Source organism: Vipera berus (assembly GCF_964194415.1).
Source record: "Vipera berus genome assembly, chromosome: 1".
In the NCBI taxonomy this organism is placed as follows: Eukaryota; Metazoa; Chordata; class Lepidosauria; order Squamata; family Viperidae; genus Vipera; species Vipera berus.
In genome coordinates, this window is record NC_138202.1 from 32,285,693 (window position 1) to 32,429,871 (window position 144,179).

Here is a 144,179-nt window from a genome sequence, read left to right on the forward strand (position 1 = left end):
TGTAATATTCTAATTTTCTGAGATTGTGGATTTGGGGTTTTCATGAGCTGTACGCCATAATCATCACAATTATGACAAATCACGGCTTGAACTATCTTGCTTTGCATATAATGAGTCTGTCTCATATATTAGTTTCCCCTTTTAAGTTGCATTACTGAAATAAATGAACTTTTGCACGATATTCTAATTTTTCGAGTTTCACCTGTATTGTGTAAATCAGCCCACAGTCTAATTTTCTTTTACAGAATGACTTGAGAATCTCACTGTAGGGCACAATGGAGCCATCACCTGGACAAATCGTGTGATTGCATTTATGTTTTATTTTTCAGGTAGATTGTCATGTTAACCTTTCATGGCAAATTCAGAGCTGAATATGGGTATCTAGAAGACCACTATGGGGTAGTAAAGAGTTAAAATTTTATGTATCTCTTGATTCTGTGGTAGTTATCTGGATCTCACAGCCCAAGTCTGGTAGCTCCAAGAACCTCTCTTCAAATGAACCTAAAGGTGGCACAGTCATGTATCAGCAATCTTTGTTTTGTGCTATTGCTTTCATCTGTTTCTCAAACCCCACAAGTGGCAGACTTAATAATGTGTTTTAGGACATAATACAGTGACTTTAAAAAAGCCCCAGGTCTATTTTCTTCAGATATTTAGAAACTTATGTTCTCTTCTGCAATTTGGGCTGCTTTGCTTTTCTACTTGTTTTTCTTGTATTGGTTTCAAGTCATTCACAAAACTTGATCTGACACACCTTTAGAAATAGGTCACAGGGAAACATGAACTAGATTGCCACCATAATTCGGTATTTGTTTTCTAATCCTTGTTGCAGAGTTGCTTGTACAAACCTCGCAAATAGAATGGGGTGTGTCCTCCAGAGCACCTTTGAAAGTAATGGATTTTTAATGTGGCAGAAGAAGCAATGAGACAATTTAAGTAATTGAATATAAACTAAATCATGTTTAATTTTTGGCTAGTTTCACCAACTTTTTGGAAGGTGGACCCTGGTATGTCCCTCAAAGTCCAAATGTGCATTTCACATAAAAAGTTATACACCAGAATTAAAAGTTTAGAAGGCAGTGCAGAACTATGAAAAAATATCACTATCTTTATTATTACTCTCTTGAGGGCCATGGTGACATGAGGACTGTTAGTTAGAGATGCCAAGGTCTCATAGCTACTTTTCTTGATCTATTTGCTACAAGAGGTTATTCTGATCATTGCCATTCAGCCATTCATGTAGAAAACACGTGTCACGTAGGACAAAAAGATGGTATTTCTAAAGGTGGTATATAGTCTTCATTTGCTATTGAGACTTTGGGGAGAGTCTTCTTTTATGTCAGTGCTCGAACACAGGCATTGTTGTTTAATGCCACATTCCAGATTTTTATAATCTAGAGTTTTTCATATGCACTGAATTACAACAGCCATCTTCGTTGTTGTAATTGTTGTAATTCAATGCATGTGGAAAACTCTACATTGTAAACATCTGGAATGTGGCATTAAACAACAATGCCTGTGTTAGAGCACTGACACAAAAGAAGATTCTCCCCAATGTCTCAATAGAAAACATAGCACCTTTAGAAATGCCCCCCTTTTTTCCCTGCCTGACATGTCTTTTCTGCATGAATGGCTGAATGGCAAGGATCAGAATAACCTATTGTAGAAAACAGATCAAGAAAAGTAGCTATGGGAGTATGGTCATATGACAGTATGTTCATGCATATCTGACATTGCAGAGGATCTTTAGATCATTTTAACAGATGGGGTGGCCACTTCTTCAGACAAGCGCTTTCCCTACACAGTGAAGAGGATTATGCTAAATCAGGGGTGTCAAACTCAACTTCATTGAGGGCCGCATCAGCATTGCGGTTGCCCTCAAGGGGCCGGGTGGGTATGGCCTGGGTGGGCGTGGCTTACTGGGTGGGCGTGGGTAGAGTGCGTATGGCCTACTGGGTGGGCATGGCCAGCTCTACATCGTTCGCATCAAGGGTGCCTATGGGGGCCGGGGCAGGAGTGGGACAGTTCTGAGGGTCTCTGGCAGAAGGAGGGTCTCTGGGCCAGGGCCAAGGCAGTGGGGGCCGTTCCCTCACTGTTTCCAGGGTGGCTTCGTGGGCCACATGAAACCACTTCGCGGGCCGGATCCAGCCCCCGGGCCTTGTGTTTGACATGTCTGTGCTAAATGGTCCTTGTGATCCCTTCTGACTCTTATCATTCTATAATTCGATGGGGTTGCATACTTTTCCATTGATGGTTGAAGAGACTATGCCCCAGAAAAACTTTGCATGATGAAAATAGCATTGAAGCAGGTTTCTTCCCTGTTGTAGTAGGGCAGGGGTTCCCTACTGGGGGTGCTTGCACCCCCTGGGGGTGAGAGACAATATTCCAGGGGGTGTGAAAACTTGGGTTTAGAAGTTTCAAAATTATAGTGTATATGCATAATTCATTGCCGTTATTTTAAACTTTTGTAAGGGGTGTGAGAATATATTAGAAACGTTCTAGGGGTGTGGGGTATAGAAGAATTTGGGAACCGCTGTACTAAAAAGGCCCCAAGCTCTGGGGTTTTTATCTTAATGAAATGAAACTAAATAGCTGCAGTGCCATTTGACAGGTAGCTGGTTTCTAGATACAAGGCTACAAATTAAATCAAAGCACTGACTAGATGATAAAGTAAAATAGTCTTTCTAAAGTGGAGACCTTCAGATGTGCTAGATAGAATTCCAAATGATCTAACAGTATAACAGAATAACAGAGTTGGAAGGGACCTTGAAGTTCTTCCAGTCCAAACCCTTGCTCAAGAGACTCAGGCAAGTAGTTGTCCAATCTCTTCTTAAAACCTCCAGTGATGAAGTACCCACAACGTCTGGAAGCAAGTTGGTCCACTGATTAATTGTTGTAACTGTCAGGAAATTTCTTCTTAGTTCTAGGTTCTCTCCTTGATTAGTTTCCATCCATTACTTCCTGTTCTGCTTTCAGGTGCTTTGGAGAGTAAGTTCACCCCCCTCTTCTTTGTGGCAGCCCCTTTGATATTGGAACATGTCACCCTTGTGTTTCTTTTCATTAAACTACCCAATTCCTTCAACTGTTCTTCATATATTTTAGTCTCTACTCCTCTAATTATCTTACTCTTCTCTGCACTTGTTCTAGACTCTCAACATCTTTTTTATATCATGGCAACCAAAACTGGATGCAATATTCCAAGTGCAGTCTTATCAAGGCATTATAAAGTGATATTAACACTTCACATGATCTTGATTCTATCTGTTAATGCAGCCTAGGACTGTGTTAGCTTTTTGAGTGGCTACAGTACATTGCTGGCTGATATTTAAGTGATTGTCCATGGGACTCCTAGATCTCATTCAGTTGAGACTGATTGAACACACCACAGTCTGAGACTCCTGCAACCCCCCCCCGCCCACCATACCCTGCTGTCCCCCCAACTGGGACCTCCAGCAATTCCGCAACTGGGAGCTCCTGCCCCCATTCCAACTGACCCCCCCGAGCAGCCCACCCTGACCAAGGCGGAGGGAAGGCAAGGCAGAGAACCAGTTGTTAAATTATTTGAAACCCACCACTGGTCACTTCCAAAGGCCGTTCACTCACTCTCCCGCCAAAACCTGCTCCTTTTATAGGTTCCTCTCTCCCCACCTGGCTCTCGCAGCTGTTCCTGGACTCCACATGTGTGGAGGGGTGGAGGGGAGCAGCCTGGCCCTGCATCCTTCTGTCTGGGGTGATGGTGCGCATGCCCACAGAGAGGGCTCCGAGTGCCACCTCAGGCACACGTGCCATAGGTTTGCCAGCAGTGTCCTAATTCTGGAAGGCCTTTCGGCCTGAAGATCGGCCGAGGCGTGGCCGTGCTGCTCAGACTGCTGCCGCTTCCACCGACAGCAGATGGGCGCCATTTTTAGCTGCGCGGAGGCTCCCTTCTCTCTTAGGAGGCCTCCCGGCCCGAAGAACGGCCGGGGCGTGGCTTTACAGTTTGGACGGCTGCTGGACGCTTTTGCTCTGTAGAGACATGGACAGTGGGTGGGCGCCCTTTTGGGGGGGCATGGAGACCCCTTTTTCTGTTTCAGAAGGCCTGCTGGGCTGAAGATCGACCAAGATGTGGCCTTGCCATTTGGACTGCTGCCGGGCATTTCTCTACTGAGGATGGTGGTTTAATGGCCTGTGGACTTTCTGTGGCATGGCCCTCGTGCTTTGTTCGGTTGGGGGGGGCTTTGGTTTGACTCCCCTGGATTGGCTGTTGCATACTGTTTTGGCACAAAGGACTACCTCCTTAATGCATTATGCCTCCTTAACGCCTGGTTAGTTGGAGCAGGGTGGAATACGAACATTTGTGCCCATTCCTAAGACTTCCTATTGCCAGTTGATATGGTACCGGGATCAGGCCGTGGTGAGAGGGCGGCCTGGATTGTTCATCAACCACCCACTGATGTGAGAGATCAGTGGGATGGGCTCCCCTGGCACTCTGGACTCAGTCTACCCTAGGTGGGCTTCCCTCAGCGGTGGTGAGAGAGCGGCTATGGTTGGTCCACCTGGTTGACTCGGGTGAGAGCCGAGTGGAACTGAGTTGGAGGACTGAGATATATATATCCTGGCTCTATAACATCATTACAGTCATCTAACTGTTCATTTGGTTTATTGCCCTATGCAGTTTTTTATTATGTTATGGTTCGTATTCAATATTCTAGCACGGTCCTATACGCTCTCAGGGGGGCTCCTCCCTCCTGGATACGACCTGCATCCATGTCCCTTACTTCCCTTAAGGACGGGCCCAATTGTTGGGACCCCGAGAGGTGGCTGGGCTTAAATAGGGGCCTCTGGTGGAAATGCATTAAGAGGCCCCTAGTACATTTTTAGCTGGTTGTTTTAAATGCTTAGGGAGGAGGGGGAATGGGAGGGAGGGGAGGGAATTGGGGTGTTTTTCATCAACCGGTGATCAGTCTGGGCCTACAATAGTTCCCGGTGAGATAGGGTTGGGGGCATGGCCCTTTGGTTCCGCTGGTACCGGGGTGGGGTTCCAAATCCCCACGATGATTGGGAATGGCAGCAGGCGGTTACACGGAGGGCCGTATCAATATCTGGGACCACGCCCCCGCTGTCTTCGAGCGGTGGCGTGTTCCGACCCTCCGGTTAGTACCCTTTTGTCTGGGGGTGAGGGGGACCAGGACCCTGAGCTCAGACTGGTGTATTTTAATTGCAGATCCGTTGTGAACAAGGCTCCCCTCATCCAGGAATTGATCGAGGAGGAACATGAGGATCTGGCATGCATTACGGAGACCTGGTTGTGCCCAGAGGGCGGTGTCCCTCTGGTTGAACTGTGCCCTCCGGGTTTCTGTGTGCTACACCAGCCTTGGGCTCAGGGCAGGGGCGGTGGGGTGGTGGTGGTTATACGGGAGACCTTATGTCCGCGGGAGACCACTGTTGTCCAGATAGGCGGGAGTGAGTCCCTTCTCATGAGATAGTTATAGTTATAGTTATAGTTTATTTGATTTATATACCGCCCTTCTCCTTGGTAGGGACTCAGGGCGGTTCACAGGGCATATATAAAAAAGACAATACAAAAATTTAAAAAGGATTAAACCCATGCCCAATTAAAACAGTAATACAAATTTAAAAAACAATTAAAAACCCATAATCCCCCATCAGGCCAGACCAGCTATTTCAAACAGGTGGGTCTTCAGGCCCCGACGGAAAGTTCGGAGGTCTGGTGCCATCCGGAGCTCCACCGGCAGTTGATTCCATAATGCCGGAGCGCCCACAGAGAAGGCCCTCCCCCTGGGGGCCACCAGTCGGCATTCCCTGACTGGCGGCACCCTGAGGAGGCCCTCTCTGTGGGAACGCACAGGGCGGAGGGGAATCGATGCCGGCAGCAGGTGGTCCCTGAGGTATCCCGGACCCATGCCATGTAGGGACTTAAAGATCGTAACCAACACCTTGAACCTCACCCGAAAGACAACTGGTAACCAATGCAGCTCGCGGAGCAAAGGTGTAACATGGGAGCACCGGGAAACTCCCAAGACAACTCTCGCGGCCGCATTCTGTACCAGTTGGAGCCTCCGAGTGGTCTTCAAGGGAAGCCCCATGTAGAGAGCATTACAGTAGTACAGCATTACAGTAGTAGCATTACAGTAGATGTGGCCCTCGGGCTCAGTTGGGCCTTTTGCTAACATACCTGGCACCCAGCTGTGTAGCAATGGCCCTGCCTGAGCTGCTCGACACCCTCTCAGGGTTGACGGAGTTTCCCAGACTTATAGTTCTGGGCGACTTCAACCTGCCTTCCCTGGAAGAGTCGTCAGAGTTAGCTCAGGAGTTCATGGCTTCCATGACGGCCATGGACCTGACCCAAATAATTCAGGGCCCGACTCATGGGGCGGGTCACACTCTTGACCTGATTTTTCTATCTGGTCAATGGTTGGATGATCTGGGAGGGGGCTTGCCAACTATTGTCCCCCTGTCATGGTCCAATCATTATCTCCTGCAGCTGGTCTTCCGCTGTGCCACCCCCCACCGCTGGGCTGTGGAACCAACCATGTGGTTCCGTCCCAGGGGCTAATGGACCCAGAATGGTTCCAGATGGTGCTTGGGTCCTTACCTAGCTCCCTCACTCACAGCCCGGTCGATGCCTTGGTGGATGCCTGGGAAAGGGCAGCCACCGAGGCACTTGACCGTGTTGTACCCTTGTGACCCCAGACCCGGCACAGATCCCGTTGGGCCCCATGGTTTTCTGTGGAGCTCCAGGAGATGAAGCATCGGAGACGGGGTCTAGAGAGCGGTTGGAGGTCCACCCGGTCTGAATCTGACCAATTGCGACTAAGAGCCTTTACAAGGTCTTATCTCGCTGCGATGAGGACGGCGAAGTCTAATTACTTCGCTGCCCTCATCGCGTCCACAGATAATCGCCCACCCGCCCTGTTTAGGGTGACTCGCTCTCTTCTTAATCGGGAGATGAGGGAGGATCCCTTACAGGGACGGGCTGAGGAGTTTAGTCATCATCTGGGGGACAAAATTGCTCAGATCCGGACCGGTTTGGACTCTGACTGGGCAAAGTCAGGCATGGAGGAATCAAGTGATCTTGAGCATGTTATCTGGACTTAGTTCGATCCTGTTTCCCCCAATGATGTGGACAGGATCATGAGAAGGCTGAGCTCCACCACTTGTTTACTGGACCCGTGCCCCTCCTGGCTGGTTTATGCGGCTCGGGAGGAGACACGAGGCTAGTTCCAGGCAGTAATATCTGCTTCCTTGAAGGAGGGTATCTTCCCTGCCGCCTTGAAGGAGGCGGTGGTGAGACCCCTCCTCAAGAAGCCTGCCTTGGACCCGGCTGTTTTAAATAACTACTGTCTGGTCTCCAACCTCCGCTTTTTGGCGAAGGTTGTTGAGAGTGTGGTGGCGCATCAGCTTCCTCTGTTCCTGGAGGAAACTGATTACCTTGACCCGTACCAATCGGGTTTCAGGCCCGGGTACAGCACGGAGACGGCATTGGTCGCACTGGTGAATGATGTCTGGCGGGCTCGGGACAGGGGATGTTCCTATGTCCTAGTCCTTTTAGATCTCTCAGTGGCTTTTGATACCACCAACTATGATATCCTACTGCGGCATCTCAGGGGGTTGGGAGTGGGAGGCACTGTTTTGCGGTGGTTCTCCTCCTACCTCCTGGGCCGCTCACAGTCGGTGTTGACAGGAGGGCAGAGGTCCGCCCCGAGATCTCTCGTTTGTGGAGTCCCTCAGGTCGGTCCTCTCTCCCCTCCTGTTCAACATCTGCATGAAACCGCTGGGCGAGCTCATTCATGGTTTCGGGGTGGGGTATCATCAGTACGCTGATGATACCCAACTTTTTATTTCCACCCCGAACCAACCCAGTGATGCACTCGACGTGATGTCTTGTTGCCTGGAGGCAGTCCGGGTTTGGATGGGGAGAAACAGGCTTCGTCTCAATTCTGCCAAGACTGAGTGGCTGTGCATACCGGCATCTCGGGTTAACCAGGTTGTTCCATCACTAATGATGGGGGGTGAGGTGTTACCCCCCATCGATAGGGCTCGCAACTTGGGCGTCCTCTTGGATTCACGGCTCAATTTCGAAGACCATATAGGAGCTGTGACCAGGGGGGCTTTTGCCCAGCTTCGTCTGGTGTGCCAGTTGCGGCCCTATCTGGACCAAGATGCCCTATGCACAGTCACCCATGCGCTCATGACCTCCCGGCTAGACTACTGCAACGCTCTCTACATGGGGCTGCCCTTGAGGACCACTCAGAGGCTTCAACTGGTGCAGAATGCAGCCGTGCGAGTTGTTATGGGAGTTTCCCGATACTCCCGTGTAACACCTCTTCTCCGTGAGCTGCATTGGCTTCCAGTTGCCCTCCGGGTGAGATTCAAGGTGCTGGTAATGACCTATAAAGCTCTAAATGGCTTGGGTCTGGATTATCTAAGGGAACACCTGCTGCTGGCATCAACTTCCCATCGTCCTGTGCGCTCCCACAGGGAGGGCCTTCTCAGGGTGCCGTCGGTTAAGGAGTGCCGGCGGGTGATCCCCAGGGGGAGGGCATTCTCTGTGGGCGCGCCTGCCCTTTGGTGGAACTTCGGACCGCCCCCGATCTGTGTTCATTTCGCCGGGACCTGAAAACTTGGTTTTTTGATCTATCAGGCCTGGACTGAAGGGGTTTTAGCTTTTAATATTGTTTTAATTGTTGGGCTTAATTAATTTAATCTATTTTAATTTTATACTATTTTTATATTGTATTTTATGTTGCCCTGTAAACCACCCTGAGTCCTTCGGGAATAGGGCGGTATAAAAAATTAATTAATTAAATAAATTAAAAAAAATCTATACCTGTGCATTGGTTTTTCTTGCCTAAGTGTAGAACCTTACTTTTTTCACTTTGTTAGATAGGGCCCAGGGTTCATGTCTGTCAAGATCCTTTTGTATCTTGAGCCTATCTTTTGGATTGTTGGTTATTCAAAACCAATGCTTTTTAGGAATGTTGGTATTTGGAATAAAAACACAGAAGGGGTTTCTCAAAATAAGGCATTTTCTTTATTCTTCCCCTTTGTGTTCATGCTTTCAGAGTCAACTGAGATGCCACATCCCTGTTTTGACAGAGATAAAAGGGACTGATCCCTAGTACTTGGGCTGTAGTGAGATCTTTGATTTGGTTTCCAGTGAGGTTGCAGTAATGGTAAAACATGTATATATTATTGCAAAGACCTTGGCATGCCCATGAAGTCAATAGGATTCAGGTGCCACTTGAAGGAGAGCTTAGCTTTGTAGAAAAGACAGTTGCAATGAAAGCCCTTAGAATCAACTTATACTTGGACTATATCATTTCATGTTGCAGATTCATACTCTTTGGATTGAGTAATCCTGCTGCTGGGAAGCTAAATTAGTAATTTTATAATAATAAGTGATATAGGCCAAATAAGGCTTTGTACATTGTGCTAATGCAGATCATCTTTAAACTATAATTTCTTGTAGAAAATACTGGGGCTTCACTTACATGATATGCTGTATGACTTGCAGAATAAAATGACTCCAATTACCCTAAGCAAAAATCACACAAACCAGATTATGGTTCAGTGCAATAGTACCTGATTAATACTATTGAACATAATAATTCAATAAAAATAAATGTTAACGATTAAAATAACTAAAAGCTGTTATGACCATCACAACTGCATCAAGGAATCTTGCACAAAGTATTTTTATGGGAGGTTAAGATCTTATGGGTGAGATCCTAAATTTTAGATTTGGTGAATTTTAATAAATTCCTGCCCTGTATATTTTTTATACAGGGCAGGAATGTACATTACTTTAAAAGACTCCTGGTCCCTGGATTAATGCAATGAATCTGGCAATGGAGTATATTTAGAAACAGAAGTTTTCAGGCAGGCTTACAAACTTGGGGGACACAATCTGAACATTTGATTTGCATATTTCAGCACTTATAACACAATGAAATAATAAAAAGCAATGTTGTAACCTTGTTAAATGAAAGCAAGTTTATTGTGCCAAGTGTATGTGACCTAAGTAAATACACACATAAACATAAACACAAACTTGGAGATGTTATGCTGTAGAACCATCAGAAGACTCATTCATAATCTTACTGTAGATTTAATTGTAGCAAACTGATGACAAATACCTACTATTGTTGACTTGGGTTGGTGGGAAAAACAATTCTGTTAAAAAAATGGAAAATTTGATAACGACATCAGCATGCAGAAGTAAGAAGATTCAACTATAGGAGCCCAGTGTCCTTTATTTATCACCTTGTGACACTGCTCACTGCTTCCACGTATGGTGAAAATAGGACATGCTCTATTATGTAATTTCACATGATTGGAGGAAGGTAGTATCCAGTGTTCACAAACTGCTCCCATAATCACCTCCAAAAATTGCAGCAACCTCCCTCAACTTGATGCCCTCTAGATGTACTATACCAGTGGTTCTCAACCTTTTCTTCACTACAGACCCCTTTAAATATCTTTTCTGACCACAGACCACCAAGACTTAACTCAAAATGTAAATCATAACATTTCTTCAAGCCTTCACGGAACCCCTTTGATGACATCACAGAATTTCAGGGGTCCGTGGACCACAGGTTGAGAACCACTGTGCTATATACTATTACAGGTTATTATTATTATTAGTGTATGGCATTGTTACAGTAGCCAGGAGACCACAATACTATTGCATAGTAGTAGTTTGGCTTGCCAAGGTACCAGCCCTATTATAGGACACACTTGTGTGCTTCTCAAAATCACCATAGGAGGGTGAGCTCGCTTTGCACGAGAGAGAAAGATGAGTGGCTCTTCGTGCAGCATCATCCAAGGCCCCACTCTCTTCCCAGAGCTGCCTCACAAATGGGCGCCGCAACTGGAAAGGTTAGAACCATCAGGAATCTGACTCCTGCACAGCAACAGCACATTTCCCACAGAAGTGGTACCTATCTATCTACTTGCATAGAATATGCTTTCGAACTGATAGGTGGACAGAACTGAGGCGAGTGACAGGAGCTCACCCTGCCACGCAGTGCTTGGGCTCGAACGCCTGGAGCTGAAACCATCTCCAGCATCATTAAGACACTGAACCACTGTGCTTCGTACTATTACAGGTGTTGTAGGGCAATATATCTGGAGCACTTTTTCTCCATCTTATTAATTTTAAGCAGTGTGGACCAACTCTCAGAATTCCCCAGCAACATAGCTTAAAGATGCCAAGGCTGCAAAACACTGCTGTGAAGGCACCTGGCTCAATTACATTCTTGGGTTCTGTTCAAATTCTGTGATAAACTAAAACTTGGGCAAAGTTAACTTCTTGTTTTAAATACCCATGCTTGCTTTTTTTAAACCTGATATTTTCTAGACTTGTGACTACCGGTAATTCCCCATTATTCTAGGCAACATAGGCAAAACCTTTCATGTTTAGACCCTGAGAAGGCATGCTTCCTGGATATTTGGGACGACTGTCCCAACAGATCTGGAGAGGAAATCGAATTTAGCTTTGCAAAGCCCACTATAACACAGCATTAGTTTTATTTCAGCAGGATACTGTATCTCTCAGTCAATATCTTCTTTCCAAATTATAATTGCTAAATGTAGCTTATAAAGTAATTTCTACACCTTCAGTCTCATATAAGTGAATATACAAAATGGAACAGCTATTTACAAATCTGCAATTCTCTCAATAGTATTTATAAACTACGAAAAATTACTTCAGTTTTTATGATAAAAGGGAATCACATTCCCAATATTAATGCTAAAATATTTCCATTAATGTTATACATAGGCAACAACAAAAAGATATCCCTAACCTCAAACATATTTACTACCACCAACACAAAAAATGTAAATGGATTGCATTAATAGTATTACTTTGGGAGGAAGAAGTGTTTCAGTGCTTGTAGTTAGAAAGAGGATAGGGTAAATACATAGACCAATTCATATGGACAGTAATTGCATACATTTGCCACTAGGTGGCTGTCAACTACATGGGTGGTATCAGGATATTTTCTAATTTTCTTTCAAGACAAATCTCATTTTTGTCTAATCCTTGGAGTAGCAAGTCTTGTGTAAAAACAGGAATGTGATATGTATCTGATAGTATCACAAAAATTGTTTGCTTCAACCTGGTATAAAGTATAGCGCAATCAAATTGAAGGATGTTAATTCCAACTCAGATCTTTGCAAAATCAGGCCTTGGTGGATCCTATTTCCTGAACTGACACATTATCTAAAGATGAGTTTGGTGCCATAAAACTTTAAATATTTTCAGTGTTAAATTCAAAAGATGACTGTGTTAGTTTCAACTTGTTCCAGCTCCGTCTTAGATCATATCTCCTTCACTTTATGTTGAAGAATTTTATCCATTGGGAGTTGACTCCATGGCCCCAAAGTAGCAGAAAATTATTTTGGGATAAGAATTTTGTGTAAGGCACAGGTTGAGGGTGCTTTTAAGTCTGGTTATATCATATATTTGAGTATTAATTACTCCCTATCAAGTATCTCCAGACAAAATTTAGCTGCACCCTATTACTATGGCTTCTTTCAATAGCTGATGCCACTGAATAGCATGTTTTTATTTTTTCTGTCGTGCTGGACCACCTGCAGAGGAAAGCAAAAGTCCATTTTTAGTGCCACTTTGAGAATACATCATTCATTCAGCCATTTTGCATAGATTCTATAGATTCCATTCAAACTGCAATGTGTTTAGCTTTAATACTATGTGTGCATTGTGTGTCTCTAGACCAGGGGTAGGCAACCTTGGCTCTTTTATGACTCATGGACTTCAACTCCCAGAATTCCTGAGTCAGCTGACTCAGGAATTCTGGAAGTTGAAGTCCATGAGTCATAAAAGAGCCGAGGTTGCCTACCCCTGCTCTAGACCATTCTCTGGGCTCATCAACTAAGAATTATAATGGTCCCAAAATGTCCAAACTGAAAATAATAATGAAAAGTGAGGAGATTTAATTTTGAGCTTTGATTCCAAATGAATGTGCTGCTGACAGAGGTAGGAATGAAGAATTTAAGGGGTTTCAATCTAGCCATGCTGAGCATCTCTTATGTCTTTGGAACAAACTCCTGCATGTTTGGCAACACAGGTTCACATCCATCTTACTATTTAGCATTTTATAAACACTTCCAGACAATTTTTATTTCAGTTTCTTGATCCTTGTTCACCTAGATAAAATTTGATCAATTAAAGAAGTTGATTGCAGTTGGTTGATCAATTAAAGGCCTGACTGCAGTTCAGAAGAAGTACCTATTGATGCTCAGACACATGGACACACTAGACATTGCTTACTCTATAGTCAACCCTTTGAGTTGGCTGTGTGATCATAGTAAATACAGTTGTTAGATCATCCAGGATCTCCACATGTATTTGGTGCTTCCTCTATAACAGACATGTCAAACTTGTGACGTCACGTGATGTCGTGCAACATATCGGGAGAGTTTTGCCATTGCCAGCAATGGGGTGGGTGCAGCTTCTGGATGATGTGTCCGGCCCGTGGGCAGCAATTTGACACCCTTGCTCTATAAAGTTAAAGAGGTAAAGGTGTCCCCTGCAATACTGAATACTGTATAGTTCTAAATACTTTTATTAGAAGATACTTTTGTGGAGAGAGAAGTATTGGAAATGAAAACATCTGAATAGATTGTTGCTGAGTGTGGGAAAGACGAGGCCTAGTCCCTGGCTGAAAATAATGGACAGTTGTTGGAATCATCACTGAAAAATGTTCCACATAACTTCATTTCTGATAATACACTGTAAGAACAAAAATAGTTGAATTGGTAAAACAAGCATGTTGATTACATAGTAAAGCATTTGAATGTCACATGTCATTTGATTGGTTTATGTTATGGCTGCTTGCAATCAGAAGACAAAGGAGAATAATGCAATTGCAGGAATGGCCAAATTCTTGTCGGAAAACAAATGGAAGCTGAATCTGAGGAATAATTAAGAATTTTTAGGATACTAAGAACATGATCCAGATCCTATAAAAGATATTTTTGTGTTGCTAGGATGTAACTTGCAAGACTGACCCCTTCCTTCCATCCATGGGGAGGGAGATCTGCAAAATCCTATAGCCATTTTCTAAGGACCACTGGATTAATATTTTACAGTAGTGCAGAATCATCAGTAAATATTCTACAACATCAAAGCCATCTTCAACAATGTTCAACAAAGACAATGGGACTGAATGACTGTATTAGGACTGGGATCTTTTTTCAAAGCCCTTTACCAGCCTTATTCTGATTCTGTAGTGAAGATGACCATACCTGAAATTGCATTTTTATAGAATTTCAGAGAATGGAAAATGAGGATCAGACAAAAAGAAGAATGTTTGCTATTACTCCAACATGTCTAACAACATTAAACAACTTAACAAGAGACAATGCTTTCCTCCAAGTAAACAATGTTTGGCTGACACAAAAGACCCAAAGCCTGAAGTCTTGCTGGTGATTCCAGTAGTACAGAAATTGAGCTCAGATAGCAAATCACCCAAAATAAAAAGCACTGTATTAAAAAAATAAATAACATAGTAGACATAATTAGCTACAAGAAGCATAGCTTTATGTAGTGATGATCAACAATTTCATTAGGTGTGTAAGATCCCAACGCAATGGTTAGTCACATACAGCAGCATCCCTGGCGGTTTACATACCTCACTGTATTTCACAAACTCTTTTTGTTTTTTTATCTCCAGTATCAACCATCGCTTTTAAATCAGTGTCAACCACTGCTTTCAAATAAAAGAGAAGACACTAAATGTAGCCACAAGATATTAGCAAAATCCACTGTAAAAACACAGTCATGGGATAACAGTCAGTGGGCAAGGAAACAAGGGGCTCTTTAGATCAGGGGTTCCCAACCCTAGTCCGTGGACCAGCACCAGTCCGCAGTGTGCCAGAAACTGGGCCATGCAAACAAGCGAAGCCCCATCCATGGGATGCAGGCAGCACACGAAACCACACACCCGCTGGTCCACAGAGAAACCTCTCTCCACAGGACTGGTCCCTGGTGCCCAAAAGGTTGGGAGGTTGCCGCACTAGATTAATGGCATGTAAACAAAACAATAGCTTTGAAACAAAATCATTATGTGCACCAGGTGCTATAACAGAGGCATTCCACTTGGGGTGCAAAATAGTAGGGAACATTTTTATAAAAACGATCCTTGTCATCTACATTTTTGTAAATACTTGCTTTAACATAATGCACTCCACCCCAAATAATCAGTTGATCATTTAATAAATTAAACAGTCTATCTGTGAAATTGACCTTTCCAAATCTGGATCCTTCCATATAATTTGGATTATGTCTGCCATCAGTCCTACCTATTGGGCATGCTAACTCAATTTGATGGGAGTTGTAGGTGAAAATATCTGGAAGGATACAGGTTAAAGAGGTCATTTTGATTTGGCCCTAATGTTCAAAGGCCGCAATGAAAATGCCTTACTTGAATGGCCCTTGCTGTGCCTCTTTTTCTTCTTGCGCTTTGATGAACTTCTTTGGCCATCTTTTTCAGCTTGGGCTTGCTCTGAAGGTACTGTTGCTGAATATGAAGAATCAGTTACGGGTTCTTCTGAGAAGGATTTATCCTGAGACGTGTCTAATATGGAGTCTGAGGAAAGGTCTTCATTGGCTTTACATACTTCTGGCAGTGCCAAAGTTTCAAGGGCCAGTCCTTGAGAGGTTGTGAGCTGTTTGGTGTTTCCAGGTATTTTTTCTTCTGTGTCATCATTTCTATAAAAACTATTTACCTGGTCATTTGAATTTAAATGGTTCCTTGAGCCATCAGGTTCAGTTCTACTAGCTAGGTCCCCTGAGTCAACCTCGCCAGCTTTAATCTTCAGGCTGGTTGAATGTCCCGAGTTACCACTTGTAACCTTTACAAAAGAAGTGGACTGAGACAACACTAAATCATGGCGACTGGCATCCTGAAAGGAACAGGAGTCATTTGCTTCTTGCAAATTTGTTCCACTTGGGGCTTCTCTATTCTTCTCCAAAACAAAGGAATGTAAGGAAGCCTTTTCGGGATCTGGCTGGGCTGGAGAAGAGATACCATTTCCAATGGCATCAGGAGGTTTCTGTAAATCCAGTGAGTCAGAAACCGTCTCAGATTTCTCATTTGTGGTAGCCTCTTCTGAAGGCTTTGCATTTTCTACTTGGTCCTGGAAATTATTTTGCGTACTTGAATCATCTTCCTGTTTTGGGTCTTTCACATCCTGAACGCTTTGGTCTGAAAATTAATAATACAAATAAGAATGAAATCAAATGCAAATAGTTGTAGCTTAGACTGAAAAAGGTTGCCTCCGAATCATCCCATCTTGCCCATCAAAAACAAAACAAAAGAATAGGGAGAAAATAGTGATAATGTGGGAATTGCTATAATCTCAGTTCTAGAGATTACTTTTATTCTTCTTTTCTGAGCTGTGTTTTCTCCTGTCTTCTCATGCTAACTTCTCTGCCTCTGCAGTGCACAATGATAAAAAGAGCCTCCCCCATAAAAAAGACAGGGTCACATTTAGCTTCACATATAAGCCCTACATATGTAATCAATTGTGTTTACTTAGAGCCCTAAAACAAAAGGTGGTGTTTGGGGCCTGTATTATATTAAAATACTGTAATAGTTAAAGCACCAGTCTAGAACCTAGGAGACAGTGAGTTCCAGTTTTCCCTTAAGCATGAAAGCTGACTGGGTGACTTTGGGCCAGGCACCAGGAGACTGAGAATTCTAGTTCCCTTAAGCATGAAAGTTAGCTAGGTGCCTTTGGGCCTGTCACTGTTTCTCAGCCCAACTCACCAGATAGAGTTGTTGTTTTGGGGGATAATAGAAGGAGGAAAAATGAGCATTAAGCATCACCTTGAGTTATTTGTAAAAATAATTAAGATGGGATATAAATAAATCCATGCATGCACAGTGCAGAAACAATTAGATAAATAAAAAATAAAAATGTAAAATATAAAGAACCATATTAATAAATATTATAAATGTAAAAAATACATAGAACAGTAAAATGCCCCCCTGAGCAATTCTACAGTTGCCAGGGAGACCCAGGCTTCATGACATAGGAATATTTTTGGCATATGGAAAGGGGTGGAGCTACTCTAATTTCAGGTAGAAGAATGTTCCATAAAGCAGGTATGACAGCAGAGAACGCATATGTTCTGGGACCCACCAAATAAAGATTCCTAGTTGATGGTACCTGTAACTTGCCTTCGCTGCCACATCGTCTAATGGGGCAGGACAATGTAATGGGGGATAGGTGGTCCCTCAGATAGCCCATACTATAAACAGTCTTAAAGGTAAAACCAGCCCCTTGAGCTGGGCCGGGAAGCAAACTGGCCATCAATGGAAACAGATGGAAAGAAGCTGGACTTTTGTAGGTTAAACAAGGGAAAAAAAGAATCTCATGAGATTTTCTGACTGCCTGTTCTTACCAATCACTTTTCCTCTCTGAGGTGTGGTTTTCATGGGAGTGTCTGTGCCATTTTTGTTCCTGGTTGTTTTTCGTAGCTGGAACCCCTTCCTTATGTCAGCCAGCAAAGCATCGATAACACACACCTCTTCTTGCTTCACAGCTCCTTTCTTAACTTGATTTGTAATTTGGAGAAAAAAAGGAGTTGGTCAATCAGACTGAGAGTGTGGACGGACTGGAGTCCCTACATTTCACTGCATTTTATTTAGGATCCCATTGAGCTGTAGTTGCACATGCAAATCAACTTAACCAAAAAATTGTGTTTTGGAACCTGGGGGAAAAAAAGAACAATCCAAATGCTTTTCCTCTGATGAGCGCTTATCCTTGCAGTTTCTAGCACTGCACCAATTAATCACATTTATGCAAACAACCTCATCCAACCAGGGTCTTTCTTTTTAATTAGTGTTTTATTTTCTGGCTGTGTGGAAGAATTACAAAAATATCCCAGGTATTAGCACTATCTCTGTCCATAATGTGAAAGTCCTGATAACTGGGAGAGAGGGAGCAGAACTGCGCACTTAGATAGCTTCTAGTAGTTCTCACTGAAACTTGAGTACAACAGAACAAGCAACTAGAGTTCAGGTTGTTTTGAGAGTAATTACCTGGGATGCTTAACTTTATTTCCTTACTCACTGTATTATGCTTCACTGTAGCAAATTATCATATAAATTGATTATTTTTCTCTTGCATTAAGACTATACACATTACTGTATTGTATTATAGGTTTAGATAGTATTTGCACAAGAATAGTAATAAAACAACTGTTTTCAGTTTCTTTGTGTGTGTTTGTATCTTGTGTGTATATATAGTTCTATCTGTGTCTATCTATCCATTTATCATCCATCCATTTTACACAGATACATTTGTACACATACATATTCTGATTGTTGTTCTGGCATTACAATTTGCCTAGTATTCAAGATGATATGCATAGCATTACTTCCTCCTTTTTTTCCTCCCTCTAAAAAATCTATTATGAAATCGGCTGACTAAGAGACTGAACCTCACTCAAAGCCTAAGGATGGCTTTGAATTTAGGTCTTCCTAAAGCACTCCAGTATTGTAAATGCCACAGCATACTGACTGACAGAAGTACCCTCTAATAAATTCACTGGGGCTTACTCTAGGCCAGGGGTGTCAAACTGCCAGCCCGAGGGCCGGATGCATCATAGCAAAACCGCACCCACCTCACTGCTGGCAATGGCAAAAAAAGTCGCGATACGCCATGCCACGCCACGCCACGCCACGCGACGTTGCAAGTTTGACATCCCTGCTCTAGGCTAACTGATATCTGGCCAAAACCACACTGATATCAGTACTTGAGATTAAATACTTTCTCCCACTGATTCTGTGAAATAACAGAATAACAGAGTTGGAAGGACCTTGGAGGTCTTCTACTCCAACCCCCTGCTCAGGCAGGAAACCCTATAACATTTCAGACAAATGGTTGTTCAATCTCTTCTTAAAAACCTCCAGTGTTGGAGCACCCACAACTTTGGAGGCAAGTTGTTTCACTTCTAACTGTCAGGAAATTCCTCTTTAGTTCTCGTTAGGTTGCTTCTCTCCTTGATTAGATGGAAACTAATCCATTGCTTCCTGTCCTGCTTTCAGCTGCTTTGCTTGACCCCCTCTCCTTTGTGGCATCCCCTTAGATATTGGAAGATTGCTATCTTGCTACCCTTTGTCCTTCTTTTCATTAAACTTGACATACCCAATTCTTGCAACTATTATTCATGTTTTAGCCATGCAGGTTCATTAAGAAGTAAATTCAGTTTAATTCAATGGACTTGTTGCCAGGTACAGGCTTGTGGAACTAAGTAAAGAAAAACCTTTTCATGACTCACTAGTTTTCCCATCTTCCCCTTTTGGCCTCTTAGCTTCTTCTTCTTCCAACTGTTTCTTCCTTTTTTCAGCTTTGGCTACTTGTTCCTTTCGGTCCTTGTTTTCCTGTATACGGGGAACACAGACATATAAAAGGTACATCAAATTTTTGCCTGATTTTCACCTGTCATAGTAGAATGCTTCACATTGGTCCTACTTAATTTCCATTGCATGGAAATTGCTTATAAAGGTACTTCTTGTCATATGATTTGGCAAGTAAGTGATGCCATTATAAAGCAAGATGTCACATGACTGTGTCCCTTAGTGATGGCAATCCCAGCAGTCCCATTGCCATCATCAACCAAGAATCATGGGTCATTAAGTGAGTATCCAGCCATGCTCTGAGCCTCAGTAAGATAAAAATACTGTCTCCAATTCCCCCCACATACCTATTCTCTCCCCTCCCCCACATCTCTTGGCCACCCTGCACCTTGCCTTGTGGAGAAGGAAAAAGGCCCCAAACTGCACAGGATCTGGGTCTGCTTTCATGCCTCAGGAGGCCCTAGCAGTCTCATCTGAGTCCAGTCCCGGCCGCAGTTGCCCTCCCCATCTTGCACTCTAAGCCCCCTGCCACCCTATGTTGAGCCACCTCAGCTGATCTTTGTTGTCTCCTTGCTCCTGTTGCTGCTGAGGTGTGCCTAGCCTGGCTGCTGGCCCAATCAGGGATTGCCTTTGGATGCAGGAAAAAAAAAGTTAAGAGCAGCCCCTGAGCTGTGGTGTGCCAGGAAGCCTTTTTTGCACTGCACTCCAGAAATTTTTGCAAAGGGGCCTTTTGGTGTGCCATGAGTCAGGGGCTGCTTTTGGCTTTTTTTTTTCACCACAGCTGAAACCAAGCCCAACCTGGCCCAGGTGCCAGGCCAGATACGTCACATTAGCAATGGATGGAAGAAGATGGTGAAGTCCCCTGGGGTAGCAGAGCACAGGGTGGTAGGGGGCCAAATGAATGTAGATGGACGGAAGATAGGCTGGTGCGGGGAGTTGAAGTCCTTGGTCATCAGTGTGGGCAGTCTGCCAAGCACTGGAAACTTGATCACCCGTCCAAGGTAGTGCTGCAATGACCATAACTTTGGGCATAAGTTGTAAGTCCTTTGTTCAGCACCATTGTAACTGCAAATGGTTGGTGAATGAATGGTTAATAAGTCAAGAACTACCTGTAGTCCAAAGAAGTTATGTCTTCTTTTAGCTTTGCTACAAGAAATTCCCTTTATTGAGTCACTGGCCCAGGTCAGATTGCTATTTTTAAGTCCAGGAATGAACTATGTATTAAGTGCTCCCTTCCTGGATGCCCAGGTGTAAAGAATTTCTAATTCATTAAACCACAGGTTCTTCTAATGTCTATACAAGGAAACTGTGGCTAAAGTCTGCCATATGACTTTGATTTGCAAATCACAATTAGATCAACATTAAGACAAATTATATCCTATCTGTCTTTTGGAATCCAAGATCCAGGGTGTCTAATTAAGGAATCAGAAATAAGAAAAATCGGTGCATAAAACTAGATATAAGTAAGGAGAAAGAAATAGTGCAACATAAAATATTTTATATATTCTTTAATACAGGTGAGATATTAAAACTCAACAGGGCACAAAAAGGGGACAGTGAAATGAGATCCAGACAAACAGATCAAAGTGCTTAGAAATTTTCAAAATCTTGCAGGAAAATGCATGGAAAAAAATAGAGACTCAATAAGTAGGAATGTGTATATTTTGGTTAGGCAATTAATTCCCCAAGAATCATTCTGAAACTAAAGTCCTGGTATTATTTTAATGTCAACTTTCTGATGAGGCAAGGGATGGAAATTTAGCTCAGTAAAAATAGAACAGCTTTAGACTCTAGGAATTCCTTCCTTTTATTTGTGTAATGTTTATGTTCACATCTGCACTGTGTATATGTAGGAAGAAAAGTAGAACATGGGAAGAAATGGAATGAGGGGGAGGGGGACATAAATCTCCTTTTATACTATGCACAGTAGTGCCAACTCCAATTAATCTGCTATGGGTTTTATCATTTTTCCCCCCTCAAACAAGGAAAATGCTGACAAGTGTTACATCTGCAACTGCCTGTGCTGTAAATAGCAATAGAAATAACACTTAGACTTATATATTGCTTCATAGTGCTTTACAGTCCTCTCTAAGCAGTTTACAAAGTCAACATATTGCCCCCAATAATCTGGGTCCCCATTTTACTGACCTTGGGAGTATGGAAGGCTGAGTCAACCTTGAGCCATTCAGAATTGAACTCCTGGAGTGAGCAGTGAGTTAACCTGAAGTACTGCATTGTAACCACTGTGCCATGATGGTTCATTAATTTAATTCCAAAATGCTATGTACTTGCAGCCCTCTAGTTTCTTTGTGTGTCTCTGTGTGGTCTAGTAGTCTAGAATGATACAATCCATCTAAGGATTCCCCAAGACTTTTGCTATGCATCAGTATGAGATTTCACAACAATTCTTATTTTTAATGTCTCAAATGCAAACCTTTAGAGCTTTGATGTAGAGATCACGGAAGGTTTTCATGATATTAAATATCTCCTCCAAAGACAATTTGTTTGGATCTTCACACAGATAGTTGGCAAGCTCCGTTCTCTTAGTTTCAATGAGTTCAAACTCATCCTCCAGCTTTCTGTTAGCAGTTAAGCTATCCTGGAAGACATTAAAATTGAAATTCAAAAAGGATCAACTAACTTCACAGGGGTTGTAGTGGCTCATGTGGCTAGGACACTTGAGTCTGAAGACCACTGAGAGGTTGATAGCTTGGCAGCTCAAAACCTTAGAGGGTGAGCCTCATGACAGAATGAGCTCCTGTCAACTTGTCCCAGCAACTGCCAACCTAGGAGTTCAAAAGCATGCAAATGCTAGTACATAAATAGGTACCAACTTGGTGGTAAAAATAGTAGGGACTAGAAAGGAGTACCCTTGTGCATCCCTTGGGTAACGGTGATGTCTCTGGCTAATCCTTTCGACCCAGAAGTGCCTTGATAGGTGCTTCTGACACAAATGTAGTAGTAGCTAACTTCATGGAAACAGTGGATGTATCCTCCAAGGAAGCACGATGAGTTGTGTTACACCAACCTGAATGGCTGTTCCATATTGGGCTTTCACTTCTTCAATTGAGGATGACAGCTTACGTTCAAGTTCCAGCAATTTCTTTATGTTGGAGCTGGATTCAGAATGAATCACGTCTAGATTGATTCTGAAAAGAAACAAGCCATACATGCTGTTTCTGCATCTATTGATTCATAGGAACAAAGTGGGAATTCTGTGGATGAGATCAAGGGATTGTACAACCCTAATTGTGTAGAAAACAACTTCAAAGGTTTTAGGCTATTATTATGGAGCCTCAAACTATTCTCTTGCCATGAACATGTTTTTGATGATAAACATTAAAAATAACACTTTTAAACTATGAGTCATCAAATTACTTACCTATTAAAGATGGCCTGATTTATTTGCTAGGTATTTTTTCAACAATAATGCAAGAAAGAAGTATGTCTATAAAAATACTTTTGCCAATAATAAAAATATATAGTGATCCCTACCCAGCTGCTTTTGAAACACATTCAAGATCTTTGGGAAGCTGAAGCAAATCGGTGTGATTTTTTTCCACTTCCTAAACAAAAAAAAAGGAGAAAATGTAAAAATTCCAATTATACACATGTATGATTTACGATGGCTGCAGTAATACTGGCTGCCTGCCAAAGTCTTAGTTAAACAAAGATCTACCAAAGGGGTGATCTCTCTACCTAAGTATCCCCGAACATCTATGGGCGATCCCGGAAGCATGTGAGTTTCTGCAGTTGGATGAAACTAAATGGGGTAGAATCCACCTTGAATTCTCTGCATTCAGCTTAAGTATTAAACATAGATGAATCTGGATCAATGAATGAGGATTAAAAACAAATTTCTAAAGCATTGTTGCAAAAACTTCCAAGCATCTTGTGTGAACAATAAAATGGTGATCAGACCAAAGTATACTGCAACTCAACCAATTGGATGCCCTTCATCCAGGCTAAAAGGGTTTGGCCAGTTATACATCAAGGGCAGATTGTTCCAGAAAGGAGATGCTGCCACTGTGTTATGCCAAAATACATTTGTTAAACTTTGTGAAAATTGAAGAACCAGTTCAAAAAGCAACCATAAATATCTACTAGGAAGATAAAAGGGAAAAGAATAATCTCTTCCATCTCTAGGCTGGATGGATTCTAAAACAGAGACCTGCCATAATTTAAGCCCTTCGTTTGTATCTAATATTTTGCAAGGATGTCTTACATTCCCTTGGACTTAACTGAGCAGTATAATTAATACCAGAAGAGCAGATTAAAAAGTGTAAATAAAAATTTGACATTAATATTTGGCATTAATAAAAAAGCAAAACAAATCAATAAAGCTAGATGAGCAAGAAAAACACTAAAAAAGTCATTAAAAAAGAAATATTTTGTGTAAGCAAAATATTGTGCATATGTACTTGGCCAAGACCTATTTAATTAAATACCATCTTCCTCAAATAGTTTTGCAATAAAATTATTAGGAAAACAAACAAACAAAAGCAAAATAAAAGAAGACATCATCTTAAATAGATGGTTTCTAACTAGTATATTGATACAGCTGCATCAGTTTCTTTCTACTAGTATTTTACTATTATGGTTACATTTATCAATGAAAAACAACAGAAACTACCTCTAATATATGGTGGAGCAGTGTAATGCGAGTCTGGTTTGCTTTCGTTTCTGTTAACTTGAGCAAAGTACCAATTTTAAAGCCATCAGCGTCTCCTGTGTGACTTCCCTTTCAGAGAAAAAGAACAACAAAAATAATGAACAGTACTATATTTGCTAGTTTCACAATGCTGGCTTGAACAATATTTGCAAAACAAGCAAGAAGAACACCACCATTTTACTCATTACTTTTTTAAAATGTGCATTTTTTCAAGATCACTTACATAGTTCAGGAAGTTTCCAACATTGAGGATCAGTTGACAGAAAATGGGCAACCGTTGACTTGAAATGAGATCTAAGAGGAAAGAAAACCTGTTAAATAGGTGAACATAGATGACCTGGTGAAAATACCAATTTAATGAGTGTTTTCAATTTTTAATTAACCAATAATAAATGTTGGAACAATGTTGAAGAATAATAAGTCTGCAGGTATAGATGGTGTAACTGGAGAAATGTTTAAATATAAAAGCTTTTTTCTTATGGACATGTGATTTGTTTAGTGTGTGTACATGAAGACTACATCCATGCCTGATGAGTAAAAGAATGTGGCTACTATTCCTCTCTGCAAATGTAAACTGGAAGAAGAGTAAATGCAAAAACTACAGGTGTCAGACTGGCCACAACTTAAATTTTTAAATAAAAATGATCTTTGCCTCCATTTGTTGAGAAAGTTATAGTTTATTAGTGATCAAGTGTATTGCAATATTGCAAAGCCAGAACTGAGAATCACACACCCAAATCCCTAAGTTCTACTTTTCCCTCCCTTAACTATCTCTCACTGCTCAACCCAGGATAACCAATCAGGTTCAGGCAAGATGTTTTCATAACAGTCAATCCAAGCGCAGTTTGGTATGCGGCCCCCTCCTTCTTCCAGCTGGGTGACCTTGAGGCAGTGCCTGGAGGACATACAGCACTTACTTTCATTTCCCAAAGTTTTCCCCCTTCATTCCCCACTACACATGGCAGTCTGTCACTATATAGCAGCGAAGTACAAGCAAGCATAAGGTGGTAGCTGACAACAGGAGGTTTGTTAATTAAGTGTGTCTAACAATTCTACTCAAAGAGTGCAGAAGGGATGATGGAACACAATCTGGGAGCTGCTACGCAGTTTTATGCTGGACAAGACCATGCAGATTTAATTTTTGTTCTTTCTTTGGGAGATCAGTAAAATTGTTATGAATGTGAGAAAGAATTTTTGTTTGTTGATATGTATGGCAAAATAAATAGTCTTAATGTGGTGTGTTTTGCATTAATGTGGAATTGAAATTTGTTTGTTAAGGGTCATATTAGAGGTACAGTATGTTATAGTAGATTGTGCACCAAGCCAGGGCTTGGACTAGATGTCATCTGATATCCCTTTCAACTTGATGATTCTAAAGCTGCACCTAAGTGGGAAAAAAGAAGCAGATAGCAGAATATTTACTGAAGGTGGGAAAATGGAGATATTTTATAATGTACAAATGCTAAGATAAAGCTCGTTCATACACTGTGGTCTATTTTCAGAAGCAAATGCTTATCAAAATAACTTTTAAAAGGTTGTATATTAAAAAGACCTCTTTGCTGTGTATTATGGAAGTAAAGGTTCAATGTCAGGAGAAACAAAAATAATCTAAATGCAATGAGAATGAATTGTGTGTGATGAAACAAGAAGAGATACAGTCAATAATAAATGAATGCTGAATAAACATTGACTCATGCAGTATAGAAGTGATTGATCAATATGAAAGAATATATTGAGGTGGTTTGGTCATTAAGATAGAGAGACTGAAGATCAAATCACAACAAGAGCAACAATTTATTAAACATATACAGTATGCTGCCTGGTACTCAATGACTTTGGACAGCTCACAACAATCAAGCAAAGAAATTACAATAACTTCAATCAAAGATGGGAGATTTGACAGACCAGATGGAATGAATTGAAGGGTCTCACTATCCCTAGCCAAAGGCATGGGTGAAAAGCCAGGCCTTCACTGCTTTTCTGAATAACAGCAGAGTGAGATCCATCTGAATCTTGCAGGAAGAGCATGCAAAGCAAGAGTGAATATGATGAGAGGGTGGAGCATGATTCAATGAAATTGATAAAAATGTATGTATGCTGTATAGTCGTGATAGAATAAAGGATAAAAGGCTATGTAGTGATTGTTGTTCATGGAGATTAGGTTTAGCTGTTTCCTTTTCTGTTTGTTGTTTCTTAGGGTTAGGGTTACTCCTTCTCTTTCTTTTGCCTGCAGTTATTTACCCCAAAGGGGAACGGTATGATGGACACGTATATACAAGTATGGATTGTGATAAAAGCATGGATATACTGAGTGAGGTTTTGCTTTCCACCTTGCATGTTTTCATTGCTTCAAAGCTGAGTGCCTGTGCCGGACTTCTGTTGCTAAGCAAATGGGATTAGTACACTGCATACCAAACTGATAAATGCTTCATTCCATTCTGAAACTATTGGCTAACTAATGTGGAGAGATTGAGAACACAAATATTCTCTACATGTTGCAGGGATGGACATGGATCTTCTGAACAAACACAGATCTATGCATTTACATAAGCAATGACCAGACCATTTAAATTCTGCCCCTCTGCAAAGGTGCTAGATTTTGATTTCTCAGCAAATTGTGATTTTTAGATTGAAAAGGAACTGGCCATTCTTCAGACAACTCAGAACATCCAAACCATACTTAGGCCTTAAACAATCACTAACCTTCACAAGCCTTCCTTATTGTTTCTGCTTTGGGCTGCAACATCTCCAACAGAACAGCAGTCTCTTCACATAGTAGCATACATTCAATCCTCAATTGGTAGCTAGAATGGAGAAATCAAACAAATACCAACAGAGCTAGAATGAACATTTTTCAAGCCAATCACTATTATGGAGCAAAACAGTTGAACGTATCTTGCAAATTTAAATGCTTGGCTGACCTATAGGAAATATAAGAAGAAACCCATTATTAATACATTAGCATGATTTAAACATTAACAGCACAGTGGAGGTGGTTCATTGAGTAACAACAGATCCCACCTCCCCCCATTCCACCTCTGCCATCCCCACATGTCCTTAGATTTTAATCTTTGGTTTTAATTTATTTATGTTTTAATGTAGATATATTTTTATGACTATAAAACAACCTAGAGTTACCTTATGGTAAAATGGGAGGTCAATAAATTTTATAAATAAATAGTTATTAATCGTATCAAAATAGAATCATCAAGATCTATCTGCATCATTATCTTTGATAGCTTGGATACGTGAAGACCATCTACCCAGCCCTCTATCATTTACTTTTGACCTGTTCCTAGGACAGAATAAATTCAGTGATGTGCAAGAAACTCAGGGTTCTTGAACTGCTATTAATGGGCATCATATTTGCTTGGGTGAGTGGTTCATCCTGGACTGAGTGAAGAGACAGGCCTACAATTTATGGGTTAGTTCCTTAAATCATATTTGTCAGTGAAGGGGCAGATTTTGTTCCTAAATTTTATTTTACACCTTAGGTTAGCGTTAGCCCATCGACTGGATTTATTAACCTCAATAGTTAGATTACTTTTATATTCTCTACAGGGCTAATGATCTGAAGATCTTTAAGAAGTTCCCCCCCCCAAAATGCAGGAACTAAGCTTTAAATGAACCTGCATATTACAATATATTATGGTAAGCTTCATCACCATATCTGGCTCCTGTTTCATTTTGGGGCAGAGTCAATATTAATATACTATAAGCGCTCCATATCTTAGTATGAGAACATTTGAAGAATTGACTATCTCTGTGTGAGAATGTGCCCATATCTGCCCACTGGAATCATTTAAAACAAATTGTATTTCCTGCTTTAGAAATGTTTGAAATATGTGTACTTAAATTAACTAATTAAATTTATGTTTCTTTAACAAATATTCTCATTAACATTTCTCTTACCTAGGAACTCCAAGGAGTAGAAGATAGAACTGATCTGCATTTGATAATTTTTCCTTTTCTTCTTTGAAAGCTTTCAAATTTTCTATCTAGCAAGAAAAAAGAAAAGTCATGTTCCAGTAGCATTGCTGTTTCCACATTTACAAAGGCTTATAGTTCCGAGCATCATGATGGGTTAAGAAGCTGTGTATTTTAATTTATTGACTACATTTTTGTTTGGATCTAATATTAAATTCTGATTAATTTAATTCTGAGGAGACAGCTTCTGACACACTGATGAAGAGGCTAGAAAATACCTCTCTCTCCCTCCCTCCCCCCTTTCTCTCTCTCTCTCTCTCTCTCCCATCACAACAAACTGTGGCAAGTTCTTAAAGAGATGGGAGTACCAGACCATCTTATTTGTCTCTTGAGAAACCTATATGTGGGCCAAGAAGCAACAGTGAGAACTGGACACAGAACCACTGATTGGTTCAAAATTGGGAAAGGAGTCAGGCAAGGCTGTATACTGTTGCCCTGCCTATTTAACTTATATGCAGAGCACATCATGAGAAAGGCAGAGCTAGATGAATCAAAAGTTGGAATTAAGATTGCCAGGAGAAATATCAACAACCTAAGATATGCAGATGATACCACTCTAATGGCAGAAAGTGAAGAAGAACTAAAGAGCCTCTTGTTGCAGGTGAAGAACGAGAGTGCAAAAGTTGGGTTGAAACTTAACATTAAGAAAACCAAGATCATGGCATCTGGCCCTCTCAATTCCTGGCAAATAGATGGGGAAGAAATGGAGGTAGTGACAGATTTATTTTCCTGGGCTCCAAGATCACTGCAGATGGGTCCTGCAGCCAAGAAATTAAAAGACGCTTGCTCCTCGGGAAGAAAGCTATGGCAAATCTAGACAGCATACAAAAAAGCAGAGACATCACCCTGCCAACAAAAGTGCGTATAGTCAAGGCCATGGTTTTCCCAGTTGCAATGTATGGCTGTGAAAGATGGACCATAAGAAAGGCTGAGCGCCAAAGAATTGAGGCCTTTGAACTATGGTGCTGGAGAAGACTCCTGTGAGTCCCTTGGACTGCAAGGCTTTCAAACCGGTCAGACCTAGAGGAGATCAACCCTGACTGCTCTTTAGAAGGCCAGATCCTGAAGTTGAAACTCAAATACTTTGAGACGTGAGCTTAAATGGACTCCAGAAGAAGATGGTAGAGGACAGGAAGGCCTGGAGGAACATTGTCCATGGGGTCGCGATGTGTCAGACACGACTTCGCAACTAACAACAATCGATTCTATCCTACATATACACATACTGATTATTGAATCATGATGGATAAATGCAGCAAATGCAATACAAAGAAAAATTGAAACAATAGACTTTTTTGTTGTTTGTCTTACTTCATGTTTTTCTGGTAGGAGTTTAAGAAGCTGCTTGAGCACTTCAACATCAAACTTTGTTCTGTCACCTTCCTGAATCATTTTAACCACCTCCTCATTTGTGCTGTGGATAAAAGAGATTGTGGATTAGATACAGTCACTGTTATGTAATAATGGGGAGAGCAAAGGCAGGGTTCTCTTCTTTTCCTCTCATAAGGATCCCTGATGGTGCAGTGGTTAGAATGCTATATTGCATGCTACATGTAACCCCACAGTCTGGAGTTTGATTCTGAAGGGATCAAAATAGACTCAGCCTTCCACCCTTCTGAAGTTGGTAAATGAGCACCCATATTGTTGGGGGCAATATGCTGACATTGTAAACTGTGCAGAGTGCCGCAAAGCACTATAGGATGGCATATAAGCCTAAGTGCTATTGCTATAAGGTTAAAATATTGTGTCTACTCAATGAAATTGATTAACAAGCATGTTCAAGTCAGAAGAGAAAAAGTCTCTTCATTCTATGCCTACAGTTGACAATTGGAATTCATTACAACAAAATTCAGTATTGGTTGCTAGCTAAAGGAATGGTATACTGAAGAAAGATAAATCAATTAGCAATAATTAGTCATGGCAAGTATATTCTGAGTTTGGCTATCAATGAATGCGGATGCTAGGTAGGGTAAATGATGAATGAGGATACAATTCTTTAGGCTTAAGCAAAAAAGCTACCCAGGTCTAATTTTAGGCTGCATCTACTATGTTATGATGACAAAATGGAATCAATCCCAAGTATATGTGGCAAAAATATATCAGAATTGAGACAAAGATATCTCCCGATAAAGGTCCCAGAGTATAGACAGAATTTTCCTCTTTGCCTCAATGCAAAAATAAGTTTCATTAAAGCAAGATGGTTACTTGGAGAGGCTTCATGTGTATATGTGTGTACATGTCAGATTCTAAATGTATGATAACAGTATATATATAACAGTACAAGTTCTAATCTGTTGTAATTCTTGTATGTTTCAGTGCAGTTTAAGAGAATAGATATGTAAACCTATAAAAAGTACATAAAATAAAGGTAAAGGTAAAGGTTCCCCCGCACATGCGTGCTAGTCGTTTCCAACTCTAGGGGCTGGTGCTCATCTCTGTTTCAAAGCCGAAGAGCCAGCGCTTGTCCGAGGACGTCTCCATGGTCATGTGGCCGGCATGACTAGATGCCAAAGGCGCACGGAACGCTGTTACCTTCCCACCGTAGTGGTCCCTATTTTTCTACTTGCATTTTTACGTGCTTTCGAACTGCTAGGTTGGCAGAAGCTGGGACGAGTAACAGGAGCTCTGTTACGCAGCACTCGGGATTCGACCCGCCAGCCAAACTGCCGACCATCTGATCGACAAGCTCAGCGTCCTAACCCACTGAGCCACCGCGTCCCTTACATAAAATAAGCAGTGTTAATTATTACTAGTATTATTTCTCATGATATTAGCATTACTTTATCAATATAAAAACACCACTTACCACTTAAATTGCTTCAAAAATATGTTCAAATTAAGACTCTTTTTGGAATCTAGAAATGTAATCTGTTTTGGAAAATTGAAACATTTTTGGTCAGTTTTATAAATTCATTACAAAGTATAAATTAAAACCACTTGTCAGTTATTTTTAGCCTTATTTTTATAGAAATTTGTAAAATAAGAAGACTTAGGGCACTGTAAATGGACTTTGCCAAATCTATAGAATGCTATCAGTTGGCAAGTGTGAATAATGCCAATGTTTTCATTCTTTTATTGTGCATTAAGATTAAAGGTCACTGGAGTTGGGTAGCCAATAAATTTAAATATGTAAATAATAATAATAACTTGATAGGTGGATAAAAATGAAAAATCCAGTCTAGCATTAAGATTAAAGGTCACTGGAGTTGGGTAGCCAATAAATTTAAATATGTAAATAATAATAATAACTTGATAGGTGGATAAAAATGAAAAATCCAGTCTAAACATCTGGCTGACTGTGTGATGTACCATAATACTAATTTTCTGAACTTCAGAGAATCATAGGGGTGGAAGGGACTATGGAGATCTTCTAGTTCAACTCCCTGCCTAAGACAGGAGTCCTTATACCATCCTGGACAAATGGTTGTCTAATCTTTTCTTGAAAACGTCTGGCACTCACAACTACAGGACGTAAGCTGTTCCACTGATTAATCATTCTCATTGCCATGAAAGTCCTCCTTATTTCCAGGTTGAATCTCCGTGGATGAGCTTGCACTGATTGTTCTTGTCCTGCACTCAGGTGCTATGGAAAATAAATCAATACCCTGTTCCCTGTGACAGTCCTTCAAATATTAGAAGACTGCTATCATGTCTCTCCTATGCCTTCTCTTCATTAGGCTAAACCTAGTTCCCATAGCTGTTGATCATATGACTTAGCCTCCAGACCCCTTATAATCTTTGTTGCTCTTCTTTGCACTCTCTCTAAAGATTCAGCACCATTTCTGAATTGTGGTGAAACAAAAACAATGTTCCCAGTGTGACCTCATTAGTGCAGTGTAGAGTAGTACTATCACTTCCCATGATCTTGATGCTATCTTACTGTTGATGCAGCCTAGAACTTTTTTGGAGCTGCAGCACGCTGCTGATTCATACATAAGGGGTGATCCAGCAGCACACCTATCCCTCTCATAGTTACTAATGTTGAGCCAGGTACCTCCTATTCTATACCTATGCATTTGGTTTTTCCTGTCTAAATGCAGGACCTTACTTTTCTCACCACTGAACTGCATATTGTTGGATAGGACCCAATGTCCAAGTCTGTCAAGATCATTCTGAATCTTGAATCTTTCTTCCAAAGTGTTGGGAATTCCCCCAGCTTGGTGTTGTCTGCAAATTTGATGAGTTCCCCTTCTATCCCCTCATCTAGATCATTTATGAAGATATTGAAGACCCCTGGTCCAAGAAAGAACTTTGAGATATCCCACTGAGTGCTTCCCTCATTTAGATGTAGCTCCATATAGGACTACATGCTGAGTGCAGTTGGTCAGTCAACTGCGAATCCATTTGTTGGTGGTACTGTCTATTCCACGTTGTTCTATCTTACCAAGAAGTAGGTTATGGTCCAAGTATACCATATCCAAAGCATTCCCCTGATCCATTAATTTAGTCATTTTATCAAAGAAGGCAATAAGGTTTGTTTGGCATGATCTGTTTTTTTTTTACAAACTCATGCTGCCTTCCAGTAATTGCCTTATTTATTTTTAGATGCTCAATCATCTGCTGCTTGATTATTTTTTCCAGGATTTTCCAGGTATTGATAGCAAATTGACTGGCCTGTAGTTTTGTGTAGTTTTCTTTTTACCCTTTTTGAAGATTGGAACCACATCAAAAAAAATTTAGTCTATTGGCAGCGCTGAAAATTTTCATTCAGTGGTTCTGAAGTCACATCTGCCAGCTACTTTAGTACCCTGAGATACAAACCATTTGGTCCTGCAGATTTGAACTCATCCAAAGCAGATAGGAGTTCTCTTATCAATTCCTTGCCTATTTTCACCCACATTCCTGTTTTGTCTCCCACAGTGCTGCTTTTGATAGGTTGGGCTATTTTTTCTCTTTTGTGTAAAGAAGGAATTAAGCAGTACTGCTTTTTCCCTGCTGCCCATTACCTCCACTCTGAATTCTGTTAAGAACTCTGTTTTTAGAATATTAGTAATGGATTATACGCATTTGCCCTAAATAATGAACTAATTAAAATTGCTGTATTGGGAATGATGGCCAAATCATTTTACAGGCTTGCATGGAAGCGTAAAAAGTGTACACAGTATAAGCTTTAATTAAGAGTAGTGACCTGTTTTCCCAAACTTACATAACAGCTGAAGCATTCCTGGCAAATCATTTTTAAAGCATCCCTAAAACTAACATGAAAAAACGTATTTCTTCTAACCTCAAAAACTTTCTTGCTTAGTTGGGTAACAGGATGCTGTTCTGCAGCAAGCTAAACACCTGATATATAGGAACTCTTGGATAGTTCAAACAAACATCCAAATGACTAGAGTTAGTTCAAGCAGATTATCAGTATACCTCTTTTGGTTCTGTCTTCATTGGTGCAACGTCCTTTGATTTGGGCTTGTTTTGTGGAAAGCAAAACAACTGTTCTATTCTAGAGTAATCTGGCTCAATAGATTCTTCACTCGTTCTTGTTACTGATGCCCACATGGAGTGACTCTCTGAAAGACACAAGGCAGGATGGTGGGTTACATCTCATAGCTTCACAGTTCATATCTATGACAAATAAATTGTCTTCAGTTTCTGAACGAATGGCAGGATATACATTTGCAGGTAGTCCTTGACTTATGATCATAATTGAGCCCAAAATTTTTGTTGCTAAGCAAGGCAGTTGTTAAGTGAATTTTGCCCCATTTTACCACCTTTCTTGCCACAGTTGTTAAGTGAATCACTGTAGTTGTTAAGTTAGTAACACGGTTATTAAGGGAATCTGGCTTCCCCCATCGACTTTGCTTGCCAGAAGGTCACAAAAGGTGTTCACTTGACTCTAGGATGCTGCAACCATCAGAAATATGAGTCAGTTGCCAAGTGTCTGAATTTTTATCACGACCATGGGGATGCTGAAATGGGCATAAGTGTGAAAAATGGTCATGAATCACTTTTTTTAGTGCTGCTGTAACTTCAGTCACCAAACAAACTGTTGTAAGTCAAGGACTACCTGTGTACACACACACACACACACACACACACACACACACAGAGAGAAAGTGCATAGCAAAATATGTACAGAAACATATCCAATAATTAAAATTATTAATTATTTAGTTGACATAGACTTTTGATAGAAAAGTGGAAGAACCCTTGTAGTAACCTTACTCTTGACCTTTCCCCATCTGCTGCCTTCAACTCCAATATCCTTAGTTTGTAGGATGATTATTAGGGCTACAATAATAAAAATTCAGTGCAATGATTGTCTCCATGGTTTCTAACTGAGCCCTATGTCCATTTTTTCCCTAGTTTGGGAATGGCAGGAATTGAAAATGTAACTTCCCTGAATGTCTGAGCAACTCTGAAATTATGTGATTGGTGAGAAAGTCCATTCCTTGCTAACACACTCTGTACTCTTGATAATATACTGAATGATAATGCTTTTCCAAAAATGGAAAATTTCTTCCATGCTTTTTTACTTGCAGATGACATGTAAAGGGGGTAAATTTTAAAAATGGCAGTGCTTCAGCTTAAAGAGAACAATTCATCAAAAACTTATAAGTTTATATCATGGACTATACCGATACATTTTCTTTCTTTAAAAAATAATGTTAAATATGTCAGTTACAATATACATTAAAATATTCAAATTCTGCTTTCATTTCATTCAAAAAAGTATGCATGAGAGGGTTTACATGAATGTAAAAGCTTAGCTTATATTATTGGTACTGCTAAGAAAAAGCCCCCTTTCCTGCTTCCATTACTTCAGTCACAGCACAGAGAACAGGATGGCCAAAGGGAATCCTAGAACAGGGACAGACTCAGCTGTGAAGGAAAAGAATCTACTGGGAAAAAACCTAAAGGTTTTCTTTAAAGCCTCGCTGGAATGGTCTGCCTTGAAGACTTCAGAAGTACTTACCTCTCACGACATTGGAGGGCAGCTTCTGCCAATTCAGCTTCTTCATCCTTAGTGTTGGCATCTTCATTCTTTTAGGGGGTGGTGCGGCATAGCTCAGGGTGTTGGCCCATGCAGGGACAATTACCTCTACGTTGCCTCCTAGAGGTGGAGGAGGTGGGATGCCTGGCAGTGGAGGAGGGGGTGGTAGCCCTTCCATCCCAGGCAGTGGGGGAGGAGGAGGTGGCATGCCTGGGAGTGGTGGGGGTGGAGGTGGCACTCCTGCAATACCAGGAAGAGGGGGAGGGGGAGGGATCCCTACCATGCCTGGCAGTGGAGGAGGGGGAGGGATCCCTACCACACCTGGCAGTGGAGGAGGGGGAGGGATCCCTACCATGCCTGGCAGTGGAGGAGGGGGAGCGATCCCTACCACGCCTGGTAGTGGGGGAGGTGGTGGTGGCATGGCTGAGTTAAGGGGCAGGGAATGGGCCCCTGTCATACTGGGCAGTGGGGGAGGAGGAGGGATCCCTACCATATTGGGCAGTGGGGGAGGTGGTGGTGGCACAGCTGAATTTTGAGGTAGGGAATGGGTCCCTATCATAATGGGCAGAGGGGGAGGGGGAGGGATCCCTGCCATCCCAGGCAGAGGAGGAAAGGGTGAGATTGTTGCTACATCATGCAATGTGGGAACTGATGGTGGCATTTGTATCACAGGTTGAGGAGAAGGCTGTTGTGGCAACATGTTTGATGTTCCTGGGAGGGGAGGAGGAGCAGCAGCTGAAGATAGATTCCATTCTGGTGAAGCTGAGCTGGCTGAAAAGCAGGAGGATGCAACCTTAGAGACATCATGTGGCTCTATATTAACTGGAATATTGGAAAAGCAAGTTCTTGGAGGAGAGCTCTGGATGGTGTTTGGGCATTGTCCCAGATCTTCATTGGTCTGAGTGCTTTCGTTCACCTTGTTAGCTGCTTTTTGGGAACCTAAATCTCTTTTCTTGGGTTGCTTCTTGACAGACAACAATCTCTCCATGACTTCTTCCACACTATTATCTTCTACTGTAAAATATTAGATAGAATAGAGTAAAACAAACTAAAATCCTATTCTCTTTTCAAATAAATGTCACAATGAACATTTTTAAGATGGTATCTTTTGAAAATGAGCAATGTTTTCAAACAGATTCATACGGATGAAAATCAGGGAAAAATGGTTTAAACCATAGAAATGAGCAATTCGTTTGGTTCAAGCTACATAGTGTGTAGACCCAGGGATCCCCAAGCCCTGGTCTGTGGACTGGCACTGGTTCACGGCATGCCAGCAACTGGTTCGCACAAACAAGCGAACCCCCATCCGTGGGATGCAGGCAGCATGCAAAACCACGTCCCCTCCGATTCATGAAAAATCCTTTCTCCACTGAACCAGTCCCTGGTGCCCAAAAGGTTTGGGGCTGCTGTTCTGAACCAGCCCTCTTCTCGCAACCCCTAATTAAGAGAAGAGTCTGGAAAGCGTCCAAGGCTAAAAGGCTTCTGCCAAGATTTAATTACGCAGTTAACAAAAACACAAGAGCTTGTCTTCTCAAGCGGAAAAGTTGCTTTCAGCAACCAGCCCCTCCCCAAACACTTCTTTTATAGAGAGCTCAGGGCGTGGTCTCCCTGTGCCTCCTCCCGAGGAGTCCCATAGTCTTTCTTTGTTTGTCCCTGCTCGTCTGCCTCCTACGTCGGGCGTCCTTGAACAGGGCCAGCTGTGGGTCATCATCCTCCGCACTCTCGGGCTCACACAGCTGAGAAGAGGTCCCCGGCTGAGGACTCTGCAAAGCCTCCAAATCATCATCAGCCGGTTCGTTTCCCTCCTCCCCCACATCTGAGTCCTCCGATACATCGGACCCGGCTGTCGGACCCACAGGCTGGCCCTGAGTCACAACAGCTGCTATGCTAGACATAAAGGGTGTGTGTGTGTCTTATAGCCTTCCTTCCCAAACTAGGCAATTGTCGAGTCAAGTGGATCTACTTTAAGAGAGAATGTCAGTTGGAGAGCTATGCATAAAAAATAAATAAATCTGTGCTCTGTCTCCACCATTTTCTTCAAATGCTCCTGCTTGAAGTGTATTGATGTCTGAACTTTTTATCTTCTGTTTGAAGTTCATATCCCTTTCTGCTATTTCTCTATTTCATACTAGAATGTAACATTGATTGGTAACCCTGTAACTATGCCTGCCATAACTGAAGACAAATGTATACATATGTATTTCATATTATTATATTTTTTATTAAAAGTAAAATTGCTATATTTAAATTTAAATGTTTATTTTGATTTCTTGGAAAAGCTTTTTATTAGGAGAGTTGAGAGTAGGAAAAGCTTTCACAGACTTTTCCTTTACATTATTTGTAAAATACTGAAAGATGTAGTATTTTCTCTGTTGCTTGTGATCTAACAGTTGGAAAGCTACTCTGTTCTTATTTTTGTATATTCTTATTTTTGTTTCTCATGCTCACTATGCAATTTTACAAGATCACCTAAGAAATTACTTAAGTGAATATATGTAAACATGTTCCTTGCTTGTGTTTTGCCATTTGGCCATATCAATGTAGAGACATTTACTGTTGTCTGAGGAGAGTCTTACATTAATGATTGAGTAGAGGGAAGGGTGATTTTGAGTCCATACAGGAATTTATGAACCAAAGAAACCATACACATGCTCTGAACCTTAAGAATCAAAACTTTACAGTGATAATTGAGATTAATAAATGAAATGGGTGCAACTGAGGTTCCCTCTGTATTCAAGCATTTATTGCAATGATTACGTAGTTGTATACTCTGGGTGCAGTAATAACCTGAAGGCATAAGAGATCTAAACTTCTGTCTTTTTTGGCAGCAAATTACCTTTTGCATAAGGATTATTGATAATGGGATCATACTATGAGTTGAAGAAAGCCTATTAACAAAGTCCTCATGCCTTTGATGAGTGCATTCTCCATGAACTAGAAATCTTTCAGACCTAACTAAAGCAAGGTCATTGTGGTAAGATCATCTTCTATAACAGGGGTATCAAACTGCTGGCCCACGGGCCAGATGCGTCATGCCGAAACCGTGCCCACCCCATTGCTGGCAATGTAAAAAAAAGTCACGACACGTCACGTGACGTTGCAAGTGTGACACCCCTTTTCTATAAGATAGCAACCAGAAGATATATCAGCCAAATCAGTGCACTACTACCTGTGAACACAATTGTGACCTGACCTGGAAATATCTTAAGCTGCAAACCTAATCCACTTCCTAAAACAGCTGATGGAACTTCTATCTTGCATGGACTGAACTTCAATTTATTGGCTCATACGTAATCCAGCATTGCTTCCAGTGATAACTCCCTTTGTTCTGGATAAAGAATTCTCTGGCAGCAGACTTCCTTTAGAAGGAAACAGGAAATTGGATGGAAAATGTTTACTTATATTCTTTCTGAGCAACACAATCTCTCATCCACAATTTTCTACTGCCACCTGTCCTGGAGTGCCAAAGTACTTTTTCCTTTATTCTGTTGATCTAGGAAGATGATGTAAATGGGGCAGAAGTCTGTTATAAATCTGGTGGGTCACAATTCCAGAGCCAGATTTCTTAAACTAAACATGAAGCTTGTATTTTGGCTTGTATTGTTTTTTGGGAACATATATTTATTTATTTTATTTTTATTTTAATTCCATTTATATCCCGCCCTTCTCCGAAGACTCAGGGCGGCTTACAAACTTAGCAGTAGCCTTCATTCTATGTATATGCCTGCTTATTAGGGCTTTCACACACACCTCCAAGCAGCATTATTACAAAGTCAGCTTAATTGCCCCCAACAATCTGGGTCCTCATTTTACCTACCTCGGAAGGATGGAAGGCTGAGTCAACCTTGAGCCTGGTGGGATGCGAACCTGCACTAATTGCAGGCAGCTGGTGTTACTTAAGGAGGCATTAGCCAACTGCTCCACCAAGGCTCTTATATTGCATCACAGTGCCTTAAAACTTACTGTCATTAGCAAGCATGATGGCTCTGCTTACTAAAATTTCTAAGGATTCCCAGAGCAATAGGCTGGAGCGATGAGAAGGTTCGAGATGCAAGAGGCTCTGGAGAATGGACAGCAATTGAATGGAGACTGGGGAGCTGCTCACCTAAAACAGAAAGTGAAACTTTGAACTATTATCTCTGTATATATTACAATACTGATGCCACTGTAGTGATGCTACTCTAGTATTACAATCTGTGCTACCAAAAATCCAGAGCCATAAGATGAATCTTTATTGAAATTAGATTTAATGGTTGTTACAACAGCAAACAGATACTATTCTATATATAATTATCTAATGCTATATAACCATATCTATATAGATATAGATAAATATATAGGTAATACCTGTATATGTATATCAGTGTTATGTTCCTTTCTTTTTCTATTATTTTTTAAAAATAATGCAATAGCTAATCAAGTTTCCCATTTGTGGAAAGAATCTCAAGATGTAAATTCAATGGGTATGTATGCAAATGCAGTGCATATCCTTGTACTAGAACAGATAGCAATTACAAATAATATATAAAACTCACACGGGGGGAAAATGCCACTTTGCTTCTACAAACTAGTGAAATGATGCTCTGCAACTGTGAAAGTGTTATTCTTCATATTTAAGCAGCAGGTTTACACGGAAAATTCAATGGATTATATTAAAGCAAGGCCAATTTTAATAGACTTGCCCCAGATTTTAGGTGATTATTTCTCGAAAGAAAAACTTCAAAGCTGGGTGACAAAGGGGTAGGATGAGAGCTGTTTAAAAAAGTCAGGATGACTCTAGGATCATTCCCTTTCATCCTGAGCTCAAGACACTCTCCATCATAATAATTGGCCCTGAAACATTCAGTCAATTTCTGAAGAAGATTTGGAACTGGATGTCCCCAGAGTGAGTATAAGAAGCCAATTGTACACTGTGCCTTTAACTGGTTGTGTGGCTTATTAAAGTTTTATTCTCTTAACTTTTGATATATAATAGTTATATACCGGTAGTTTTAAATCAGTATTTAGGAATGCTGAATTCCATAGGATGATGAAGAGAAACAGAAACAAAGAGGAATTATATGTTGCATTAAAAAGAAAATATTACTTTGTTGAACAGAGATGAGAAAACATCTTGATGATTGTTCATATCAATGCCATCACATATTCTCAGTAACTCTTCATCATCTTCAGTCTTAGCCTCCTCAAATGTCTCACACTGGATAAGCAGGTCCTCATCTTCTATGTCTCTATATAAAGCCCACAACAATAAATATTAGCAATTCATTAATCAAGATAACTTTTTAAATTTTAAAATAATAACAGTCAATAATTCTGTAGTAGATGCGAATATCCCATCTCTGTATCTGATTGATAAAAACTCTTAAGTTGATGAAATTTCAAGCTAAAGAAATGTGGGAATAGAAATTTACCCTAAAACCAAACTTATACACAAGAAAGAAAGAATGATAGTTTGCTTGTTATCATAATGACAAGATTATTTATTTATTTATTTATTTATTTATTTGTTTATTTATTTATTTACTTCTTACTTACATACTATATTTCTGAACTGTCCTTCTCCCTCAAAGAATAACTTTTTACAGGTAACACACAATTTTACAAGTAACAGACACAGACACACCAACCAGATGTGACAACCATCACACTGTAATCTAGATCAGCTAGCCTAGGTCGTCTTAGCTTCAGTGGGAATAGAGATGACCCCTGCAAAATAGTTTCAAGTAGTTTCTGGGGAGATTGGTAAGACATGTCAAATTTTAAGCAAGATGAATGCTTAGTTTTACAGATCTCAAGTTGATAGAAAATAATTTGCAAAAGTATATCTAGATTTTTTTTTATTTAATGAAGGATAAAGAAAGATGATGGTGAAGATAAAGAAAACAAAACTCAATCTGATGGATAGAAATCTTGCTGAACCAAAACAGACAATCAATGAAACCTTGCTATTTTAAAGGAAATACTATTGTGGTCAACTGTATTTCAGTTCATATCTGTTTCCTTCTACACTCTGCAGGAAGGAACTAGACATTAGAGATACAACAGTAGACTCAAAGAATTATAAAGGAAATGCCTCTCCCTTAATCATGTGCTGTATTACAGTACAAAATTGTGAAACAATTATCATATTTCAAATATAATATAGTTACATATTCAAAAACATAATAAATCACTCACCGCAGTTTGCTTAAAATATCCAACAACTGAAGACCTGGAAATAGAGAAGAGGAAAAAAAAACCCTCCATCAATATATGGTCTAATAAAAACAATCTACTTTAGCATCAATAACACTAACAAATATGCCACACAGAAAATGGCTAAATGAGTACCAGTTTAGGTAGGGAGATCTTTTTGTGAAACAGATGTAAATTAAAAATTGCTAAATGATACACAAAATGGAATTGCTAATTAAAAAGATTAAATATAGTTTAGCAAGAAGGAAACCAACTTTTTGTTTTGTTTTATTTTCTTCAGTTTAGATAAATTCAGAGTAGGTAAGTCTTTCAGGTCATAATGCTTAGATGGTTCCACAAGAGCAGGGGTTCCAACCAGAAATGCTCGCACCCCCTGTGGGCGCAAGATGATATTCCAGGGGGTGTGAAAACTTGGTTTTTCAAAATTATGGTGTATATGCATAATTTGTTGCCATTATTTCGAACTTTTGTAAGGGATGCGAGAATATATCAGAAGTGTTCTAGGGGTGCGGGGTATAGAAGAGGTTGGGAGCTGCTGCACTAGAGCCTTGCTGATAGGCCAGGGAATCTTCTGACAAAGGTAATTTCATATGGAACATCTGGACTGAAAACATTCTTACCAATGAACTCATTCCGGAGCTGCATCCTCCCTCTCAGTTCCTCTGTTCCCAATATAACCGCATTGATGGCACTCAAGAGCGTTATCATGTAGGGCACATTGTCTGTGACTGAGAGCTCATTCATAATGATGCTGAACCGGTACTGTTGGTTTTTCACAGTCTGTGGCAAAGGAGGCAAATCAAAGATGTGCTGGACTGAATGCTATATTTCAAAACCAAGTTTGTTCAGCCTACTATTTTCACCTCAGTTTAGCAATGATCTTTAGAGTTTTAAGTAGAAAATTCAGAAATCTAGCTATGCCAGAAATCCAGCTTGCAAAGTTTCACAAGTTGAACTATGCTCATTCTCTGAAATAAATTCCTCAATTCATGAGAAATGGCAAGATGAAAAAAAATGCTTCCATCACAACACTTTTATTTGTCTTAAGTATAATTAACCTCCCCTGTTTCAGATGTGAGGAACCTGAAGTTCTTTAGATGTGACTCAACTTTAATTCCCTACATTCACCAGAGATCACATAGGCTGGATGGCTGAGAGTTGTAGTTAAGCAATATTAAGGAACCATAGCTTCTCTATCTCTGTGGTGACAAATTTATTTATTTATTTATTTATTTATTTATTTATTTATTTATTTATTTATTTATTTATTTATTTATTTATTTTAATCCCATTTATATCCCGCCCTTCTCCGAAGACTCAGGGCGGCTTACAATCTAAGCACAAATCAAATGTGCTTAGCAATAGCCTTCATTCTATGTATATGCCTGCTTATTAGGGCTTTCGCCCCCCCCCCAAGCGACATTATTACAAAGTCAGCTTATTGCCCCCAACAATCTGGGTCCTCAATGATTTTAGTTATGAGAAAGAGGGCCATTGAAATGGACTGGCATTTAATAATAGATTAAAAACAGAAGACTTTTTTGACCCAATTCATTACCCACCAATGGAATTCCTTACTATATAATGTATTAATAGGAGTCATTGATATAGTCAATAGAGGCAACAGAAAGGACAGACATGGGAAAATGTAGTTGAATTCTTTATCAGAGAGTAAGAGTTTGTGTGTATGTCTATTCTAAAAATGAGGTCAGCAATCTTTTTGAACCACTCGGCATATTTAGCATTTTAAGGAATCTCCCTCCCATCTCATTGTGTGTGTTTTTTTTAAGGTAAAGGTAAAGGTAAAGGTTCCCCCGCACATGCGTGCTAGTCGTTTCCGACTCTAGGGGCCAGTGCTCATCTCCGTTTCAAAGCCGAAGAGCCAGCGCTTGTCCGAGGACATCTCCGTGGTCATGTGGCTGGCATGACTAGACGCCAAAGGCGCACGGAACGCTGTTACCTTCCCACCGGAGTGGTCCCTATTTTTCTACTTGCATTTTTACGTGCTTTCGAACTGCTAGGTTGGCAGAAGCTGGGACGAGTAACAGGCGCTCACTCTGTTACGCGGCACTCGGGATTCGACCCGCCAAACTGCCGACCTTCCGATCGACAAGCTCAGCGTCCTAACCCACTGAGCCACCGCGTCCTAATTTTTTTAAGGTAGATGGGTACAAAACTCTAGTATGTATATAGGCACAATTTTTCTTTTCTAAGAATGTCTATGAGGTCCAGAGGAAGTTTGCTGTCATTTTAGGGGCAGAGTTGAATGAATTTGGAGAGTGACATTTTGCCTTGTGGCTTGTCAATTTTTACTTAATTTTAATTTTAATAATCTCAAAGGAAATAAAAAGTGTGCAGCTAATCTGAAGCATGCCAAGGAAGATTCGTATTGTCTTAAATACCAGATTACCTAATCCTGCTCTGCAGGTTCAGAAGAGACTTAATGACTTCACCCCATTTGTGACTTTCTGAATGAGGACCAATGAGATGGACTGATGGGTTTGATTCTGAAGAGCTATACTGATTGATGCAATTATGGCATTCATTATATATCTGATTTTCTACTTGCCTTGTAATGATCTAGAGCATCCAAAGCCAGTGCATGTCCATCAAGTGAATAAATGCAGAGAGCAGCCAGGAGTTCAAACACTTGCTTTTTGACCATGATATTTGAAGTATCCAGTGCTTACAAAGACAAAAAAGGACAATTATATATTAGAGTTATACTGTGTATTTTATAGATGATGTAGTTTGAAAATGATTTTTTCTATTCAATTCTAAATTCAGGGGACCCAATCTAGATTGAGACTGTAATATGGGAATGAAAGGGGTCTTAATTTTTTGTCCCCTGTCCCAACACAAATGCAATTCATTCCATTTGGCATCCTTCCCCCTAGATAGGATTGCAGCTCTCCAGTTTACAAGCTAATTCAATACCCTATATATACTATACCAAAATCCTGTACTCCAATTTACTACATATCTTTTCTTCTTCTTCCTCAGCTATGTAAGATAATGTACAAGCCATTTTTTGTGAGACATCTCTTTATATTCAACCCTTTGTAGTGTACCTAACAATCGAGTTCTACTGATCTGAAGAAGGCCAGGCCAGGGGCCATAATTTCTTTTTATGAGTTATTTCCTGCTTTTCTGAAATAGGTACTCATGTTATTTTCCCTTGGTGTGTAATTGAAGAGTGGAAGGAGAGAAAGGCTGCAGAACACTGGAGAGATGATTGCACAATAGAAGACAGGACAGGACATTCTTATTCACCCTTCAGCCATTTCATACTTAAAGCCTTTCCCCACTGCTGAGTAGAAGAGCTATTATCCATCAATTCTTGAGTCAGCAGAAAACGACACTGTCATGACATTTCCTGTCCCGTTTCCACTTCTACTGCCTCTATTTCAAGTCACAGCACTCATGATGATTTCCCTGCAAGGGATGACAAAGCCTACAGCTTTTTCAATGTCATGATTGCTAGTTTATTCAGTTGTCCCCACTAACTTCTGTGCTTCCTATGGATTCTTGAACAGCTCTAAAATCCTGTAATAATGATCCCCAACCATGAAATCATAAAAAATCAAATAACAAATAATCCGGAGGGAGGGAGGGGGAGAGAGAGAGAGAGAGAGAGAGAGAGAGAGAGAGAGAGAGAGAGAGAGAGAGAGAGAGAGAGAGAGAGAGAGAGAATGAGAATGCGTCCTCACCTTGAGAGAGTTTCCTGATATAACCTTCATTGCTCACGATATATTCAATGCCCTTCTGAGAGTTCATTACTGCCCGCACACAGTTGATGCATGTCAGCTGCAGGAGGGCATCTGAGATCCTAGAAACTCCTCTCCCTGACAGTCTGTCGAGGGCTTCTAACAGAAGATCCAGTCCACAGAGTTCCAAAAACTGGACCATCCAACCATCATCGCTACTTTCCAGCCGTTTCTTGAGCCCCGAGTAATTCACCACTGAAGGGATCTGCAAGAGACGAATGCAGAGCTCTGGCTCCGCGTTTTCCAGATTGGCTTCAGTTTGATCCGAATCCTGGGAACCCAGCCTTTCTTTCAAGACACTCCATTTCTTGTGTGCATTTTCTTTCTTGCTAGACATTTTGGCAGGTTGCTCCTAAAATAGGAAGAGGAAAAACAGACATCAAAATTTCATTAATGTTGTTATGTTTGTCTGTAAATGACTTCCCCACAAATTACTGTCCAAATCACCAGACAGATAAAGGTTTTACTGCCTTACCGGGAAGCTTCAATTTTCCAGAGGGATAATTAAGCATATGTCTGCTCAGATCTTTTCTCCTCTATTCCACAAATTGTTCTATTAACTCAGGATCGTAAGAACATAAGCAATCCCCTGATGCACCAGATCTTTGATCTACATAGTCCAACAGTATCTTCTCATAATGGCCAACAAACTGCACAAGGAAACTCACTAATGTCTCAGGGGATAGCCTTTAGAGACTGTCACATTGCCATCAATCCTTTGACTTCCATGAATTTGTCTAATCCTTTTTTGAAGCTAGCAAGCAGTAGCTAGCATCACATCTCATAGTAATATGTTCTCAAGTTTAGTAAGATGTATTAAAAAATTTTTTTGGCCTCTACTGATTCTTCCAGGATTCAATCAAACCACATCCTTTTTTTTCTACAACTGGCCCCTTTATCTCCAGCCTCGTCCTCATGAAAAACCCATTTGTGCATTCTGAAGCCTCATTAGATATTTGTCAACCATTCTCAAAATTTACTAATGAATGGACTGTAATAAGTATACCCTAAATTTCTCAATTGGCAACTGCTTGTTTTTTTAACTCATGAATATCCAACTTTAAAGAGCCTTTACAATGAACTACTGAATGAGCAGGAATTAGCTTAAAAGAGACTTAAAGTCTCTTCCAACCCTTACATTATATGATGCTGTGATTCTGTGATGCTGTAGAGGTAGGATGATGCTTTGGTTAAAGCCTAGGGCTAATTCTCTTAAAATGGATAGATGAAGACTTTCTTGGATCAAGGTTACCTCCTGAAAGCTACATAGTTTATATTTCCTATAATTCTTTTGGCAATAATAGATGAGTAGCTTGCCACTGTCTTTTTCCGAGAATCTTCTTTAGTTCTTTTCAGTCAAGTCTCATCCTTGGGATTTCTTGGTGGCCAATCATCATAACACTAATCATTTCATCAATTAACTGGGTAAGCATATCTAGCCTGAGAAAACTCAAGAAACTCAAGAAATTAAAAGCCTGCACCTGTGCATCCGACCCCCACATAGAACAATTGCTATCCTTTGCTACCTATCTAGATATCATCTCATCCCTTTTAAACAGTAAATATTTACAATTCTGTATGTATATATTGAAATGCATATCAGTCTCCCTTTAATTCTTTGTTAGCAATTAAAAAAAATTACACAAATATGAGCTGTCACTATTGTGACCACTGCCTGTGGATGGCCCTGGGTTGGGCTGAAACAGGAAATAAGATTTGTCCCATGTTTGGGGCCTAGCAAGGTAATCTGAATACTTAGCAGACATTTAACACATATATATCTCTCTCACAGCAACACATGTGTTCTGAACCAGCCCTCTTCTCGCAACCCCTATTCAAAAAGAAGAGACTGGAAAGCGTCCAAGGCTAAAAGGCTTCTGCCAAGATTTAATTACGCAGTTAACAAAAACACTAGAGCTTGTCTTCTCAAGCGGAAAAGTTGCTTTCAGCAACCAGCCCCTCCCCAAACACTGCTTTTATAGAGAGCTCAGGGCGTGGTCTCCCTGTGCCTCCTCCCGAGGAGTCCTGCAGCCTTTCTTTGTTTGTTCCTGCTTGACTGCCTCCTGCGTCGGGCGTCCTTGAACAGGGCCAGCTGTGGGTCATCTTCCTCCGCACTCTCGGGCTCACGCAGCTGAGAAGAGGTCCCCGGCTGAGGACTCTGCAAAGCCTCCAAACCATCATCAGCCGGTTCGTTTCCCTCCTCCAAACCATCATCAGCCGGTTCATTTCCCTCCTCCCCCTCAGAGTCATCCGATACATCAGAGCCGGCTGTCGGACCCACAGGCTGGCCCTGAGTCACAACACTATGAAACAAACTGTGCACAACATCTCAGATAGGATTCTCACCAAAGCCGAAACCAACAACCTGTCTAAAGGATTTAATTTTGCAGTCGCTCCCAAACACATTCCCACGGAAACCATTATATGCAGAGTCGAATCCAGTCTGACCAAAATTAACCCTGATGACACCAACAAAATCAGACACGAAGTTACCAACATCCTCTGCACCAGCAAACCACCCAAAAGCAACTTACCCAAAGAGGAACAGACAGCACTACTTAACCTAAAAAAAGACACCAGCATAATCATTCTGCCAGCAGACAAAGGCAACGCCACGGTGGTAATGAACTCATCTGACGACCATACCAAATTATCCAACCTACTCCGAGACTCCACATACAAACTCCTCAAGATAGATCCCACCACCTACCTGGAAAAAAAACACAAAATCCAAAATAAAAGCCACCCCCATCAGTGAAGAGATCCAGCAAACAATCATTCCCAGAGAAAAATCTGGGAATGATACAAACAAATGGAAGGAGCACCCATGGGATCACCCCTTTCACCTGTCATCGCAAACCTCTACATGGAACACTTTGAAACCCTCGCTCTAGAAAAATCCAACCACAAACCTAAACTCTGGCTCAGATACGTAGATGACACCTTCGTAATCTGGCCACACGGCAAAGAAAAACTGGATGACTTCCTCACACACCTCAATAGCCTACACCCCAAAATACAATTCACCATGGAAACAGAAGCTAACAATCAACTTCCCTTCCTTGACGTCTTAGTCTACAAGAAATCCAACGGCTCCCTAGGACACACTATCTACCATAAAAACACACACACAAACCGCTATCTGAACGCACTCTCACACCACCACCCAGCACAGATCAACTCCATAGCCAAGACATTCATCTCCAGAACAAAACACCTAGCTGACGAACAACACCTAAAAACCGAACTACACACTGTCACTAATGTACTAACAGCCAACGGATTCCAAAGAAACATGATTACCAACTTAATCCGAAGAGAGACACCCACAAAAACCCAAGACAGAGAACAAGGAAATGGCAAAGCCCTCCTCCCATACTTAAAAGGGACCACAGACAGAATCAGCAAGATCCTCCAAAAACACAACATCAAAACAGCATTCTACACAGACAGAAAAATATCCACCATCCTAAGAAACCCCAAAGACATAATTGGGTTAGAAAACCAAGGAGTATATGAAATCCCATGCACCACCTGCCCCACCACATACATCGGACAGACCAACAGAAGAATAAGTGCACGCATTGAAGAGCACAGGAACTCACTCAGAAAGGGAGAACAAACTTCATCCCTGTTCCAACACTTTAAAGCCACGGGACATGAAATTGATTTTAAAAAAACCAGAACTATTGCCAAAATTGAACATTTTAACAACAGAATAATCAGAGAAGCCATCGAGATAGTAAAACGCCCTCACAGCATGAACAAACGAGATGATACCTCTCGCCTACCAGCCATTTGGAAACCCGCCTTGATTGACAGACGAGTCCCAACCACCAAGAATGATACCAGACCCAAACTCATGATAACATCACATGACATCACCACCACACAACCATTCAAAAAGCAAATCCGAACCTACAACGATAACGACACACAACCACAAAACAGAAACCTAACTACAGCTGCAACATTAGCCACTTTAAACCCCTCCAAACCACACAATAAGCAAACTGACACCCACTATAAAAACATGGCACCACCACAAACACAGAGCCGAACAAAAGCAGCACAACTCACCAGTTCAGGTCTAAGGCTGGCAGCTGAGACCAGCCCATCCACTCAAAACACATCCCCACCCAATCAGAACACAGCCCCCATTCAAAACACACTCCCACCCAATCAGAACACAGCTAACCCCCCACCCAATCAGAGCACACCTCCACCCACAGAACACCCCCCCTGGCAGTTTAAAAAAGAAGAAAAAACAGCCACTACCACACACTTCTCCCAGAAGAACGAAGCTGAAGTCACCAGCCTGAGGATGACGGATGAGATTTCATCGAAACGTTGCCCTGATACCTCCAATTCTACGTGGGAAAAAACCTGAATGACCAAAGATCTCTATATATGTATATGTATATGTATATGTATATGTATATGTTAAATGTTTGTTAAGCATTCAGAATACACTTGCTTAGTCCCAGACACGGGACAAATCTTATTTCCTGTTTCAGCCTAGCCCAAGGCCACTGCTGTGGCTACTGCCTGTAGATGGCCTTGGGCTGGGCTGAAACAGGAAATAAGATTTGTCCCGTGTCTAGGACTAAGCAAGTGTATTCTGAATGCTTAACAAACATTTAACACATATCTTCCTTGCTTCTTAGCTAACAGAGAGAGAGAGAGAGAGAGAGCCTGTGGCCTAGGGGTTAAAACAACTGCTTAAGACGCAGTCGGCCCAGGTTCGAATCTCAGAAGGGTAGGGCTGATTGATGAAAACAAATAAGTTTGAAATGATCATATCGGTCTCCCTTTATTCTTTGTTAGCAAGCCAAAAAAAAAAATTACACACACACACACACACACACACACACGTGTGTGTGTATATGTATATGTATATGTATATGTATATGTATATGTATATGTATATGTATATGTATATGTATATGTATATGTATATGTATATGTATATGTATATGTATATGTATATGTATATGTGTATGCAGTGCTTTTATTCTAAAAAAAAAGGTGCTGGAACTCTCATCTTGGTGGGCACAGGAGGCGGGGGGTGGCGCTGCTGTGGTGGGCTGCCCCCCGGGGCTGGAGCCGGTGCACGTGGTGCTGTGGGAGCAGTGGGGCCCGCTCTATAGGGCGGGGCTGTGCAAGCTACATTAATTGAACACATGGCACACATCACAAATCAGATTCCTCTTTAATGCACTATTCCTTTGCATGACCGCAGTTACGTTCTTATGCTTCCAAAGCATTCTTCCTTATCTTCCTGGTACATTGATCACCATAAAAATACTCAAGGTCTCTTGGCATAAGAATAAGTATGGTATTTGAGGAACGCAATAGAAAGCAGTCACAATGCACAATGTATTTAAATTTCATTTTGTTTGAGGCAACTTCTTATAAAAGAATTGCCATTAATTTGTTTTAATAAAATAATTTAAATCAATTTTTCACTTGATTTCAAATTGAATTATATTGGGTGACAACGATAATTTGTTTTTAGTACAATTGCCAAATCCAATAAACTGGTTTTAGGTATATGTGTGCACTAATTATTTCAACACCAATACATTTTAACAACATATTCTAAATGTAAATGAATGCAAATGCAAATTATACATTTTTGTGCAAAAATAAAACAAAATAACAGATTTAAGAGCTGTTATCATTAGTTATCCTTAGATAAAAAATAATTCCATCATCCAAAACTTTGTTATACTGTATTTAACGAACAGATGCTTTGGGATTAAAAAAACCGACTGACTACATTTGATTGTGTATCACCATGGCATTAAAACAAAATTTGAACAGTGTATGAAAAATAAAGGTTCCCTAAACGTCTGCTGGCTATATCCATACATTTTCCTCTATTGCCTTCTTTTTAGCATTTTTTTCAACTTCCCAGCTTAAAAAAGGCAAGGCATCCCTCACCAGGAGCTGAAAGTTTGTTTAAGCAGGTTGCTAGGCAACCTGTTCACACTCGGCCCTTCTTACCCTCCCACTTTTGAATTAGCCCGTACAGAACGTGTTTCCTTCGATCTGAGCCATTTGAAGGCCCGTCACTGCGATGCATTCTGCTGCTCTGCAGTCTGGCTGCCTCGTTGGTGTGCTGCTGAGGAGAATTTGGCTCTCTAGAACAGTTTCCTTCAGCTTTTTGTGTGTGTGTGTGTGTGTGTGTGTGTGTGTGCGCAAAAAAGGTGTCGGAATGCCGTTCTGAGCGTTCTATGGGGAAAAAAGCCCTGTGTATATGTATATGTATGTGTGTGTGTGTTTGTGTGTAACAAATATTATAAATATGTATTATAATACCCTTATATAATATCATATTTTAATCTACTGTATTTGTATAAATTAGTCCCATATTTCATTATACTTGTCTATACAAAGTCTACGTCTATAGGCAGTCCGCTCATAAGTGGCAAGTGCAATTATTTCCTCAATCCATTACATGAAAAGAGCCACCCATTTAACTTTCCAATGCTGAACAATCAGCCTTCTGGCCATAATAAGAGTATGGAAAATTCTATTTGCCAAATTCCATGTACATTTAAAAGAATATTTTTCTAGGAAAATTTTAGCTTTTGGCGCGCAATCATATTTATATAAACCACTACTTTCTCCCAAAACATAGTTAAGTATAAGGGCATTGTAAAAGCATGTGTTTTAAAGAAGCATTATCCTTATTATACCTTCATGAATTGTTACTGCTTACTGTTAAAATGATTTATCATAGTGTTTCTCCTCGCTCTTTCTTTTAATTTGAAAGCAATGAAAATTAATTACAAAAGATATACTCTCATCCCTAATTTATGTTTTTGTTCTAGTAATAAGCCACAAAGATTTTCATAACAAAATTAACAATTACATTTTCTTAAATTTGTTTGCTGCCCATCTCGCTGCGAGGTGACAATAAAACTAGAACACTTCTCTTCCTTCAAAGTTATATCAAGGTATGTTGTGTAAAATACTAAGAAGATGTACAGGAAGTCCTTCACTTATGACAGGTCACTTTAGTAAACATTAGAATGGATCTCCCCAGAACCACTTATGACCCAGTTTTGAAATTCTAACACTGCCCCCCCCGCAGCCACATGATCACATTTTGGACTTCACAATTGGCTGTTTGCAGTGTCCCACAGTCACATAACCATGATTTATGAGGGGTTTTTTTGCCAGAAAGGTTTGGTAAATTTCTGATTTCTGGCAAAAAATGCTCATTGGGTACAATTAATTTGCTTAATGATTACCATATTCATTTACTAACCATTGTAGAAAAGCTAGTGCCATCAGGCACAGTCACATGGTGACCCACTAAACAACTGCCAGGTTCAATCATAGTCCTAAGTCATGGACTAACTGTAATGTAATTCTGAAGCATCCATGGGGCAATCATGTAAACCAGGGGTATCAAATTGCCAGTCCACGGGCCGTGCCCACCCCAGCTCCGACAATGCAAAAAACCTCATGATACGTTACGACACGTCACGTGACGTGACGAGTTTGACACCCGTGATATAAACACTTTACTCTCAGATGTGATAGGAGAAAACTGCCTGTTATCTTGAAACAGAAATTTACTTTTAACTTTAGAGAACCCTTGTTAGCTTTTTCTCCAGCCCTTCCTACTGCCTTTCAGCTGAGTTTGATTTATTCCCTGCCAGGGGGATAATTCACCTTTCCTTTAAAATTTCTCAAAAAAAAAATACCTGAGTTTTCCATCCTACAGATACTTTGTACAACCATAACTTTTGCTCGTGCTTTCCCAAAACAACATTGGCAGGATCTGACCTAATTTTTCAAAAGTAACATTTTAGCTGCCTTTCCTGAAACTTAGAACAAAGCTCTGTTTATGGCCTTTCCTACCAGAGAAATATATCAGCAGAAAGGAATGTATGGTAGGTTGCATGAACTGTAGCAAAATAACTCCTGACCTATGCTTTGCCAAAGAACTCAGACATCTTAAATTAAAAAGTATCTGTGGGTGGAGAAATAAATATTCCAAATGTGATATCCTTATTCTTAATGTTGATACAGGGAGTGTTTTTCTTTAAATAGCTGCAGGGATATTTATTCCCAAGACAATTAAAAGAGGCTCCTCTCCAAATGACACAGTATACATTTAAAAAAAGTAAAGACTTCTGGCTATAATATGGATGTGGTTTGCCATTACCTTCTTCCCTGTTATTTCTTAAATGTTCTGCAAATTAAATTTTCTTGGTTGTTTCCCCATCCAAATGCTAACTAGGTTTGAGCTTGCTTAGTCCTTTGAGATCAACAGATGTTGGCTTGGTACTGTCATCTGCTGGAGCACATATAAGAATAGCAGTTTGATCATGGAACATTCTTCTCATGGAGGTGCGAGTGGCAACACCATTCAATTAAGCAGCACATTCAAAATAATTTCTTTTCCAGTATTTTAAATTACATTATGCTGACTGATATGACATTTGTGGGACTTCAGCTCTCGGCTGAAGAAGCTTCTTGAATGAGAAGCGAAACGCCTTCAATGAAAAACAAGAAAGTCCAGTTGTTTGGTGAAAAAAGCACCTTTTGGACACCCAAGTGTTAATGCTTTCTCTGTGGCAATGCATCCCTGCAGGGATCTGGATGGCCCTGACCCTGTTAGTTTTTCCATAACATATTAAAGACCTGGTTGGTCCCTCAGGCATTTGGATTGGAAGGTGAAGCAGGTTCTGCAGGTTACCGGTAATATTGTTTTCTTATGTGCTGGAATTATTATTGTGCTCTCAGACATTAAGGCTTGGATTGTTTCCTTTGTTGAAATTGTTTTTAACTCTATATACCACCTAGAGCAGGGGTAGGCAACCTTGGCTCTTTTATGACATGTGGACTTCAACTCCCAGAATTCCTGAGCCAGCATAGCTATGCTGTTTAAACAAATAACATTTTGAGTCACTCTTTCATTGCTATTCACCTCAGGAGTTTTTGTGTGAGAGGAGGAAATACTACTGACATCATGCTGAGCTCCTGAAGAAAAAGCAAGATATAAATCTAACAACTGAACAAATAAAAGGTCCCTATTTGCTATTGCATGTTGTTATATTTCTTTTTATTATAGTTTTGCCTGACCAAATTTTTCCATCATTATTCATTATATACAGGATAGGAAGAATACAGACACTTTTGAACTTTGGTGTTGGAGAAAACTCCTAAGAATATTGTGGATGGTCCAGAAAACAAACACATGGATCATCAAACAAATCAACCCAGAGTTCTCACTCAAACTCAAATAACCAGACTCAAATTATCCTACGTTGGATACAGTATGCAAACCTCTCTGGAGAAGGCTTTGATGCTGGGAAAAGTGGAACAAAAAAAGAAGTGGAAAACCAGCAACAAAATGGATGGATTCAGTTACAGTGGCGGTGGTACAACGTTGGAATATATGAAAAACCATATTAGGGACAGATTTTCATGGAGAAAATGAACCAGATGGTCATTGAACCATATGGTCAGTGAACCATATGGTCACTGACAGTCAACACTGATGTGATGTCACATAATCAATCTATCTATCTATCTAGCATATATTATATTAAATGAAGAACAGACTAGCTACTACATCTGATTTTCAAAATCCAAATAGCAGTAAAGAGATGTCACAACTCTTTGTTGCAAACTAGTAGTAGACTAGATTTTTATAACCTAGATCTGACAGAGTAGGTAATCTCAAATTATGGGAGAGGATCAGCTAGGGGGACATAAGCATTTTAGAGGTTGTCACTATTATTATTTTTTAAAATCTGATCAAAGTTGCAAGGTTTTGTAGGAGTTCTATCAAAACTCACTCTAGACTTTGCTCCTTGCTTTGTCTGGGCAAGAAGACTATGGGTGTTCCCAGGCAAAGCAGGAGTGAATTTTGACAAGAGCTCCCACTTTGCCTGGGCAAGTCCGGGTAGGTGGCTGCAGAAGTGTGAAAACACACACACACACACACACACACACACACACACACACAGATCAACATTTAATAATTAAGCAGTACATTTACCGTATTTTTCTGTGTATAAGATGCTATTTTTTCCTGAAAACACTCTTCAAAAATCAGGTGCGTCTTATACACGGGAAAAATAATGGTAACCTCCACAGCCCAGGCCATACCTGTGTCGGTTGCCATGCCACCTAGTGCAGGTGTTAAGCCCCTGTGGGCTTGCCACTAATGGGAAGGGGGAGGGGGCAAGATCTTCAGCCGGCCGAACTTGCGGATTTGCCGGCTCAGCTGTTCGGTGCTCCACCAATCAGCTGATCAACGCAGAGAGCATCTTATACAAGGGTGCATCTTATAGAAGGAAAAATACAGTATTTATTGCCCAACCCCAACTAAATAATGTTTTATACATGGGGAAGCAAAACACAAACTCATATATTATTTATGGAGTCACAGTATTGCAAAGCTGGACAAATCCTCCCCTGAAGGATTGTGTAAAACTATTCTTAATAAATAATACAGGCAGACGAGAATCGATGGGTAGAATTAATACCCTTAATGCCCATTGGTTTTGTACTGCCAATGTAAGTAATTTCTCCACAATTAAGCTGAAAGTGCAAAAGTAAAATGAATTGGAAAAGATGGGGTTAAACAATCTTAGTGTCATTTGCAAAAGAACTGAATCTGCTGAGAAAGGATGAAAACACCCCTTACAGCTGATTTTCTCATGGCCTGATTGGTCCAAACACATATACCTTGATATCAACCCCCAGTTGGAGAGTTCCTCCTTGAAATAAAGCTAAAGGGCAATTTGTAATTTTCAAGTAAATTCATTTAAATTGCAACATATGCTCCAAAGTTACTCATTTGTAAAGCAGAATAAGATAATGCAGTTCTTCTGATGTGGAAATATTATATCTTTCCAGCCATCAAAATTGGAAAACAGTATTATTACTTTGGTCAGCATGTCCAATTCTTTGGCAATTTCCTTCTAAAATATTGCTTTGTTTTCTTAGTACTGCAGTGACTGTCACAACCCTCGTCAGAAGCAGGTTGCCCAGTTTTGTGTAAGTAACCCAGTTAAGGAAGAAAACACCAGAGGAAAGTAGGGTAGGTGGGGAAGAGAGAAATTTGAAGATTACCAATGTTTTTCCAATGTGGCTCTGTGCTTCCAGCTTGCAACCCAGTTGTTTCTATAACAGAAGGTCACAAGGCATGTTTGGAGATTTATGATCACAGGAACTGTGAGATTATCATCTGAGAACTAATTCCCTTAAAGTAAGCCCCACTGAGATCAATGAGACTTACTTCTGAGTAGATGAGCCACACATTCTATAGTGAATCAAATGTCAGGTTACAGCAACTGAAATTTCTCAGGAAGTTTTGTACTTCCCTAATCAATATTTCACACATCGTGCTAAACCACTGGATTGTTTCTTTTGGGGTTTCACAGAATGTGAATCCAATTACTGTGGCATGTAAACTATGATTTATAAGAGACCATAATTGGTCTTTAATGGTGCATTATGGATTGTAATCTCAAAAGGAGGCAGGACAGATGGGGAGAATTAATTCTAGTTTTATGTAATTGTGCTTTTACTCATGACTTGTTAGACAAGCTGTGTCTTAGGATAGTTTTTAATTCAGAGAGTGTATTTGTATTTGTAAAATTATAATAATTAGTTATATATTCTGAGCCTAGAGTATTGCAGAACAGATATGCTGAGGATTAGTCCTGAAAATAGGTCAGCAAAGTTACTTCTCCTTTCTAGACTTCAATCTCAACTTTCCACTTCTGGAAACTTCAATGAACTATTTAAAAACACAGCAGCTTTCTAAAAATACTGTTGCACTATGGGGAGTTGGAACAAACATACCGGTAACTTTATTTTCCTTTATCTTTTTTTAATGTTACAATACATATATTCTTTCTCAGTACCAATTATTACATGGGAACTGGCTGTTGTGCTGAGTCTTTGATGATTTAATAATAAAAATAATAATAAAGTTGGAAGGGGCATTGGAGGTCATCTAGTCCAACCCCCTGCTCAGACAGGAAACCCTATACCATTTCATACAAATGGCTGTCCAGTCTCTTCTTAAAAACTTCCAGTATTGGAGCATTCACAGCTTCTGGAGGCATGTTGTTCCACTGATTAATTGTTCTAACTGTCAGAAAATTTCTCCTTAGTTCTAAATTGCTTCTCTCTTTGATTAGTTTCCATCCATTGCTTCTTGTCCTGCCTTCAGGTGCTTTGGAGAATAGCTTGACTCCCTCAAGCTTATGACTGCCCTAATTCATACTTAGTACTTATGGTGACATAATGAAATTTGCTCAGGCAGATGTCAAAATAAAATTAAGAGAATATATGACATGTGAAGGATGTACATCTCAGTAGTTTTCTTATGTACACAAAAGCAAGACTTACACAGTATATACTGTACATAATGGTGGAAAGATTTGGCATTGCTCACAATGGAAGAGCAGATGGTACAGATGATGGAGCTTGTGGAAATGGCAAAATTGACTAATTTGATTAGAGAAAACACACTGATTTATTGTAATGACCCTTTCTGGACTTTTTTTGTGAAACAAAAAAATGAAATTATGATATATAGGCTTGATTAGAAAAAAACAGAAGCTGATGGGGGGGAAATGGAAGTTACATTGTAACCATAAAGTAAGATGTCAGTTTAAATTTATACTTATAACAATTTTAATTTGTTTTATTTGTTAACCAATAGTGTAACTGTAGGTGGTATACATAGAAGTAAGAACAAAAAAACACACACACACCATCCCGTAAAATAAACTATAGAAGAGATGAAACCAATAGCAAAAAGTGGAGCTGAATACCTGATGAATATGAGAAGGTGTCCAGGGGAAGCATGATCCATAATGCAGGGGCTGCCATAAAGAAAGCTTCTGGCCCAGGGCTTTTTTTCTCATAGAACGCTCAGAACGGAGTTCCGGCACCTTTTTTGGATGGAACCTTGTAGGGTAGGCAAGGCGGGTTGTATGACATGTGTGAGTTCCGGCACCTTTTTCTTTTACAAAAAAAGCACTGTTCTGGCCCAATACCCAGAAATCTCAAAGAGCAACAATTCTTAGCAGACCTTCTTGAGATGATTGGATGGGTGAAGTTGACTGTGACTCATCATGGAATAGCACTAAATTACTGACTAGGTAGGGAGGAAGTCTCATGAGTATTCTTGTTTTCCACCCTGCTACTACTGCTCATCCTAATTTCTTTTTTCAACTTTACTCTCAAAAACGTATGTTTTTAAATGTATTTTCTCATATAAGTAAGGATATCATATGCAGTTGTTTTTATGCACAAAGAAATCCTGGTATTCTGGAGGAAATCTGGGAATCCTGAATCAATCTGGAAGTCTTTAAACTAAAATGTTATGCACATTTACCTAGTAAAGTTTCAAATTCTTATTGAACTATGAAATTCACTTGGTATAGGTAAATTTTGATTGTTGCACACTCTGATACAAACCAACCTTCAACAACTTGGGAATCCTTTACAAACTCACTCTCCAGCATTCAAGATTCTCAGCCAGCATGGGAGTTATTGCAAATTCTGGAACTGGGCCACAGATCAGGATGGCAGTCAAAATAGAGAAAGCTAGCCTAGCCTACTCACATGATTGTTTGTAAGAGAAAATGGTGCAAACAAAAATTACATATGCTGTATTGAATTCTTTGCTGAAAAGGCTGAATAAAACTGAAATATACCCAGCAATCCTTTTTTGTTATGGAACATTTAACGACTTTGGTAACAGCCCAGTTGTTAAGCTATTCTATTGGCTGAAAGAAGGGGAAAAATAGACAGCACTGTTCCAAAATGGGAACAGTGAATAAGCTTTTTGTGAAAGCTATCTACTGTCAAAGAAAAAAGAAACAACAAACTTGTTTATTTCAAGCAGAATGGCTCTGTCTTTCAGACTTCTGATGGGGTCAAAATTCCCAAGAAATTTTGAGGACTGCCCTTTTTCCTTATTTCTCAAGATCCTTTCTAGACCCTTAAGAAATTACACTTGGCAGAAAGAAGGAATTTGGAAGGGGCAGGAGCACACGAGAGAACACCTTCTTTCCCCTAAGGCTGCAAAAGACTTTATTGAGCAAATACATTTACATATTTTTCCCCTTTTGACACACCCAGTACAATAAATTGATCTTTTCATACATTCCAATTTCCTGAGTGATATAGGGTTTGAAGGTAACTTTACAGGTCCAATTTCCTCAGACAAAGACACCTGGCCATAAACAGCTTATTGCACATGTGTCCATGCAGGCACATACATTCTTGATTCTTTGACAGCTTTGTTTCCAGCCATATTTAAACAATAAAATTGATTTAAGGTTAAATAAGAAGCATACTGGATTTCACTATGCTTCTTCATAACACCACAATGGGGTGAACAATGAGACTTCTTGATTTCTGCGGAAAATCAGAAGGTAGTGTCAGACAGTAACCTTTGCTATTAAAGATTGCTTATATTCCTGTTTGGAGATGTCTACAATTATAATGGATAGTAAATAAGTCAGGATTTATTATGTGTGCAAATTAATCTCAGACTGATCTAAGATTACTGTAACTGTTAAGATCTCTTCAAAACCATTCTAATAAATAATAATTTAATAAAGCAATAAAAATAACCCTGTGGAGAAGTAGTGATAGCTCCAGATGGAGTCATGTTTGAGCTTTCCTCACTGAAATAAATGTGACCTAACTTAAAACAAGTCTTTCCAGTCACTGCCTTCTTCTTCTGCAATAGTATTTCCTCCAGGCGTTCCAATATCCTTTTTCTTCTCGACTTTTGCGATCTCTAAAGACTTGGTAAAGTGTGTATAGTAAAGGCTATGGTCTTCCCAGTTGCCATGTATGGCTGTGAAAGTTGGACCATAACAAAGGCTGAGCGCCAAAGAATTGAAGCCTTTGAACTATGGTGCTGGAGAAGACTCCTGCGAGTCCCTTGGACTGCAAGGCGATCAAACCGGTCAGTCCTAGAGGAGATCAACCCTGACTGCTCTTTAGAAGGCCAGATCCTGAAGTGGAAACTCAAATACTTTGGCCACCTAATGAGAAGGAAGGACTCACTGGAGAAGAGCCTAATGCTGGGAAAGGTTGAGGGCAAACGAAGGGGACGACAGAGAATGAGGTGGCTGGATGGAGTCACTGAAGCAGCAGGCGTGAGCCTAAATGCACTCCAGAAGATGCTAGAGGACAGGAAGGCCTGGAGGAACATTGTCCATGGGGTCGCGATGGGTCGGACACGACTTCGCAACTAACAACAACAACAAAGACTTGATTGTTCCCTCTAGTTTTGGAGCAGGAGTTTGGGATTATTCCTCTGGATGATGACAGGATTCTTTTGATTTTGAATGTTTATATTCCTGCTTTATGTATTATTTTGTATGTTTTATAATACACAGGGATCTCAACACTTCAGACATTAAAAAAAAATCTTAGAGAGAATGGAAAATTTAAGGTGCAAGATGTGGTTCCATCTGGTCTGCCCCATCGTTTTTTGATTCTTCAAAAAAGGTTTAACCCTCATCCACCAAAATTTTTCCATCCCTAGAATATCAAAATTAAGTACAATAACCTTGAAAAAAGTCTAATATGTTTGATTGATAAGATTCTTGAATATGAATATGAAGCTAACAGGAAAAACTTAGGATCTATTCTTGATTTTAATATGGCAACATTGTTCCTGGTCAAAGTGTGAGCATGGTACAACATTCCCCAGAATTTTCTTTCAACAGAGATTCCCCAGAAGGCCATTCATGTAAAAAATATTCTCTGAAGACAGAAAAAGATAAGGAAACTTAAGGTATTAGCAAACTTGCTTGTTCAACAGGTGTGATCGCTCATACGTAAACTAGAGTCAAAGGAACATTCTTTGGGGTGGGGGATGTGTGATCCCAGGAGACATCAAAGCAGGGTTACACAGCTGAAAGAATGTCAAGATTTTTTTTTAAATAACATGGTAGGATTATGTCTGCTGTTTGGCTTGTGTACCACTTAATATGTGTAATAAGGGGTGGGTGAAATGGCTTGTGTTTCAGAAGAAGCAAGACTATTTGTTGAAAATATGCAGAGGCAATTGTTAACAACTATTACAGGACAATTAAACTGTGGACTCCACTTTCTTCTGATTCTGATTCATGTTTCCAAGATAAAATTTGACTAATTAAAAACAAGTATACTTAAAAAAGTAATATCTGGCTAGCCAAATTCAGTCTGTCATTGAACCAAATGTAAGCAATCAATAATTGAGGGATACTGAACATTGGGATGCTAAACAGTGTCAGATCATGTATTACTAAAAAAAAAACACCCCTAACAAATAACAAGTATTGGCTCTTCCCTATAACTGTTTTACAAATTATATCTTTGTGTATGTGTTGCACATTTTTCTTAAAATAACTTCAGCTTGCTCAAATCTCCTTACAGTGCGGTACTCCCTTTTTATATGGTACATTTTTTTCCTTTGTGTCAAAAAAAGTTTCTTTTAAACAAGTCTGAAAATAAATTGTAGTTTTTTGCTCATTTAATATGAACACATGGGATTAATATAGAAAAGGAAGTTACAGGGAGTGCAGAATTATTAGGCAAATGAGTATTTTGACCACATCATCCTCTTTATGCATGTTGTCTTACTCCAAGCTGTATAGGCTCGAAAGCCTACTACCAATTAAGCATATTAGGTGATGTGCATCTCTGTAATGAGAAGGGGTGTGGTCTAATGACATCAACACCCTGTATTAGGTGTGCATAATTATTAGGCAACTTCCTTTCCTTTGGCAAAATGGGTCAAAAGAAGGACTTGACAGGCTCAGAAAAGTCAAAAATAGTGAGATATCTTGCAGAGGGATGCAGCACTCTTAAAATTGCAAAGCTTCTGAAGCGTGATCATCGAACAATCAAGCGTTTCATTCAAAATAGTCAACAGGGTCGCAAGAAGCGTGTGGAGAAACCAAGGCGCAAAATAACTGCCCATGAACTGAGAAAAGTCAAGCGTGCAGCTGCCAAGATGCCACTTGCCACCAGTTTGGCCATATTTCAGAGCTGCAACATCACTGGAGTGCCCAAAAGCACAAGGTGTGCAATACTCAGAGACATGGCCAAGGTAAGAAAGGCTGAAAGACGACCACCACTGAACAAGACACACAAGCTGAAACGTCAAGACTGGGCCAAGAAATATCTCAAGACTGATTTTTCTAAGGTTTTATGGACTGATGAAATGAGAGTGAGTCTTGATGGGCCAGATGGATGGGCCCGTGGCTGGATTGGTAAAGGGCAGAGAGCTCCAGTCCGACTCAGACGCCAGCAAGGTGGAGGTGGAGTACTGGTTTGGGCTGGTATCATCAAAGATGAGCTTGTGGGGCCTTTTCGGGTTGAGGATGGAGTCAAGCTCAACTCCCAGTCCTACTGCCAGTTTCTGGAAGACACCTTCTTCAAGCAGTGGTACAGGAAGAAGTCTGCATCCTTCAAGAAAAACATGATTTTCATGCAGGACAATGCTCCATCACACGCGTCCAAGTACTCCACAGCGTGGCTGGCAAGAAAGGGTATAAAAGAAGGAAATCTAATGACATGGCCTCCTTGTTCACCTGATCTGAACCCCATTGAGAACCTGTGGTCCATCATCAAATGTGAGATTTACAAGGAGGGAAAACAGTACACCTCTCTGAACAGTGTCTGGGAGGCTGTGGTTGCTGCTGCACGCAATGTTGATGGTGAACAGATCAAAACACTGACAGAATCCATGGATGGCAGGCTTTTGAGTGTCCTTGCAAAGAAAGGTGGCTATATTGGTCACTGATTTGTTTTTGTTATGTTTTTGAATGTCAGAAATGTATATTTGTGAATGTTGAGATGTTATATTGGTTTCACTGGTAAAAATAAATAATTGAAATGGGTATATATTTGTTTTTTGTTAAGTTGCCTAATACTTATGCACAGTAATAGTCACCTGCACACACAGATATCCCCCTAAAATAGCTATAACTAAAAACAAACTAAAAACTACTTCCAAAAATATTCAGCTTTGATATTAATGAGTTTTTTGGGTTCATTGAGAACATGGTTGTTGTTCAATAATAAAATTAATCCTCACAAACACAACTTGCCTACTAATTCTGCACTCCCTGTAGTTTCCTCTCTGGCTTGAAATGAAGTTATTATGTTAAGAACTTCCTATATATCTAATGATCTCAATAGAAAATATTCTTTGGGAAAAAATTCCAATGAAGTCTGCAGTGATTAGAATGCAGTACTGCAGGCTAACTCTGTCCACTGCCAGGAGTTCGATCCTGACCGGCTCAAGTTTGAAATGAGAACCCAGATTGTTAGGAACAATATGCTGATACTGTAAACTGCTCAGAGACTGCTATAAAGCACTGTAGAGTGGTATATAAGTTTAAGTGATGTTGCTGTTGCTATATATTACAAAGCCAAAATAATATTCCTTTATTTCACGTTGCTTATTTTAACTGATTTATTACATTTTTATGTCATCCATCTCCCCTATAAAGTGATTTTCTGAGTCATTCAAGACTCTTAAAGATTCTACTAGTGTGGCAGTACTCAACCAATTATAACTAATTATAGAGGGTTAAGCAAGTTGTCCTTGGTTAGTATTTGAATGTGGAACTGACTAGGAATTTCAGACCTTTGGCTAGCCCAGGGTTTCTCAATCTCCACAACTTTAAGATGTAGGGGCTTCATATATGCTGGCTGGGAAATTCTGGGACTTGAAGTCCACACATCTTAAAGTTGCAGAGATGGACAAATTCTGGGCTACACCAAGAAGTAAATCAGCTTGGAAGCTAGAACAGCAAATCACTCCCACTATGTTGCCGATTAAACAGCAGGGAACCAGTCAACAGGGTTCTTAATTTCTACACCGTATCACCACTGTGACCACCAATGCTTGCTTACTACTTTTCCTAGTGCTGCAACATGGTATAAAAGACCTCTGAAGGATACATCAGTAGTATCTGATACACAAATATCCTATTTATTTTCAGAATAGCATGTACAGGTAGCAAATGTTGTTGTTGTTAGTTGCGAAGTCGTGTCCGACCCATCGCGACCCTATGGACAATGTTCCTCCAGGCCTTCCTGTCCTCTACCATCTTCTGGAGTCCATTTAAGCTCACACCTACTGCTTCAGTGACTCCATCCAGCCACCTCATTCTCTGTCGTCCCCTTCTTCTATTGCCCTCAATCTTTCCCAGCATTAGGCTCTTCTCCAGTGAGTCCTTCCTTCTCATTAGGTGACAGGTAGCAAATAGCTATATACAAATAGCAGAGGGACGATTTCAGTCAGACTTTTTGAACCCAACTTTCAGTTATAACCAACAAACTGCCAAGAATCATTAAAATATCAAATCACATCAAATCTTTATTATACAGCAGAATAAATTATTAAAATAATAAATGATATTGTAAGGCACAATATTGTTAAAATTAACTCTCCCTCCTCACAATAGGCCTATGGTTATTTAAATCCATCTGGCCTCATCTTTTAAAAAGAGATTTCTACAAATTTGTGCGGTAGCTTGCCACAAAAAGAAGATTAAGAGGAAAATGGCTAAATAAATGGATTGTGCATAATAGGTCATTAGTAGATAATAAGCACCTTGTACACAACTGAAAGAAAAATAGCAGTATATTAACCGTTCTTTGATTTGCAGAAATATCAGTACTGTTTAAATTGCTGAATATTCTTGGGGAAAAAAGTTGGATGCCTTTTTTTTGTTCATATTTTAACAGCTAGACTAAAATGTAGTTTTTAAACATAAGTCATATTTTTTTTTGTCCTTTCTTCTTTGATATTAGGACTGCTCCAACATTTTGGAACAATTTTTGGGGAAGTGAAAGACTGAAAGCTAGTAATGGTGTATGACTGGGAAACACTAGAACAGAAGTCCCCAACTGGTGCCAGGCTGTGGCCCATTGGGAACTGGGCTGTGCAAGCAGTGGTCGAGCATGTGTACATGAAGATGCATTTGCACAACTGGTGCATGCGCAAACAGTCCATCTCCCCTTCCCAGTGCCGCCGGTCCACGGAGCAGGAAAGGTTGTAGATTGCTGCACTAGAACAATAATTGAATTCTAGTGATAAAATCACAAAATTAAAATAAATTTAAATTTTAAAAATGGCACAAATGCTACCAAACTGTTACATTTCAAAAATGTCAATATTTTTACATGGGCTCTTGTGAAAGATAACATCAGACCACTCATGATTAGTACTAAAGACTATATTTTCTAGGACACGAAGGCTCAGATTAGCAGGAGATACGTAAGGCTCAGATGAGAGAGAGAAGTTCCCCAAGGATGGGCTCCAGCGGGAGTCCAAAAGTTTGGAAGAATTAAAATTCTGGTCCTGGTGACCGACTCAGATTGGATCCTGCAACATTATCCTGGGACATGTATATTTGCCTTCATTCTCAGATGAGTAAAATTGTTTATAACAAAACTATGAAATCATTATGAAAGAATTCCAGAGACTAATGTGTATCAAACACAAGCTCTATTTATAACAATAAGTGTTCACATTTTGGTGCCTCTTTCTTCCACCTTTTGTATATAAAACGGTAAAGTGAATCTCTTTTGGAAAGGAGAATTTGTTCTTTATTTTGGTAACAACTTTTATCTAGCATCAAATTGTTTACATTTGACAGTGTGAGAACTAACTTTCAGAAATGACACCACTAAACTCTAATGATACTGGGTAATATTACTAAATTTATCCACATTTATTTTATTTCACTTTTCTATTATGACATATGAAATCGTGACATCTTCTGCTGAACTCTGCCATATTATCCCATTTTTGCAAAATGAAAACACAGGTAATCCTCTACTTACAACAGTTCATTTAGTGGCCATTCAAAGTTACCACAGCACTGGAAAAAGTGACTTATGGCTGTTTTTCGCACTTATGATTGTTACAGTACCCCCATGGTCAGGGGTAGGCAATCTGGCTCAGGAATTCTGGGAGTTGAAGTTCATGAGTCATAAAAGAGCCAAGGTTGCCTACCTCTGACCATGGTCATGTGATCAAAATTCAGACGCTTGGCAACGGAGTCGTATTTATGACGGTTGCAGTGTCCCAGGGGTTATGGGACCACATTTTGCAACCTTCTGGTAAGCAAAATCAACAGGAAAGCCAGATTCACTTCACAACCCTGTTTCTAACTTAACAACTACAGTGATTCACTTAACAACTAGGGCAAGAAAGGTCGTAAATGGGGCAAATCTCGTTTAACAAATATCTTACTTAGCAACAGAAATTTCGGGCTCAGTTGTGGTTGTAAGGATTACCTGCAACTGCTTTTTAGGAAAATCGCCTGACTGTGAAACACTCCCAGTTAGGTTTGCAAAGGTGCCTGGCCCTATGAGCATAAAGATTGCCAGTGATGACACATATTAGCCCCAGCATTAAGATAAAAAGGAATTAGACACTTGCAGGTTAAGCAGCCACACTGTATGAATAGCTTGATCTGCAGGTGAAAAATAACCAATTATTAACTTATTATTAATTTATATCTTGTTCTGCTTTGTGTCTCAGGTGGGAATAGAACTCCCAGTCTCCTGGTTTTATATTTATATATTTATATTTATAAAATTTTTATACTGCCCTTCTCCCGAAGGACTCAGGGCGGTGTACAGGGCAATAAATATTAAGGCATTAAGCCTTAACTTTTACATACCAAACTGGCTCCCTATGTTGGTTTAATACTTTGTAAAAACACTTAAAGAAGCAATAAAAAGAAAAGTAATACCACTACAAGAAAAAAAAGCTTCATTAATGGAACAGTAACTAATTAAATACAGTATCAAGAAACAGATAAATTACTCAAGTCTGAAATGAGACAGGAATGACAGTCTCTCCCAGTAGTGGGACCAGCTCCTTTTAGTTTGTCAACGAGCAGCGGAGTCATCAAGTCTAAAGGCAGTGAATTATTTAGAATGATTAAAACAAAAAGGGCCAGCAATGTAGTGCCATAGGACCTATCATAGCTGGGTAAGGCATATGAAATGGCCATTTTAATGTCAACATTTATGCTAATGGTTTTTGGCCTGGTGATGCCTGATTTAGGAAAAGATGAAATAGACACTATCAGTATAAATAAGGCTCCTGCATGATTTGATCGGTCGTGCCATCAAGTCATTTTCAACTTATAGGGACCACATTTTCTCCATAACAACCTGTTCCTAACCTCGCCTTTCAGATCTTCCAGTGATGCCTACATGATTGCTAAGCACATTGTGCTTTAGATTGTAAGCCGCCCTGAGTCTTCGGAGAAGGGCGGGATATAAATGGGATTAAAATTAAAAATTAAAATTAAATGATTGGGAAACAGTGCATAATCATCATTGAGCTCAGAAACAGGGAACATAAGGGTGTTAACATGTATTGAGCAGTGACTGTAATAGTAATTAAATGCTCACTATATGTTCACTGTGCTGGAGAGGATGTGGGCATAATACTAAGACTGATATAATACTATACATAGTATAGTTATAATGACAAAGGGATTCACTCAGGGGTACCAGGGTATTTCTATTTTAAGCCAGTCTACACTGTCAGCTTGCATGGGAACCACAAATGAATAACACAGGCTTGTAACATTAATATATGGAATGGCATAGTACTGACTGGCATGGAGCTTAACTGCATGTCCATCACCTGTCCTAAGCTTTTTCATCTGACTTCCTGGGACTCTTCTATATTGTATGATCCAACATGTTCTCCTCTCTTTGAGTTATGACTCACAGATGGTATGTTTATTCTTCATAGGAGTGGCAGACGGGTGGATGCTATGGTAATGGGTTTTTTTTCTTTCTGTGCAAATGAGATAAAGCTGCATTTTCATTAGTTTGCTCCATATCTCAGAGCCAAATTAGAAAATATTGTCCTCCAAAAGGAGAAAAGAAATCTCCTACTGATAGGCTCATTACAACAGTAGGCAAGCAACATTCTGTTTAATTAATACTTTATAACTATTGGTCCAAGGCATCATTTTGTGAATAGACAAATGTCTCCCCAGCAGCTATTTTGTGAATGCACCCATTTTCCAAAATTTCTCATGTTTTGGCAAACCTGACCAATTGGATCATGGGAAAAACAATAAAGACTTTTTTTAAAAAGATGGAAGCATTTATATGGACTTTTTGCTGAGAGGAGAAAAGACTGAACTGGGTTACGGTTAGGGTAAAAGACGGAGGAGAAAGAGTCAGATTGCAAGTACTGATAAAAAAGGATGGAAGTAAAAACTTCTACATTTTCTTTCCTTTGTTTCACTTGTTTTTCCCTTTTTTGTATCTTTTCTTTTCATTTTTATTCATTTATTAAATTGTAAAATTCTGATAAAAATAGCAACAGTGATAGTTGCAAGTTGAAATAGGAAGATATAATTGAGGACCAAAGGAAATGGAGGCAGATCTAATAACTAGGATCCTATTAAAGAATTGGGAAATCAACTCTACCAGAAATTCAGGATACTTTGGTTGTCTATATGTCCATGGGAAAGGGAATACATAGTATAGCTGAATAACATTTCTTTTTCTATTTTTAAATTAATTTAACCCAAATTTGGGGAGAAAAAAAGGCTTACATTTACTTTTCAACTGAAATCTGTTCAATAATTCCCACCATCCTTATTTTGTTTCTTAGGTAGGAGGATATGTACAGTCTGTACTCAGCACTCCTGTCCTTTTTAATAACAGTGTTCATCCGGATCCAGGAAACATTGCTGAGGCCTTCTGTTTTACTGCAAGGCTTAAAGGACACATGAACAGCTCTGCTGAATCCAATCAACTGTCCACTGAATCAAACATTCTGTTACTGCAATTGCCAGAAAAATGTTTCTTCAAAGACCATAAATGTTCTACATCCTGCCATTGCTCTACAAACATAGATGCATATTTAATTTAAAAATTTATAATCTGCTTTTTAGTAGAATGATTCCAACAGCTTATAAAGGTAATACTTTACTCCCTTGTGCACAAGGGAGCATTAACCTTCTAGCTGTTGACTGGCATAACAACATCCCTTTTAAAAATTCTGCAGTCACAGAACAATTATCAGTTAGAAGGGAACTTGATTAAACCACTTTTTTCAGGTTTTTTGAAAATCACCAAGCCATAGGTGATTGGGAGTATTTATACAGTTTGTACACTGATCTACAAACCAGCCAACCAAACTTAGCCTAACATGTTGTGCAAACCTTCTGGCTCAGAAACCCAGAAAACTGGATTAATGATTATGGTAAAGCTATCCATAGGTAAAGAGTTTTGTACAAATACAGCTAATGGGATGGCTCCCAGTCGGGAACCACTACAAAGTGATGAGTTTGGAGACACTGCCTTTCTAAAAGATATCTGTGAAACAGAGCAGGCAACAAGGTATCTGAGGGACTAAAGATCAGATCAGGTGAAGATTCACACATCCATTCACTGTCTCTCTTGAAAAGAGGACAATTCTTCATGTCATCACCAAACATCAGAAATATAGAAGAATTACCCTTGTGTTGAACCTCAAAGTCACTTGTAATTCCTTCAACAAACTTCTCTTTCTTCCTTTACATTGCTCATCACTAATTCTTGAGTTCAGACTCCATCCTCATGTAATTAATTTTATCTGGCTATCAAAATAGACCACAATGTCTTAATATCTTGATAAGACAACTTCATACATTCAATTATGGCAGTGGTAGACAACTTTTGGGGGTTATAATAAATGTTTTGAGGTTCAGGAAAACTGGGTGCAATAACGCAAGTGGGACAGGGATTTTCTGTTTCCTTCTTTGGTTCAAAAAAATCATGTTGTCTATTTCAGATCTTTTACAACAATTTCTGGATCTCCCACATCAAAATGGTGCAATATATTATCATTGGGATCAGAAGTTCAAGAATTTAAAAACAAAACAAAACAGGATTTAGGGACCCCAGGTATATCTCTGGGTTGGGGAAGGAGGTAAAAATGTTAATGCCCTCGCCGTGATGTCCCGGTGCCTGGAGGCGGTCCAGGTCTGGATGGGGAGAAACAGGCTTCGTCTCAATCCCGCCAAGACTGAGTGGCTGTGCATATCGGCATCTCGGGTTAACCAGAATATTCCATCTTTAATGATGGGGGGTGAGGTGTTACCCCCCGTTGATAGGGCTCGTAACTTGGGCGTCCTCCTGGATTCACGACTCAGTTTTGAAGACCATATAGGAGCCGTGACCAGGGGGGCTTTTGCCCAGGTTCGCCTGGTGCGCCAGTTGCGACCCTATCTGGACCGAGATGCCCTACGCACAGTCACTCATGCGCTCGTGACCTCCCGTTTAGATTACTGCAACGCTCTCTACATGGGGCTGCCCTTGAAGACCACTTGGAGGCTTCAACTGGTGCAGAATGCGGCCGCGCGAGTTGTGATGGGGGTTTCCCGATACTCCCATGTAACACCTCTACTCCGCGAGCTGCATTGGCTTCCAGTTGCCCTCCGGGTGAGATTCAAGGTGCTGGTGATGACCTATAAAGCCCTAAATGGCTTGGGACCGGGATATCTGAGGGAACACCTGCTGCCGGCATCGAGTTCCCTTCGTCCAGTGCGCTCCCACAGGGAGGGTCTTCTCAGGGTCCCTCCGGTAAGAGATTGCCGGTGGGTAACACCCAGAGATAGAGCCTTCTCAGTGGGGGCGCCTGCCCTTTGGAACCAGCTGCCAGTGGAGTTGAGGACTGCCCCCGACCTCCGTTCATTCCGCCGGGGCCTGAAGACCTGGCTCTTCGAGCTCTCTGGCCCAGGCTGAGGAAATTTGATTTTAATGGGGGTTTTATTTGACAGGGGCACATACAATTTTTTTCTTTTTAAGCTTGTTTTAACTTTTGTATTCGGTTTTTTAATTTTCCCTGTAAACCGCCCTGAGTCCTTCGGGAAAGGGCGGTATAGAAATGTAATAAAATAAATAAAAATAATGAACTTTAAAAAAAACCCAGAAAATGTGTTTATTGCAATTAGTACAAACCATAATGCAAGTCTATACTTGTTTATCCAAAAATATGCCTCATTAATTTTATCACAGCTTTTTCTCAGTTGTGATTTGAAGATGTACTTTCTTCAGCTCTTTAAATTTTGTGTTTTTTTTTAATATGCTTGGGGGAAAAAATCCTTGGGATTTAAAATAGTAGCATAACTTTCATTTCACCCTTTTCATTACCCTGAGAGGAGCCATTTATTTGCCAAATGGAGGAAAAAAACCTGCTAATTTATTATCCCGTCCTTCATCCCTGGCATTAAAAATACGATGATGGTGATGGTGATAATAACAATTACAGACAGCTGTCCCATTTTGTTTAAATTATTTGTAAAACTAATAAAGGCAGTATGTAAATAAATAAATAAAAATGGACTAAAATGTCATGCTAAAAATCCTGTCTCCATTTGCAGAAAGTAGGGAAAAACAAAAATCAAGATGGCACCCATGACTGTGTGATTGACACCCGTTTTCAGGAATGCCAAGATTCATATAAAAAAGAGTAAGGTTTCAATTGTTTGGTTGCATCCACCATCTTGATTATTTTGAACTGCCCAGTAGATACTCCTGCTCATCTCCACAGTGCTGAATGGCTACATGAGCAGTGAAGAATTCTGAGACAAACAAAATTCACCTTTATGAAAAAGACGTCTCTATGCATACATCTCACTGGCTACCAAACACATGGCTTTTAAAATACATTTCTGGGGATCTATATACTCGTCTAAAGTATATTTATGCCAACTCTGAGAAGTACAAGGTACAGAAAAGTCACAACATAGCTTTCTTCTAACAGCTTCCCCAATCTGGGGCCCATCTTCCATTTTTACTGTTGGCTGTATGATTTGAGATGATGCAAACATAGTCTAGCAGACATTCTAGAAAGCTAAATGGTAAGATGTTAAAATGTTACTGTATGTTTTACCAGCAAATTACTTGAGCAAAGGGTTTGAATAAATTAATTGGTTTCCACTAGGTCTCTTTTTCTGCCCAAATTTTTAATGGGCAACTGAAGCTTCATCCTGGCTGACTTCTGTGTTCTTTGATCTGGGAAATGAGTTGGCAAAAAAACTATCCCTCCTTATCCCTCTGGGGAGGAAAGGAAGACCAGAGAGCTATTTTTGTAGTCCAGCTTACACAATATTCTATTATATGGATTTCACATCAGTAAGACCGCTCTATGTTCAGGTGATTTGGAAGGTACAATTCATAAATCCTCCAATAAAATGAGCTGCAACATAATATGTTGTCTATGAACAATAACAAAGGATATACTAGAAAGAATGTCGATACTGCAAATTCCAAAACACAGCAAGCCAATTGGAACCTAGCGGTCTTCCTGATAATTTGTGGAATTGTTGAAGCACATATCATTTGTTCTTGATACAAATCAGTTGGACTCTTGCATTCAAATGGGATTAGAGTGCATTCCTTACATTTAGACAGTAATTCATTACTAATTATTAGGTGCATAGAAAGCTGCCTTCTATCAAATCAGCTTATCAATTGAGGTGTGATTCAGTATTATCTATATTAACCTTCCACATCGCCTCCAGAGTATGTATATATAATATTACAGTACATGGCTATTAGCTGGGAATTCTGGGATTTGTGGTCCAGCATATTTGACAGGCACCAGATTGGCATCAGCTTTCCAGGGTTTAGGACAGGTGTCTTTGGCAATCTGCAAATGCAGGGGACTTGTGCCAAGGCATTCTGAATGTTATATTCTTCTGCTGGATGACAGCCTTCCTGGTTCTACAGTAACTACACACAATGCAGGGGAGTTTTTCGGCTTTCTACCTCTTTCTGATACAACAAATCTCTTGTAAGGAGAAGGTCTTGGGATCAATACTTGGCATCAATGACTGTTAAATGCTTTAAAGGATCAGGTAACAGGCAATTAGTAGAACTTTTTTCTGCCTGAGACCTTGGACACCTTCACTGCCAGTCAGAGGAACTGATGTTGGGTGGAATCAATGGATGACATTGTCCCGTGGGATAAGGGGCTGTAAATAGTCTTCAAGGAGACAGTTTGAAATCTGAAGCCTAACAAGGTTCTTTAGGGCAATGGAACTTATCCAAAGGTAAGGGAAACATTAACAATATTAGACCCTGGAGGTGAACATTTGCTTGGTTCACTTTTGAATGCAACTTCATCTAATTTCACATGTTTGAGTTAGTACATGAGCTGAAAATTAGCTATTCTTCAAAATGTGGTTTTTGCCATGCAATAGACCATTTTAAAAAAGCACACATTAAAGAAAGGATAGAGAAGATTATTGAAAAATATACCATATGCTAAGGGAAATTATTAAAAAAATGTGAATGGCAAATAAGCAAGTATAAAAAATTGACATTTGAATATGATCCTTTACATTTTTTTTCAACTAGTATGGGAATGGGACCCACCAAGGTTATAAGTGAAAAACTAGTTGACTGATTCATATTCTTCTCTCTTATTTATTTTTGTCAGAATAAACTGCAGAACAAAGCAATTAGGAAGTACTCTGCATTGATACTTAGAAATGTCACAAATTTCCAGCAGGTTTCTAATACAAAGACAGATCCTAGCATTCCCTAGGAGAAAAAGTTTAAAAGTACAGAAAGGAAACAAGGAAGAGCTATGAATCAGGCATAGAACCAGCCCCGGCAGTATGGTGAGCAACAAATGAACTGCACTTTGGAGTGATTGATGATGGAAGAAACATTAGTATTAGGAGGCATTGTTGTGGGAGGTCAGGGTAAAGCCAGTTGAAAGCAAATTAAGCCAAAACATTAGTTACTTGCACAATCTAGCTCAGTGTTTTTCACACTTGACTGTGAAAAAAAGATGTGTGAACTTCAACTCCCAGAATTCCCCAAGCACCATGCTGAAAATTCTGGAAGCTCTGGATGTTGAAATGCACACATCTTAAAGTTGCTAAGTTTGAAAAAGACTGATTAGACTGATCTCAGCTCTAAACAGGGTGGGCTGTAATTAAGACTTAGATTGGGACAACTTGGGAATTGAAGGGCTGTTTGTAGACCTGAAAAACTGATTTATTAGATTGGATTTTAGACTAGAAAATTAGAACTTGGAGACTACTTGAGAATAGCAGGGCTGTTAGGCTGGAAAAATGTAAACAATACAGAAAAAAGGCATTGCTAAATCACTTCTGTAAGGTTAACAACCAGTGCACAACCTGTCACAAAGAGTCAACCTTGACTTCAAGAAGTCCTTGTGTTCAACTCTTGGGATGAGGTCAGGAACTCGGCCCATTTCTGCTGATATGACATATATAGCCTATCATGCAGAATGCAAATGAATCCTTCCATTGGGTTGCCCTGCCTAATAGATGAAGCAAAACCAAAGCAAGACAGGGAAGGCAGAAGGGAAAGAAGGCAAACATATCCTTTCCTGGGCTGCATCCCAGTGAGATAAGCATGCAAAAAGAGCTAAGAATATCTCAAACAACATTTAGCAAAGGAAAAAGAGATGCAACATTTATTAAAAAATCGAACTGAAAACAAGCAGGGTATTTCCCACTATCAAGACAAACCAGAAATGGCTGGGCTAACTTAAAAATGGTTGTTATCTCAGCAGGCACAGAAGGAAGAGGATGCATATTGAAATAAAAGGTGGTTGTTTTCAGAAGCATGTCTTTTATTTTTACTGTAAGAGAGCTTCATCACTTAATAAATTACTAGGTGGTGAATTTTCTCTATCCTGTTTACATTTTACATTAATGTTCAAAAGTGGGCCCTTGTGAAACTTGTAATGATGAGATTGAAAGACCAAGTAGCTACTTGAATGCTAGCATGAAAAAAGCACTTTGTTTTCAGCCAGTGAGCAATAGATTGTGTAATGCTTAGGCTGGTTTGGAGTACGGTATGTACTTGTCAGAAATATCTTAAAGGAATTCTGTATTTTACTGGGCTTGTGTGGTTTTCTTCTGCAGCTGCTGTGCAATTCCAGGAAATGATGTGTCCAGGTGAGCATGAAATTCACTACTTATATGTCAAGATAGAATGCCCTCCATATTGTAGTAAATTAGAAAATTACTAGTCGAAGCCAATACCTGATCAACAGGATAGGTTTAGGGATTATGCAGGTTCCGACAAGATGAGCACTTGCAAGATATAATTTTGAGATAATTGATTGAAAACATTTTTTCCCAAAAACAAAAGGTTGCTGATGAATTGCTGCAAATTAAATAAAATCCAGCCCACTGGTTTCATCAAGAATAAGGCAAAAAAAAACATGGAACATTTTGCATATCTGGCTAGAGTTCAGTCTGGTCAGCCTGCCTTTCCTGCACATTTAGGGTTCACATCTATGGAGATTCTCAGTCATCCAGGTCGTGGTTGCCTCAAAGGTGCTTTTTTCAAGAGGCAATTGGGCTTTCCTGTTTTTCTTTGAAGACATTTTGCTTCTCATCTAAGAAGCTTCTTCAGCTCTGACTGGATGGTGGGGAATGGAAGGATTTATATTCATGCAGACAGCTGGTCAGTTGCATTCTTTTAGAGAGTTGTTGGGGCCACTTGAAGGTTTATCTGTGAACTCAATGTCACCTGAGTGGTGCAAATGGGTGTGGAGCCTTCTTGAAAGGACTGTGTTGTAGACTGGAGATAGATGATGTCATTTCCTTCCCCTCTATTGAGAGAAGGCTATTCAGTGTTGACATAGATGGTCTCTTTGACGCCTCTTTCAAACCAGTGGTCCTCTATGTCCAAAATGTGGACTTTGCTGTCTTCAAAAGAGTGGCATTTGTTTTTTAAATGCAGATGGACTGCTGAATTTGTTGTTCACCTAAACTCCTTCCTCTCTTTGCTATGAGATGGACTATTTGCTATTTATGGAGGACAGGCTCTGACAAATGGAGCCTTCATCTTGGGAGCAGCCTGCCATACATGGAGCAATGATACAGTTGCAAGAAAAAGTATGTGAACCCTTTGGGATTATGTGGTTTTTTGCATGAATTGGCCATAAAATGCGCTCTAAACGTCATGTAAGTCACAACAATAGAAAAACACAGTCTGCTTAAAAATACTACACAAACATTAGCTGTTGTCATGTTTTAATTGAAGATAAGATGGAAACATTCACAGTACAGGGTGGAAAAAGTATGTGAACCTTTGGACTTAATAACTGGTTGACCCTCCTTTGGCAGCAATAACCTCAACCAAACATTTCCTGTAGTTGCAGATCAGACCTGCACAACGATCTGGAGTAATTTTGGACCACTCCTCTGCACAAAACTGTTTCAGTGTAGCAATATTCTTGGGATGTCTGGTGTGAATCGCTCTCTTAAGGTCATGCCACAGCATTTCAATCGGGTTGAGTGGGCCACTGACTGGGCCACTCCACAAGGCGTATTCTGTTCTGTTGAAGCCATTGTTTTGTTGAATTACTTGTATGCTTTGGGTCATTGTCCTGTTGCATCACCCATCCTCTGCGGAGCTTCAGTTGGCGGACAGATGGTCGTACGCTTTCCTGCAAAATGTCCTGATAAACTCTGGAATTCATTTTCCCATCAATGACAACAATCTGTCCAGGCCCTGAGGCAGCAAAGCAGCCCCAAGCCATGTTGCTCCCTCCGCCATGTTTTACAGTGGGGATGAGGTTTTGATGTTGGTGTGCTGTGCCTTTTTTTCTCCACACATAGTGTTGTGTGTTTTTCCCAAACAACTCAATTTTGGTTTCATCTGTCCACAGTATATTTTTCCAGTAGTGCTGTGGAACATCCAGGTGCTCTTTTGCAAACTTCAAATGTGGACAGATTTGCAGTTCTAGATTTGCAGTTCTAGATCTTTTTCAGGTAGTTTGTAACTTCGAATGATCGTTAAGCAACTGGTCATTGAGGATTACCTTTAACTTAATTAGAGCAGAATGCATGCATTTCTGGATGCTAACGCTTTTTGAACTTAGTGCTCCAGCTGTTTGAGATTTTGGTATTTAAGATTTTTTTCTATTACACTGTAGAAATAAATTGCTAGGATGTATTATTGTTCTCTGCATCAACCCATAAAGTTGCTTACGTTTTATTTACCCAGGGAAGAAAATGGACAAAGCTGACTAATTGTGCTCTTTAACCATATCTATGATTCCATTCAAAAGCAATCACTCCAACAGTTGCAATGACTGAATAGTGGGTGAACAAAGGCACACACATACCCTGTTTTATTCCAGTTTCTATAGCAGGCTCTGTAAATCAGACCCCCATCCACCCTCATTGGCATTTGGAAACAATTACTGAAAAAGTCCGTTATACAAGAATAGTTTTCTTTCTTTCTTTCTTTCTTTCTTTCTTTCTTTCTTTCTTTCTTTCTTTCTTTCTTTCTTTCTTTCTTTCTTTCTTTCTTTCTTTCTTTCTTTCTTTCTTTCTTTCTTTCTTTCTTTCTTTCTTTCTTTCTTCTTACTCAACAAATCTCCCCAATCCCTTGGGCCCATCTGCAAAACTGCTCTTTGTTAACATTCCAAGGCTGGCTGAGGAATTCTGGGAGTTGAAGTCCACAAGTCATATAAGGGCCAAGTTTGAAGACCCCTGATCTAGGCCAAACTAGAGCAACAAGAAATGGATGAACAGTGGTTCTGCTAGGGAACAGGTCAAATTTATTAATTAAAAGAAACTGAGAATGATTAATGTCAAAGAAGATTATCCTCTGATACAGTATTTAATCCTTCAAATAAATCATTCACATTTTCTATACTTTCATGTCCCTCAGTAGTGCTCTGAAATACTGCTACCTAGTCAAATGACACAGCACTTTGTTTTTAGATACTTCCTGTTCATATAAGTCTTAGAAACAAGGAATTATGGTTGTACTTTTGTTTTAGAGAACAAGATCTCAAGATATTTGGAACTCTTCATCCTGAAATGTAGAAAATGTATACAAAAGCTGTTCGTCAGAGTAAAGGACTGCCATGGAAGACAGAGGGACCCCCTTTATTGTAGTGATTCATCATCAAATATAATTGCAAGAGCCATGAACAAAACAGAAAATCAGATTATGTAACCCTTCAAGTTTAAACATCTTAGGCAATAAATAAATGTATTGATTGATTAGATTCACAGGCTGCCTATCTTCATTGTGACTCTGGTTGGTATACAATATAAAACATTTATAAAATTCAAATTTAAAACAATATAAAACAAATGTCCAGAGAAAAACCACACAGGTTCTAGTAAATCATACAAAGGGTCTGACACGCTCTCTAGCACAAGACCTGGGACAACTGCCACGTTTAAGGGCTTATTTAACAAAGGCCAAAGTGAAGACCATTGGAATCTGAAGACCAGAGGGCAGACATGAAGGCAAAGAAGGCCTATCTGGTGACTGTTTAATCAATGGGACTTGAAGCATGTAAATTCTGTCTCACTGGAAAGTATAGCTCCAGTATGTTACGGAGAGTAGCTTCCCTTTTTTTTCATTTAATCTTTGGCCTGTTTTTAGAATACGAGTTAGGAAAGTCTAAAAAATGAGCTCTACCCCATTCTGCATGGGTAGTTACTTACCACTGTCATAATCAGCCAACTGTTCTTTTGGATGCACTGGCTATATATATATAGGAAAGGATCTTATCACCCATTATCATCCTCCAATCTATCTGGATATCTGAACTCATTTCTAAAGTTGCTTTGTTGTCCCATTTATTACAAGGAGCATAGGGAAGAAGTCAGGATCTCCTTGCTCTTATTTTATCCACAGAAAACCCTGTGAGTTTTACTTCAATGCTTCAATATGAGGACTGACGTCAAACCCACCCATCTCTTGGCTTTAAACATCCAATCTAAGTGTCTGAATTCTTTCTTCTCCTGCTCTTTCATAACTTGAAAAACTGAATTTCTTTCTTGTGTTTGTTTAATTAATTGTATTTGTATGGTTTTTCTCCCCATGAACCAGTAAGTCTAAGGCTATCTGTGCATGAAGTTTTTTTTCTGATCTACTACAAATCACTTGCAATGCAACAGACAGAATCCACTGGGGTTGGGTGGCCAATGCATTTAAATACACACACACACACACACACACACACACTGTACATATATACATACATAATTGGTTTGTTATCTGGTCTAAATTGATTAGTAGAACTTCAGACAGGGACTGACCATGGAATACGGGACCTTTGATATACAAAATAAATGATTGTCAACTGAGTCACATATTCTTCCCCGCAACAGTTTGGCACTTACTTTTAATATTGTACTTGCAGATTGTTCACGTGTGCAATGGTATCACTTGATTTTTTTGCATTTAATGGGGATAAACTGAGCACTACTCACAAGGAGCTGCCTCCCTTGAAAATAGAATGCAAACTCAGTACCACAGTGGTAGCTTAGGTGTTACATCAGGGAGAGCCAAATTCAAATTCATATTCAGTTATAGGAGCTCACTGGGAGACTTTGAGCTAATCACTATCTCTTAGTCCATGGAATGCCAAATGATTGTTGTTGTGAGGATCAGAGATATCCTAGAGGAAGGACAGACTGTAAATCAAATGAATGAATGAATAAAAGTACCGGTAATATGGATGTTCTCTCGTAATGTTAGATCTATGAGAAACCAGCAGTAAACCTCAACCATGGAATTTCATGGCTTGGAATTAGTAGATGTGAAAAGCCACACCCTCTCTTTGAGCTTGTCTCAAGAGATTCATTCCAGAAATTCAAATATTGCACATGAGAAAACCTCTTCAAAATATAACAGATACCAAGGAAACGCCTGATCTTCTGGGATGGAGTTTAGTTCTTCCAATATGTTTCCTCTTTAGACCTTAGAACCAAAATCTTTCTAGGTTCTGGGAATGTCCTGTTGAGTTGGGTTTCACAGTCTTAAAGAGTAATACGATTCACTGATCATCTGGGACCAGGCCAGACACAGGAGGAATATGGCAATGCTTACTCTCTGAACTAGCCCCATATTGGGCCCAGCCCAGAGACAAGACAGTGAGATTTAATCAAGCCTAATCCTTTATTTGCTTATACCTAACAGACAGAATCTTGCCAAATTAAAGTTATAATTTTCTAAGCTACTAGATATAACCTGAGAGATTATAGGTGGTGGTTATCCTGAATTCCCCTCTCCCTCCAGCTCAGGACTGCACAGTGCATATAGTCTCTTATTCTGGGTTTTTTTTCTGGGAAAGCTCTGATTTGGCCAAAACCTCCCCCCTTCAGGTACACATTCCTAGCTCCTAGGGGATTGCAGTTTCAGGAATCCTAACCCTAGGTCAGCCAAACAACTCTAGCTAGTAGCTATGGATAAGGACCTCCTTCCCTTTCTTGCCCTCCTTTTAGGAGACACCATGCAGTTCTCAGTCTTTGAGAACCAAGAGTGTAAAATGAACAGCAATCTTTCTCCTTTTCACTCTCCTCCTACCAAATTAATGTATTGTGTTTCTTTACACATAGGCTGACTTCTCAGTCCTCTTTTTCTTCCCTGTCCTTTCCCCCTCATTCCTCTCCTGCTCTATCTGTTACATACAAGTGGTTTTCAGTTTTCTTTGCACTCTTCTATTGTTTGAACTCCTGTGTCCAAAAGCTAGGGCATGTATGCCAGGACTTCTCTGTGCTTATTGAAAATGCATTCTCTCTCTCTCTCTCTCTCCCCCTCTCTCTCTCCTCCCTCCAGTGGCGTAGCGTGGGTTGTCAGCACCCGGGGCAAGGCAAGTAATTTGCGCCCCCTAACCCGTAGACTGTCCCTCCCCCAGATAGTCCCTCGCTCTCTCTCCGCACCGCACCGCACGCCTGGCACCCCCCCCCCCACAGTGGGCGGCGACCCGGCGGCTCGGATCGGATTTGCACAGCCAGCACTGCAGTGAGAGAGAGTGAGTGAGCCAGGCAGGGGCAGAGAGCTGCGAGTGCGAGCGCACCCCCCCAGATGTTGCACCCGGTGCTGCTGGTCCCCCCTGCACCCCCCACGCTACGCCACTGCCTCCCTCTCTTAGGTAGAGAATAAAGTTTCTAAATAACATATATTGGATTCACTCTCTTCTTTAAAAGCTGTACATGTTACATGTTGTTGCTAGACCTCAAGGAACTGCTGTTCACTGCTATTTCTTCCTTCCTGTGTAATTGCCGTTTCCCCAGCAATTGCTGCATTCCCCTTGCCATTTGCCTTTTTCAAAGGCATGTATGACTGAAGTCCATATTTGCACAGTTTTAACAACTGGTTTTTTTTTAAAAAAAGGCTTATCTATGAACTGGTCATTGCTGGACAGTCCCTGAGGAACAATTTAGGGCTGATTTCAGTATGAATATGAATCAGCAATGTGACAGGGTTGAAAAAAGGCAAATGTAATTTTAGGTACATTATCAGAAGTATAGTTTTCAAACCATATGAACTAATAATCCTAATGTATGCTTTAATAGCCAGACCCTATTTAAGCAGTGTGTTTAGTTCAGAGCACCTTGATTCAGGAAAAAAGTCAGTCAAACAGGAATGGGTTCACAAAAGGGCAATGAGAACATCAAGAGATTAGAAACTAAGGTCATTTTCCATGTTTGTGATTTATAACATCTTCTGGAGTCATCCAGCCATAATTTTGCCAGCATAATAATGTGGGCAGGCTTTATATTGCTTCAATGATGCCTGGGTGATGCTATATGTCACTACTGTGGAAATGACCAGGGTCATTCAAGGACAGATTGAGGAAACTGGATACATTTAAGTCTTGAAAAAAGACTAAGTGAAAAAATATCTTCATAAGGAAGAAAGTTATGGAACAATGGAATTAAGATATAAGAACAGAGATTCCAGCTGAATGTTAAAAGGACTTTCCAACAGCAAGAAAAATTAAACCTGGGAAATGTGTTGGGCTCTCCTTCTTAGCATTGCTTAAGCAGAGTAAATGACTTCATCTATACACCTGCACTGAGCAAAGGTTGTATTTTGTAGCCAAAGCGACCCCTTCCAATTCCAATCTCCTCTGGATGCCTTGGTTGCCAAGAAAGGGAAAAACAAACAAACAAAAATAACCATACCATTATCTAATTTCTTAGACTTCTACCAACTATGCAAGGCTTTTCACTCCCAATTGGATCAGGTTAATAGAGCATCCTGAATATTTGTTTCCAACATCACCATGAGTGAAATCACAGCAGCTGCATTTTGATTCTTTCAACAGTTTGTCTTGCAATATCTGGAGGTACATTTTTAAGAGAAGAAGATACTGCTGCTAAACAGTACACTGATCATGTTTGGAAAAAGTAAATGTCATCACAAAAATTATTTGGATTGTATTTCATGTTTAAATAAACTGCAACTTGGTACATGCATTAAAAGATCAAATTAGACGAAAAGTACACTGAAAGATGATCTGGGCTTTTATTTAGGATACAAATGTGCAGAACGAAGAAAAGATGGCTGTGATCAGCCAAAATGGGAAAGAAGAGCTCAGCTTCTTAGATTACCTACGCATTCACTGCAAAGAGATTCCTAGACTGAGAAATCTACTAAGATGGCTCGTTATCTAAGGGAGATGGTTCTGCTAATCATAATAAAGTATTCTTGTCAATACTGCAGTAATTTTTAAAGTGGGCAATATTCTTGAGCAATAGTGTCTGCCTTTGGGTTTTTTTTGGAAATAAAGTCATAAAATTGGGCCTTGACCTACAACCACGATGATGATGATTTAGTATTATTTTAACTATTAGGATTATAATTTTTATTTATTATAGTTTTAGTCTCCTGATCAGAAGTTTCAATTGGTACAAAATGTAGCAGGGTGGGTAGTTACAGGCATATCTTGTTATGCCTATGCAAGCTTCTATGCAAGCTTCTATGCTATACCTCTAAAGGTATAGCCTAGTGGCACAGGACTGGGTTATTTGAGGGACTGCTTTCTCTCAAGAACATCTATATGCCTTGCAAGGTCCCACAAGGAAGGCTTGCTCCAAGTTTTTTAAAATCTTGGCATCTTATGAAACCTAGGAAGTGTGTCTTTTCTTTGGTTTCCTTGGTTCTGCTGGGTCTTTGGTGCTATCTGAGCTTGGTTGTTTTCTTGCAGTCATTTCATTACTCAAACTAAGTTAACATCATCAGTTATACAATAGGCCCTAATTCCCTTAAGAAAAGCCCTTAAGACTTAGCTATTCCCCCAGGCGTTAGGGGGACAGTTGATTGGGAGTTTCTTCCTAAGGGTTGTTTTCTTGGCCAGCATGTTATATTTTGTATTTATATTTTGCATTTTTCTTTCTTTCTTTGTTTGCAGTTTGTTTTTATACTGAATGCTTCCCAGAATCAAACTATTTTAGTCTGGTGACTTTATAAATCTTATAAATAAACCAGCCAAAGTTTTCTGGGAAAGTAGAAGTTTGCTTAAAAACATTAAAATCTGAAAAGCAACAAATCAATAAAATAAAACATTAAATACTAATTAATGCCTAGTCCCTAATGAGCTATGAACATAATACAATTGACATGGTAGACAACAGCCCTGAACTGATCTTGATTCATCTCATAACAGCTAACTGATGTCTGACCTAATTTGTATTTGACTGGAAGCAAGAGCACCCATTTGGTTTCATGTGCTGCCTGCATCCAGTGGATGGGGCTTCACTTGTTTGTGTGGCCCGGTTGCTGGTATGCTGCGGCCCAGCGCTGGTCCATGGACTGGGGGTTGGGGACCCCTGGATTAGATAGGGAAGACACAGAACCATCCAATGAGTCAGTGGCACCTCCTTTTGCCACATCTATGAAATCACCAAGAGTTGAATTTGATTTAAGGAGACATTATTTTTTGATATTACACAAAAGGAAACAAGCTCCCAGAAAGCAAGTTAAAATTCAGTCCTGGACATCTTCAACAGTAGGTTCAAAAAACACTTGTAACTGGTAACCAAGAAGGCTATGTCAGAATATGACATACTGAGCCAGATGAAGATGGACAACCACAACCACTGACTGCAAACAGACCTCGACTATTTTTGCATGTGTTACTAAAGTGACACAACCAACAATGAGGCTTGTGAGGCTTACACCAATTTCACAATCAGTATACTGCTCAGGACAAATGGGAAAAAAGGGAATATTTTGTAATGGGCTTGGGAGTCATCACTATATCACCAGATATTGTATGACCTTTGTAAATCCCTGGAGCCTGAAATAATAAGAAAAAAATAATAATGTATCCTGTGCCATGAAGAAATTTCCCATCTGTTGATTAAATGGCCATTCAAAGCTGTTAAACCAATGTAGTGGTTAAGGTGATGATTTAGGAGCAGAATCCATCCTCAGCCATGGAAACTCACTCAATTACTTTGGACCAGGCACTCTCTGCCCTACCTGGGGGATTGGCCTGAGAATCAAAATGAAGCTAAATCCCCAAATAAGCAGCTTTGAGCTCTTAGAAAAAGGGTGGGATATACATTTAATGAGCATGAATAAACATGATTACATGTTGTAGACTGGATTTAACAACAGGTATTTCCCCATCCAAAGGCAGTGAACCCTGAAATGGTAGTAAGAAATGGAGGAAGACATTACTGCTCCTATTGCCTAATCCATCTGCCTCTGCCTATTACAGGTAGTCCTCATTTAATGTCCACAGTTGGGGCTGTAATCTCAGTCTTTGAATGAAGCTGTCATTAAATGACATGTCACATGACTGCCCATGAGACTGTTTTAGTCAATGACTGCAATCCCAGCACTTCCACCCATTAAGTGATCATGGAGATGGAGTCTCAGGGAAAGAACCCAAGGTCCCTCTTATGGGGTGGGAGACCAGGAATCTCAGAAACTTAAAATATTTCCTGTTGAAATTCAAGCAGGGAGAGACACTTGCATGGGGCCTGTGTTGGGCATCCTAGGGCCTCCCCCACCCACCTGAGCATCCTGCACTCTTTACCTCACTATGCTGCTTCTCTGCTCTCTGCCTAGATTTCAGCTCCCTCTTGTCTCTAGGAACTGGCTGAAAGAGTTGTCTGCCGATGGAGTTTAGCTTCTCTCCAAGCATGGAAAGGAATACCTTGGCAGGGTGCAGAACATGACCCATGAGAAGATGTCGGCTCTCCTCTGTGCATGGAAAATAATGTCTTCGGGGGTACAGATCTTCAGGATCTTCAGGAGTTCAGCTCCATCCATCAGGCAGCCATTTCAGCCAGCCCCTAGAGATTAGAGGGAGCCATCCTGGCAGGCAGGAGCAGCTTGCAACGTTTCCTGCTGGCTTCCCCATTGATATTTTGGGAAAGTCGATAGCGAACATTGCAAATGGTGATCACATGATCATGACATGCTTGGCAAGTGGTCATAAATGCAAACAGGTTGCCAAACACCCAGATTGAGATGTGACCATAGGAGGGCATTGACATCATTTTTATGATAGCTGGAAGTGCTTAATGGGCTATAAAGCACCCTTTCAAGTCTGTTGTAACTTTGAATGGCTGTTAAACAACTAGTCATAAGTGGAGGGCTACCTGTATGATTATAATGTTTTAATTCTGCTTTTCTATTTAAAAAGTACACAGAGTGCACCATTTGTGAAGCTTATTGGGTAGGAGATTCTTGAATCCAGTCTTCCCTATATTCTAGCTGGAAATTATGAAAACTGAAGTCCTATATATCTGCAAAACGTCAGGGCATTACTCAGATTTATTTGTTCCCCATAACCCAGGGGTCCCCAACCCCCAGTCTGTGGACCAGCACCAGTCTGCGGCATGCCAGCAACTGGTCCAGACAAACAAGCAAAGCCCCATCCGTGAGATGCAGGCAGTATACAAAACCACACACCCTCTGAAAAAACTTCTCTCCACGGAACCGGTCCCTGGTGCCCAAAAAGGTTGCCATAACCAATGCAGGAAAGCAAGGCATTTATGAAGACCTAAGATTTAGGAGATGACAGACTGATCATATACAGAGAGTCTTTCCTTGAAGATATTGGGTTCAAATTGTGAATAGGTTGAAAATGAAACTGCAAAATGAACAATACCCAGAAAATTAGCCTTCACAGAACAGTTGTGGTTGATAACACAAACATGCTGGCACTTTGTAAGCCACAGAAGACAATGAAGGAGCAAACCCATGCACACGCACTCAGGAAGAAAGTCCAATTTGCTCCCTGGGAATAAACTTCCATTGGAATGTGAGACTCCAAAAACAACACACATACACCCCTCCCTATTGTAGCTCAAGGCAGAAGAACTGCAGGAAATATGACAGTATTGAACTTTTCGTGGCTAGCAACTTCATCCTCTTCATTATTATAAAATGTTTTTGAAGAAAGTAATGACCTTGGAAATTAGTTTCAGTTAAAATGTGGGATGAAAATATATCATTTCCAGGTACATCATTTTCAATTATTGCCTTTAAAACAAATAGGAAAAGTTCGTTGTCATCAGATGCTTTGGGCTGTAATCCATGAAATTTTGTGCTGTAGTACCGGTAAGTTGTTTTTAAGATGCACAATATTCTTGGTGGTTTAAATTCAATTAATAACTTTCAGTGGCATCTGCAATCTGTGCTAATTGATTACGTGCAGTTCAGATAGTTATGTAGCACTTAAGAGTACTTCCCTAATTGGATGGCCATGGCTAGTAGTCTGAAAGTAAACTTTTCATGCTGGTCAAGTAGGGAAAAGGTGTTGGCATCTGCTGTTGACAGAAGAAGAACTCTCCAAAAATGGCAGCTGGTAAACAACACACCCAACCCCTAAAGACAAAGGCAGCTTCAATGCCTAACTTTCCTTCGTCATGTTTGCATAATCTGCCCTGGAGGGAAAGAATGGCAGGAAAAGTTCTGATGTTTGCAGTCCTAAGGCAGAGCAAAAATTGGAAATGAAATGGAATTGGAATTGAAATTGAAATGAAAGTGAAAATTGGAAGGAAATCCAGATAAAGTAGGGTTCAGTGTGTGGGGAGGAAAGTGCATTATACTTATTCATTGACTCTGTGTACACTCTGTGTGCAGTAAATTACACCTTTGCACCCATTTTAATGAACTTTAAGCAACTACCACCAACTGATTTTGCAGACGCTGTCACTTAGCAACCATGGAACACCAGCCAGCTCCATTCAGCCACACATAAAAAGAGTAGAATAGGGTACATTGCTTTTTAGTTCCCTTGCTCTGTCTGAAAGTATGTCAAAACCTTTCCCAACCTGAGGGCCATCAGGGAAGTTGGACTAACGCTCCCATAACCGTCAGCCAGTGTGGTCAAACAGCTGGGGATTTCAGAAGCTAGAGTACAAACACATCTGGAAAGTAGCAGATTGGGACCCAGCCAGGCTACCAAGCCGCCACCGCAGAGGGCACAGTAGAAAGACGGCGGCGGCTGGGTGGAGGCAGGAGAAGGGAATTAAACTTTCCACGATTGCCCAAAGCAAGAAGGCGTTGAAGAAGAATGGAGAAAAAGAACGAGACAGTGAGGCATCTCAAAAATAAATAAATAAATTGATGCTTCCAATCTTAAACTGATTTGAAGACAGTTCGTGACGCTACAAAAGTTTTGATTTGGGGGAAACAAGCAAGCTAGAAATATCGCCCAGTAATCGTTAGAAGCAGCAAAATTCTCTCTCTCTCTCTCTCTCTCTCTCTCTCTCTCTCTCTCTCTCTCTCTCTCTCACACACACACACACACACACACACACACACCCTCTCTCTCTCTCTCACACACACACACACTCCCTCTCTCCCCCTCTCCCTCGCTCGCTGGCAAATTTGATTCCCTCGGCAGTCCCCGAGAAACGAGCGGCCCCTCTCCTTACCCTTCGCTTCTCTTCTTTCTTTTCCAACCTTCGCTCCTTCTTTTTTCACGGCCTGCCGCTTCCAGCCCCGGATCACCAGAGAGGCATCCCTTGGCGGACAAACCCCTCCCTTTGGCTCCGAGGACAGAGGCGACAAAGAAACCCGCACAGATGGGCGCTGCTCAGGACAGAGACGCTCCCGGCCGCGCCTGCTCTTCTCAACCGCGAACGAGAAGGCAGCGCACTGGCGCTAGGAAGTGGAAGGAAGCCCAGAAGAAGACAGCTCTGCCTGCGCTCCCACGTGGAAGGCGTGGGGAAAAAAACGGGAAGGGCGCCGGGTTGAATCTCACGCAGGGCGGAGCCGGCATTGCCGACTGGTTCTGCTGTTATGCCCCGTAGGACTGTGATCCAGCATTTTCTGGGGAGCGAAAGCCGCGATCCTACGCCCCGCTGCCCCGGGAGGGATACATCTGCCTCCTCTCGTTGCACTGCGAGACTCTTCGCACGGAGTGATCTCGTTAAATGTGGGCTAGCTCTGCTGGCTGGTGGCATTGGGGAAGTGGGCGGGAAGTTCCAGGCTGTAGTGTAGAGGGATAGCTGGACGGGGCTCCGTGTGTGCTTTGGGGCGGGGGGGTGCGGAAGGGGGGCATCGGTTCCTCTCGTAAGAGAGCTGCTCTTGTGATAGGCCACTTTTTAACACCGGAGAGCAGCTGCCGATCCGAATCGGTGATATTGTTTTGTGTGTGGGGGGGAGAGAAGTTGCGCATCACCACACCAAACTTCTAAAATAACTTTCTGGGCTGGGTTGCACCCTGCATGTGACTTGGAGGGATGCTCGGAGATTTCTGTATATCTCTCTTGTCCCATTCTAAAACTGCCATTTAGATACTTTTTCTTAGATTATTATGGGCCGGTCTGTCCAGAATTCTTGACACCATAAAGGGCTTCTTCCCCCATCACTTGCCACCTGAACATGTTAATCAGAAGGCCAACATATTAATTTGGCAGATCTAAAAATAAAGGCTATTTCTGAACAAGTCATCCAGGGGAGGGTAGAGAAAAAACTGCAGTTCATTAGCAGAGCCAAGCATTTCATGCAAAAATCTTAGGTCCAACCTCTGGCATCTCAAATATGGCTAAAAAAAATGCTATCAAGTTACCAGCTTTACCAGTCTTGTTTGAGGGTGGGAGAGGGAGGATCTCTTTCTCTTTGAGCCGTTAGTGGGTTTAGATTATAAAGTGACAGCACAGGACTGCCTGTGGCTGAAATTTGTTGAACATTCTTTCCATGTTGCCTTTAATGTTTATCTGCTGGTAGACCAGCCAACAAGGCTTTTAAGCAGTGCTGTGGATATTGTGAATATTTATAATTCTTAACCCATTTTGCACCTTAGCTTTCTTCCAACCTTTAAAAATCAAAAGATCTGAAAATGTCAATTCCGCCTAAGGAGGTTGGGGCTACTAATTGGGTACTGGGGTTGGGAATATGTCTATAGATTGCCTTCCTCTGGTTTAAGCAGTAGCAATGGTGAGTTTATAAATAGTCTGACTAAGGAGGCAGAGAAAGTTCAGGAGCCAGTGGTTAAAGCATCTGGCTGGAGTTCTAGTTCTGCTTCAGGCTGGGTGAACTTGAGCCAGTCATTCTTCCTCAGCACTAGGAAGAAGGCAATGGCAAGCTACTGATGAAATGTTGCCAAGCAAGTTTGCAGAGTCCTCTCCAGGTAGTTTGTTTGTTTGTTTAATAAATTTAGATGGCTGCCCAACTTAGACACAGGGCAGCTTACAACATTAAAAAATCCACAACATTAAAACCATAGAAGTCCCACCCCCACCACCCACCCCATGGCAGCAGCAACACAATCAAATCAATCACTTGATCAGCTCCATCTCCATTTGGGGTCCCTGGACCCGCTGACAAAATTTCATATTCAGGGCTTTTCAGAAGAGCAACAAAGTGGGGGCCAGTTGTAGATCTGGCAAATGATGTGAGTCAGAGGCACACACAACAAAAGGAGACAACAGTTTCCTATTTTTCGGTGCCTCTGTGACTATTTGCTCACAAAGCAAAGCTCACAATGAGTCAATCGATTTATAGACCACAGGGTTAAACTCAACGTTTTATCATTCTAGCATGTTTGCCTTTACAATATCTTTATTTTTAGGGCTACTGCTGGGAGTGACTCATGGTAGATTCCCACTTTATTCAAAGTAAAATATTTCTGTAGTGCTTTTTTTTGGACAATGCAAGGACTCAACCTTCACAGTGTGAACATTTTGGAACAATGTAGAATTCCCTTCTCTTTTTATTGAATAAGTCATTTTTTTAAAAAAAGAGAAAAAAATCTTATTTTACATAGTAAAATAAATTGTAATAAGTAATAACTATACTTAAAATGGATTAAGATTGATATTCCCAGATTGTGCAGTAATGTGACTCCCTAAGGGTTAAATGAATTTCTGCAACCTCCTATATCACAAAATAACTGATAGTGATTAATTAGCAATAATTAAATGACTAAATAACAAACAACACTGTGACCCATGGATAATTTTGGCAGAAGCTCAAATCCATAGTTTTAGCCCTTTCTTAAAATACCCAGCTTTGCTATTCAGCCTCTCACAGACAAAGGTGGGCTGTTGGAAGTGAGTTTTGATACTAGTCCAGATATTTCAGTTTTTTAAAAAAGTATTTGTAACTTTAAGTTGCTAAGTCAACCTGGAAAATCACAACCTAAAATTGAGAATTGTATCTGTACAGGCTAATAGATTTCTCACCCCAGAGATTTGTCTTTGGTTGAGCTAAATTCAGTCCCAAAGCTGAGTTGACATGTGCCTAGGGGGTGGTATACTTTTAATATGATGGGTTGCACCATATTTTAGCAGAATGGCCATATGTCACTCTAAAAGAGTAAATGCATCATTCCTCTACTAAAACCAGGACAAAACTGCAGGCAGTTTGCAGATGATCAATACAGGGAGAAATAATACACATTTAGAAATAATATTTGTAAGGGTTGAAACAGATGAGGAGAGAACCAGCAGTTCATAGACTAAATAAGGTCACAGCAATAATATACAACAACCTTTAAATTTCAAAGTCTCAAACAATCTGTAAAGAGGAAAGAGGAAGAGTTGAGTTTAAAGTCCTGAGAATACAAATTTTGGGAAATTATTGACTTCTGAGATAAAATGTGTTAATTCTTACATATTTTGATTAGGTAAATTAGAAAACAGGTGATAAAGGTGCTGGTTGAATAAAGTTTTCAAGATATTTCACAATAAAGATTTATACACAGGCGAGTAAATTTGCCTACAAGGGAGGAAGGTGTCTAATAATCATGATGTCTTGTAACTTCTTGACAAAGTACGGTAGAACAATGAAAATGGTACCACATGGAAGTGTATAAATTTATCTTCACTTTGAAACTAAAGATTATTACCTAACTATAATTTATTGTTCTTTTATTGCAAGGTGCATTTGTCTTGGTCAAATCTACTGTATGTATCATACAGCTACATCTGGTGGCTTGTGAAGGTGTTATTGCCCTAACATTTCCAAGGAACAGTTGTGTGATATTTTTCCTCAGAAGCCAAGATGCCATAAAACTGTGTGAACAATGCAGATAACTTCTGCTACATTTGTGGCGAGGTTACATTTGCATCTCAAAAGTGCAGTATGATGGCAGTGATAAAAAAGGCATACCATGTATATTTTGATTACAAAATAGGGGGTCAGAACAAGAGTTGGGCCCCTCATTATTGTTGCATTACATGCACAACTTATTTGCTTCATTGGCTAAACAAGAAGAAAAAGTCCATGTCTTTTGCTACTCCAATGGTGTGGAGGGAACCCACCAATCATAGCAGTTACTGCTATTTTTGCATGGTTCCCCCAATTGCAAAAGAGTTTTCAAGAAAGAAGTGGATTGTAGAATATCCAAACATTCCATCTGGACCAATTATTGTTGTGCTAGGTTTGCCACCAACCATATTGTGAAGTTCGCAGATGATACAACAGTAGTGGGCCTTATTCATGATAAAAAGGTGGAAACTTACTGCAAGGAGGTTGAGGGGTTGGTGAACTGGTGTAAGGAAAACAGCCTAGTTTTAAATACCAGAAAAACCAAAGAGATCATTGTTGATTTCTGAAAAGGCAGGCACAGCCACACTTCTCTGTGCATAAATGACTCACCTGTGGAGATGGTTATCAGCATCAAATTCCTGGGTGTGCAGCTAACGAGTAGGCTGGCTTGGTCGCTCAACAGTGAGAAACTGGTGAAGTGGGCACAGCAGCGCCTGCATTTTCTGCGTTGCATGAGAAAAGCACATCTTCCTTCCCCTGTCCTGACCACTTTCTACAGGGGGGCGATCGAGAGCATCCTGTCATACAGCATCACAGTCTGGTTTGGAAGCATCACTGCTTCAGACAGGAAAACGGTGCAGAGAGTGGTGAGGATGGCTGAAAGGATCATTGGCAGTTCCCTCCATCCAGGACATAGGACAGAAGCATTGCTTGAGCAGGGTCCGTAAGATTATCTGGGACACTACACATCCTCTTCATGACCTGTTTTCCTTGTTACCTTCTGGGAGGAGGCTTCATGGTATCCGCAGCAGAACATCCAGATTCAGCCACAGTTTCATTCCATACAGCATTAACTTTGTGAACTCTCAAGCTTCCTTCTTCTGTTATATATTCAAGATGGACAGTATTTAATATTTATTTGTTATATATATGTAGGTGTGTGTGTCTATACATATGTGTATATAGTATGGTTAGGTATGTGTCATGTATGTGTTCCACTTTGAGAGCGGGAAACTAAATTTCATTTTTGTTGTGTGCCGTTGTGCCCACCATAAGAAAATGACAATAAAGGTTATCTTATCTTATCACTGCATCCTGTTCCCCATGGTGAGGACTTGCCAATTCCAGATCCACCAGAATCCTGCTCTCTAAACTCAGATGATGATAAAGATGATGAACAAGATGAAGCTGATCTGGGGTCGTTGATGTCAGCGGACCCAAACTTTAGCCCACCTCCTGAACCACTTCTAATTTCAAAGATTGAATTAAATGACCTGGTCAGGGGTTTGGAATTGCCTAAGAGTAAGGCAGAGTTACTGGGCTCCAGATTATAATAGTGAAACCTTGTCATTTAATCTGATGTTGGAGCTCATCAGGGTCCAAGAGGATGGCTGTGAACATGCAAAAAACCAAACCAAACCCTGAATGAAGTTTGTGTGTGTGTGTGTATGTGAGTGAGTGTCAAATGGTCAAATGGTTGTACATGCCATCTTCACTTTCTGGGTTCCCACTCATCTCCTCCTCCTTTACATTATATGTAAAAGTAATGCGGTTCAAGTGTTAATAGTTCTTTTTTAAAAAAATGAATGAATGAATGAACCTTTATTGTCAAAGTACAACCATGTATACATTGAGATTGGCTGAGCCTCCCTTCGTGCCCCCCCACAACTCACAGTGACCACAAACCCTCCATCTTATTATACCATGTGAGCTAATTGCACAACAAACCGGCCTCGCAAGTCAATCATGCATAAAGTTTATAAAATTATTTCCCGTTCAAGAGCCTGACAGCCCATGGATAAAAGCTGTTCTTCAGCCTGTTGGTACGGCTGGCTATACTCCTATATCTCCTACCCAATGGTAGGAGAGTAAAGAGATACTGACCAGGGTGTGAGTCGTCCCTGAGAATTTTCCTCACTCTTCCAAGGCAGCGAGCCCTGGCAATGTCATCCAGTGGTGTTAGGGGACAGCCCACAATGTTTTGTACTGTGTTCACCACCCTCTGTAATACTTTCCTATCCGCAGCTGTCAGGCCAGCATACCATACCACAATACAGTGCGAGAGGATGCTCTCTATAGTAGACTGGTAAAAGAAGGTCATTAGCCGTTGTTCTATCCTGTTCTTCTGCAAGACCCTGAGGAAGTGGAGTCTCTTTTGTGCCTTTCTGGACACCTGGGTTGTTTAGTTTAGTTTTAGTTTTATTGTATTTGTATACCGCCCTTCTCCCGAAGGACTCAGGGCGGTGAACAGGGCATACATAAAAAATACAGGATACAAAAATTAAAAAGAATTAAATAGTAGCCCAGCTAAAACAGTCGATAACAATATAAAAATCCCCATTAAAACCCCAACATATCCCCATCAGGCCAGGCCAGCTTGTTCAAATAGATGGGTCTTCAGACCGCGTCGGAAGGAGCGAAGGTCAGGTGCCATCCGGAGCTTGACCGGCAGCTGATTCCATAAAGCCGGAGCGCCCACAGAGAAGGCCCTCCCCCTGGGGGCCACCAGCCGACATTGTATTAACTTTCCAGGTAAGATCTTCACAGAGGTAGACTTCCAGGAATTTAAAGGAGGAAACTCTCTCCACACAGCCCCTCCCCGATGTAAAGTGGGGAAGGTTCCTCTCTTTTCCTCCGGAAGTCTAGTATTGTGTAGTGGGTCCGACGCAAGGAAGAGACGCCAGCCAGAGTGTGAGTTCAGCTCTTTATTGGAGGGGATGGCCCACTAGGGAATGAGGGTTACCTGGCCTCCTTAAATACCTAGCCAGGTAAGCGGACAGCCAATGGGGTTGGCCCTAGGTTTCCCGCCAAAACTGGGTTTCCCGCCAAAAACCGTTCAGGCCAACGGTGGCTGTTGCTATGCAGGTGCCTGCATACATAACATCTAGCACCATCTCTTTTGTCTTGCCAATGTTCAGGTGCAAGTTGTTCTCTGAACACCATATGGATAGTTTTTGTACCTCCCCCCTGTATGTTGTTTCATCTCGACCTGTAATAAGACCCACTTACAGTGATATCATCTGCGAACTTAATTATCGCAGTAGATGGGTCAGACGATACACAATCGTATGTGTACAATGAGGTCCCTTGCAATTAAACAGAGAAGAGGCAGAATGTCTCCCCAAAGGTGTTGATGGAATTAGGTTAATTTATTTTATGTACTGTATATGTTTATTTAGCAAATCTACATAGCCACCCAACTCACAAAACATGACAATTGAAAGATTGGTCTCAATGACCAGGAAAATAACCTGGGAATGTATCAGGCACCTTCAAAATAACAAATGAATTTTTGCAACTCCCCTCATGAATAAAACCTGAGCAGCTAAATGACTAACTACAGTAGATAAAAGTGCTGTAACTTATACATTTGGACAGATGTCTAGAACTTTGGGCTTAGCCATCTTTTAAAACTTGCCCAGGGCTTTGCTTTCCACTTTGTACAAACCTACTTTACTAGGCTTGCACAAGTAAAATCAGAATACTATCCACAGAGGGAAGGAGTTTGGCAAAACTTAAGCTTTGCTTGTGCAAACCTCAGCTTTAAAAAACTCTGTGACCCTCCCATTGCTTGCAAATACCAGTGTTGTAACCCACATTTTGAAGGATTATATTTCCCATCTCTGCATAAAATGATGCTGATCTGGACTAGGCTGTCCTATATTTACATTCAAATATACTTACATTAAAATAAAGTGAAACCAGAGCTTTAGCTCTTCAGCTACATGATGGTTTTCCAGATTGCATAATTTATCCCCCAGTGTGCAACTTTTGAAAGCCAGGCAACCACATGGCTGCTGAATTCACACAATATGTGTATCCAGTGAATAGTTGGACAACATATTAAGCTTGATTCATTTTGTCTTGTTGAAAGAAACCTAGTTCTTTGGGATGGTGTATGGTTCAGTATCTCTATTATGTAAACCTAGAAAGTGGGTTAACTGCATTACTAATATGTTTTATAAACCCAGGCAACTGTGCTTTATTCACGAAATCATGTTGGTAACAAACTGCAACATAGTGTACTGTGTGAGTTTTGTCTTTGTTCATAAAAGCACAAAAGTGCCAGTAAGAAAAAGGAAACAGTCTGAGATCTAAAGTTGAACATTAATCAGAAGAATGGATTGATTCCCACCATTGTTATTCTTTCTCACTGTATTTATTCTGTGAGATGTGTAAAAGAACCAATGGATGTTATTTGAATACAGTCATTCTTAGAAAAGGAATGAAATGAAAAGTAAAACTGGCAATAGCATACTGGTTCTTTGCAGTTCTATAGTTCTGACCTCAGAATAGAGTAAAAGCAATTGCCAAAAAACGGGCCAGAGAAATTCCATTAAAGGAAAGTTACAGTGGTTAGAACTTTTCACCTTCAAATGAAGCAACTTACAAGGATGACTATTTAGGAGTGTAAAATTAAGCATAGTGTTAAAAAATCAGATTGGAAGAAGCTTTTCTCTCTTTGCACAACCAGACCAACTTCTATTTGGTTTAGGCCCCACTGTGCACCTGGGCTACACCAGTCCATGTAGCCTGGTATCATTATGATGGTATCAATTGTTAGGAGTCTTTTTGCAGCTCAGGCGATTAACTTCTGGCTTAGCAATTGCACCACAGAAACTACTGGGGGGATAGTAATGCAAAGTCTCTTCTGGAGCTATCAGGAAGGCAATTTCTATTGATTCCCACTTTGACTCATCTCCTGGATCTTAGTTTTCTCTTATTCCCTTCAGAAGCACAATGACATTGAATTACCATTCTATTGTGCTGTCAAGTGAATCAGAGAAGTGGATTTCTAGCTGGCTTTCTTGCATGGTAGTAGTATAAACCCTACAAGGTCAGGGACAGGTGGGTTGTGTGCTACCTAGAGCCCTGAGTTTGCATTTTACTATTGTTCCACTAGAGAGAATGGCAGTTAATGGTGAAAACACTTGTGAACAAGGCAGGAAAGTATGATTTTGTGTGTCTGGGGGAAAACAGTGACTGACTGGAAATGCCTTCAAGGTCAGTGATGTATAATGGTTGAACATTCAAGAGCTGGTGAAAAGGCACTCTGTTTCTTATAATGAATTTATGGAATTAGCTACCATAAGACATAATGATGGACACCAATCTGGATAGCTTTGAAGGGGAATGAAACAATTTATGGAAGACATACTGTTTAAAGCTAGATACCGATAAAATTAGTCATGATGGCTCTGTATCACATCCAGTATCAGAATCTGCATGTCTCTCAATATCAGTCTCATGGGGAACATGAACAGGAGGGTGCAATGACCTGATGTTTGCCTGCAGGCAAATATTCCCAAATTGTTCAAAGTACTTGTAAGGTACTACGACTTGCATGATATTTGATAAAGCATCTTCTTATCTTCCATATTATGTGGCATGAAAATGCCCTGTTGAGGATGTCATGCCTGTCAGAGATATGCCATGCAGCAACTCAAGAGGAGGCATTCTTGATACAATTGCCTTCATCATGGAACTCCCTCCCATCCTACAAAGAATAAGGAAGATGATTTTAACGAAACTACAGGAGCTGTTCCCTAGGTAAAAGGGCATTTTTAAAGCCCAGAACAGCCAGATAACATGTGGAAGTAACTCAGGCAGATACCTCCTTAATTCATTACAATTGGTTTCATGATGTGGTCCATTTAGTGGGGCTGACACTTGCCCCTCATCTATTGGCTTATGGTTGCCCCTATTAATGCACATTGTGCTATCTACCGTGTATTTATGGCTGATAGAGGAAATCTATCTATGTCTATCCCTACAAGTCAACATTATCTTGATTATACATAATCAGTCAATCAATGTGTCTGGCTATCAGCTAAGGATGCCTTCCATTTCTGGACCATAGTGGTAAAGAAGGTTTTGAGGAAATTGACATGTGGATGAGTTCAGGATTGCCAGCTGAGTCACAACATTAGTTCGTAACCAATTGTCATCATGTTTCCTCTATGTATGCAATTCTTTTCAATTATGTCAGAGAGGGGGGGGCACTGAATGAAAATGGTGAAGTGATACTCTGAAAAAATAAGTGCTGCCCAACTGATGTGTCATGCACAGGTCTGTGGTTAAGCCAGCCTTTGAAAATTAAATACTGAATCATACAGTCAGTAATATAGAATAAGAAAATGTAGAACCTTATTCTGAGGAGGATTAAACTGTCTGACCCTGAATTTGATAAATAGAAGGAGGTATGAAATCAAAAGGCAAACTAGCCTAGCTTCTTCCTTCCCAGCTATGGCTGCCACAACGGTGCTGGGAAGGTTAAGAGTAGCTTTTCTTTTATCTAGGCTGCAGAAAACTGAAGGACCACTTCATTCATTCATTCATTCATTCATTCATTCTATACAGTTGCTGATTTCAAATACATGACTGGGCTGATAAAGAATAAAACAAAGTAAAAACATTATAACAACACAATAAATAAGTTATCCAACAGCTGAGATTTTTTAGGAGGGCAGGAAAGGAGGGGGAGAGAACTCTCTTTGCTGCCATCTAGTAATTGTCTGGATGTTGAAGTTTAGATATGGTACCTCCGTTAACAAACAGAGAAGTAATTCTCCAGACTAATTGCCATCAGCAATCTTTTGAGAGCTGGAATAGTTGTAGTCCAGAGTGAATAAGCTTTCTTGCTGGGTTGGGCTTCTTGATAGCATATCATGCATACACTCAAACAGTGGCTGCTATGTGAGACTTGTACAATCAATATAGAGGCCATAAATAATATAATAAGCTTCAATTCACCCATTTATCCAAAGAGAAATATGAGGCTGCTCCTAGTCATCCCCTCTAGCCCTTCATTTGGTTTTATAATCCCACATCTTCACATCTTTTCTGAGCAACTGAGCAATGAAGCACTAGTCTGAAGCCACCCACTGCTTTTTCATTTGGCAAATATGTATACAGTGTTCATGTATGACTCAGGGGCATTCTGTTAATATTATGCTAGAGGCTTGTGCTTTGCAATGTACTTTTGTGATTTAGGACGCTGAGCTTGTCGATCGGAAGGTCGGCAGTTTGGCGGGTCGAATCCCGAGTGCCGTGTAGCAGAGTGAGCGCCTGTTACTCGTCCCAGCTTCTGCCAACCTAGCAGTTCGAAAGCACGTAAAAGTGCAAGTAGAAAAATAGGGACCACTCTGGTGGGAAGGTAACAGCGCTCCATGCGCCTTTGGCGTCTAGTCATGCTGGCCACATGACCACGGAGACGTCCTCGGACAAGCGCTGGCTCTTCGGCTTTGAAATGGAGATGAGCACCGGCCCCTAGAGTCGGAAACGACTAGCACGCATGTGCGGGGGAACCTTTACCTTTTATTCTTATTAAGGTAACTTTTGAAAAATCCGTGTGAGGCAGGGAGTGACAAGAATTAAAATAAGTTCTGCAGGGACATTGGTGTTCCTAGCCTACAGCCTAAAATTCCAAGCTGTAAATCAAGGCTTCCTGATAGCCAGAAAACACATCAGGATTTGGCTGGAGTGTTAAACTGCCTTCCCTGCTTTTGATGATTGAAAGGGTGCGGTGTTTTCAGTAGCATTCTTCTTTATCTGCTTTTCTTGGGAAAACATAGGGGCAGGGCTAAGTTTGCTTCATATCAATCTTTTCCTAACAGATTAGTTGAAGATATCAAGTGCTAGTTTTGTTGTGTTTACATACATTGCATAATAAAGTCACTCAGGTGCTGATTAAGTTAAGTTACAACTTTAAACACTGAACTTCAACATTTCGTTCTCAGATAGTAAATCTGTGTTTGGTAAAATATGGCCATGTAGAAAAACCTTGTGACAAACAGGAAAGTTCTAATCCCATATTCCACCTGCCATGATATTTTCAATATACAGTTCAGATTTTCGTAGGACAATTCAGACATGTAAGTCCTTAGTGGTAGAATGAAATGGTACAGTCCAACCATGTTTTTTCAGTGGTAGACTGAAATGGTACAGTCCAACCATGTTTCTTTCTCCTGAGATAGCAAGTCAAGCTCAAATGGGAAGGATGTTTACCTGATTAGATTAGCACTGTATTTTAACATTTGTGTAGGGTCTATTCTGCCAACCTAGCAGTTCGAAAGCACGTAAAAAATGCAAGTAGAAAAATAGGGACCACTACGGTGGGAAGGTAACAGCATTCCGTGCGTCTTTGGCGTCTAGTCATGCCGGCCACATGACCACGGAGACGTCCTCGGACAAGCGCTGGCTCTTTGGCTTTGAAACGGAGATGAGCACCGGCCCCTAGAGTCGGAAACGACTAGCACGCATGTGCGGGGGAACCTTTACCTTTACCTTTAGGGTCTATTCTAATTTGTGATTCTGAACTTTTTGTCTGATTATAGTGGGAAAATTGTGTGGCTGAAGGACTTGATTTCCTTCCCACATGACTTCCTTGTGGTGCCCCTTTTATCAAAACAATTTTTAGACCTGGCAAGTTTTGAAAGAGTGAAAAAGTGAATACATATATACTTACCTATATTACCACCATGCAATATTAACACAACACAGAAAAGCAGTCAGAAATATAAGTTAAAGAAATTAAAACATAAGATACACAAATGACAACATCATTCAACAAACCTTTCCATTATGTATCTATTACAAACCATCCTTTATTTTGCAATGTCCCTGCATAGCTTTATTCACTGCCTTTTATTCTTTAAACTTCTCAATCTCTTTTTTTCAGGATCTTATCAACTCCATCTGACCGTGATTTTCTCTGACTGCCCCTTCTTCTGAACCCATTCATTCTCCTCTCATAAATGTTTGATCTAATATCATTTAGGTGAGATGATTGGATGCTAATCTAGCATTTTTTTCAACTGGTCAGTTGTATCTTTTTTGTTTGTTTACAGCCCAGCATGACATCTTCCAATCTGGAAACAGCATATTTGTATGCCTTTTGTCCTTTTGCCTGTTCTTCAGCCGACAAGCAAAAGCAGCTCTTTTTAAAAACAAAGGTCACATATCTTCTAAACATTGTTTTGCATGCAAAAGAGGGCCACTGTTTTTATCTACTTTAGTTTAAAACTGGATTTTTTTTAAAAAAACAAATACTTCCCTGCTGCAACTGCTCCCTGATTCCATGTTTCTTCATAATGGGTGTCTGTCTGATGTACTCACACAAAACATTGACTCTGTTTAGCAAAATCTGGCAAAGGACAACAGGAGGGACACGCCTGGAAGCTCAAAGTTCAATGCCAGTCATTCCTACTGCAATTCGTAACAACCTTATAAAAACAGAAAGGAAATGCAGATTTTGCAGTAGAAAGTCATAGGTGATGTAAGATATCTAGTCCAATTGCCCAATGGGGTTTATTTTGTTTTAGCTAAACACAAGGTGTGAACTTGCCTTTATGGTTTTCCAATTCATAGTTTGTAGTAGGAGTGTACAACCAAAGCTCCAGCAAGTAGAGCAAGAAACTTGGAAGATGTTCCCAATCACTCCATTACTATTTGTTCATCATACCCATTACACCATTCCCGTTTGGGGTAAGCAATTCCAACCAAGCATAAAAAAGGGGAAGAAATGGTAATAATAATAATAATAATAATAATAATAATAATAATAATAATAATAATAATAATAATAATAATAATAATAATAATAATAATAATAATTTGGAAGGGACCTTGGAGGTCATCTAGTCCAACCCCCTGCTCAGGCAGGAAACCCTATACCATTTCAGGCAAATGGCTGTCCAGTCTCTTCTTAAAAACCTCCAATGTTGGAGCATTCACCACCTCTGGAGGCAGGTTGTTCCACTGGTTAATTGTTCTAACTGTCAGGAAGTTTCTCCTTAGTTCTAGGTTGCTTCTCTCCTTGACTAGTTTCCATCCGTTGCTTCTTGTCCTGCTTTCAGGTGCTTTGGAGAATAGCTTGGCTCCTTCTTCTTTGTGGCAGCCCCTAAGATATTGAAACACTGCTATCATATGTCACCCCTCACCCTTTTCTTCATTAAACTACACATACCCAATTCCAGCAACCGTTCCCAATATGTTTTAGCCTCCAGTCCCCCAATCATCTTTGTTGCTCTTCTCTGTACCCTTTCTAGAGTATCGCCATATTTTCATACTTTCTATCTTTGCAAAACAATGCCCATTCTTTCTTGTCTCATCTACTCTCTAACTTTTTATACTTCATCCTGCAGTAATTCTTTCACTCTTCTTCCTTCCTTCCTTCCTTCCTTCCTTCCTTCCTTCCTTCCTTCCTTCCTTCCTCCCTCCCTCCCTCCCTCCCTCCCTCCCTCCCTCCCTCCCTCCTTCCTATTTTTTCCCCAGGATCCATTCTTGACAAAAACATGGAGGAAAAATCCTTCAAGATGAAGTCAGAGAGAGCTTGCATTAAAGGTCTCTTTATCAACTTTGCTTAGTTTTTAGCATTTACATAATATATTTTCAGTAGGACTTTTCACACAAAGGCTTCCCTTTGTGGGACTTTCTGGCCAGAACATATAACACACAACCAGCATTAAGCATTAAGGGCTTAGTACTATTTTTTTCTTTACAGATTCCTCTGTCACCACATGTATTTTAAAAGATTAAAGTACATGCAACCCACCTTGCCATGCAAACATCTATTAAAGCATAAATTCTAACTCCACAGATTCCTCTGTAGAATCACCCATCCCCCAAATCAATCTTTAGAATTTGCAAAATCTTTTACCTTCCAAATTTATGCTGTATTCTATGTTATTTTGAGCTCGTGGTGTCAATTTGCTACTGTGCATTTTTTACATCAATTGTATATTTCTCTGTTTTCCCATAATTTTTTTTCCCAGGCTTAAAACTTTTTTATTTTTGTTGAAGAATCTCTGTTTTTAGAATCTTACATTAAATGATGTCTCTACAATGGAAACCATTTACATGAGGAGGCCAAGTAATACTCTGTCATTGATATTTGAAGGACTTCTTAAATGGAGGGTTTGGTGCCTGAGGGCAGGACAAGAACCATTGGATGGATAGATGGAGATAGAGATGGCGATTCTGTCCAACAGAGCTATTAAGCAATGGAATAGCCTGTCTCTCACAGTTGTGAATGCTCTATCAGTAGAGGTTTTCATAGAAAGATAGAATAGTAATTTGTCTCAGAATGGTATGAGAATTCCTACCTTGAGCAGAGTGTTGGACCAGAGGATTTCCAAAGAGCCTTCCTATCTTATGAATCTATGATTCTGTGACATCATAGCTGAAGGTGGATCTAAACTCTTGGAGAGGCTTAAAGGCCATGGACTACTAGAATTGTTTTCTATTAGTACTCAGAAAAAGATCTAATACTTCACTCAGCCTTTGACTCAGTGAACTGTGTTCTTGAAATCTTGTTGCATAACTCATGTTTTATATTACATTGTTACAGTATTATGGGACTTTTCTCCAAGCTTTTGAAGTGCAGAGCTGTATAATTGTACAATAGCACTTGTGAAATGTTAGTCTTAAGCATAAGCCACTTGTACATGTTCCTTGACATGAAAATCAAAAGACTCCAAAGAACAGATGCTTCCTGGCTCAAAGAGGCAAAGCTTTGCCAAGGTTTCATTTTTTATGAGGAAATTAAAAATAACAAAAATCAGAGTATCTCTTCTTGGTTTGCCCTACAAGTAAGAAGGATTTTTTCTTTAACTCCCACCCCCCCTTCCTGGCACTTTCCTGAAAATAGTACTTTCACTACTTTTGGGATCAACTGAGTGTGACAGGAACTGATTGAGCAGCTTGTTGCCTGACCTTTATGTTGTGGGCTGAAAGTAACTGCCCCAAAGTCACCCAGGTAGTTTTCATGTCTAAAGCAGGACTAGAACTGCTGGTTGGAGAACTCTGGGAGTTGAAGTCCACACATCTTAAAGTTCCCGAGTTGACTTGAGCTCCTGGAGGGACATAAATGTAATAAACAAACCATGGGGACATAAACGTGTAAACCTAATCCAAAAGACAAGATATTTTATAATTCCTACCATTTCCTAGTGTATTCAGTCAGTATTCATTTTCTGTACATTTTTATACAGATGCTAAATCTTTTCTTTCTGACCTGGAGTGTTCCCAAACCTTGAATGAGCAGGCTGTCTTTTCTTTTGCCAGATTTTTATGAAATGGCATTAATATTTGCTGTGAGTGTTTCTCCTATTATTAATGGAATTGGGAGCCAGTTTTTTTTTAAAAAAAAAACAGTTTTAGACTGAAGTAGATAGAAACTGCAGCCTTGTTTGCATAACAGACAATGATTAGAATGCATTTGGCCTTTAGTTTTACAAAGAGCTATTTTTGCTTGTCAGTTGACAAGAGACAAAAGAGCAAAAGACGAGTGGGTTTTGGAATGGAAGATTTATGCTTGATTGCAAACAAAAAAACTACAGTTGAGCAGCTGAATAAATTATTTAGCAAGAGATGAGAAGAGAAGAGAAGAGAAAAGAAGAGAAGAGAAGAGAAGAGAAGAGAAGAGGAGAAGAGAAGAGAAGAGAAGAGAAGAGAAGAGAAGAGAAGAGAAGAGAAGAGAAGAGAAGGCATAGTTACTTTGAAAAGTGCCAGGAATCTAGTTCAACATATTCAGATATAAAATTGTCATTTCCATTTTTCCTCACTTTCTCATTTCCACAACTGTAAACTCTTTCTAACCCATTTTTGCATCTGTTTGCAAATTCAGCACAAAAGACTGAGAACAGTTCTCCTAAAACAGGGGTGTCAGACTCGCAATGTCACTGACGTGTCATGACATATTGTGACTTTTTTTCTATTGCCGGCAATGGGGTGGGTGCGGTTTCGCCATGACGCATCCGGCCCATGGGCTGGCAGTTTGATATCCCTGTCCTAAAAGATATCTTTTAATGCCTTTTTTCTAGAGTGCCTATGTTTTTGTGAGGGCTTTCCTCCAATTTAATGCCTTGATCTAGGTCAGGGTAGGCAACCTTGGCTATGCTGGCTCAGGAATTCTGGGAGTTGAAGTCCATAAGTTGTAAAAGAGTCAAGGTTGCCTACCCCTGATCTAGGTACTTCCCCCTAATATAAATATCTCTTGATTGTGTTTTGAGTTAGAACTATATTATAGCTTCTGGAGGATTTTGGTGGATGAGTGCTTTGTGATCAGCCAAATGCAGCTCTACTGTAAGGCAAGTGGAAGAGGACAGTGGGAGACAAATAGCAGGGAAAAGGGAAGTAACAGAAATGAATTCTTTGCTGAATAAAAATTATTTTACAAGGAAACTATTCTTTCACAATTGGCATTTAGCAAGACTCATGCAATAATGTTGTCTATCTGCAGCAGCTGTTGGTATGGATACGAGAATCTGATGACTCATAAACTCACACAAGTCCAATGATTCAAGGACAATTTCCAGGTTTGCATAAAGGTTTTTTTTTTGTTTAAAGTATTACTGCTATTAAACTAGAATGAATAAATTCCATGGAAGTTGAATTGCACTGTAAACAAAACAAAGTACCAACAACACAACCATAACCATCCTAGAAGTTTACTAGGATGCATCCTCTCTAACAAATCATAGATGAATGCTGCAGATATTTGGCAAACCTATTCTCACTCCATAAATGACTGTTTGACATGTAGACTGTAGATGACGCCTTGTTTCTTGTAAGCTGCATGTACTCATATTCATGCTATAACAATATTTTCCATCAGATCAGAACTGGCATTGCTCATTAAAAATCTTATTAAGAAAAAAATTGTCAGCAGATGAATGGTTCAAATACCAGGCAATATCTACTTATGTGGCAGTTGCAATGCTAAATAGGCCTGTTTAAATGCAACATTCACCGGGGATATGGTTCATAGATCCCACCCACTAAATATATTATTGCTAGAGTCTCTGGGGAAAGATCACTTTTCTTAAAAAAAAAATCACAGTGTAACAGCTTCTACCAACAACTTTTAAATTAATCCTCCAAAAAGACATAATGGTCTTATTTAGTAAATCCAGATGTAGAGATAGATACCCAAAGGTCTAAAGCCCTATGAATTCTTACTTAAAACATAAGCTTCATCATACTTGGTGGAGCAGTGGGCTAATGCCTCCTTAAGTAACACCAGCTGCCTGCAATTAGTGCAGGTTCAAGTCCCACCAGGCTCAAGGTTGACTCAGCCTTCCATCCTTCCGAGGTAGGTAAAATGAGGACCCAGATTGTTGGGGGCAATTAAGCTGACTTTGTAATAATGCCGCTTGGGGTGTGTGTGTGAAAGCCCTAATAAGCAGGCATATACATAGAATGAAGGCTACTGCTAAGCTTGTAAGCCGCCCTGAGTCTTCGGAAAAGGGCGGGATATAAATGGAATAAATAAATAAAATAAAATAAAATTTTGTGCAAGTATTCCCTGCATTGAGCTGTTAGGCTGCTTAATCGATTGACAGGTCTTGTTTTACATGATTTTTTTAAAAAATGTGTACAGAAAATGTATACCATGAATGTCCATGTGCATTGCATATTACTATCCCATTCTTTCCCTAAATTAAGGTAAATTTGCGACTCAAAACATCCTAATAGTCTCTGCCACCCTCCTTCCCCCAGAAATAAAAGCTATGCTGATTGTTGCAATTTAGGTGCATGCTGGAAAGGGTTTTTATGGTTTTTATTGACTTTGCCATTTGACAGACCATGATAGTGTAGAGAAATAATTATGATCAGTGTTAAATTATCTGTTTTATTACAGAAATAATTTTATACATTTATAGTATTGAAAACATTTGTTCAGTAAAGTAGATGGAGATTCACTGCAGTATAACTGAGCCGTGGTGGTGCAGTAGTTAGAATGCCGTATTGCACGCTAACTCACCACTCAACACCAGCAATTCGGTTCTGACCGCCTTCCATCTTTCTGAAGATGATAAAATGAGGATCCAGATTGTTGGGGTCAATAGGCTGACACTGTAAACTGCTCAGAGCGTACTGTAAAGCACTATGAAGCAGTATATAAGTGCTATTGCTATTGCTATGAATGTGCATATTTTAAACAAATAATAGAAATTGTCTATTGAACAAAGTGTGAGCCATTTTGTTTTTCCTGCTTTCTGAGCCAGCTGTGGTTCAAAGGAGAAACACATACTGGTAAGTGCTTGACAGACTTGAACAAAATGAAATTCAGTGGTGAAAAAAGTAAGGTTCTACATTTAGGCAGGAAAAATCAAATGCACAGGTATAGCATAGGTTGTACCTTGCTCAATAGTAGTAACTGTGAGAGGGATCTCGGAGTCCTAGTAGACAATCACTTCAATATGAGCCAGCAGTGTGCTGCAGCTGCCAAAAAAGCCAACACAGTGCTAGGCTGCATTAACAGAGGGATAGAATCAAGATCACGTGAAGTACTAATACCACTTTACAATGCCTTGGTAAGGCCACACCTAGACTACTGCATCCAGTTTTGGTCACCACGATGTAAAAAAGATGTTGAGACTCTAGAAAGGGTACAGAGAAGAGCAACAAAGATGATTGGGGGACTGGAGGCTAAAACATATAGGGAACGGTTGCTGGAATTGGGTATGTGTAGTTTAACGAAGAGAAGGGTGAGGGGTGACATGATAGCAGTGTTCCAATATCTCAGGGGCTGCCCCAAAGAAGAGGGAGTCAAGCTATTCTCCAAAGCACCTGAAAGCAGGACAAGAGGCAATGGATGGAAACTAGTCAAGGAGAGAAGCAACCTAGAACTAAGGAGAAACTTCCTGACAGTCAGAACAATTAACCAGTGGAACAACCTGCCTCCAGAAGTGGTGAATGCTCCAACACTGGAAGTTTTTAAGAAGAGACTGGACAGCCATTTGCCTGACATGGTATAGGGTTTCCTGCCTGAGCAGGGGGTTGGACTAGATGACCTCCAAGGTCCCTTCCAACATTATGATGATGATGATGATGATGATGATGATGATGATGATGATGTTAGAATTCTATCAGTATGTCCTTATATTTATTTTGTTAAGAAATATAAGAAATTACATTAACTGAGCTGATGTAGTTCCCATCTTCAAAAAAGGGAAAAAAATAGATCCAGGAAACTACAGACCTATCAGCCTGACCTCAATACCTGGGAAGATTCTGGGAAAGATAATCAAACAACAAATCAGCGAACACCTTGATGCAAACAAAGTCATCACTAAAAGTCAACATGGGTTTGTCAAAAACAGATCATGCCAGACAAATCTTATTACATTCTTTGACCAAGTGACAAAACTAGTCGACCAGAGGAATGCTGTAGATATAATTTACTTGGACTTTCCTGCCTGAGCAGGGGGTTGGACTAGATGACCTCCAAGGTCCCTTCCAACTTTCTTCTTCTTCTTCTTCTTCTTCTTCTTCTTCTTCTTCTTCTTCTTTCAGTGTTGTGGTGATGGTGACAGGCAGGTAAGTGTAAGGTTTTTTTGTTTCCTGCATGCTTATACTTCAGCAACCACTTGGGACTTAGGTATGATTTCAAATCACCTGTGATTTAGGAGTTTGTGAATAGGTTAATCCCTCTTTATACCAGACAGATGGCAGCTGAGCACTCTCTCCCGTTCTAGCGGTGTAAATTAGAAACTAATTTGCACAGCACAAGCCAGTAGTTTTACAGCTGCAGCTGACAGTTCCACTCTCTGATCAGAATCTGGCCTCTTGACATTAAACAGCTGCCTATTGCTATTTTCTTTTTCTGCAAACAAAATTTGAGCATTTAATTGAATCATTCCACAGGATAAAAAATGTTAATGGAGAGCAGCCTTTTTTTTCCAGGTTGGCAAATTTCCATGGGCATTATACAGGAACACCAATGTTCCAGACACAACCTGTTTCCACCCCCATAAAATTAGCATTAAGGAAATCGTTTCTAGGGCTCAATATGGGCTTGCTTATTGTGAATTGTTAAGTCAAATGTGGCAGGAAAGACAGGGAAGGAAGAAAGAAAAAAGAGGAAAATAACATTATTCTGTGCAGCAGGGAAGGGTGATGTTATCCAGCTACCACCAATTCTAGACTGCATAGCCAATAGTTAGAAATGATGGGAATTACAATGCAAAAAGTATTTGGAGGCCCACAATTTGCCCATCCTTCCTATATGGCAACCTTTTTCTTCACCACGGAACCCCTTTAAATACCTTTTGTGGCCATGGACCAGGGCCATGGACCCCCAAGCCTTAACCCAAGATTTAAATCATAATATGTCTTCAAACTTTCACAGACCCCCTGTGATGACATCACAGCCCTCCCAAAGGGTTCATGGAGCACAGGTTGAGAACCACTGGTGTAGGGCATACCATACAGTTGATCTGTGTAGGTCTTTTGAAAGAGTCCAGCAAGCTCCTTTGAACCAGTGGCATGGAGACTCATCTGGTTTCCAACCAATAGCCATGAGAAGAATGGTTTCTGCACATCTTTAGCCTTGAATTAGCCAAGAGCAACATTGGTCTGCTTCATCTTTTCAAATACTACACTGAAGTGGAGCAAGCATGAACTGCACACTCTGAAAGAGACTGTATATTTAGTCCTCGACTCATGGATTGTAGACTTATAATTGAGTCCACAATTTAAGTGGTAAGTAGTGATGATCGTAAAGAGGGTCATTGCATGACCTTGCTGAATTTTATAATCTTTCTTGTGGCAGTCATTTTTTTTGTCAGAAAGTTCATTTATAAAAAGGTTGTAAATTGCTTAAATGCAGGCCGGTTGCTGAATGTCCAAAATATGGTCACATGATGATGGGAGGAAGGGGAAATGATGGAACTTTGAATCTGGGTTGTAAGTAGCTTTTCCAGGATTCTTTGTAACTTCTAATGGTTGCAAAGAGGTTGATTGTAAATTGAGGACTACCTGCAATGCAAATCTATAGTTGTATCTATAGATGTATTCAAAGCAAAAAGAAAAAGAGGACAAAATGGTAAACAACATTTGCTTATTGTTTACATATACCACAGGTCTGCAACCCGCGGCTCCGGAGCCGCATGCGACTCTTTCAGCCGTCTCCTGCGGCTCCCAGTCCTCTGCCATGTGCAGTCCCCCCCAAAAAAAGTGTGACTAAAAAAGTTCAACCAATCAATTCAAATATGCAGGGTAGGTGCATATCTCGCCTTGGCTCCACTCTTCAGTCAAACCCTGTTCTGCGCATGCGCGCATGTACGCGCATGTGCACACATTTTTTGCGGCTCCCAGTTTTTCCTTTTGTGAGGGAACTGGTTCCGAGTGGCTCTTTCACTGTTTCATGTTGCTGACCCCTGACATATACTAATGTATATTAGCTGGAAATAGAAAAAAGGCAAGTCCATGTTGGCTCTGGAAAGAGGCATGAAAAGAAACGGCCGGAACCAAGTGTTTAAAGTTATCTTCATATTATTTCCCTACTAATAATAATTTGAATAGAAGGAAGATTTGTCTGAAATTATAGGAAAATAATCTGGGCAAGGGGTACTTGAGGATTTAATTAAAGTTCCTTCCTGCCCCAAACAACTGCGAGATCTACAAGGATAAAAGAGAAATACTTGTATGTCTTTCCATACATTTTCATTTCCCATAAATTTAACAGCAATTCTGGAGAAATTTAGAACATAAAAAAGAATAGGAGAAAAGGATAAGCAGCAACCATAAAAAGTACTCTCATGAGTACTCATGAGTACTCTCCTAAAAAAGATTTTAGGAGATTTAAAAAATGATGTTGGGGGAGGGAAATGCCAACCATAACTGCCTTGTGTAGCTGAAGACCAAATTACATGTGTTTTTTAGCAACACAGATGTTTTTAAAAACTAGAATCAAATGTGTATGCCAAAGCATATAAATATTACGTTATAGAGTGTTATGAATCATTTCCATTAACAGTGTAACATAAGACAGCTGTGGTTTCAACTATAACAGTGGCATTGCAATAATCCTTCCTGGTGATCCTAAAGAAGCCTATTCAGAAAAATGGTGAATACCATTACAGACTGGATCAACTAGCCACCCTTCATAATTCTAGTGGATCTTTAAATCACTAAGAGAGTGACCAGGGAAAGTCAACAGTAGTTTGGCAGGGGACTTCAGCAGGAGAGATAATGGGTACAGATCTTCCCCTCCCTCCCTCCATTTTCACCCTGAGAGACAGCTTCTGGAAAGTCATAATCAGAACAAATGAACAGGAAACAAACTAGGACATTTCATGTGGGAGTTTGTCCACATAATATGCAGCCAAAGAAAGGGGCCAAGAAAGCTGAACATGAAGCAAAATAAGCAGGAGGCTACAGTTGGGCTTAGATTTTCACAGGAGATTGCAATTGAGGCCAGTAGGTGGTGCCACTCAATATTTCAGATATTTCTACACTGAGGCACAGAGTGTGGGAAATAAAGAGGGAGAAAAAGAAATCCTAAGTTAACAAAACTAATGTGCTGTGATACAGATAACTGAAATTGGGTGGGATAATTCAATTGGCATGTAGCACTGGAAAGCTACAACTTACTCTAAAGGAGTAGAACATATGAAATAATACCTCATGCAAGTCTCAGGTCTTTCTGAGCTTAAGGCTTTCTGACATAATTTCTACAGTTTTTGGACACTACCTTGTGTTCACCTCTTCCATTTTCCTGCACACATCACTTTTTCTCTTGAGCATTTTAAAGATTCTTGCATATAGATTAGATTTTTCTCCTCCTTGTTTGCAATTCTTCCACTTCATCTTGGAAAGAAGTATCAAGTGGAATGCCTCACGGTTCTGTCCTGGGCCCTATATTGTTTAACATTTTTGTCAGTGACTTGGATTAGGAGTTGAAAGGACAATGATAAACATTGCAGATGACACAATGCCTAGACGGGCAGCTAGATGAAAGGGAGAAGGCTCAAGAAGGACAGGATTCAAAAAGGCTCGAGTAGCCTTTTTGTAGGATGGAATATAATAAGGAGAAATGTAAGGTATTGCATCTACCGTATCTTGTATTTTGCAAAATTTGTACTTTCTCTGTGTCTTTGGGACAGGAATTCTTTTTTTTTGGGGGGGGGGGCTTGACTGACATTTAAACTGCCCCTACCCTACATTTTCTTTTTCACCTTTTTGCCTGAAGATTGGGAGAAGCTTTAGTTTATCCATCTAAATCTACTATTGCTCTGCTGGGCCCACTAGCTGAGACCCAGCAGACCCAGTTGTATTTTCTCTCACATTTATCCCTAGCACTAGCACTTTTTAGCTGGATCATAATCTTATTTGAAACGGTCTCAGAGAGAAATACAGATAGCCCTTATTTAACAAACAGTCACTTAGCAACCATTCAAAATTACAATGGATCTTCCCAGACTTGTGACCCATTTTTGAAGTTCTGATGGCTGTGAACATAGGCACACATACACATGCACAGTCAAATGTTTGCATTTTAGAAATTGGCTCACATTTATGGCCATTTGTGTAGTCCCACATTCACATGATCACAATTTTCAGTATTTTTTGCCGGTTTTCAAAGTTTACTTCCAGTTTCTGGTAAAAAAAACAACAACAATGCTCTCATTTAATAATCATGTTGTTGTTGTTGTTGTTGTTGTTGTTGTTGTTAGCTGTGAAGTCGTGTCCGACCCATCGTGACCCTATATGGACAACGTTCCTCCAGGCCTTCCTGTCCTCTACCATCTTCTGGAGTCCATTTAAGCTCACGCCTACTGCTTCAGTGACTCCATCCAGCCACCTCATTCTCTGTCGAATAATCATGATATTCACTTAATGATTGCCACAAAAAAAGGTTGTAAAATTAGACATGATCACATGCCTAATGGCCACCACAAAGTACAACCATAATTCCGGGTTCCATTACAGTTATAGGTAAAGGACTACCTGTATTACAATTAGCTACTCACTATATAGGGTGGCCAGCTGGAACCACAACAGCCTTTGGAATGTGCATGTTTTATGTATAATTAAGCAGCAACTCTTAATTTACACCCATTCCTATTAGTTGCCTCAAATTGCTTCTATATTTTGCCTAATGTTGAGACCAGCCATATTCAGATATCAGTAATATATCATACTGCATAGTAGATTAGAGAAAGGATTGCTTGCTTCATTCAAAATTTGTACAAGGCTAAACCCTACAAAGAGTAGTCAGCCTAAAAGGAGAAAAAAACTGAGGAGAGACATGATAGTAGTATTCCGCTACATGAAGGGACGCCACAGGGGGAGATAAGCACCTGAAGATAAGACAAAAAGAAATGGGTGGAAACTTTACAGAGGGAGATTCAGACTTGAAAGAAAAAGTAGTTTCCTCTCCATGAATGCTATTAAGCAATGGAACAGCCTGACTCCTGAAATCAATGGAGGTTTTCCAAGTAAAGATTGGACAGCCATTTTTCTAAAATACTTGATAAGATAGAAAAATGTGGGTTAGATAGCATCACCACCAGATGGATTCGTAGCAGGCTGACAGGACGTACTCAGCGTGTGGTCCTCAATGGAACCGAATCTACATGGAAGGAAGTGTGTAGTGGGGTGCCCCAGGGCTCTGTTCTGGGCCCAGTGCTCTTCAATATCTTCATTAATGATTTGGATGAGGGAATAGATGGGGAAATCATCAAATTTGCAGACGACACCAAGCTGGCAGGAATAGCCAATACTCCAGAAGATAGGCTTAAGATACAGAAGGATCTGGACAGACTTGAACACTGGGCACTATCTAACAAAATGAAATTCAATGGTGAAAAAAGTAAGGTTCCACATTTAGGCAGGAAAAATCAAATGCATAGGTATAGTATAGGTGGTACCTTGCTCAATAGTAGTAACTGTGAGAGGGATCTCGGAGTCTTAGTAGACAATCACTTCAATATGAGCCAGCAGTGTGCTGCAGCTGCCAAAAAAGCCAACACAGTGCTAGGCTGCATTAACAGAGGGATAGAATCAAGATCACGTGAAGTACTAATACCACTTTACAATGCCTTGGTAAGGCCACACCTGGAATACTGCATCCAGTTTTGGTCACCACGATGTAAAAAAGATGTTGAGACTCTAGAAAGAGTACAGAGAAGAGCAACAAAGATGATTGGGGGACTGGAGGCTAAAACATATAGGGAACAGTTGCTGGAATTGGGTATGTGTAGTTTAATGAAGAGAAGGGTGAGGGGTGACTTGATAGCAGTGTTCCAATATCTCAGGGGCTACCACAAAAAAGAGGGAGTCAAGCTATTCTCCAAAGCACCAGAAAGCAGGACAAGAAGCAACGGATGGAAACTAGTCAAGGAGAGAAGCAACCTAGAACTAAGGAGAAACTTCCTGACAGTTAGAACAATTAACCAGTGGAACAACCTGCCTCCAGAGGTGGTGAATGCTCCAACACTGGAGGTTTTTAAGAAGAGACTGGACAGCCATTTGCCTGAAATGGTATAAGGTTTCCTGCCTGAGCAGGGGGTTGGAGTAGATGACCTCCAAGGTCCCTTCCAACTTTATTATTATTATTATTATTATTATTATTATTATTATTATTATTATTATTATTATTATTATTATTATTATTATTGTTGTTGTTGTTGTTGTTGTTGTTGTTGTTATTGTTATTATTATTATTATTATTATTATTATTATTATTATTATTATTATTATTATTATTATTATTATTATTATACTACCAGCAGGGAAATGGTGTAGCAGCAATGGACATGTTTCTCTGGCTACTGAGCTTCATTTGATGGCACCCAGACCAAGATAAAGATGTGAGACCTGACATCCACTTCACTGCAGAATCCCCCATTGTAGAAGTCACTGATGAAATACATAGAAACTGCAGGACAAAAAAAGGCAGGGTAAATGCTCAATTATATCCCTATTGGCAATTCAGTTCATAAATTACAGTTTGGTGATAGTGGCAACAACAATGAAGATAACTGTATCCTTTTCCCACACAAAAGTGTTCATGGCCCATTGAGTATAAAAATAAAATAAAATACAGAATAATCATAAAACAGGATTAAAACCAGAATTAGCATAGTATGATAATTAAAGACATAAAAAGCTAGCTATAATAAAAACCATTATAATGCAATAGAAAGAGAGAACCACAACAAATGCCCTTTATAAAAGAGGCTTGGAGTGGATTTTGAAGTTTAAATATACCCAAGAGCAGAGTTTGGATAGTTGCTGCATCTTTCTTGACTCTATCCCAACCCAACACTTTAAATGATATCCCTAAAGCACTGAAATAAATGAAATAAAAGCACTGGGTTTATTTTAAGAGAGAGTTTTAATGTTAAATAGTAGGAAAGACCTAGAAATGGGGGCAGAAGGAAATATAGTTTGTGAAGTCACATTTGAAAGGTACCTTAGAGATCATTTAATCTCAAGTCCCACTCAATACAAGATCTACTTTTCAACATTAATTTTATTAAATATTATACTTACAATAGTAAGACCTAAAACAAACTAAAATAAAAGATAAAAAAGAGAAGGTGCAAAAAAAAAGAAAAAGGAGGAAGAGGAAGGTCAGAACATTTTAAGAAAACAAAAGGGAATATATAAAGAGGTGACTTCCAACCTTCATCACAAGTATAAACAATTTTAGTAATTTATCACCTCTTCTTAAAATGCAACAAGTGGATCTCTTCTTTTCTTATCCCATCTCTTGTATATAAACAAATCCATAAAACATTGTCATTTCAGTCCTGGTGTCAGCAAAAGATCATTTAAGGTTAGCATAAATAACAACATATCTTGAGCAAATAAATCAACTTTACATTGCTTCCTTGAAGCAATCCAATACAGTAAAATTATCCAGGTCACTGTCTTGGTTTGTATATCCCTTTTAATTATTAAAACATCAATAATTTCTTTTGTATCTCCAGTGTAACATCTTTTTCCATACTATTCTTGCAGCTTGTCCTTTATAAATCTACTTTCAACTTAGTCTCAATCTTGTAAGGTAAAACTTGTTCCTCTTCCATAACATCTTAGAAATACATAATCTTTCCACAGAGGGAGATGTCTCTATTGAGACTATTAATATTAAAGAGCCTTGGTGGAGCAGTGGGCTGATGCCTCCTTAAGTAACACCAGCTGCCTGCAATTAGTGCAGGTTCGCATCCCACCAGGCTCAAGGTTGACTCAGCCTTCCATCCTTCCGAGGTAGGTAAAATGAGGACCCAGATTGTTGGGGGCAGTAAGCTGACTTTGTAATAATGCCGCTTGGGGTGTGTGTGAAAGCCCTAATAAGCAGGCATATACATAGAATGAAGGCTACTGCTAAGCTTGTAAGCTGCCCTGAGTCTTCGGAGAAGGGCGGGATATAAATGGAATTAAAATTAAAAAAAATATTAATTCCTGAGTCCATTATTCAAATGTATTCTTCAATATAACCAATGTTAAAATATTTTGTTCCATTCTCTAATGTAAGTCAAGTTATGTCTTTTTTTCCTTTAATCTTTTAGTTCCCTCTAGTGTTATTTTTTTAAAAAATGTTATCTTCTCATCTTTTTCAAACAAATCCAAAACAAAAGCATTTTCCTACAGGAAGGAGTCTTTATAATTAATTCTAAAATTTTATTTCAATTTTTCTGTATCCTTAGTCCATTTGTAACTTTCTAAAAACAGAGTTCTAGTCACCCATTTGCCACTTATTCTAAAAGAAATTAAGTTCTTAAATTTGTAGTTAAAGTTTTCTTTTATTGGGAATGAAGAGAAGCTCACCCAGGGCTGTCAAACCTGTAGATAAAAGGTTTCTAATAGCTTAAAAGCAGTTAACAAGCAATTTCGGAAAGTGATTAGAAATGAAGATATCCAAACATAGTGTTCTTTCACAGAAGCCAATCAGAAGGGCAGCACAGGATTTACTATGACCAATAACAATTCAGCCTCTCTTGGAATACCTCTGGTGAAGGAGAGCTCACCAGCTTGTAAAGCCAGGAAGTTCATCCTAATATCTAGCCTTAACCAACTTCCTAGAAACTCCAACCCATTGGTTCTCAACCTCCTCTCCGGGAAATAAGGAATAAGTCTACTCCCTCTCCTGACAACAGACAACAGACAACAGACCTTTAGATGTCTAAAGACAACTGTCATACTGCTAAGCTTGTAAGCCGCCCAGAGTCTTCGGAGAAGGGCGGGATATACAGTAAATGTAATAAAAATAAAATAAATAAATAAAATAAATATCTCTCTCCAGTCTTTGTTTCTGTTGGCTCAACATATCCAGGTGCGTTGACCATTCCTCATAGATCTTGGTTTTCAGATCCTTAACCATCTTGGTGGCTTTCCTCTGAATTTGCCACAGTTTGGCACTGTCCTTTTTACACTAAGATACTCAAAACTAGATACAGTCAGGGCTTTTTTTGTCAAAGAACGCCCAGAACAGAGTTCCGGCACCTTTTTTGGATGGAACCTTGTAGGGTAGGCAAGGCGAGTTGTATGACATGTGTGAGTTCCGGCACCTTTTTTTTTTAGAAAAATAGAATCTGATTAGGGCAGAATAGAATGGCACAATTACATCCTGCAGTATCAATGTTATGCTTCTGTTATTGCACACCAAGATAACAGATTCGTTTCTAACAGGTGCATCACACGCTGCCACTTCATGATTAAGCTGTGCTGAACAAAAGGATCCAGTTCCTTTTCCCTTGATGCCAGGCCAGCTTTCCCTGATCCTATAGGTAACCCTGTTATTTTTCCTAACTACCGTATATACTTGAGTATAAGCCGACTCGAGTATAAGCCGAGACCCCCAATTTCACCCCCCAAAACTGGAAAAAGTTATTGACTCGAGTATAAGCCGATCCGCCGTTCTGCAAGCCTGAATACACAGGAATACCCTGTGTGGCCGCGGCTCGTCGGCAGGTCTCCGTTCCTCCTGCCGACCTTTGGGGAGGTTTGGGCGCCTCCCCAAACCTCCCCAAACGTCGGCAGGTCTCCGTTCCTCCTGCCGACCTTTGGGGAGGTTTGGGCGCCTCCCCAAACCTCCCCAAACCTCGGCAGGTCTCCGTTCCTCCTGCCGACCTTTGGGGAGGTTTGGGCGCCTCCCCAAACCTCCCCAAACCTCGGCAAGTCTCCGTTCCTCCTGCCGACCTTTGGGGAGGTTTGGGCGCCTCCCCAAACCTCGGCAGGTCTCCGTTCCTCCGCGCAGACCTGCCGACCTTTGGGGAGGTTTGGGCGCCTCCCCAAACGTCCCCAAACCTCGGCAGGTCTCCGTTCCTGTTTGGGGAGGTTTGGGCGCCTCCCCAAACCTCCCCAAACCTCGGCAGGTCTCCGTTCCTCCGCGCAGACCTGCCGACGTTTGGGGAGGTTTGGGCGCCTCCCCAAACCTCCCCAAACCTCGGCAGGTCTCCGTTCCTGTTTGGGGAGGTTTGGGCGCCTCCCCAAACCTCCCCAAACCTCGGCAGGTCTCCGTTCCTCCGCGCAGACCTGCCGACCTTTGGGGAGGTTTGGGCGCCTCCCCAAACGTCCCCAAACCTCGGCAGGTCTCCGTTCCTGTTTGGGGAGGTTTGGGCGCCTCCCCAAACCTCCCCAAACCTCGGCAGGTCTCCGTTCCTCCGCGCAGACCTGCCGACCTTTGGGGAGGTTTGGGCGCCTCCCCAAACGTCCCCAAACCTCGGCAGGTCTCCGTTCCTGTTTGGGGAGGTTTGGGCGCCTCCCCAAACCTCCCCAAACCTCGGCAGGTCTCCGTTCCTCCGCGCAGACCTGCCGACCTTTGGGGAGGTTTGGGCGCCTCCCCAAACGTCCCCAAACCTCGGCAGGTCTCCGTTCCTGTTTGGGGAGGTTTGGGCGCCTCCCCAAACCTCCCCAAACCTCGGCAGGTCTCCGTTCCTCCGCGCAGACCTGCCGACCTTTGGGGAGGTTTGGGCGCCTCCCCAAACGTCCCCAAACCTCGGCAGGTCTCCGTTCCTGTTTGGGGAGGTTTGGGCGCCTCCCCAAACCTCCCCAAACCTCGGCAGGTCTCCGTTCCTCCGCGCAGACCTGCCGACCTTTGGGGAGGTTTGGGCGCCTCCCCAAACGTCCCCAAACCTCGGCAGGTCTCCGTTCCTGTTTGGGGAGGTTTGGGCGCCTCCCCAAACCTCCCCAAACCTCGGCAGGTCTCCGTTCCTCCGCGCAGACCTGCCGACCTTTGGGGAGGTTTGGGCGCCTCCCCAAACGTCCCCAAACCTCGGCAGGTCTCCGTTCCTGTTTGGGGAGGTTTGGGCGCCTCCCCAAACCTCGGCAGGTCTCCGTTCCTCCGCGCAGACCTGCCGACCTTTGGGGAGGTTTGGGCGCCTCCCCAAACCTCCCCAAACCTCGGCAGGTCTCCGTTCCTGTTTGGGGAGGTTTGGGCGCCTCCCCAAACCTCCCCAAACCTCGGCAGGTCTCCGTTCCTCCGCGCAGACCTGCCGACGTTTGGGGAGGTTTGGGGAGGCGCCCAAACCTCCCCAAAGGTCGGCAGGAAGAACGGAGACCTGCCGAGGTTTGGGGAGGTTTGGGGAGGCGCCCAAACCTCCCCAAAGGTCGGCAGGTCTGCGCGGAGGAACGGAGACCTGCCGAGGTTTGGGGACGTTTGGGGAGGCGCCCAAACCTCCCCAAACAGGAACGGAGACCTGCCGAGGTTTGGGGATGTTTGGGGAGGCGCCCAAACCTCCCCAAAGGTCGGCAGGTCTGCGCGGAGGAACGGAGACCTGCCGAGGTTTGGGGAGGTTTGGGGAGGCGCCCAAACCTCCCCAAACAGGAACGGAGACCTGCCGAGGTTTGGGGACGTTTGGGGAGGCGCCCAAACCTCCCCAAAGGTCGGCAGGTCTGCGCGGAGGAACGGAGACCTGCCGAGGTTTGGGGAGGTTTGGGGAGGCGCCCAAACCTCCCCAAACAGGAACGGAGACCTGCCGAGGTTTGGGGAGGTTTGGGGAGGCGCCCAAACCTCCCCAAAGGTCGGCAGGTCTGCGCGGAGGAACGGAGACCTGCCGAGGTTTGGGGACGTTTGGGGAGGCGCCCAAACCTCCCCAAACAGGAACGGAGACCTGCCGAGGTTTGGGGACGTTTGGGGAGGCGCCCAAACCTCCCCAAAGGTCGGCAGGTCTGCGCGGAGGAACGGAGACCTGCCGAGGTTTGGGGAGGTTTGGGGAGGCGCCCAAACCTCCCCAAACAGGAACGGAGACCTGCCGAGGTTTGGGGACGTTTGGGGAGGCGCCCAAACCTCCCCAAAGGTCGGCAGGTCTGCGCGGAGGAACAGAGACCTGCCGAGGTTTGGGGAGGCGCCCAAACCTCCCCAAACAGGAACGGAGACCTGCCGAGGTTTGGGGAGGCGCCCAAACCTCCCCAAAGGTCGGCAGGTCTGCGCGGAGGAACGGAGACCTGCCGAGGTTTGGGGAGGTTTGGGGAGGCGCCCAAACCTCCCCAAACAGGAACGGAGACCTGCCGAGGTTTGGGGAGGCGCCCAAACCTCCCCAAAGGTCGGCAGGAGGAACGGAGACCTGCCGAGGTTTGGGGAGGCGCCCAAACCTCCCCAAAGGTCGGCAGGAGGAACGGAGACCTGGGGAGGTTTGGGGAGGCGCCCAAACCTCCCCAAAGGTCGGCAGGAGGAACGGAGACCTGCCGAGGTTTGGGGAGGCGCCCAAACCTCCCCAAAGGTCGGCAGGAGGAACGGAGACCTGCCGAGGTTTGGGGAGGCGCCCAAACCTCCCCAAAGGTCGGCAGGAGGAACGGAGACCTGCCGAGGTTTGGGGAGGTTTGGGGAGGCGCCCAAACCTCCCCAAAGGTCGGCAGGAGGAACGGAGACCTGCCGACGTTTGGGGAGGTTTGGGGAGGCGCCCAAACCTCCCCAAACGTCGGCAGGTCTGCGCGGAGGAACGGAGACCTGCCGAGGTTTGGGGAGGCGCCCAAACCTCCCCAAACGTCGGCAAGTCTCCGTTCCTCCGCGCCCTGCCTGCCTGCTTCTTTCCGCTGCGGAAAGAAGCAGGCAGGCAAGGCGCGGAGTTTGGGGAGGTGCGCGCGCACCTCCCCAAACCTCCCCAAACTTCGGCAGGTCTCGGACGGCGGTGGCTTGGGAGAGGTGCGGGCGATCCCGGAAGCACCAAAGCCTCGGCCGCGCACAAGTCCTCGGTAAGTTTTTTTTGTTGACTGGAGTATAAGCCGAAGTGGAATTTTTCAGCCCAAAAAGTGGGCTGAAAAATTCGGCTTATACTCAAGTATATACGGTAGATGCAATACCTTACATTTCTCCTTATTATATTCCATCCTACAAAAAGGCTACTCGAGCCTTTTTGAATCCTGTCCTTCTTGAGCCTTCTCCCTTTCATCTAGCTGCCCGTCTAGGCATTGTGTCATCTGCAATGTTTATCATTGTCCTTTCAACTCCTAATCCAAGTCACTGACAAAAATGTTAAACAATATAGGGCCCAGGACAGAACCGTGAGGCATTCCACTTGATACTTCTTTCCAAGATGAAGTGGAAGAATTGCAAACAAGGAGGAGAAAAATCTAATCTATATGCAAGAATCTTTAAAATGCTCAAGAGAAAAAGTGATGTGTGCAGGAAAATGGAAGAGGTGAACACAAGGTAGTGTCCAAAAACTGTAGAAATTATGTCAGAAAGCCTTAAGCTCAGAAAGACCTGAGACTTGCATGAGGTATTATTTCATATGTTCTACTCCTTTAGAGTAAGTTGTAGCTTTCCAGTGCTACATGCCAATTGAATTATCCCACCCAATTTCAGTTATCTGTATCACAGCACATTAGTTTTGTTAACTTAGGATTTCTTTTTCTCCCTCTTTATTTCCCACACTCTGTGCCTCAGTGTAGAAATATCTGAAATATTGAGTGGCACCACCTACTGGCCTCAATTGCAATCTCCTGTGAAAATCTAAGCCCAACTGTAGCCTCCTGCTTATTTTGCTTCATGTTCAGCTTTCTTGGCCCCTTTCTTTGGCTGCATATTATGTGGACAAACTCCCACATGAAATGTCCTAGTTTGTTTCCTGTTCATTTGTTCTGATTATGACTTTCCAGAAGCTGTCTCTCAGGGTGAAAATGGAGGGAGGGAGGGGAAGATCTGTACCCATTATCTCTCCTGCTGAAGTCCCCTGCCAAACTACTGTTGACTTTCCCTGGTCACTCTCTTAGTGATTTAAAGATCCACTAGAATTATGAAGGGTGGCTAGTTGATCCAGTCTGTAATGGTATTCACCATTTTTCTGAATAGGCTTCTTTAGGATCACCAGGAAGGATTATTGCAATGCCACTGTTATAGTTGAAACCACAGCTGTCTTATGTTACACTGTTAATGGAAATGATTCATAACACTCTATAACGTAATATTTATATGCTTTGGCATACACATTTGATTCTAGTTTTTAAAAACATCTGTGTTGCTAAAAAACACATGTAATTTGGTCTTCAGCTACACAAGGCAGTTATGGTTGGCATTTCCCTCCCCCAACATCATTTTTTAAATCTCCTAAAATCTTTTTTAGGAGAGTACTCATGAGTACTCATGAGAGTACTTTTTATGGTTGCTGCTTATCCTTTTCTCCTATTCTTTTTTATGTTCTAAATTTCTCCAGAATTGCTGTTAAATTTATGGGAAATGAAAATGTATGGAAAGACATACAAGTATTTCTCTTTTATCCTTGTAGATCTCGCAGTTGTTTGGGGCAGGAAGGAACTTTAATTAAATCCTCAAGTACCCCTTGCCCAGATTATTTTCCTATAATTTCAGACAAATCTTCCTTCTATTCAAATTATTATTAGTAGGGAAATAATATGAAGATAACTTTAAACACTTGGTTCCGGCCGTTTCTTTTCATGCCTCTTTCCAGAGCCAACATGGACTTGCCTTTTTTCTATTTCCAGCTAATATACATTAGTATATGTCAGGGGTCAGCAACATGAAACAGTGAAAGAGCCACTCGGAACCAGTTCCCTCACAAAAGGAAAAACTGGGAGCCGCAAAAAATGTGTGCACATGCGCGTACATGCGCGCATGCGCAGAACAGGGTTTGACTGAAGAGTGGAGCCAAGGCGAGATATGCACCTACCCTGCATATTTGAATTGATTGGTTGAACTTTTTTAGTCACACTTTTTTTGGGGGGGACTGCACATGGCAGAGGACTGGGAGCCGCAGGAGACGGCTGAAAGAGTCGCATGCGGCTCCGGAGCCGCGGGTTGCAGACCTGTGGTATATGTAAACAATAAGCAAATGTTGTTTACCATTTTGTCCTCTTTTTCTTTTTGCTTTGAATACATCTATAGATACAACTATAGATTTGCATTGCAGGTAGTCCTCAATTTACAATCAACCTCTTTGCAACCATTAGAAGTTACAAAGAATCCTGGAAAAGCTACTTACAACCCAGATTCAAAGTTCCATCATTTCCCCTTCCTCCCATCATCATGTGACCATATTTTGGACATTCAGCAACCGGCCTGCATTTAAGCAATTTACAACCTTTTTATAAATGAACTTTCTGACAAAAAAAATGACTGCCACAAGAAAGATTATAAAATTCAGCAAGGTCATGCAATGACCCTCTTTACGATCATCACTACTTACCACTTAAATTGTGGACTCAATTATAAGTCTACAATCCATGAGTCGAGGACTAAATATACAGTCTCTTTCAGAGTGTGCAGTTCATGCTTGCTCCACTTCAGTGTAGTATTTGAAAAGATGAAGCAGACCAATGTTGCTCTTGGCTAATTCAAGGCTAAAGATGTGCAGAAACCATTCTTCTCATGGCTATTGGTTGGAAACCAGATGAGTCTCCATGCCACTGGTTCAAAGGAGCTTGCTGGACTCTTTCAAAAGACCTACACAGATCAACTGTATGGTATGCCCTACACCAGTGGTTCTCAACCTGTGCTCCATGAACCCTTTGGGAGGGCTGTGATGTCATCACAGGGGGTCTGTGAAAGTTTGAAGACATATTATGATTTAAATCTTGGGTTAAGGCTTGGGGGTCCATGGCCCTGGTCCATGGCCACAAAAGGTATTTAAAGGGGTTCCGTGGTGAAGAAAAAGGTTGCCATATAGGAAGGATGGGCAAATTGTGGGCCTCCAAATACTTTTTGCATTGTAATTCCCATCATTTCTAACTATTGGCTATGCAGTCTAGAATTGGTGGTAGCTGGATAACATCACCCTTCCCTGCTGCACAGAATAATGTTATTTTCCTCTTTTTTCTTTCTTCCTTCCCTGTCTTTCCTGCCACATTTGACTTAACAATTCACAATAAGCAAGCCCATATTGAGCCCTAGAAACGATTTCCTTAATGCTAATTTTATGGGGGTGGAAACAGGTTGTGTCTGGAACATTGGTGTTCCTGTATAATGCCCATGGAAATTTGCCAACCTGGAAAAAAAAGGCTGCTCTCCATTAACATTTTTTATCCTGTGGAATGATTCAATTAAATGCTCAAATTTTGTTTGCAGAAAAAGAAAATAGCAATAGGCAGCTGTTTAATGTCAAGAGGCCAGATTCTGATCAGAGAGTGGAACTGTCAGCTGCAGCTGTAAAACTACTGGCTTGTGCTGTGCAAATTAGTTTCTAATTTACACCGCTAGAACGGGAGAGAGTGCTCAGCTGCCATCTGTCTGGTATAAAGAGGGATTAACCTATTCACAAACTCCTAAATCACAGGTGATTTGAAATCATACCTAAGTCCCAAGTGGTTGCTGAAGTATAAGCATGCAGGAAACAAAAAAACCTTACACTTACCTGCCTGTCACCATCACCACAACACTGAAAGAAGAAGAAGAAGAAGAAGAAGAAGAAGAAGAAGAAGAAGAAGAAGAAGAAGAAGAAGAAGAAGAAGAAGAAGAAGAAGAAGAAGAAGAAGAAGAAGAAGAAAGTTGGAAGGGACCTTGGAGGTCATCTAGTCCAACCCCCTGCTCAGGCAGGAAAGTCCAAGTAAATTATATCTACAGCATTCCTCTGGTCGACTAGTTTTGTCACTTGGTCAAAGAATGTAATAAGATTTGTCTGGCATGATCTGTTTTTGACAAACCCATGTTGACTTTTAGTGATGACTTTGTTTGCATCAAGGTGTTCGCTGATTTGTTGTTTGATTATCTTTCCCAGAATCTTCCCAGGTATTGAGGTCAGGCTGATAGGTCTGTAGTTTCCTGGATCTATTTTTTTCCCTTTTTTGAAGATGGGAACTACATCAGCTCAGTTAATGTAATTTCTTATATTTCTTAACAAAATAAATATAAGGACATACTGATAGAATTCTAACATCATCATCATCATCATCATCATCATCATCATCATCATCATAATGTTGGAAGGGACCTTGGAGGTCATCTAGTCCAACCCCCTGCTCAGGCAGGAAACCCTATACCATGTCAGGCAAATGGCTGTCCAGTCTCTTCTTAAAAACTTCCAGTGTTGGAGCATTCACCACTTCTGGAGGCAGGTTGTTCCACTGGTTAATTGTTCTGACTGTCAGGAAGTTTCTCCTTAGTTCTAGGTTGCTTCTCTCCTTGACTAGTTTCCATCCATTGCCTCTTGTCCTGCTTTCAGGTGCTTTGGAGAATAGCTTGACTCCCTCTTCTTTGGGGCAGCCCCTGAGATATTGGAACACTGCTATCATGTCACCCCTCACCCTTCTCTTCGTTAAACTACACATACCCAATTCCAGCAACCGTTCCCTATATGTTTTAGCCTCCAGTCCCCCAATCATCTTTGTTGCTCTTCTCTGTACCCTTTCTAGAGTCTCAACATCTTTTTTACATCGTGGTGACCAAAACTGGATGCAGTAGTCTAGGTGTGGCCTTACCAAGGCATTGTAAAGTGGTATTAGTACTTCACGTGATCTTGATTCTATCCCTCTGTTAATGCAGCCTAGCACTGTGTTGGCTTTTTTGGCAGCTGCAGCACACTGCTGGCTCATATTGAAGTGATTGTCTACTAGGACTCCGAGATCCCTCTCACAGTTACTACTATTGAGCAAGGTACAACCTATGCTATACCTGTGCATTTGATTTTTCCTGCCTAAATGTAGAACCTTACTTTTTTCACCACTGAATTTCATTTTGTTCAAGTCTGTCAAGCACTTACCAGTATGTGTTTCTCCTTTGAACCACAGCTGGCTCAGAAAGCAGGAAAAACAAAATGGCTCACACTTTGTTCAATAGACAATTTCTATTATTTGTTTAAAATATGCACATTCATAGCAATAGCAATAGCACTTATATACTGCTTCATAGTGCTTTACAGTACGCTCTGAGCAGTTTACAGTGTCAGCCTATTGACCCCAACAATCTGGATCCTCATTTTATCATCTTCAGAAAGATGGAAGGCGGTCAGAACCGAATTGCTGGTGTTGAGTGGTGAGTTAGCGTGCAATACGGCATTCTAACTACTGCACCACCACGGCTCAGTTATACTGCAGTGAATCTCCATCTACTTTACTGAACAAATGTTTTCAATACTATAAATGTATAAAATTATTTCTGTAATAAAACAGATAATTTAACACTGATCATAATTATTTCTCTACACTATCATGGTCTGTCAAATGGCAAAGTCAATAAAAACCATAAAAACCCTTTCCAGCATGCACCTAAATTGCAACAATCAGCATAGCTTTTATTTCTGGGGGAAGGAGGGTGGCAGAGACTATTAGGATGTTTTGAGTCGCAAATTTACCTTAATTTAGGGAAAGAATGGGATAGTAATATGCAATGCACATGGACATTCATGGTATACATTTTCTGTACACATTTTTTAAAAAAATCATGTAAAACAAGACCTGTCAATCGATTAAGCAGCCTAACAGCTCAATGCAGGGAATACTTGCACAAAATTTTATTTTATTTTATTTATTTATTCCATTTATATCCCGCCCTTTTCCGAAGACTCAGGGCGGCTTACAAGCTTAGCAGTAGCCTTCATTCTATGTATATGCCTGCTTATTAGGGCTTTCACACACACACCCCAAGCGGCATTATTACAAAGTCAGCTTAATTGCCCCCAACAATCTGGGTCCTCATTTTACCTACCTCGGAAGGATGGAAGGCTGAGTCAACCTTGAGCCTGGTGGGACTTGAACCTGCACTAATTGCAGGCAGCTGGTGTTACTTAAGGAGGCATTAGCCCACTGCTCCACCAAGTATGATGAAGCTTATGTTTTAAGTAAGAATTCATAGGGCTTTAGACCTTTGGGTATCTATCTCTACATCTGGATTTACTAAATAAGACCATTATGTCTTTTTGGAGGATTAATTTAAAAGTTGTTGGTAGAAGCTGTTACACTGTGATTTTTTTTTTAAGAAAAGTGATCTTTCCCCAGAGACTCTAGCAATAATATATTTAGTGGGTGGGATCTATGAACCATATCCCCGGTGAATGTTGCATTTAAACAGGCCTATTTAGCATTGCAACTGCCACATAAGTAGATATTGCCTGGTATTTGAACCATTCATCTGCTGACAATTTTTTTCTTAATAAGATTTTTAATGAGCAATGCCAGTTCTGATCTGATGGAAAATATTGTTATAGCATGAATATGAGTACATGCAGCTTACAAGAAACAAGGCGTCATCTACAGTCTACATGTCAAACAGTCATTTATGGAGTGAGAATAGGTTTGCCAAATATCTGCAGCATTCATCTATGATTTGTTAGAGAGGATGCATCCTAGTAAACTTCTAGGATGGTTATGGTTGTGTTGTTGGTACTTTGTTTTGTTTACAGTGCAATTCAACTTCCATGGAATTTATTCATTCTAGTTTAATAGCAGTAATACTTTAAACAAAAAAAAAACCTTTATGCAAACCTGGAAATTGTCCTTGAATCATTGGACTTGTGTGAGTTTATGAGTCATCAGATTCTCGTATCCATACCAACAGCTGCTGCAGATAGACAACATTATTGCATGAGTCTTGCTAAATGCCAATTGTGAAAGAATAGTTTCCTTGTAAAATAATTTTTATTCAGCAAAGAATTCATTTCTGTTACTTCCCTTTTCCCTGCTATTTGTCTCCCACTCTCCTCTTCCACTTGCCTTACAGTAGAGCTGCATTTGGCTGATCACAAAGCACTCATCCACCAAAATCCTCCAGAAGCTATAATATAGTTCTAACTCAAAACACAATCAAGAGATATTTATATTAGGGGGAAGTACCTAGATCAGGGGTAGGCAACCTTGACTCTTTTACAACTTATGGACTTCAACTCCCAGAATTCCTGAGCCAGCATAGCCAAGGTTGCCTACCCTGACCTAGATCAAGGCATTAAATTGGAGGAAAGCCCTCACAAAAACATAGGCACTCTAGAAAAAAGGCATTAAAAGATATCTTTTAGGACAGGGATATCAAACTGCCAGCCCATGGGCCGGATGCGTCATGGCGAAACCGCACCCACCCCATTGCCGGCAATAGAAAAAAAGTCACAATATGTCATGACACGTCAGTGACATTGCGAGTCTGACACCCCTGTTTTAGGAGAACTGTTCTCAGTCTTTTGTGCTGAATTTGCAAACAGATGCAAAAATGGGTTAGAAAGAGTTTACAGTTGTGGAAATGAGAAAGTGAGGAAAAATGGAAATGACAATTTTATATCTGAATATGTTGAACTAGATTCCTGGCACTTTTCAAAGTAACTATGCCTTCTCTTCTCTTCTCTTCTCTTCTCTTCTCTTCTCTTCTCTTCTCTTCTCTTCTCTTCTCTTCTCCTCTTCTCTTCTCTTCTCTTCTCTTCTCTTCTCTTCTCTTCTTTTCTCTTCTCTTCTCTTCTCATCTCTTGCTAAATAATTTATTCAGCTGCTCAACTGTAGTTTTTTTGTTTGCAATCAAGCATAAATCTTCCATTCCAAAACCCACTCGTCTTTTGCTCTTTTGTCTCTTGTCAACTGACAAGCAAAAATAGCTCTTTGTAAAACTAAAGGCCAAATGCATTCTAATCATTGTCTGTTATGCAAACAAGGCTGCAGTTTCTATCTACTTCAGTCTAAAACTGTTTTTTTTTAAAAAAAAACTGGCTCCCAATTCCATTAATAATAGGAGAAACACTCACAGCAAATATTAATGCCATTTCATAAAAATCTGGCAAAAGAAAAGACAGCCTGCTCATTCAAGGTTTGGGAACACTCCAGGTCAGAAAGAAAAGATTTAGCATCTGTATAAAAATGTACAGAAAATGAATACTGACTGAATACACTAGGAAATGGTAGGAATTATAAAATATCTTGTCTTTTGGATTAGGTTTACACGTTTATGTCCCCATGGTTTGTTTATTACATTTATGTCCCTCCAGGAGCTCAAGTCAACTCGGGAACTTTAAGATGTGTGGACTTCAACTCCCAGAGTTCTCCAACCAGCAGTTCTAGTCCTGCTTTAGACATGAAAACTACCTGGGTGACTTTGGGGCAGTTACTTTCAGCCCACAACATAAAGGTCAGGCAACAAGCTGCTCAATCAGTTCCTGTCACACTCAGTTGATCCCAAAAGTAGTGAAAGTACTATTTTCAGGAAAGTGCCAGGAAGGGGGGGTGGGAGTTAAAGAAAAAATCCTTCTTACTTGTAGGGCAAACCAAGAAGAGATACTCTGATTTTTGTTATTTTTAATTTCCTCATAAAAAATGAAACCTTGGCAAAGCTTTGCCTCTTTGAGCCAGGAAGCATCTGTTCTTTGGAGTCTTTTGATTTTCATGTCAAGGAACATGTACAAGTGGCTTATGCTTAAGACTAACATTTCACAAGTGCTATTGTACAATTATACAGCTCTGCACTTCAAAAGCTTGGAGAAAAGTCCCATAATACTGTAACAATGTAATATAAAACATGAGTTATGCAACAAGATTTCAAGAACACAGTTCACTGAGTCAAAGGCTGAGTGAAGTATTAGATCTTTTTCTGAGTACTAATAGAAAACAATTCTAGTAGTCCATGGCCTTTAAGCCTCTCCAAGAGTTTAGATCCACCTTCAGCTATGATGTCACAGAATCATAGATTCATAAGATAGGAAGGCTCTTTGGAAATCCTCTGGTCCAACACTCTGCTCAAGGTAGGAATTCTCATACCATTCTGAGACAAATTACTATTCTATCTTTCTATGAAAACCTCTACTGATAGAGCATTCACAACTGTGAGAGACAGGCTATTCCATTGCTTAATAGCTCTGTTGGACAGAATCGCCATCTCTATCTCCATCTATCCATCCAATGGTTCTTGTCCTGCCCTCAGGCACCAAACCCTCCATTTAAGAAGTCCTTCAAATATCAATGACAGAGTATTACTTGGCCTCCTCATGTAAATGGTTTCCATTGTAGAGACATCATTTAATGTAAGATTCTAAAAACAGAGATTCTTCAACAAAAATAAAAAAGTTTTAAGCCTGGGGAAAAAAATTATGGGAAAACAGAGAAATATACAATTGATGTAAAAAATGCACAGTAGCAAATTGACACCACGAGCTCAAAATAACATAGAATACAGCATAAATTTGGAAGGTAAAAGATTTTGCAAATTCTAAAGATTGATTTGGGGGATGGGTGATTCTACAGAGGAATCTGTGGAGTTAGAATTTATGCTTTAATAGATGTTTGCATGGCAAGGTGGGTTGCATGTACTTTAATCTTTTAAAATACATGTGGTGACAGAGGAATCTGTAAAGAAAAAAATAGTACTAAGCCCTTAATGCTTAATGCTGGTTGTGTGTTATATGTTCTGGCCAGAAAGTCCCACAAAGGGAAGCCTTTGTGTGAAAAGTCCTACTGAAAATATATTATGTAAATGCTAAAAACTAAGCAAAGTTGATAAAGAGACCTTTAATGCAAGCTCTCTCTGACTTCATCTTGAAGGATTTTTCCTCCATGTTTTTGTCAAGAATGGATCCTGGGGAAAAAATAGGAAGGAGGGAGGGAGGGAGGGAGGGAGGGAGGGAGGGAGGGAGGGAGGGAGGAAGGAAGGAAGGAAGGAAGGAAGGAAGGAAGGAAGGAAGGAAGGAAGGAAGGAAGGAAGAAGAGTGAAAGAATTACTGCAGGATGAAGTATAAAAAGTTAGAGAGTAGATGAGACAAGAAAGAATGGGCATTGTTTTGCAAAGATAGAAAGTATGAAAATATGGCGATACTCTAGAAAGGGTACAGAGAAGAGCAACAAAGATGATTGGGGGACTGGAGGCTAAAACATATTGGGAACGGTTGCTGGAATTGGGTATGTGTAGTTTAATGAAGAAAAGGGTGAGGGGTGACATATGATAGCAGTGTTTCAATATCTTAGGGGCTGCCACAAAGAAGAAGGAGCCAAGCTATTCTCCAAAGCACCTGAAAGCAGGACAAGAAGCAACGGATGGAAACTAGTCAAGGAGAGAAGCAACCTAGAACTAAGGAGAAACTTCCTGACAGTTAGAACAATTAACCAGTGGAACAACCTGCCTCCAGAGGTGGTGAATGCTCCAACATTGGAGGTTTTTAAGAAGAGACTGGACAGCCATTTGCCTGAAATGGTATAGGGTTTCCTGCCTGAGCAGGGGGTTGGACTAGATGACCTCCAAGGTCCCTTCCAAATTATTATTATTATTATTATTATTATTATTATTATTATTATTATTATTATTATTATTATTATTATTATTATTATTATTACCATTTCTTCCCCTTTTTTATGCTTGGTTGGAATTGCTTACCCCAAACGGGAATGGTGTAATGGGTATGATGAACAAATAGTAATGGAGTGATTGGGAACATCTTCCAAGTTTCTTGCTCTACTTGCTGGAGCTTTGGTTGTACACTCCTACTACAAACTATGAATTGGAAAACCATAAAGGCAAGTTCACACCTTGTGTTTAGCTAAAACAAAATAAACCCCATTGGGCAATTGGACTAGATATCTTACATCACCTATGACTTTCTACTGCAAAATCTGCATTTCCTTTCTGTTTTTATAAGGTTGTTACGAATTGCAGTAGGAATGACTGGCATTGAACTTTGAGCTTCCAGGCGTGTCCCTCCTGTTGTCCTTTGCCAGATTTTGCTAAACAGAGTCAATGTTTTGTGTGAGTACATCAGACAGACACCCATTATGAAGAAACATGGAATCAGGGAGCAGTTGCAGCAGGGAAGTATTTGTTTTTTTAAAAAAATCCAGTTTTAAACTAAAGTAGATAAAAACAGTGGCCCTCTTTTGCATGCAAAACAATGTTTAGAAGATATGTGACCTTTGTTTTTAAAAAGAGCTGCTTTTGCTTGTCGGCTGAAGAACAGGCAAAAGGACAAAAGGCATACAAATATGCTGTTTCCAGATTGGAAGATGTCATGCTGGGCTGTAAACAAACAAAAAAGATACAACTGACCAGTTGAAAAAAATGCTAGATTAGCATCCAATCATCTCACCTAAATGATATTAGATCAAACATTTATGAGAGGAGAATGAATGGGTTCAGAAGAAGGGGCAGTCAGAGAAAATCACGGTCAGATGGAGTTGATAAGATCCTGAAAAAAAGAGATTGAGAAGTTTAAAGAATAAAAGGCAGTGAATAAAGCTATGCAGGGACATTGCAAAATAAAGGATGGTTTGTAATAGATACATAATGGAAAGGTTTGTTGAATGATGTTGTCATTTGTGTATCTTATGTTTTAATTTCTTTAACTTATATTTCTGACTGCTTTTCTGTGTTGTGTTAATATTGCATGGTGGTAATATAGGTAAGTATATATGTATTCACTTTTTCACTCTTTCAAAACTTGCCAGGTCTAAAAATTGTTTTGATAAAAGGGGCACCACAAGGAAGTCATGTGGGAAGGAAATCAAGTCCTTCAGCCACACAATTTTCCCACTATAATCAGACAAAAAGTTCAGAATCACAAATTAGAATAGACCCTAAAGGTAAAGGTAAAGGTTCCCCCGCACATGCGTGCTAGTCGTTTCCGACTCTAGGGGCCGGTGCTCATCTCCGTTTCAAAGCCAAAGAGCCAGCGCTTGTCCGAGGACGTCTCCGTGGTCATGTGGCCGGCATGACTAGACGCCAAAGGCGCACGGAATGCTGTTACCTTCCCAACGTAGTGGTCCCTATTTTTCTACTTGCATTTTTTACGTGCTTTCGAACTGCTAGGTTGGCAGAATAGACCCTACACAAATGTTAAAATACAGTGCTAATCTAATCAGGTAAACATCCTTCCCATTTGAGCTTGACTTGCTATCTCAGGAGAAAGAAACATGGTTGGACTGTACCATTTCAGTCTACCACTGAAGAAACATGGTTGGACTGTACCATTTCATTCTACCACTAAGGACTTACATGTCTGAATTGTCCTACGAAAATCTGAACTGTATATTGAAAATATCATGGCAGGTGGAATATGGGATTAGAACTTTCCTGTTTGTCACAAGGTTTTTCTACATGGCCATATTTTACCAAACACAGATTTACTATCTGAGAACGAAATGTTGAAGTTCAGTGTTTAAAGTTGTAACTTAACTTAATCAGCACCTGAGTGACTTTATTATGCAATGTATGTAAACACAACAAAACTAGCACTTGATATCTTCAACTAATCTGTTAGGAAAAGATTGATATGAAGCAAACTTAGCCCTGCCCCTATGTTTTCCCAAGAAAAGCAGATAAAGAAGAATGCTACTGAAAACACCGCACCCTTTCAATCATCAAAAGCAGGGAAGGCAGTTTAACACTCCAGCCAAATCCTGATGTGTTTTCTGGCTATCAGGAAGCCTTGATTTACAGCTTGGAATTTTAGGCTGTAGGCTAGGAACACCAATGTCCCTGCAGAACTTATTTTAATTCTTGTCACTCCCTGCCTCACACGGATTTTTCAAAAGTTACCTTAATAAGAATAAAAGGTAAAGGTTCCCCCGCACATGCGTGCTAGTCGTTTCCGACTCTAGGGGCCGGTGCTCATCTCCATTTCAAAGCCGAAGAGCCAGCGCTTGTCCGAGGACGTCTCCGTGGTCATGTGGCCAGCATGACTAGACGCCAAAGGCGCATGGAGCGCTGTTACCTTCCCACCAGAGTGGTCCCTATTTTTCTACTTGCACTTTTACGTGCTTTCGAACTGCTAGGTTGGCAGAAGCTGGGACGAGTAACAGGCGCTCACTCTGCTACACGGCACTCGGGATTCGACCCGCCAAACTGCCGACCTTCCGATCGACAAGCTCAGCGTCCTAAATCACAAAAGTACATTGCAAAGCACAAGCCTCTAGCATAATATTAACAGAATGCCCCTGAGTCATACATGAACACTGTATACATATTTGCCAAATGAAAAAGCAGTGGGTGGCTTCAGACTAGTGCTTCATTGCTCAGTTGCTCAGAAAAGATGTGAAGATGTGGGATTATAAAACCAAATGAAGGGCTAGAGGGGATGACTAGGAGCAGCCTCATATTTCTCTTTGGATAAATGGGTGAATTGAAGCTTATTATATTATTTATGGCCTCTATATTGATTGTACAAGTCTCACATAGCAGCCACTGTTTGAGTGTATGCATGATATGCTATCAAGAAGCCCAACCCAGCAAGAAAGCTTATTCACTCTGGACTACAACTATTCCAGCTCTCAAAAGATTGCTGATGGCAATTAGTCTGGAGAATTACTTCTCTGTTTGTTAACGGAGGTACCATATCTAAACTTCAACATCCAGACAATTACTAGATGGCAGCAAAGAGAGTTCTCTCCCCCTCCTTTCCTGCCCTCCTAAAAAATCTCAGCTGTTGGATAACTTATTTATTGTGTTGTTATAATGTTTTTACTTTGTTTTATTCTTTATCAGCCCAGTCATGTATTTGAAATCAGCAACTGTATAGAATGAATGAATGAATGAATGAATGAATGAAGTGGTCCTTCAGTTTTCTGCAGCCTAGATAAAAGAAAAGCTACTCTTAACCTTCCCAGCACCGTTGTGGCAGCCATAGCTGGGAAGGAAGAAGCTAGGCTAGTTTGCCTTTTGATTTCATACCTCCTTCTATTTATCAAATTCAGGGTCAGACAGTTTAATCCTCCTCAGAATAAGGTTCTACATTTTCTTATTCTATATTACTGACTGTATGATTCAGTATTTAATTTTCAAAGGCTGGCTTAACCACAGACCTGTGCATGACACATCAGTTGGGCAGCACTTATTTTTTCAGAGTATCACTTCACCATTTTCATTCAGTGCCCCCCCCTCTCTGACATAATTGAAAAGAATTGCATACATAGAGGAAACATGATGACAATTGGTTACGAACTAATGTTGTGACTCAGCTGGCAATCCTGAACTCATCCACATGTCAATTTCCTCAAAACCTTCTTTACCACTATGGTCCAGAAATGGAAGGCATCCTTAGCTGATAGCCAGACACATTGATTGACTGATTATGTATAATCAAGATAATGTTGACTTGTAGGGATAGACATAGATAGATTTCCTCTATCAGCCATAAATACACGGTAGATAGCACAATGTGCATTAATAGGGGCAACCATAAGCCAATAGATGAGGGGCAAGTGTCAGCCCCACTAAATGGACCACATCATGAAACCAATTGTAATGAATTAAGGAGGTATCTGCCTGAGTTACTTCCACATGTTATCTGGCTGTTCTGGGCTTTAAAAATGCCCTTTTACCTAGGGAACAGCTCCTGTAGTTTCGTTAAAATCATCTTCCTTATTCTTTGTAGGATGGGAGGGAGTTCCATGATGAAGGCAATTGTATCAAGAATGCCTCCTCTTGAGTTGCTGCATGGCATATCTCTGACAGGCATGACATCCTCAACAGGGCATTTTCATGCCACATAATATGGAAGATAAGAAGATGCTTTATCAAATATCATGCAAGTCGTAGTACCTTACAAGTACTTTGAACAATTTGGGAATATTTGCCTGCAGGCAAACATCAGGTCATTGCACCCTCCTGTTCATGTTCCCCATGAGACTGATATTGAGAGACATGCAGATTCTGATACTGGATGTGATACAGAGCCATCATGACTAATTTTATCGGTATCTAGCTTTAAACAGTATGTCTTCCATAAATTGTTTCATTCCCCTTCAAAGCTATCCAGATTGGTGTCCATCATTATGTCTTATGGTAGCTAATTCCATAAATTCATTATAAGAAACAGAGTGCCTTTTCACCAGCTCTTGAATGTTCAACCATTATACATCACTGACCTTGAAGGCATTTCCAGTCAGTCACTGTTTTCCCCCAGACACACAAAATCATACTTTCCTGCCTTGTTCACAAGTGTTTTCACCATTAACTGCCATTCTCTCTAGTGGAACAATAGTAAAATGCAAACTCAGGGCTCTAGGTAGCACACAACCCACCTGTCCCTGACCTTGTAGGGTTTATACTACTACCATGCAAGAAAGCCAGCTAGAAATCCACTTCTCTGATTCACTTGACAGCACAATAGAATGGTAATTCAATGTCATTGTGCTTCTGAAGGGAATAAGAGAAAACTAAGATCCAGGAGATGAGTCAAAGTGGGAATCAATAGAAATTGCCTTCCTGATAGCTCCAGAAGAGACTTTGCATTACTATCCCCCCAGTAGTTTCTGTGGTGCAATTGCTAAGCCAGAAGTTAATCGCCTGAGCTGCAAAAAGACTCCTAACAATTGATACCATCATAATGATACCAGGCTACATGGACTGGTGTAGCCCAGGTGCACAGTGGGGCCTAAACCAAATAGAAGTTGGTCTGGTTGTGCAAAGAGAGAAAAGCTTCTTCCAATCTGATTTTTTAACACTATGCTTAATTTTACACTCCTAAATAGTCATCCTTGTAAGTTGCTTCATTTGAAGGTGAAAAGTTCTAACCACTGTAACTTTCCTTTAATGGAATTTCTCTGGCCCGTTTTTTGGCAATTGCTTTTACTCTATTCTGAGGTCAGAACTATAGAACTGCAAAGAACCAGTATGCTATTGCCAGTTTTACTTTTCATTTCATTCCTTTTCTAAGAATGACTGTATTCAAATAACATCCATTGGTTCTTTTACACATCTCACAGAATAAATACAGTGAGAAAGAATAACAATGGTGGGAATCAATCCATTCTTCTGATTAATGTTCAACTTTAGATCTCAGACTGTTTCCTTTTTCTTACTGGCACTTTTGTGCTTTTATGAACAAAGACAAAACTCACACAGTACACTATGTTGCAGTTTGTTACCAACATGATTTCGTGAATAAAGCACAGTTGCCTGGGTTTATAAAACATATTAGTAATGCAGTTAACCCACTTTCTAGGTTTACATAATAGAGATACTGAACCATACACCATCCCAAAGAACTAGGTTTCTTTCAACAAGACAAAATGAATCAAGCTTAATATGTTGTCCAACTATTCACTGGATACACATATTGTGTGAATTCAGCAGCCATGTGGTTGCCTGGCTTTCAAAAGTTGCACACTGGGGGATAAATTATGCAATCTGGAAAACCATCATGTAGCTGAAGAGCTAAAGCTCTGGTTTCACTTTATTTTAATGTAAGTATATTTGAATGTAAATATAGGACAGCCTAGTCCAGATCAGCATCATTTTATGCAGAGATGGGAAATATAATCCTTCAAAATGTGGGTTACAACACTGGTATTTGCAAGCAATGGGAGGGTCACAGAGTTTTTTAAAGCTGAGGTTTGCACAAGCAAAGCTTAAGTTTTGCCAAACTCCTTCCCTCTGTGGATAGTATTCTGATTTTACTTGTGCAAGCCTAGTAAAGTAGGTTTGTACAAAGTGGAAAGCAAAGCCCTGGGCAAGTTTTAAAAGATGGCTAAGCCCAAAGTTCTAGACATCTGTCCAAATGTATAAGTTACAGCACTTTTATCTACTGTAGTTAGTCATTTAGCTGCTCAGGTTTTATTCATGAGGGGAGTTGCAAAAATTCATTTGTTATTTTGAAGGTGCCTGATACATTCCCAGGTTATTTTCCTGGTCATTGAGACCAATCTTTCAATTGTCATGTTTTGTGAGTTGGGTGGCTATGTAGATTTGCTAAATAAACATATACAGTACATAAAATAAATTAACCTAATTCCATCAACACCTTTGGGGAGACATTCTGCCTCTTCTCTGTTTAATTGCAAGGGACCTCATTGTACACATACGATTGTGTATCGTCTGACCCATCTACTGCGATAATTAAGTTCGCAGATGATATCACTGTAAGTGGGTCTTATTACAGGTCGAGATGAAACAACATACAGGGGGGAGGTACAAAAACTATCCATATGGTGTTCAGAGAACAACTTGCACCTGAACATTGGCAAGACAAAAGAGATGGTGCTAGATGTTATGTATGCAGGCACCTGCATAGCAACAGCCACCGTTGGCCTGAACGGTTTTTGGCGGGAAACCCAGTTTTGGCGGGAAACCTAGGGCCAACCCCATTGGCTGTCCGCTTACCTGGCTAGGTATTTAAGGAGGCCAGGTAACCCTCATTCCCTAGTGGGCCATCCCCTCCAATAAAGAGCTGAACTCACACTCTGGCTGGCGTCTCTTCCTTGCGTCGGACCCACTACACAATACTAGACTTCCGGAGGAAAAGAGAGGAACCTTCCCCACTTTACATCGGGGAGGGGCTGTGTGGAGAGAGTTTCCTCCTTTAAATTCCTGGAAGTCTACCTCTGTGAAGATCTTACCTGGAAAGTTAATACAATGTCGGCTGGTGGCCCCCAGGGGGAGGGCCTTCTCTGTGGGCGCTCCGGCTTTATGGAATCAGCTGCCGGTCAAGCTCCGGATGGCACCTGACCTTCGCTCCTTCCGACGCGGTCTGAAGACCCATCTATTTGAACAAGCTGGCCTGGCCTGATGGGGATATGTTGGGGTTTTAATGGGGATTTTTATATTGTTATCGACTGTTTTAGCTGGGCTACTATTTAATTCTTTTTAATTTTTGTATCCTGTATTTTTTATGTATGCCCTGTTCACCGCCCTGAGTCCTTCGGGAGAAGGGCGGTATACAAATACAATAAAACTAAAACTAAACTAAACAACCCAGGTGTCCAGAAAGGCACAAAAGAGACTCCACTTCCTCAGGGTCTTGCAGAAGAACAGGATAGAACAACGGCTAATGACCTTCTTTTACCAGTCTACTATAGAGAGCATCCTCTCGCACTGTATTGTGGTATGGTATGCTGGCCTGACAGCTGCGGATAGGAAAGTATTACAGAGGGTGGTGAACACAGTACAAAACATTGTGGGCTGTCCCCTAACACCACTGGATGACATTGCCAGGGCTCGCTGCCTTGGAAGAGTGAGGAAAATTCTCAGGGACGACTCACACCCTGGTCAGTATCTCTTTACTCTCCTACCATTGGGTAGGAGATATAGGAGTATAGCCAGCCGTACCAACAGGCTGAAGAACAGCTTTTATCCATGGGCTGTCAGGCTCTTGAACGGGAAATAATTTTATAAACTTTATGCATGATTGACTTGCGAGGCCGGTTTGTTGTGCAATTAGCTCACATGGTATAATAAGATGGAGGGTTTGTGGTCACTGTGAGTTGTGGGGGGGCACGAAGGGAGGCTCAGCCAATCTCAATGTATACATGGTTGTACTTTGACAATAAAGGTTCATTCATTCATTCGTTTTTTAAAAAAAGAACTATTAACACTTGAACCGCATTACTTTTACATATAATGTAAAGGAGGAGGAGATGAGTGGGAACCCAGAAAGTGAAGATGGCATGTACAACCATTTGACCATTTGACACTCACTCACATACACACACACACACAAACTTCATTCAGGGTTTGGTTTGGTTTTTTGCATGTTCACAGCCATCCTCTTGGACCCTGATGAGCTCCAACATCAGATTAAATGACAAGGTTTCACTATTATAATCTGGAGCCCAGTAACTCTGCCTTACTCTTAGGCAATTCCAAACCCCTGACCAGGTCATTTAATTCAATCTTTGAAATTAGAAGTGGTTCAGGAGGTGGGCTAAAGTTTGGGTCCGCTGACATCAACGACCCCAGATCAGCTTCATCTTGTTCATCATCTTTATCATCATCTGAGTTTAGAGAGCAGGATTCTGGTGGATCTGGAATTGGCAAGTCCTCACCATGGGGAACAGGATGCAGTGATAAGATAAGATAACCTTTATTGTCATTTTCTTATGGTGGGCACAACGGCACACAACAAAAATGAAATTTAGTTTCCCGCTCTCAAAGTGGAACACATACATGACACATACCTAACCATACTATATACACATATGTATAGACACACACACCTACATATATATAACAAATAAATATTAAATACTGTCCATCTTGAATATATAACAGAAGAAGGAAGCTTGAGAGTTCACAAAGTTAATGCTGTATGGAATGAAACTGTGGCTGAATCTGGATGTTCTGCTGCGGATACCATGAAGCCTCCTCCCAGAAGGTAACAAGGAAAACAGGTCATGAAGAGGATGTGTAGTGTCCCAGATAATCTTACGGACCCTGCTCAAGCAATGCTTCTGTCCTATGTCCTGGATGGAGGGAACTGCCAATGATCCTTTCAGCCATCCTCACCACTCTCTGCACCGTTTTCCTGTCTGAAGCAGTGATGCTTCCAAACCAGACTGTGATGCTGTATGACAGGATGCTCTCGATCGCCCCCCTGTAGAAAGTGGTCAGGACAGGGGAAGGAAGATGTGCTTTTCTCATGCAACGCAGAAAATGCAGGCGCTGCTGTGCCCACTTCACCAGTTTCTCACTGTTGAGCGACCAAGCCAGCCTACTCGTTAGCTGCACACCCAGGAATTTGATGCTGATAACCATCTCCACAGGTGAGTCATTTATGCACAGAGAAGTGTGGCTGTGCCTGCCTTTTCAGAAATCAACAATGATCTCTTTGGTTTTTCTGGTATTTAAAACTAGGCTGTTTTCCTTACACCAGTTCACCAACCCCTCAACCTCCTTGCAGTAAGTTTCCACCTTTTTATCATGAATAAGGCCCACTACTGTTGTATCATCTGCGAACTTCACAATATGGTTGGTGGCAAACCTAGCACAACAATAATTGGTCCAGATGGAATGTTTGGATATTCTACAATCCACTTCTTTCTTGAAAACTCTTTTGCAATTGGGGGAACCATGCAAAAATAGCAGTAACTGCTATGATTGGTGGGTTCCCTCCACACCATTGGAGTAGCAAAAGACATGGACTTTTTCTTCTTGTTTAGCCAATGAAGCAAATAAGTTGTGCATGTAATGCAACAATAATGAGGGGCCCAACTCTTGTTCTGACCCCCTATTTTGTAATCAAAATATACATGGTATGCCTTTTTTATCACTGCCATCATACTGCACTTTTGAGATGCAAATGTAACCTCGCCACAAATGTAGCAGAAGTTATCTGCATTGTTCACACAGTTTTATGGCATCTTGGCTTCTGAGGAAAAATATCACACAACTGTTCCTTGGAAATGTTAGGGCAATAACACCTTCACAAGCCACCAGATGTAGCTGTATGATACATACAGTAGATTTGACCAAGACAAATGCACCTTGCAATAAAAGAACAATAAATTATAGTTAGGTAATAATCTTTAGTTTCAAAGTGAAGATAAATTTATACACTTCCATGTGGTACCATTTTCATTGTTCTACCGTACTTTGTCAAGAAGTTACAAGACATCATGATTATTAGACACCTTCCTCCCTTGTAGGCAAATTTACTCGCCTGTGTATAAATCTTTATTGTGAAATATCTTGAAAACTTTATTCAACCAGCACCTTTATCACCTGTTTTCTAATTTACCTAATCAAAATATGTAAGAATTAACACATTTTATCTCAGAAGTCAATAATTTCCCAAAATTTGTATTCTCAGGACTTTAAACTCAACTCTTCCTCTTTCCTCTTTACAGATTGTTTGAGACTTTGAAATTTAAAGGTTGTTGTATATTATTGCTGTGACCTTATTTAGTCTATGAACTGCTGGTTCTCTCCTCATCTGTTTCAACCCTTACAAATATTATTTCTAAATGTGTATTATTTCTCCCTGTATTGATCATCTGCAAACTGCCTGCAGTTTTGTCCTGGTTTTAGTAGAGGAATGATGCATTTACTCTTTTAGAGTGACATATGGCCATTCTGCTAAAATATGGTGCAACCCATCATATTAAAAGTATACCACCCCCTAGGCACATGTCAACTCAGCTTTGGGACTGAATTTAGCTCAACCAAAGACAAATCTCTGGGGTGAGAAATCTATTAGCCTGTACAGATACAATTCTCAATTTTAGGTTGTGATTTTCCAGGTTGACTTAGCAACTTAGAGTTACAAATACTTTTTTAAAAAACTGAAATATCTGGACTAGTATCAAAACTCACTTCCAACAGCCCACCTTTGTCTGTGAGAGGCTGAATAGCAAAGCTGGGTATTTTAAGAAAGGGCTAAAACTATGGATTTGAGCTTCTGCCAAAATTATCCATGGGTCACAGTGTTGTTTGTTATTTAGTCATTTAATTATTGCTAATTAATCACTATCAGTTATTTTGTGATATAGGAGGTTGCAGAAATTCATTTAACCCTTAGGGAGTCACATTACTGCACAATCTGGGAATATCAATCTTAATCCATTTTAAGTATAGTTATTACTTATTACAATTTATTTTACTATGTAAAATAAGATTTTTTTCTCTTTTTTTAAAAAAATGACTTATTCAATAAAAAGAGAAGGGAATTCTACATTGTTCCAAAATGTTCACACTGTGAAGGTTGAGTCCTTGCATTGTCCAAAAAAAAGCACTACAGAAATATTTTACTTTGAATAAAGTGGGAATCTACCATGAGTCACTCCCAGCAGTAGCCCTAAAAATAAAGATATTGTAAAGGCAAACATGCTAGAATGATAAAACGTTGAGTTTAACCCTGTGGTCTATAAATCGATTGACTCATTGTGAGCTTTGCTTTGTGAGCAAATAGTCACAGAGGCACCGAAAAATAGGAAACTGTTGTCTCCTTTTGTTGTGTGTGCCTCTGACTCACATCATTTGCCAGATCTACAACTGGCCCCCACTTTGTTGCTCTTCTGAAAAGCCCTGAATATGAAATTTTGTCAGCGGGTCCAGGGACCCCAAATGGAGATGGAGCTGATCAAGTGATTGATTTGATTGTGTTGCTGCTGCCATGGGGTGGGTGGTGGGGGTGGGACTTCTATGGTTTTAATGTTGTGGATTTTTTAATGTTGTAAGCTGCCCTGTGTCTAAGTTGGGCAGCCATCTAAATTTATTAAACAAACAAACAAACTACCTGGAGAGGACTCTGCAAACTTGCTTGGCAACATTTCATCAGTAGCTTGCCATTGCCTTCTTCCTAGTGCTGAGGAAGAATGACTGGCTCAAGTTCACCCAGCCTGAAGCAGAACTAGAACTCCAGCCAGATGCTTTAACCACTGGCTCCTGAACTTTCTCTGCCTCCTTAGTCAGACTATTTATAAACTCACCATTGCTACTGCTTAAACCAGAGGAAGGCAATCTATAGACATATTCCCAACCCCAGTACCCAATTAGTAGCCCCAACCTCCTTAGGCGGAATTGACATTTTCAGATCTTTTGATTTTTAAAGGTTGGAAGAAAGCTAAGGTGCAAAATGGGTTAAGAATTATAAATATTCACAATATCCACAGCACTGCTTAAAAGCCTTGTTGGCTGGTCTACCAGCAGATAAACATTAAAGGCAACATGGAAAGAATGTTCAACAAATTTCAGCCACAGGCAGTCCTGTGCTGTCACTTTATAATCTAAACCCACTAACGGCTCAAAGAGAAAGAGATCCTCCCTCTCCCACCCTCAAACAAGACTGGTAAAGCTGGTAACTTGATAGCATTTTTTTTAGCCATATTTGAGATGCCAGAGGTTGGACCTAAGATTTTTGCATGAAATGCTTGGCTCTGCTAATGAACTGCAGTTTTTTCTCTACCCTCCCCTGGATGACTTGTTCAGAAATAGCCTTTATTTTTAGATCTGCCAAATTAATATGTTGGCCTTCTGATTAACATGTTCAGGTGGCAAGTGATGGGGGAAGAAGCCCTTTATGGTGTCAAGAATTCTGGACAAGACCGGCCCATAATAATCTAAGAAAAAGTATCTAAATGGCAGTTTTAGAATGGGACAAGAGAGATATACAGAAATCTCCGAGCATCCCTCCAAGTCACATGCAGGGTGCAACCCAGCCCAGAAAGTTATTTTAGAAGTTTGGTGTGGTGATGCGCAACTTCTCTCCCCCCCACACACAAAACAATATCACCGATTCGGATCGGCAGCTGCTCTCCGGTGTTAAAAAGTGGCCTATCACAAGAGCAGCTCTCTTACGAGAGGAACCGATGCCCCCCTTCCGCACCCCCCCGCCCCAAAGCACACACGGAGCCCCGTCCAGCTATCCCTCTACACTACAGCCTGGAACTTCCCGCCCACTTCCCCAATGCCACCAGCCAGCAGAGCTAGCCCACATTTAACGAGATCACTCCGTGCGAAGAGTCTCGCAGTGCAACGAGAGGAGGCAGATGTATCCCTCCCGGGGCAGCGGGGCGTAGGATCGCGGCTTTCGCTCCCCAGAAAATGCTGGATCACAGTCCTACGGGGCATAACAGCAGAACCAGTCGGCAATGCCGGCTCCGCCCTGCGTGAGATTCAACCCGGCGCCCTTCCCGTTTTTTTCCCCACGCCTTCCACGTGGGAGCGCAGGCAGAGCTGTCTTCTTCTGGGCTTCCTTCCACTTCCTAGCGCCAGTGCGCTGCCTTCTCGTTCGCGGTTGAGAAGAGCAGGCGCGGCCGGGAGCGTCTCTGTCCTGAGCAGCGCCCATCTGTGCGGGTTTCTTTGTCGCCTCTGTCCTCGGAGCCAAAGGGAGGGGTTTGTCCGCCAAGGGATGCCTCTCTGGTGATCCGGGGCTGGAAGCGGCAGGCCGTGAAAAAAGAAGGAGCGAAGGTTGGAAAAGAAAGAAGAGAAGCGAAGGGTAAGGAGAGGG

At 40.8% G+C, this 144,179-nt stretch overlaps 1 protein-coding gene across 1 annotated transcript; it reads right to left on the reverse strand.

Moving 5' to 3' along the window:
- Window positions 1–9,976: 9,976 nt before the first annotated feature.
- On the reverse strand, window positions 9,977–87,841 carry INF2 (inverted formin 2). The gene is made up of 22 exons (XM_081313755.1): window positions 87,657–87,841; window positions 44,896–45,304; window positions 43,755–43,870; window positions 41,806–41,965; window positions 41,168–41,201; window positions 40,077–40,218; window positions 38,954–39,095; window positions 34,973–36,004; window positions 33,421–33,566; window positions 30,866–30,927; window positions 29,371–29,473; window positions 27,985–28,070; window positions 26,776–26,876; window positions 24,296–24,366; window positions 24,034–24,141; window positions 22,896–22,966; window positions 22,429–22,549; window positions 21,835–21,999; window positions 19,322–19,424; window positions 17,441–17,593; window positions 15,456–16,238; window positions 9,977–12,600 (listed from the first exon to the last, which is right to left on the reverse strand). Exons 2-22 carry the CDS (start codon window positions 45,287–45,289, stop codon window positions 12,575–12,577), a joined length of 4,119 nt encoding a protein of 1,372 aa, XP_081169881.1. The 5' UTR covers window positions 45,290–45,304; window positions 87,657–87,841; the 3' UTR covers window positions 9,977–12,574.
- Window positions 87,842–144,179: the final 56,338 nt, after the last annotated feature.

Excerpts from the sequence above, each read along its gene's own strand:
- INF2 (XM_081313755.1), bottom strand. The coding sequence starts at position 45,289 with ATGTCTAGCAAGAAAGAAAATGCACACAAGAAATGGAGTGTCTTGAAA. Across the intron at positions 36,005-38,953 it reads CATCATGCTTGCTAATGACA|TAGAAGATAATAGTGTGGAA; the intron begins GTAAGTTTTAAG and ends AATATTTTACAG. Across the intron at positions 24,142-24,295 it reads TTGGAAACTTCCTGAACTAT|GGAAGTCACACAGGAGACGC; the intron begins GTAAGTGATCTT and ends TTTCTCTGAAAG.